We start from the raw sequence: 144,179 nt of genomic DNA on the forward strand, positions 1-144,179 counted from the left end.
GGCTTGTTTGAAATAAGAAGTAACACAACCACTAGCCAGTGAGCTATTTATGATATATAAGATGTATGTGCCAAGGAAGTCAAAGATCTGTAATAGAAACTTAGTGGGTATGATATCTAGGGGACATGATGTGGGTTTCAAGTGTATAATTATCTCTTCTAAGGATGGAAGAGATATGGGTTCAAAGTGGGTGAGATGACTAAATTACTGGTGAACCAGTGATGGGACCGATAAAGGGTCGCCACCCTGCGGTGTAATCTGGAGCCTAATAAAAGATTTTATTGATGAAATACTTTAGAAATTCATCACATTTTTCAGGGGAGGATTCGATCTCATGGCTAGCAGGAGAGTTGGTGACATGTTGAATTACATTGAATAAAACTGTGGATGGCAGTTCTAAGAGATGAGATATGAGAAATAGGATGATCTTGCTTCCTTAACTGCCGTCTGATATATGCACATGTATTCTCTCAAAATTTCAGTTAATTTTCAGTTAAAAGTTAACTTGTAGTTTATTTGCCTTCCATGATCTTTCAGCCTTCCTACAGACATGTCTCAGAGCCTGAGTGTGTTCATTAGAACAGGGCAGGGCTCTAGATTTAGATTTCTTGTCTCTCAGAGGTACTATAGAGTCTAAGATAGCTATACAAGCACTGTTAAAATTACCAACTAGCTCTTCATTGGTGAGAGATCTAAATGGGGTGCATAAATCTGAAGCAGAGACAGACACCCTAGCCTTAAAGCTAACAGTGTTATGATCTGCCATACCAGTGTCCTCTACAGCCAGGTCTATGAGAACAAAGCCAGATGACAGTACCAAGTCTAAAGTGTGACCTAGTGGGTATAACCACTGATGGACTGAAAGAAACCAAATGATTGAATAAGTTCAGGAATTCTCTTGCTATGGTGTTGGAGGTAGGGGTGTGCCAGGATACAAATACGTTATTCGGCAAAGCACAAATAATGGGGTTTTTTGTGAATATTTGCACAGTGTGCTGTCTCTGTGTTATGGGTGTATAAATAGGTAGAGGTCTGCCTGCAATGAAGCAATGAATGATGTTTTAGCTCAGTAGTCAGTGTAGTCATCTATGATCTGGGAGACTCCAGTTCGAGACCCAGTGTGGGGACCTCCATCGTAAGATAATTTATTCATGAACACTTATTGTAACACTTCAATTTTCTAAAATTAAAAGCCTAATAAAAACAAATACAGGATTTTTAAGCCTCTTTCCACTTTTATTCAAATACAAATACAAATAATTTTACCCTCTGCACATCCCTAGTTGGAGGGGCAACATACATGGATATTAAAATCACATAAAAGCAGAATTCTGTCATACAGTGTTATGATAAGAGATAGAAGCTCTGAGAACTCCAGCAAAAAAGTTGGATTTGGTTTAGGTGGTCTATAGACTAAAACAAAAGGTTAGGGGTTTTACTTGTGACCTAAAAGCTGAGATATTCAGCCGAGGAATATGGAAGTTGGAGAGCATTTATGTTTCTTCTTGAAAATGACTGCTAGGTTACCTCCATGTCCCGATAGCCTGAGATGATTAAGATGTGAGTAGCCAGGAGGAGTTGCTTCAATTAGTGATGAAGCATCTCCTTGACATATCCAGGTTTCAGTGATCATAAACATATCTAAGCAGTTGGACAGAATACATTCATGACAGATGAAAGAGAGGGATCTTATGTTTAACAGACATAGTAGGTAAATAATGGATATTAAATAACTATGGTTACACCTCCTCACAGTTGCTTTCATTAATGATGGGGGAGGTCTATGATTTACATGGACTGGAGTGGACAAAGAATCATACTGTCAAGGATAGCTAGAGACTTACATAGGTAAGGGGGTCACTAATTTTGAATAGAATTTGCAGAGTTAAAATTAAAATTAGGCAGATCTTTAATCCAATGTTAGAATGTATTGCCCTCAGATGTAATTATTTTAGCTCGCTCCCAGGCCATAACATGATTTTCTGTCTTATGGTGATTTTTAGAGAGCTAATTTTAAGTTTTCCTGTTCTGATTGATGTTTCTTTGAACGAATATGCACTACAAGAATCTCTTTTTCTTCTTAGATGAGAGGCATGGGATTTCATAAATCACATCTCATTTCTCGTCTCTGTTTTGATTTTTATCCTTAGGGTGTACTAGAAGCTGGCGCTGTTTGATGTAGGGTTTTTACAGGGGGGGTGCATGCGATGTATTTCATTACCCTTTGCATGTGAGCTCTTGTGCCACAGTTACAGGAAAGTGTGACCGTGCTGATGTTTGAAGGGCTGGATGTGTTGTTCTTTATGCTTTGTTCAAAAAATGCTTCAAGGTGACAACAAGAGGTGGCACTCATGCTGCTTTCTGCAAGACAGAAATATAACCTAACCTGTAAAAAAAAAAATTAATACTCTGCACACTCAGAAGTATATGCTATCTTAATGAAGTCTAGATGAGGGGCAGTTGTCAGAGGCTTCTTTTCGCTGTGTAAATGAACATGTCAGTATATTAATTTTGGGCTGATACAACTCTACACCAAGTCTGGTCCTAATTAGGACATGACAATGATCTATTTTTACCAGTCAAGCTCAAAAATTCACATCATGTTGGTTTGTTTTTCTTTCCTCACCAACCAGAATGCTTTAAGATTAGATCCATGAGTGCGCTCAACCAAAAGCACAGCACTAATACACAGGGTTAGTGTGTGGGGGTGGAAGAGACCAGGGAAGGGAATAATTTCGCTCTTAAAAACCCAGCAGAATATCTCAGCCATTGCATTTATATTGCACCAGTTGAATTAAATAGTTACACGATTTCTTCCCACTTCAATAAAATACCCAATAACAAAAAATCCCTGAGGTTCAGATGGCTCTTACAGGAAAAAATGCATGTAAAACCATCAGAGCAGATTCTGTGCATGTGCAGGTCCATGTGTTATCTGCTGTCGTGTTCACATCACACTCTTTTATACTGTATTATTGCTATATTTGGTGGTGTACAAAGCTTCTTATACTGCTACATTTTTTTTCTGAGCCATCACTTAATGTGTATGTACTGGCCAGATGCTTTGATTTTCTTTTTTGTTTTGCTTTGTTTTGACCCTTATTCTATGACGGGCCCCGGTGTCTTACTCTACATGGCACTTCAGAGACATTCTGGAGGTGCTCTGAATTTAAATGTTAATCTGACATTGGCCAGTCTGGTGGAGCTGCAGGCTGTGCTTACGGGTGAAGCCTAAGAGAAGATGCTTTAGTCTGGTGTTCTTTATGTACCATGAGGACTGAAGTTTAAGGAATATCCTGGTATGATGTTCATGTGTTCTCACCAGCATCTTTTCTTAAACCTTACACTTACTTATAAAATGCTTATGTATATATATGTATATGTATATGTATATGTAATTATATGAGTTATTTTATCCATTTAATTCCCTGTTTGTTTGTTTTTTTTCATCTTCCAATGGTTGGTTATGGACTGAGGACCTCAAGTGGACAGTAAATGAACAACACCCCCATCTGAGAGAAGTGTGAAAAAAAACAGTTGAACTGACAGATTTCTCATAATGTACCATGTTAATGGTGTTTACCCAGCATGACATTACTGCCACTGCTATCCTATCTAACCTACAACCTTCCAACTCAAATAAAAGAAAATCCCTCTGAGGACCTGGCAGCGGTTGAATCACTAATAAACTGCCCACACTCACTCCTTGTAGTTTGACCTTTATGCCGTCACACTAAGTGTGTGATGTTTCATCCGACCAGCTGGCAAATCTTCAAATCAACTGTCCATTACAGTGGATAAAAGAGTTTTCATTAGGGAATGTGTGTTTCTGACTTTGTAGATATTTGCATGGAGGATTAATGAATTCATTTTTTGTTCATTTTTTTATTTGAGTAAATATTCCAATTTGATAATAGCACAAAAATAATCCAAACTAGAAAACAAAAATAGAAAAGTGAACCGATGGAGGGTTGCACCCACTAAACCTCTTGTGAAACCTTTTCAAGCAGTCAGAGCGGAATCGCCACTTTGAAGTCTAATTGCCTGCAGCTTTCACTTGTTATTCAATACATTTAATCTCCGACATCACAAACTTTTACATCGTGCATCCGGTTGACAGATTACTTAAATACCCTCTTATCATGACAAACAAAATGTGTGCAATCTGCCGTGCAATGCCAGCAATAAAAAATGTGTTCACTTGTCAACAAGAAGTGAAGACTAATGAAGTATAACTTAGAAATACTGCTATTCACTTGCCTCATACCTTCGAGGAATATTGGAATAAGCGAGTAGCAATGTGTTCTTTGTCTTGGTCTGCCTCTCTTGGTTAACTTTGCACTAATGTGTTGATCTGCATCATGAGCTGTGATGCAGATCAACACACAATCCTCTAGACTACTTTCTCCTATTCTTTTCAAAATAAACACACACACACACACACACACTTCAATGAGGATTTTTTTCAGGGTGTTGAAAGTTGCATGAATAGGTCAGGGGGGTACCTTAACTGAATTTAAAATGATCTAATTCATGCTGCTAAACCCTGAGGCTTCTGGATAAATTCGGTGTTGGTCTGAAATTCATGAATCATCTCAGATTCCTCAAAGCTCAGTCGATTATTCCTTTTTTTCTGAAATGGCCTCCATTTTAATTTAAATGGACTTCTTCCCCGAGGTGCCTTCCCCTGGAGAAACAGAGAAGGAAAACAGCAAAGTTTCAGGAGCTGTACAGCCACAAGTAAGCTCATCTGCATTTTACTCATTCGTTTGCATTACACTGGAAACACTGGAAGCACTGGAAACACTGGAAACACTGGAAACACTGGAAACAGCAACAATGTGTCTAGATTTTTGGTTAATATTTGTGCCTATTTGCTTTGTAATGATCACTAACTGGAGGTCATAGTCTTTATATTTATGAGTCACTGCTTGTAATATTGGTAATGTAAGAATTTCATTTAACAGCGCCTACTCTCTGTTCTCATTATTCTTTTATTACTGTAGCTGAACAGCTGATGAAAAGAGGTTTATTTATGCTCTGAATTACCGATGCATGAATAAAAGCTATATAGCTGCATAATCTCCATGAGATTTATTGGTATTGAGGTTTCAGCTCTTAACAGTGTCTGAGGTGTGTGAAGTCAATGTGAAATCTGGGCAGTGTTCAGGAGAGAAATATCCAATATGCTTTAGTCATTATTAGAGTTAATTAGACAGGAGAGCCAAGAGGATTCTAAAAAAAAGGAGCTGAGAGAGGTGATGAGCTGAGCTAAGAGAAAACTTCAGCATTCACCTTTTTCTTTTGCAGTTTGCATCAGCTGGACTACTATTACCACAAACAACGGAGAATGTAGGTGATTAATTAAATCGGGGGAATAGATGAGTCCTTGTGTTTGTTATAGCCTTCGACTAGGCGGCGCAGGATATGTCAGGATATGAATTTCAAAGTAATCTCTTTTGTCATATTAGAGCCAAGGATGCTTTGTATGGCCCTTGATCATAATTAGAGTATAACTGGAGATGACACTCAAACCTAAATGCCCTCAGAGAAAACAACCAAAAACACCCACTCAGGAAAAAAAGGAAGAAATCTTGAGAATGGCCTGTAGAAAAAGATCAGCCTTGACATACAGTGTATGTCATTGGAATTGACAATGTGTTCGTCAGGTGTTTTTTGTAACTGTATATTTTTTTTTAAAAAAGGTAAACTGTTCAAGATAACACAAAAAAGCAATATGGTTTATTGCCATAACTGACAAAGTAAAGCCTAGCTGAGAGAAAGAACCCAAATCTTGCATCTTTTCTAGTATTTTGTGAGACAGACCAGAGCGATTGTGCATTTGCAGAAAGGTGGCACAGATTTACCCGAAACTGTGTGGGGGACAGTTGCTGAGAACAGCTTGCTTCATGGTAACATGAGGCTGAGGCTGATTAGGAAAAAGAGCTTATCTGAACTCCACTTCCCCCTCCCAGGATGTCCCCCACTGGACTCCGGTACCTTTTTGTAGGCTGCCAGATCAGTAGCTTTGAATTTCCCCCCCAGATGCTGCTTCAGGAGTCTCAATGCAGGGCCAGCTGCATCTTACTGGAACAGCTAATGTGAGGCAGTAAAAAGACAGCAAAAACCTCTACTAAATAATGTTGCATGTTATTGTCAGTCACTGTAAGAGATAACTATGAAAAGGACAGAACTACATAGTGATTTTTGATAGGTTTGCAGGATGAATTCTTAACCTGTAGATACACAATTGACTGGGTTGTTTTTGTGATTAACATATTTCAGCATGTCATATTCCAGGTTTTCCTACGTACTTTACATTTAAAATTATAAATCAGTATTACAATGGGGCTGTAGGTTGCAAAGATCTATCTAAGGATTAAGAAACTTAGCAGTGACAAAGCTATGATACTATGCACCCACAATAGATTACACAGTAGATGACCCAGAATTTAATGTAGGTGAAAACTGAACATAAAAAAGCAACATGAGGCCATTATATTGTGGCCTTACCATCAACAAGGTGAAGAGTAGGAGTCAGGTGTGGTCAGGGTCGAAGCTGAAGAAATGTTAATCTAATTACTAAAAACTAATTAATCTAAGTTTTAAATCACAAACATGAATTACATGAGTCTTAAGTCAGCAACTAATTAATGGAGTTAGTTAATGATAGTATCGGTTTAAATCTTGATTGTCCATCATTCTCTTTAAGAATGCAATTAATAGTGAATTATAAGTTTAAGATTGTAAATTATAGTTTTTAATTTGGATAATAGCCTATGTCAAATTTAAACCTAGAAATCACAGGTACACTTCAAGAGTGCTGTGCTGCACTAATCAGTTAGTAAATTAAAACACGTGTAACTATGTTTAATTGATGTAATTATGATCATATTAATCATAATATAAGTTTTTTAAGGAAAGAATATTTATTTCTTATGTGGTCTTTGGACTCATATTTGGGATAGATCAGGACAGGGACTGTATATGTGTGGGTATAAATAATGTTTTGTCTAGTTTGGGGTTTGGGCTTCCTTTAAGTGAGAAAAATGAGAGTGAATGAGGCCAACAATTTTCTTTATGGAATTTTTATGATGAACTCTCTTCAACCATTTCTCACTTCTGTCACATCTGGCACAGCGCCCCCCTCTGTCAATCCTGACCTCAAATTATCAGTCTGCTGTGAATATAACTTTTTTTAAATTAATATTGGAGGCTAACTGAGGTTAACACATTGGTTAGAAATGTGACAAAGCAGTGTTTAGCCCTTACCGATAACGCGGCTTTCTATTACAGAGCTGCAAAGTTTGACACACAGGCTTCCTGTTTGTCTGAAAGAGGCGGAGTTAACAGTCACACGGCTGCACACTGACAAACGTTGTAAGCTGTTTTTCGTTTTACAGTTTACAATGCGGGGAACTATATTTTCTTCTCTCAGCTGACAGTGTGGATAACATTGAGATAGTTGGAGAGCTACATTGACGCAACATAAATCCACCATTCAGGATTCAAAACCGCTGTAAGTCAAGTTTGTCTCTTTTTTTTCGCTGTTCAGGCCCTGTACAGTGTGTCAAAGTACCGTATGTACCTTCACAGTTTTAACAATAACAAACTCTGGATACTTTACATAATTTAAGGATGCCGGTTAACTTCTTATGCAGACTACAGTTTAACACAAACAGGCAGTTTAACTCAACATAATCATATATTTGCTCTTTTTGTCCCTATCTGACCCTTTGGTCAACTGATACAAAGTGAACTTTTTATGGCATGGGAACACTACAATTAGCTGTGTAAAGTGCTGTCATACTTTTTAAACTTCTTATCTTGCTGTGACATGATGTTGTACCTGTGGTTATTTAACAGAGGTTGCTGGTAAATGAGCTGCAACCATGGTGCAGGAATACCAGTCTCCTGTCCGGGTCTACAAGCATCCATTTGAGTTAATAATGGCGGTGAGTAGTGTGGTTGTATTGAATGATCCATGTAAAGTGTCTGTCACCTCTCAACTCATGTGACATAAAAGACATAAGACATAAGTGGATATGAGTCTCATTAGTCTGCAGGCTCTTACATAACTAAATTGGGGATTTGTGTGTGTCTGATCTATTCTAGCCAGTGGAGCTTTCACCCCTGCACTCCCTAAACATACTCTACTTTTGCTTTAATTGAAAACTGAATGTTAAATCTAAAATATAAAAATAATATAAAAATTCATATAAATGCGGAGTTTTCACTTGAGGGTTCATTTCTGGCATTTTACAGGAGACCAGACACTTTCATAAAACTGCTAATTGTCTCCAGCGTTGCCTGTCTGCCTCTGAGGGTCACCTGTATCATTCCTGAAATACATTTACCTGCAATAAATGTTGTGTAATGACTGAGCAGACAGAATATACTGTACACCCTATCTCCCCATCTCTCATGCAGTGGTAATTGTTCAGCCTTCAGTAATCTACAGCAGGCTGCTGCTTATTAAACGTTGCATCTAAAGCACCTTGCACATGAAAGGGTTTTTTTTTTCTTTTTCATTTTTATTCAATGGCAGACTGACCTTTTTATATTGTTTACCTCCACAACAGGTCTAGATGTTGGATTAATATGCATAAAGTATTGTTAAAGACAGACACATTGAAGCATCTGTTCTATTTTATTCCTGTGAACAATTGACACAATACAGATGACGGAACACTGAGATAAGCAGAAATCACAATGAAGTTGGACAGCAACATTTTTTTCCAGCTATATTACTGTAATTGTTGATAGATTTTGATGTTAGTCCCACCAAATCCAAGGCCTGCTTTTTATACCAGCCAAATTGCAGCAGCGTTCAACAGTCCATAACAGGAAATCCACTGTAATAGCAACAAAGATCCCAAATTCCAAACATTTTTTACCATATGAGGTGCAAACCTTGCTGTCCTTGAGTGGAACATATCTTTGTAATTGCTTTCTTCACCTTCAACCTGCAACTGAATGCTTTAAATTTGTGTAGGAACAGGAAGTCATTGTGAAGCAGTATGACAGGTAAGTATGGCAAGAGTAAAATACTATAGATGTGCATTACCATGACAATCTGTTTTCACCCAGTTTTACAGTATCTTGCTGTTGATTCTCATTCTGTGCAGTTATATATTAAGCCAAAGGCTTATGCAATATCCTCAGAGTGGGGTAAAGACCATGATACTGCAGTGACACTTTGCTCTGCAGGCTATAACTGCACTGTGTGGTGACTCAGTCACCACTCAGTCCAAGTTAACACCTACATAAGCTTCGTTTGATACTTTTCCATGAAAGTCCTCTTGCGTCAGTGCAGGTAATTGAAAATGGTCTAAATAAAATAAGCCTTTTGTGAAAAGATTTAGGTCTCAATTTCATAAAGGAGAGAATCCAGTGAATAGTCTACCACCTCCACTGCTCACATTTGTCTCCGTGCTTTCTCATTAGTCCCCTGACTGATCATGCCACTGACAGTTATTCTTATAGCTCTGAGGGGAATAATTAGGACAGAGATTTCCGTTTGTCTGCAATCAGTGAAACATGTTGTTTGTTTTTGTTCCACAACACCAGTCAATGATGCTTATTTACCAAGGAATCCTCTCTCATTAATAATTTCATCTTATTGATTAGACTGCTCATGTGCTGTGTTGTATTAGTACTGTACAAGCAGAATGTGTGTGTGTGTGTGTGTGTGTGTGTGTGTGTGTGTGTGTGTGTGCATGTGTGTGAATTTGAAGAGGAACAACTGTTGCTGTTTTTGACTTGTTCCATTTCACTGCATGTCAATGCTTGTGGTCTATTTTTTATTGCCAGTACAGTCGGTTTAGCTCTACAAACATTTAAAATCTTTTGAGCCACAGGCAACAGGACATCTGGGTATCAGGGTATCCCAGAGTGTTAGTAATGGTTTTCTACTCCACTGTGAACTAATCAATTGTTATTCTAAACTATTAAACAGGCAGCTCTCCATATTACCTTCTGTTATTTGTCAATAGTTTCTCAGCAAAAACTGCACTGCTGCTAGTTACCCAGACTGAGGACTTAAAGGTCAGTGCTTTGATGCACACAGCATAAGGTCCGATATTTAGCATATCCGGGAGCTGCCTAACAGCGATTCAATCAATATTGACAGGTGAGGCCTGGTGAATTGGCTTGAACAGATGGTCATACAGTAAGCTGTTGGCAGTAAAATGCAAAGCCGTCACGCTTGTAAAAAAGCTGCTGCAGCTGCAGGCTGTTGCTGTGCAGAACCCATAACATTTTAATATAATTTTAATATTTTTTAATATAATTTGTTAAAGCCATTAAAAATTAAATGCATCCTAGCCTGACAAGGAAATCATGTTCCTTTTAGGGCAAATACAAGTACAACTGTCATTCAAGTCAGCAAAGGAAATCAAATGTCTTAAAGAACTCAACATACTGTAATTAACACTAGTGAATCTATAATCATCTATGGGTAATTTTCTTTGAAATGTGATTTATTTATCTCTCTCAGGCCTATGTGAGGAGGTTCCCGAAGAGCCCCTTGATCCCAGTGTTTGTAGACAGCGAGATCATCAGTGAGAGCCAAAGTGAAGATGAATCTACACTGGTAACTGAGAGGCGCTGTACGATCGAAGTTGATGCCCCACGACTTCTTAAACGGGTACCTTTCCTCTGACCTTTTACTGATCAAAGCCAATGAAACAATCATAACAGTGTCTATAATCAGATATAATGCTTCCTTTGGAAGAACCAAAATATGATTTTTTTTTTGTCAAGGTTATTTCAATGAATGGTCATTTTTAAGTTGGTATTTTGTGGCATTGTCCCATTAGAATGCATGTACACAAATGGACAAAACAGCAGAATGCAAAACACCCGCACAAATTATGACATCAGAAGTGTTGTATTTCCTGGTGTAAACCATTTGAATTTTGTGTTTTTCTGCATGTAGATGGCTGGTGTAGACTACCTGTACTTCATCCAGAAGAACACTCTGAATCGCAGAGACAGGACGCTTCACATTGAGGTCCGCAACGAGACCTTTTCCAGCAGAGTCATTGTACACGAGTGCTGCAACTACACGGTGAGCTTCATAGTCAAACAAGATAATCGGGTGCTTGGGAGGAGAGTTTTATTTCTTTGTTGTTATTTGTTTTATTGTTTTTGGATAATGATTTAACAAGTGCTGTTTAGGTGGAACAGAGCCCTACATAAAGGTAATACAGTATATGCTGACACAGCAAGCAGCAAGTTAGAAGTCATAGTCGAATACATGTCCTTAATGCTGCATGTGTAAAAATCCGGCTTTTCTATTCACTGCAGGAATGTAATTTCATTCATTTTCATCATCCTCTTACAGTGTGCCAAATACACTAATCACTTGTGTCAGCAGGTGGAGTCATTGTAATACCCACCCCACTAAATTCTCTTGATTTTCCACAACATATCCCCCACCAGTTATATCATTTCTGCTGTATGTGATAAACCTGTCACTTAAAAATTAACCTAAGGATACCCCCAGACATGCTTTAAGACATTCAAAAATAATCTGCTTTGATTAATAATTTGTGTCCGATATGTTTTTTCAAAAAAAAAAAAAATTACCTTGGTTAAAAACTCTTAAAAGGACCTTCTTCCTGATTCATAAATCCAGAATCTATGAATTTACAAATATTGTTCATTTGAAAAGTTTAACTCCTGGACACCAGATGTCTCCTACTGTAATTCACTTATAACTACACTGCAAGTGTATGTGCACTGGAGGCTTCAAATTTTGTATTGTATTTTATTGCTGATTTTGTGCTTTTTGTGACATAAAAAATAACATGCTGAGTTTGAATTTTCAGCATCTATCACACATTTTTGTCCTCCTACGTAGGTTCATCCAGAAAATGAGAACTGGACATGCTTCGAACAGACAGCTAGTCTGGACATTAAGTCCTTTTTTGGCTTTGAGAGCTCAGCGGAGAAGATAGCGATGAAACAGTATGCTAGTAGCATTAAAAAGGTTTGTATCTTTGAACTTACTGTTAACGATATGAAGCTTTGATGACGCACATGCCTACAATATATGTGTTCTATAATCTGTTGTGTTGTTTTGTTGATAAATTGAATTAATCCATGCTGGCCTCAAATACTGTGATCTAAACAGTCACATTAACCCAAAGTCTCATCTTCTTCCTATGTTTTAGGGTAAAGAAATTGTTGAGTACTACCTCAGAGAGCTGGAGGAGGAGGGAATAACTTACATACCTCCTTGGACACCCCCTGTTGTCTCTCACACTGCTGCTGCCAGGCTCCAGCTGCCACCGGCCTCTAGTACCAGAGTCATCCCTGTCAACAGTGCCAAGGATGGGCTGTCCAATAAAGACACTGTCGGCCCCACAGAGCTAGTGGCTGGTTCCCCTGATGGTCAGTGTTTACTCACTAGTCACAATAAACTACAGAATAGCAGCCAACACACAACACAAAAGTGCAGTGTATGAATGCAAAAGATGTGTGTAATGTGAACTATCCTTTTGTATTAACTGGTTCACAGTACAAACGTTTAGTGAAAGGACTGAGATAGTTATGATAACAGCAAAATTATTCTTGATTCAATAGCATTTTAAAAGCTGAATATGCTGTATGCTTGTACCTGTAAATTAAAAAGACCACAGCAATTTTTACAACAGGATTAATAGCACCTCTATTCCTGTGTTACTAAACCATGCTCTGATGTGTTGCTAAAACCAATAGTGTCAAAAAGAACGGCAGCAAACAGGCCCAAGCAAGCAGAAACATTTTAAGCCAAATTAGCTCACAAAACAGTGCCAACTAGCTGCATTATGTACATGTTGTCTGGTAGGTCACAGCTAATTTCATTATTTTCACTCAGGTGCACACAGTGTCTGATGTCTCCATGTGATGCATGCAATATGTGCTAACTTTGTGTTTTGGCCTGTAGACAAGTTGGATGCTGATTACATCAGACGTTACCTAGGTGATTTAACGCCTCTGCAGGAGAGCTGTCTTATTCGACTGCGCCAGTGGCTCCAGGAAACCCACAAGGGCAAGGTCACTTATACATTGTTATAATTATATACATATATACATTGTTTGAATACGGAGCTGTTTGTGCAGTTATGTAAAATGCACATTTATTTATTTTCTACACACTCACACAACCTATACTATTTAGCTTTTGCTTCCACATTTAAATAATTGTACTAACAAGCATGCATTGGCTAATAGGCCGCCTTGTAATGTTTGGCTGGTTTGCACCAATTAAAAAATGAATTTATTGGTAACTTAAAAACATTTTCGTCGTGACCTCCTGCCTGTTGTGGTACAGATTCCAAAGGATCAGCACGTGCTGCGCTTCCTGAGGGCCAGAGACTTTAACATCGACAAAGCCAGGGAGCTCTTGTGCCAGTCACTTACCTGGAGGAAGCAACATCAGGTGGATTTCCTGTTAGACTCCTGGGACCGTCCCCAGCTACTTCAGGACTATTACACTGGAGGCTGGCACCACCATGACAGAGGTATTGCTTGAATAATACAGCCAACTGTACGTTATCCTGACTCCATCTGCCTGTCATTTTAGTTTCCTGGTTACTATTATTGTTTTAAGGTTTGTCTACAGTGAAAGTACTCTTATCAGTCCCTGTGAAAGATAAAGAGGCAAAAATATTTAGTCTTCTGTATTTATATAGTCCACACAGGTTGAAATGGCCTGTTAATTATTGACTGTGAAGTCGGAGCACCATCTGTTGTAGCTCCCATGTTTGAAAATGAGTCATTGGTTTTAACAGCTCAGCTGATGCACCGGGTTGAACACAGGAAGTGCCCTTTGAATGTTCACATGCTAAATGAATGGTAAACACCAGTTTTAATTAGACATAAAGATGATGCTGATTTAGCTGTTGTTATATAATCTGTGAATTGGTCTATGTCTTTGTGTGAAATGTGTTTAGATGGCCGTCCTCTGTATATCTTGCGTCTGGGTCAAATGGACATTAAGGGTTTGGTACGAGCCTTGGGAGAGGAGGTGCTACTGAGACAGGTGACTTGAATATATCCATGAGATTTATGCATTAACATACACATAAACATATTTAAGATATCTTAAATTGCATTAATGCTTGATGACTGTGATCCAGGTTCTGTCCATCAACGAGGAGGGACTGAGGCGTTGTGAGGAAAACACTAGAGTCTTTGGTCGACCCATTAGGTGCCTTAATATTCTTTCTTTCATCAGTGCCTCCTTGATTAATGGCTGATCAGGTGTACACATGTTTGTGTATATAGTCATATAATGCCTGTGTTATTGTGCCGGTCAGTTGTTGGACTTGCTTGGTGGATCTGGAGGGTCTTACTATGCGTCACCTGTGGAGACCAGGAGTTAAGGCTCTGCTGAGAATCATTGAGGTGATAGAGGCCAACTACCCAGAGACTCTGGGTCGCCTGCTCATCCTGAGGGCACCCAGAGTTTTTCCAGTGATCTGGACCCTGGTGAGAATAAATATCTGCAGTTACATTTGATGTGACTTTCACTAATCATCTGATTATGGTAGAATGCATGATGTTGTAAAGTGCATCATGCTGATATTGCACTTAGTTGGTGAATCAATTGCGAATATGAGCAAATGATAAACAGATGAAACAGAGAGGAAGAGCATAACAAACTAATATTGACAAATGAAGATAATTATAGCCCTGTAATATGAAAAAAACTCAGTGTCCCTTGGGAGACATTTTGTCATTGCTATAGAAATATGCAATAGTTAATATTGTAGTAATAGTATTCATCAAAGAAATAAAGATAAATCAAGCACACAAATATATTACAATAAACCAAAACAATAACAGTAATGAAAGTAGTACACATCACATTTGTGGATTTGAACCAGAGCTGTTTTAGTTGCTATATGAAGATGTGTTAAACTCAAAGTAGGAAATATATTTGTTGGGAACTATTTATACACAAATGGAATAGAAAATATATCATATTTAATATTATTATTCATAATATTCATATGAATAATGGATTGATTTTGACAGCGAACCTGCTGCTGTGTTCATGTTTTCTGATGAGTGCTTGGACTCTTGTTTCCAGGTCAGCCCCTTGATTGATGAAAACACCCGTAAGAAGTTCCTTGTTTATGCTGGAAATGACTACCAGGGTCCAGGAGGCTTGGTGGACTACATAGACAGAGAGATCATCCCTGACTTCTTGGGAGGGGAAACCATGGTGAAGTTTATTCTTTGGCATAATGATCTGCAAATGTGCATTTCATTGCCCACGCAGACACAGTGAAATAATGTGCACCATGCCATTTGCTCCTGATTTAATTTAGAGAATAAAAATGTGTTATTGGCTGTTCCTACTAATTTTGGTACAGTACAAGTACGTGAACAGTTCACACACACATTAACAAAAATATAGACAAATTATATAACTCTAAGTGCTTTATGTTATGATGTAAAACTCCTGTCTACATAAGAGCAGACACATTTATACATATTAACATACATTAATGTGAGTTGTCTCTTTTTGTCATTGTTTGAGTTTTATGTTTTTTTCCCCTCTGCCCTCCTCACACAGTGTGACATCCCTGAGGGAGGTATGGTCCCCAAATCTCTATACAGGACAGCGGAGGAGCTGGAGAGTGAGGAAAACAGGCTGTTGACTGACTCCATCTATAAGAGTGCCAGTATCTTCAAGGGAGCTCCATATGAGGTACAGCCTGGGCTTTTATAGCCGCACCCGGATCAAATTAACAAATGAGGCAACAAAGAATGAGACTACCAGAGCAAGTGGGCATTTTTATGTCTCCACACCGGTGGCCTTGGCCAGAGGCAGTATGTTTTTAGCAGGTTGTCTGCCCATCCGTCCCATTCTCTTGAATGCGATATAACTCGGGAACACCTTGAGGGAATTTTTTCAAATTTGGCACAAACATCCACTTGAACTCAAGGATGAACTGATTAGATTTTGATGGTCAAAGGTCAAGGTCACTGTGACCTCACAAAACTTGTTTTTGGCCATAATTCAATAATTCACACGTTAATTATGACAAAGTTTTACACAAATGTCTAATAGGAAAAAATGGTGAAGTGATGACATTTTATATAAAAAGGTCAAAGGTCAACTTCACTGTAACATCATAATGTTCTGTAAAAGCACTTTTCTGTTCATTATTGAATGCCATAACTGGGAAGAACAGAAGGGGAGATTGTGACCATATTTCACATTTGGTTGGATACTGAATTGGTGACACTAATTTTGGGCGACTAGATTGAAACTGTGGTGATTGCATAGATCTTCTGTGCTGCTGGGTTGAAGATGTGTGTGAAGTGTCCATGTTTTAGAATTTGTTGCTTCTTTGCAGCAACATCCATATCTGAAGCTTTGTCTACTGTCATGGCTACAATTTTGTGTTCTATCAGAAGCAGCTTTACTGGCCAAGCATGTGAGCACACATACAAGGAAAATACACTTAATACCTTTTATTAAATTCCTTCAAAGTCTTCACTACAAATATTATGAGTCTGGACAGACATGGATGTAAACTACAACTTGACTGGTTGGTGGAAGCATACAACCGAGAAGTGGTATTTCTAGTTTATATTATATTCTGTGGATTAGGGTGCCACCAGCTGGAACAAATCTACACTGCACGCTTGCAGCAAAAGAGATAAACCATGTGATTAATGGCCTGCTGTCTACTGTTTTGTGTTCCCAATCTCTTTACATCCTGCTACAGATGCTGATCCAGATCACAGAGGCCTCCTCCGTCATCACCTGGGACTTTGATGTGTCTAAAGGCGATGTGATCTTTAACATCTACCATTCCAAGAGGCCCCCTCAGCCTCCGAAGAAAGACACTCTTGGAGCCCATGGCATCACGTCCTTAGGGACCGTCAACGCCCAGCTGATAGACAAGAGCTGGGTGCTGGGCCAGGACTACAGCTTGGTGGAGAAGGCCCTCACCTGCAGGGAGGGGGAGAGTGTACAGGTGAGAAGCAGGCTGAGATGTAAAGAGTGTATTCTCAAGCTATCTGCACTCTTTTTATTTATTTATTTATTTATTTTTTAAAGCATTTTCAGCTAAACTGTTGGTCCTCAAAGCAGTCAGACCTCAAACTGATCCTGCAGATTTCCTCTGTTCAAACAGGGCTCCCACATAACACGCTGGCCGGGCTTCTACATTCTCCAGTGGCGCTTCCACAGCTCCCCAGCCTGCTCCGCCTCCAGCCTGCCTCGCGTAGATGATGTGCTGGCCTCTCTGCAGGTCTCTTCCCACAAGTGTAAAATCATGTACTACACAGAGGTGCTGGCCTCCCATGACTTCAGGTCAGTTTATTTATTTGACTGAGCCTTTTCTCTGGTCGTGTCATGTTTTCTTTATACTGCACTGAAGCTGTCTTTCACACAGGCTGCACTGCTCTAGTGTGGGTTTGTAACATTTCTGGAATATTTCTGGAAATGATGTTCCCTTGACTTTTATAGCGTTTGACACATATGTACTTTTTATGGAGCATGAAAGGCTTGTACAATAATTTATTGGGCAGAATCATGACTGAGAATTAACATTTATTTTCTGTCTTTCTTTGTTATTTCCAGGGGATCCATGACCAGTCTGGAGTCCAGTCATAGTGGTTTCTCCCAGCTCAGTGCTGCCACTACTTCCTCTAGCCAATCACACGCCAGCTCCACCATATCAAGGTAGCATCTGCTCAGCAGGTGTCCAAAGGCAAGAATGACCTTAAATGTACTGACATCTGCCTCTGACTGTGCCTTATGCCTTCAAAAAGAGGGTTTTTAATTAGAATTTGATCTGACGTTTGAAGGTGAGAGAAGTATTATGGAATTTTTTTTTTTTTCATTTTAGTAGATCAGTCAAGTTTCATTGATTTTTCAATGTGTCTTGGGAATTATGTACCTGATGTAGCATTTATTGTGACTGTGATGACTGACGTTATTTTGTATTAGTATAATAGTAGTGGACAATTTTTTTCAAATGCAAATGTGCATTGCAAATGTGAAATATCTGATTTGTAGTTAGATGACATTCAGGAGGACATCTGCTATGATTCTTATGGATGAATAAATGAAAAAGGAGAAACCTTACAAACAGCAATTTTTACATTAAATTAAATAGTGAGAGTGAAAGTAGAAACCATGTGTACAATGCACAGATACTATCCCTGAAGTTGCTTCCATTGTCCACAAGATGTCACTGTACTCTGTAATAGAAACTGCTCACAACTAATCTGCAGTGGATTTAGTACATCATGTATCACTCATACTGGTCTTCCTCAGAAATCCAAAGGAGAATTGCTTGAATAAAGAATTTATTACCCAAATTAATATGGATGTAATCTCCAGAGTGTGCCTTTGTGCTGAATTTTGAGAAAAAAGTGACTACAGTAGCAGTGCTATAGTGGAGTAGTAATTTTGAATGATTGCGGAGATCGGGTAGTCATCATTTTTACTACAATAGGTGAGATGTAAGGAGTGAAATCTCTTTTGAAATATGCAATATACCCTCTAGATTTCATGTAATGTTGTTTTTGGGCTTGTTAGGCATAGCTGCTGAGTTTTCTGAGGCAGCTAATTTGAATGCAATATAGCGCAGCCCCTTGTGATCTGGCACAGGGCCAGGCAGACAACTGATTTACATAAAACTTTAATTTCCATAAACTTATCAGATGCTTCCAGCGAAAGCTTAATTGAATTTCCCTGTGTTTTTTTTTTCTTGGTTTGAAAACTTGTGTCATGTTGCTGCTTATCCGAACACAATAAGAAGTGAGGTGGATTGAGTTTTTCTGAGGGTCTGATTAAACAGGAGCCTAACTTCCTGCCGGTGTGTCTCTTAGAAAAAGGAAGTGCATTGACTTTGCCAGCAGCTTATTTACTAATGTACTCTGCCTGTTCTAATGACCTCCCAAGACACACATTGTCCACATAAATAGCAGCACCTCTTTCTCCTGATAAGCCTAATTTGCCATTAAAAGCCCTCCTTCAGCAGTTACGTGATTTAAGGCTGAATTATTTTTACTTTCCTTCACAGGCTCAAAAAGCAAAGTCCATTATACTGGTCGAAACAGTTTGCTTAGTCGATTGAAAAGTCATTAATAATACATCACACAATAATGTTTCAACCTGTTCAGTTGATCTGAAACAACCTTGTGAAGGAGAGCTGATAGCAATACCAAACATGGACAAACTGCGTCAGAGAAGACAACTATTGGTTGCACAACTGCAATAGTTAAAGCTATAGCCCAAAATAGATCACAGAACTAGTCCAGTCACTCCCAAACAGCCTCATCAAGAACTCATTGTGTTGAGTTTTGCAAAACTTGATGGCAGCAAGAGAGTTTGTACATTGCTTTGATCCAATAAAGAAATGCATATCCTTATATTAAACCAGAACACACACACAGTAGAAAAACATATCATTGACCTGAATCTGAACCTGTAATCCCATTTCCTTCAACTAGATAGAGAAAACCAAAAGTTTACATCCACAGTGGGTATGTAAAGAGTCATATTTAGTTACCAATGACTTTAAATGGCTGTGCATTATCATAAAATAGGATATCATCTTTGCAATTTGTGTGACATGCTGTTCAGACTATAGATCTCTTTGGATCTCTTTCCTCTTAAGATGTATTTTGTCTCACATACCTTCAGGATTTCATATTGTTTTCAATCATGTGGGTTAATATTTCTAACTGCCCGCAAAGACAATTGTTTTTGGTGTCAGCTTCCTACAATAACAGACAAATAACGTCTTCCAGACTCACTGATTCATATAGAAATCTCTCAGCAGAAGACACTTTCAACCTCTGCATTTGCAACACTTCGCCATCTCATCGCAGTTATTCCTTAATGGTATGAGCACCACAGATATATATATATAACAACAAGATTATCTGGAGTTTGTCTCTAAAGAAAACAGGCCTGTGAGCTGAAGAGTCAATCCCTTCTATATCCCTGTAAGAAAACTGCGCTCTTCCTTCAACCTGCCTCATAAGCTGCTGGCTGACCGAACTTTCCCATCACACTGGTGATAGTCTGGAGGAGAAGTCAAATTAAAATTTTGAATAATGCTGCAACCAGGAACACTAGATCTCTTAATTCTTATGTGAGCACAGCCGGCAGAGAGGAGGACTGCATAGATAATGTGCTACTGAAATAGTCTCAGACTTCTTGTTACAGATATAAACACCACATCCTTCACTGGGAATATGTGCATGATAATGAATCATGTTCTCTCAGCAATACCAGCATCGGTGCTCAAACAAATGATGCTGAGGTTGGCCAAGGGAGTATGTAACATGGGGCTAATTTGGGGTGGATCTTTTTTTAATCAACATCTCTTTAATAGCAAAAGGTAGAGAGATTATGCCATTCTAACTAATGATTAATGCACCACTTCCCCACATCAATATACTCCTTTGAATCTACTTGAAAGAACAGATGAGGGGGAGCTGATGTATTCTCAGGAGCCAAGGTTAAATGATGGTAACACCTAAAATACAATGGGTCAAAACCAAACTTGTGCTAAAAATCACTAGCAAGCTAGTTATCTTCCCACCAATTCTCTCCATCCATCAAATGTTGCAGGCTAAATGGCTTTTTTTCTAATTCTATCTGATCACGGTGAGGAAAATCTTAACAGATATTAAGGTTGTAGAGTCTCACTGTAGTTGGGATCCTCATTAAAACCTGCGCTCATGTTTCATTTACTTCCTTCTGACAATCCTGACCTTCCCACTAATTGAAAAGGAGCGCTCTGGATTAGTGTGCACTAAATTATTTTTAGGAGTCCTGACACACTTGAATAGAAATTTTTTAAGCCATTTGTGTTCATCTGGGATTGTGTGTACAAATGTGCAGCTTGAATTCAGGCCTCGTTTTACCGGGATGTGTGCAACCTGAAAACCAGTAAATGTTTAATGCCTCCTCCATTTGAGTTGTGGACCTGTCTATTTAACTAATCTCATATCGGCTGGGTTGGAATTCGTTTTCTGACTTGATGTACTACTGGGCCTGATTAATATGTCCACAAACAAATAGATACAGTCATGTCTATTTATCTCTGATGCTTCATACTATCTCTCATATCTTCCAACATTGATTTTTCTCTGCAACAAGAGAGACCATCAATCTAGCTTCAATTTAGGCCAATTTCTGAGCACTGCCCTCATTTGCAATGAACTGTCAAGGCTCTGCTTAAATCCAATGTTGTTTCATCGGTTTCCGAACATCAGACCTGGTTTTATTTCACTGGTGTTTTCTTGGCTCACTGATTTCTGTAGTTGACATTTCCATTCCTCGCACTCTAAATGGGCACTGACCTGGGCAGGTCATGGACCTGCCCTCCTTAAATGTTACAGTGGGAACAGACATTTATCCATTTGCCTGTTTAGACAGAGTAACTTTGCCAATTACTAGTGTATTTTTGGAGGGTTTACAGGACTCTAAATCAAAATATATAAATGAAATCTCAAGACACATCTCATGTTTTTACACCCAAGTACTCTATATTGCCCCTAATACATCCTCATTGTCTTATTCCATTAGTCTTATCTTATTTTACTACTTTTATCCTTATCTTATTGTAAATGTCACAATTATTTACTTTTGTCTATTTGCATTTATGCATGAATTGTGCCACGGAAATAAAGTTTATTATTATACTATTGATATTAGGCTATTTATAGTAATCTCACAAAATTGATGGCATGCAAATAGATATTTGCCTAGTGCAGCATCTTCATGTACAGGTATGAAAGCCAGCAGATTCAAAAAGTGACATGTCAGGGTGCAGCATGTATCTGAAAAGAGGTAGCACAAATAATACTGTAACCAGGCTTCTATAAAATAAAATATGGTTTGGAGTGTTCAGTGTTCACCCAAAATGTTGACAGTCAGGAGAGCAGTATTGGAAGTAGCCCTAACTGGTTTAAAATAATGTACAAGATAAATGAGCCTGGGTCTTAGTCATGCGTAATTGGTAAACTGTTGGTTAACAGGTTAATTCCCCATTCAGAAATCTAAACAAGAGGAGTAGGAGAAGAGGAAGAAGAAGAAGACATATAGTTTAAATTTTCTTAGTGCACAGCCCACACCACAGAATATTTTTTTTATTTTTCAACTGGATAGAAGTATTTGAAGAGTCTGGATAAATCTTCAAAACAGCAGTAAGTGCTGTCAAAAGAACCACAGGGGATTATCGTGTTTAAAACAGTGACTCGAATGTAATATTCAGTTGAAAACTTGACTGTAAAAATGATGTTTATGTGACAGTGAGCGGTCCAAACTCAAACTAAGTTTTTATTTTCAGCCACTGAGATTTTAAATTTAAACAATTTCAGGAAGGAGGGGCTCTGGTCAAGTATGACGGGGCTTGAAGTAACCTGTCAACAGTTAATTGATGTGTAAAATAGGCCATTAACCAAGGTAGGAGGTGTCATTTTGAGAGACTAGCTACACCAATTTGACTGCATTGCATTTATGTTCACTGCAACCATTAAATGAAAATAAAAATAGCTAATGCAAGTATGAGAATATTAGGCTAAAGGGTTGATTTCTGTTCAACTGTAGGTAACAAGTGAACTACAGCAGCCATTGCTTGGTTTTCCATCATATTCTGTTCTTGCTTAAGTACTTCTGATGGCTTTTGTATGAGATTTTCTCACAATCCAATTGACCTTTTACACAGCAGACATTTTGGCATGTCACAGTAGGACAACAGGTAATTAATTAATTAATAACATTAATAAGCCATGTAGATTTATCAGTTTCAGGACCCTGTCATTGTGCATCACTGACATGGCTTACTGACGCACTTTAATGGAACAGAGCCATCGTCGTTAATGATATTTATTACACGTGCTTTTCATGCTATGACACATCAAAATGCCTGCTGTGAAAAAGGCCAATCACAGTATACTTGACACTGCTGCACAAGGAGCTGAAATTACTGACAGTGTCACAAAAAGTGACACACTGGGTGGTAACATTGTTCCCAAAGTGACAGGTAACTCCCTCCTGACTGTTGGTCCATGTCCTGCCACATTAGTTCAGGTTAGATGTAATCATGGGTAGTAAGAAGTCTGTAGTGATTACTGTGTTTCTGCCAGCAGAGAGTAAAGAGTGGCAGCGTTTAAGGCATCCATCTTTGCTCTTCTTACCTGCCAAGCCTCACCACCCCTCAACGAACATAGGTTTGCCTTATTGGCAGGCAGAGGGGCTGGCAGGAATCCCCTATACACCAGAATGATGCGGGTGTTGACTGAATAAAGAACAGAGCAAGCGTGAGAGAGAAAAGAGAGAGAGAGAGTGAGATAAAGGCATGAAGGTAGGATTAGGGATAAGGGGAGCAGAGCGATCAAGGCAAATGTAGATTTTGAAGAGCTCCAGGGCTTCTCACGGGACTGGCCGCCATCTTTCCTTCTAGTCCCTTTTCATCCATTCAAAACTCTGTAGAGGAGAGACTATAAGTGTGATCGGGCTGTTTGGTTGGACTCTGACTTGCACTGGTAGCTAGTACCCTAGCCTAGCTCCAACACCTCTCCATGGATACACACCAGTGGCAGCTGGTCCATAGAGGCAGAGGAGGTTGATCCTCCTCTATTTTTTGAGAGGCAAGAGGGAGATCAAAATATAAAAAAGAATATTTGGTTGAAATAAAACATTACCAAATCTCAGTATTATTTATAAAATATTTTTTTCTCTCTTCTTTGGAAAAAATCCATAATTTAAATTCTGTTTAAAACACTTCAACAGCGATATCTGCAGGGCAGGAGGAGAAAGAGCAGTCTGTGTGAAGTGGTGGTGGGGGACAATGGGGGAGAGTGGGGGCGAATGGGGGGCAGAGGAGGACGGGTGCCTGCTGTCCTCTGTAGGGCGGGATCTCTTGCATCAATTTAATGTACTTCATTTTTTTCATGCTTATCTATGATTGGCCAAGACCACAGTCTATGGCCAAGACACGTAAAATGACGCTCCAAGGAAGGACGTCCTCCCTAACCAATCAACAACCAGAATGCAATATTGACATCACGTTGGTCCAATGATAGTTTCCAGATTTCAGCGTAGCAGCTGTGGATAACAAGCAGTAGATAGCTCCTTGCATTAGCCAACGCAACAGTTGGCTTGTTATAGCAGCCTGAAGGACTCTTAATACATCCATGGAAGGACTGTTAAGGACTGTTGTTGAGCTAACGGGAGAAATTATCTGGATTGTGCGGTGCAGCCGCAGCAGGACTGCCGGGGAGGCTGGAGTGAGAAGCAACCGGAGAAACAACCAGGAGAGTTAGCTTGTTTGTCATTGTTGCTAATGATATCAGACTGGTTAACCAGCAGCCACAAAGTTCTGTTAACTGACAAACAAGACGACCAACAGCCACACATGGATGTTATGACTACTATGAATACTTCATCTCCATAAAAGAAAGAAGAAGACGTCAGATAACGTGAGTCAGATAAAGCTTCTCTCTCTCTGTGTCTCTTTGGTCGCTAATTTCATCTCTGATGGTTAATTGTCTCTGTGTGACTGTTGTGTGAATTTATCTCCTTAACAAGAATACAGCAGAGATCATACAATATGCTGTAGGTAGTTTGCTTGTTGAAGATACAGTGAGTTGTCTGGGCTCACTCATTCATTTAGAATTGATCCAGTTTTTAATTGAGTGGTTGTTCAGTCACCTGTTGATGTTGTGTGATTAGGGAAGGGGTGTGCAGGAGGTCTGGCTGCTTGCGTGTGACAATTTCCTCAGTTCGTTTTTAAGCTGAGTCGTATGTTGAGTAATAAGCTTAATTTAACTTAAATAAGCTTAAGTAACTTGAATAACAAGTGTTAACTAGTGGTGTAACGCATCGTAGTTGATCCGTGATTCGGATCGCCCCACACGGTTCGGCACACATGTGAACTGCGGATTAATTGCAAAATTTAATGTCTCATTTAAGACAAAGTAAACAAACTGCTGTAAGTATAAGTCATGGACAGACAGCGTGTCGCTGACAGGGATTTTGAAGAGCGACGATCAAACCAGCATCTAACAGGTCCGAAGTGACATCTGCAGGTACTTTTACTTGTTGTTTAATGTGCTGCAGCTGAGTAGCTAATTAGCTACGTAGCTGCTAACTGACGTTAGCGGTGCACTTTTCCCCGGTTAATGTTTGTTTTGTGGCTCGTTCAACAAGCTGCAGGACAAGACGTGTGTTCATGTTTCTAAGTTATCATCAAGTTTTGATGATGTGGACAGAGGCTGTTTCATTCACTACCTGTTTAAAAGAGGAAGGTATCATGCTTCATATTGCACTTTAATTTAACAATAATTGAGCATTGAATATTTTATATATTTTAAGATTTTATTTTAACATTGGACATCTTAAATGTTGTTTTCATTTAAGACCATGGGCAAAAGTTCCTTGCTGTAAGTGTGTTACAGATTTTTTTTTTTTTTTTTTTTTTTTTTTTTTTTTTTTTGCTGATCCTAGAAATGATCCGATCCGTGACTCAAATCCGTGATACATCCGAACCGTGAGTTTTGTGATCCGTTGCACCCCTAGTGTTAACATGTCAGCTTTGTAGACTATATTCTGTATGTGGTGCACATAAATAGGAGTGTATAAGTCACGTATTTGATACATGCATTAATACTTTCTGATGTGAACCTACACTTTTAGATCTGTGAATGTTTTTAGTGTTCAATCTTTCTAGTATTTATCACTGATCTGAACCTGTATCACATTATACGTGGTACTTTATATATTTCTGTATACTAAGAAAATACATAGGAAACACGTGTAAATCATGTGATATGTTGTCTGTTTTTGATGAAACATAAATTTGTTGTCATAATAGAACAATACTATAGATTTGAATTTCACTTTGTTGGTAAAATGACACATTTGAACCACTCCACTGCTAAAATGAGCACTTCTTTGTTTAGAAACAATATGTATATGCTGAATGTCTTAAAATAAGCAGCCTTTTCACCACTCAAGGGTTTTTGTTTTTGAAAGCAAATTGATTTATTGGCATATAAAATTGCCCCCCACCCCTCTGATTTCATCAGGTGGTGGACAATTATATAGTTTGATGCGTTTTTTTTTTTGTGTAAGATTCCATGTTGGTTTTCCTCCTGTCCTCCCCAATTTTTTGAGTCACCGGCTGCCACTGACACACACACTCAACCACTTTTTATTCTTTCAGCAATTCAGCTTTTGCTTTTATTTTCTTCTGCCTTTATGCTTCTCCTGTTTTCTTCTATTATGTCATGATCACTGCACAATAATATTGCCGGCTTTTGAGAGCTGAAACAAGTACCCTTTTTTATTATGCCTACTCAATTGCCAGAAAATTGTCAAGAGCTGCAGAAGATTTGTTGCTTATCATTGTCTTATATGACACTAAATTGAACATCTGTACAGTTCCGTTTGTTGTGAGACAAAACAGGTAAATGAAAGGCATCACCATGAGTTTGGAGAAATCATGGCATTTGTCACAATTTTCTGATATTTCTAGACTAAACTTTATTGTAGGCACAGAGCATCAGGGTGTTTTGAACATGTTTAACTTGACTTGTACAAAGGCAAAGTAAAAATGCTTCTGACTGTTAACATTCAAGAGTATCCTCCACTTAAAAATGACACAGACAGAATGATACACACTCCTCAGAACAAGTCTGATTTGTGCCTCTTATTGTTGTTTTAGACGATCCCTTACAGAGGCAGTGAAGCAGAGAACAAGAGATGACACACAGCCAAACTGTTGTGTGTGGAAAATGTTTTCTGGCACCGGTATCAACTGCTCTCTCTCTTTCTGTCTCTCTCAGACATTATGAGGTAGTTACTGTAAACCAGGCCATAAGCGATCCCTAGATAAGTGCTGGCACTGCACGACTCGGTCTGTTTATAGCTTCTGAGTCTTCCTGCCTTGTTTGAGCTACGTGTTTCATCGTGCTGTGTAAATTAAAATGAACTATTCTTGCCATAAAGGGACACCTCTACTCTCAGGTGACGGTAAGTTCATCATCATTTTGAGTCTGATTGCAGAGTATTAAAGCTGGTGGAGGAAATGGAAAGGCTGATTGGTCCAAACTGGCACACTCTGTGGCTATAACTCCCTCTGGCCCGAGTTATGAAGAAATCTGAAAGTCATGCCATTAGTCCGACGGCCTATTATTCCAAAACCCCAATAGTTTGAAAAACTTCCCATTGGGCCGAAAGCCCATAGTTCGAAAATACACACTCCTCCTGGATGTGCAAGTGATCATTTTAATCCAAACCATGATCTTTCCCTAACCCTAACCAAGTGGTTTTTGTGCCTTAACCTTACCAGACCTTAACCACAGCATTGTCACACCACAAAACATAATTATTTTTTAACAAGCACATCAAAATAAACCAAGATATTAAGGGCAAAAGACGACAGAGGTAGCCTTTCGGAACACCTAGAGTGACGCCGAGATCGAAAAGTTGCTGATGGTATGCCACAAGTGGTTCAGCGGCATATGCTGGTGTAAAATATCATAATTGGGGCCCTTAATGAAACATAATTGTAAGAATAAAATTGAGAAACAAATTTCCAACCGTTCCTTAATAAAATAATCCAGACTGTGTGAACAGTGTTGACAGCTCTGGGTTTAGTAGCTGTCGCTGTAAATGAGAACAAATTACCAAATGTCTACATAATGCCCCCCTGGCAGGTATAAGAACCTGCCTCTGTAAATTCACACCAATGTTTGAATTTACAGTAAAACTATATCAAGTGTAATCAGTGCACACATACATTGTCATTTCACCCTATCTGAAGATGGATCATAGTGAGAAAATACTCCGAAGTCTTTGCCAATCATATCTATTTCAGTAGAATTTGGATGCCAAGGTGATAGCAATCGGTTACTCATCAAAGTATTTATGGTGAATAATAAATAATACGCCATACATATGCTTGATTAATGTTCTGCGAAGTGGACTTTTATATGATGTATTGTGTGATTACGTTCTACTAATAAATTAAACATGCCAAAAATAATATAAGAGTTATTTGGTTCGTTGGCTCTAAATTTCTGTTATTGATTAGTCAGACTGGCTATGGTGGATAGGCAACTACCCAGAGCCAAGAAATAATCTTCATGCTAAGCTAAGCTAACCGACTGCTGGCTCCAGCTACATATTTACCCTACAGATGTTAGAGTGTCGTTATTCTTCTTGTTTAATGCTCAGTGAATAAGCATATATCCCAAAATGTCAAACTACTACTCCTTTTTAAAGTGGCTATTGGTGGCTAGTTTTTTTAAAATAATGAGAATAATAACGACGTATCAAATGACAGTGTGTAATGTTGCGTGTAGTGATGAACCTACGGAGAATCATTACCCGCCTCTGCAGCTCCCCTAGGCTTTAAAGAGATTTAAAATGAGTTTCAGCTCATTGTTTAGCTGTCCGGCCCGACTCTTTTGGTTCACTCTCAGTACTAAACAGCAAACAGACAGTTAGCAACTAGCTGGTGAACATAGTGAAGGATTTAACAGGTAAAGAGCCAGATATTTCCCTCAGGAGTTGATAGAGACCAGAAACAGAGCTAAAAGAGAGAGAATACTGGACTTACATTCATCAGGTGGAGAAAAACATGAATCCAAGTGAATGATAATGTCGTTCCGTAACTGCTGGATGTGGAAATAAACAACTGTTTGCTAACAAGATCACCATATTAATTTAAAAGACCAGTGTGTAGGATTTAGTGGCATTTAGTGGCTATTGTAGAGACATAGCGGGCTCTATGCACCCTTAAAAGGGGATAATATGACAGTATTGAGTTCTGCCCCCAAGTGGCCAGAAAAACAATGCAGGTTAAAGAACAGGTTCACAATTTTTCAAGTCTTTCTTAAAACAACAGTAAGGCACCCAAATGAACACTGAAATAGATTTTCTTGCCATTATCATTCCTCCTGTTCATACTGACCATTAAACGATCCCTTCATAATACACTTACATTGTAAGTGATGGGGGCCAATCCACAGTCCTCTTTCTGTGCCAAAATGTATTTAGAAGGTTATCTGAAGCTTATATGAAGCTTCAGCCGTCCACGTTAGTCAAATCAAGTCAATATCTTTCACAGTCTTTCTTTTTGTTGTTAAAATCCCTCTTTTTGTTATTATACTTCCACTGTAGCTCAACAGGGAAACACTGTCCGAGGAAACACAAAGAGGGAATTAGATGCTAAAAAGACTTTAGATGTGGCAGATAAAACTGTTGTTTTTAGACAGACTTGAAAAATTATAAACCTATCCTGTAAAATGATGACTCAAACCCTTATTGCTCCAACTTTTTATTGTCTCCTGATATACTACGCAGCTACAAGTTAAAATACTGTATGTCATTTCATAAACTATAGGGACAGGTTTGTTCTAGATGCAGATGAAGAAAATGTTTTGACTGTCCTGCCCATACTTGGGGGAAAATGGCTACGACAGGCAGCAGAGATGAGATATGAACCTTGACAGGTCTGCCTATTGTATGTGCCTGAGGGAAACCCATCACCTGTCAGGGATAAAATAACTTTAGGCTGGTGTTTTAACCATGTTTGTTGCTTTTCAATTCTTTGTTTGGCTATTGAAATGAACAATCTCCCCCCCAGTGGCAGAGAGTCACAGGGAATGTGTGACAGCGATGAAGGCCCCCCTCGCCCCCCACACTCCCACTCCCTGGCTCATCCTCTCTCTGTCCATCCTCCCTCCGTGTGGTGTGAAAGCATTGTGGTTGTAATTGCCTTCAAGACTGGCTTAGGCTCTAGACCAAGCATCTTTCAGCTGTGATCTGTTAAGCCTATTACATACTTGTTGCGTGAAGACACACAATCCTGTGTGGATGAAAGCCTGAGTGTGAGAGCCAATTTGTGCCACTTGCTTTGGCATCACCACATCCCGTCTGTGCTGAAATATAGTGCAAGTCTTTTGTTCTGTGGATCATTAGCACTTCAAAAAAGAGTAGACAATGGAATAAATTCAGAGGTCTTTGATTGTCAAAATCAGCTGGCTGTGTAAACGGTCTTACTGGGCAGGATAAGGCGACCAGATGGATGGAAATTTAGTTGTCTCAGAGGATGAATTTTTCCTTTCAGTGCCAGCTTTCGTTTTGATTTCATATGTACATAAAACTTAGGATTTCTTGGACTTTTTCATATGACATTATTTTTAAACAGTATCTCCATCATCCACACTCAATCCAATGGATAGCGGCAGACCAGTATATGATTCAGGGAGCAGAGCTGGAGGGAAACACAGGCCTGATGACTGATCCATGCGAAAAAACGCGATGACAAATATATGTTTGGACAGTTTCAGACAGTAGCCTGCTGGCAGAAACTTGGCAGAAAACCCACCCTAGACAGCTTCCCTGATGACTGATATGCTTGTCGGTTTAGATGATATTCAGTGACTAATGAATATGTCTCTCAAGGTAAAGAGATCCTGACAACATTAAAAATATCCTGAAAAATCCTAAACCTGATGTTCATTAAAGGAACCCGTTATTACCTCATATATCCGCAAGATTTATGGCCCGTTCATGTTGGGAAGTCGCAGTTGAACATACAGGCCATATCCAGCATCTAGTAAAGAAACTGACAGTGTATCAATTTAACTTTTTCTCCCAATGAAGTCATGTTAGCGAGCACCCACGGGGTTACAAGTGCATTAAAACCCAGTGAGCTGACTTGTAAATTTACATGTTTCAAAGAGCAGCGAGCAGTGACCTTGTAAAAAAAAATACAAGGTTTTTCAGAAATGATATAGGCTACATTTTGTGATACCTGGTGTACCTGCTCTTTCTCTTCACAACAAAACCTAAAAGCTCTGGATATTGTTGAGTGCCATGACATCTCTCTAGCGTCACAATGGTGTCCTTGGATTGGACAAAAAGGAGAGATGCTCCACATTGCTTCTGTACAACCAGCTGAGTTAGTTTGGAGAGTTAGCAAGGATACCTCATGGCCACATCTCCTTTTGGAGGCTCAGAGCCTTAGAAAGTTGTTGTGAAAAAAGCATGCTTTAGGCTGCTCTTGTCCTGTTCCCATGACAACACCGACATGAACAAACAGACAAGAAAATGAACTGGTTGATTAATATATTCTCTGAAAACCTATATTGTTAAGGCCCTGCAGTAAATATGTATATAACGTGCGGAAAATGTTTACAGGAGTCGAGGTACATATACTTTATCAATCTATATCTGCCTTGACTCCACTGTTTTGTGTGAGTGTGCGAGTGTGTGTTTGTGTGTGTGTGTGTGTGTGTGTGGCAATCACCATATGTAGAGGAGGTGCTGTTGTTTGTAAAGTTGGACCCATTTCATGTGATTGAACAAGGAATCCTGCAGAGTTTTGCATCTGTTGTTGTTTGTGCAATCTGAACAGTAAAAGTATCATGTTAGGAAGTTAATATGACATGGAAATAGCTGTTGGCTAAATTCTTCGGATGCATCATATTTGCATGGTGTGTAAAGCCAAGAAGCGTTTTATGAGTTTGGGCTTGCAAATGTGTTAAATATTACTGATGACCGTAAGGCTGTGAGGAGAGGTGAGGCGCTATAAATCAGCCTCCTAAGATTTTAAATATCGTTCTTACAATTTGTACTGACATCCAAGCAGCATCTGAAAAGTTAATTTTATAAACATTGTACAATCTATTTTTCTTGTCATTTTTCGTTTTTTTGAGGAGATTTGGTGCTGGAGTAGTGGATTTTCACACTATTTTGTGTATTCCTTCTTAATGTGATGTAAATCTGGATTACAACTTCCTACAAATTGTCATCCTTGAATTACTGCAAAGACTGAGGAGCATCTGGTGTGCTTGTTAAGTCGTTTCACCTCGTCATCGTTGGAATCCAGATATAGTATAGCAAAAAATGCCTATGTCTAATCAGGTAACTGTTAAAGTAGCTTTACGTGACTGGCTTTGTCAACTAAGACAGGTGTGATCCAAAAACCCAATCAACATTCCTTAATGGAGTTATGCAGCAATGCCATTTTAAAGGTTTTACCACATGCTAACATACAGACTAGATATAAGAATGCTGCACTAATCACAAAACATCACATACTGAAGCTTTAGAAGTAATGGAAACTGGCAGTGTGTCTTACAGGTCAAACATTTCTTAGAATAAGAACAATATAAGTGGAATACCTTAATTTGAACTGCAAAATTATACTATACTGTCTTATTTAAAGCACATGCAAAAGAGAGAAAGACAGGGAGCGAGAGCATGAGAGGATGACTTCAGTCCTGTCTGTTCACTTTGTAGTACTGCTTGACTAGGACACGACCCCTGTAAACTCTGATGACATGCCGTTAAAATGATAATTGTATTTTAGATCGAGCTCTCGGCTCTTTGTAACATTCATGGGTAGCCCATAAATTGTACAATATCTTGTAAAGTGACTGTTATCATACAGTGTCATAAGATGATGGTTCTTTGTTCCACCCCGTGCCTCTATGTGATCAGATAGATCATTGTGTCAGCTGCAGTCAAGAAGTCACCATGTCCCGATCAAACACTTTCTTACATCTGAATTTAGATTACCTGTCTGCTTATGGATCAAAGGTTTGAGGCTGAGATGGGGTTATTCAGCAGGGGAAGCTGTAACTAAAGAATTGGAGGCCTTGAACCTAAGCCAAGACAGGGATTTTCTCTCCCAGACTGATTAGAGACCCAGAGGAAGACCTTATAATGTTAAAATGCAATTTCTCATTAAATGAATACCTGCAGAAGGTCATTCCACATAATAGACTTGTACCGATCATTTAATTGTTTGCAAAGTTGCATCACTTGACGGGGGCAGCCCTGTTGCATCTGCAGTTTGATGGTTGTGATCCTCTCATGATCCTACCATCCTGTGATCATTTAAGCCGGACTACCCCTCTTTCACCTTTCCTACTTCTATGACACATTTGAAAATTATCCATTAGGTTTTTAACTGCTGGGATCTTCTCTCAATTCAGCACTCATTTCCTGTGCAGCAATAAAAATTAACTGCAGTCTTTCGCCTCAGGTGAGAGCTGGATATGTGCAGAATTTCATTCTCACATTCCCGGGGGCTGCACCACTAAAACGTAATTTCAGTTTGAATAGTATTCAGAGGCCTGTGAGGTCTTGCCTTATGCTGGGAAGATTTGACTGTAGTGTTACATGTGAGTCAGGCTGTGTTCCTTCATCATCTTTTGGTTTTGTTCTGTTGGGTTGCACCGCAGTATTTTGTGTACCTGCCATGTTTGATAATCACAAGCCGCATATTGCTGTGACACTGAGCCTGTTCAGATCGCTGCAGTCAGATATAAAAATATCACTTTCATAACTGTTGTTTGTTGTTAACTGGAACACAGGACTTCTGCAGTACACGTGTCTACTCCTCACTGAATCAATTACAGTACACGGTGCCACTGTCATGTTCTGTTGTGAAGGAGACATCAGCGAGAGATTCTCAGGCTGTGTGATTCAAACACGTTTGCACATTACAGAAAAACGGCAATGCAAGCATTTGTTACAAGATATGGCTTCTTCTAGTGATTACGCAAGCAGATTGCCATTTACTACAACAAAGTCGACTCGACAAAATGTTGCTTTTGATTTTTCATGGATAATTTGGCCTCTAGCTCTGCTCATTTCTAATTTGAACTGAAAGGTAATTTTGTACTCTATAATATAAGGCAGTCTCTGCTTTGGTGCCTTCCAGGAAGTTTTTCCCATCATAAGTATCCTGTAAAACAGAATAGCTGCTAGTAAGTAAGGCAAATGACTAATGCTGTGATTGCCTGTAGAAGTGTAACAGTCTTTAAGATCACAATGTTTTTTTCTCTAAACCATTTAATAATACAACTTAACAACTACTGAACTAATTGAAGAACTTATTTGGCTGGACTGCAACAGCGGGGCCAGCCCTGTGAACCTATAGGTTTGTCCATCGCTGACTGACTGAGTGATGAAGTTACACCATTGGTTGGCCAAAGCTTGGGAGAGCCAAGTATCCCAGAATGCATTTCCCACCAAATGGCAACGATGGCAAAAATTGTGAGCCAGGCCAAAAGCTGTTGTAAATTTCGCTGAAGGACTGTTAATATGTCACTTTATTAAGTTTTAATATTTTTTCAGGTGAGAAAGTAACCATTTCCATTCCTAATACGTGGCCAGTTTATCCAAATAACGCCTATTTGGAAATTTGCTCTGATATTTTTGGAGATGTCAGGAGCTGCTGGCTGGGTGCCAGCTGGTCATCTCAGCTCCCAGAAGTCTGAGATGACTGGTCAATGTCTGTCATCATCCTGGGGCAGAGTCAGACTGGCCACTGGGTAAAAGAGGAAGTAATGTCTCTAACAAAGGGAGGTCTTAACGTTTTGGACTTTTCCTCATTCAAACATATTGTCAAAATTAACTGGATTAAAAGATTTCTAAAAGATCCAGAAAACATGTGGAATATTTTTCCAAACTTTCTGTTTAAAAAAAAAAAAAAAAAAAAAAAGTAGATGGTCTTAATTTTTTATTAATGTGCTCTTATGCTGTTGGTAAACTTCCTAACAAACTCTCCGACTTTCATAGGTAAGCTCTTATGTGTTGGTCCCTTTTACATAAGCACAACAACTTTTCTCCTTACAAATGTTTTTTGAGGAATAATATCAATATCACATACAGAGAAAAACCATTATTTTTTAAAAATTGGTTTAACAACAACATTTTGCTTGTAAAACATCTATTTAACTGTGAAGGGCTTCTGTGTTCATATGAACATTTTATAGAGAAATACAGTGTTCCTGTCTCCCAAACTGAGCATAGTACTGTGATTAATGCACTGTCAACTGGTATTATATACTCATCACTTTGCTTATCACATATATCCTAATATAGAATACAAATGCTCTTTTTGTAATTATATGGTTGAAACACTAGACCATTTGTTTATTCAGTGTGTACATGTGACAATGTTTTGGGCTGATTTTCAGTTGGATCTTAAAATATATTTCATTAAGGAATTTTACTTAAAGAACATAATTTGTTATTAATATTCAAAAATCTTAATTTCTCCAGCAATGAACAATATGTCATTAATTTGCTCATTATTTTAGTCAAATTGTACATTCATAAAATGAAAGATTAGATTAGATTTAAACAAACAGATTCATACACAGTCCACCCATATACTAGGTTTTGACCTAGTCTTGTTGTACAAATTCACTGTTTTTTTTCTTCCCTCTCTAATGTCCTCTGCGGCCTGAAGACTGACTTGTGCCTCTGAGCCAGTAGGTTGAACTTTGAGAGACAAAGAACAGAGCAAAGGTTATTTATGGGTTTTCACTCCTGCGGCACAAATTAGCCCGACCAGGGTTCAATTATGCACAGTGGTGGTCGTGGGCACTGTTATAATGAGGGTCAGAAGAGCAAGGCTGGGACAGGAGGCAGAGGGAAGCACAGTTCTTTGAATGGTTGGCACTGCAGTGTTGATTAACATGAGAGCTGCCATAGAGGGGGGAAATGACGCAGTCACTGTAACATTGATTGACCACCTAGACTTCAACCTTCACCTGTTAAATGTGCTGCGAATTGCATTGCCTTAACACTGTCAGTCAGGCCTGTCATATATTATGCTTGATCCTGTTTTTCATTTCCATGTCATTATCTGGTTCCCATGTGTTTAAGGTCTGTCTGGTTTGGTTTATTATTTGTTTGGTTAGTTAATTGCTCAGCGTAGTTTTAGCGCCCCATTTTCATCACTCTACCGATTTCCTATGAACTTGTTCATAAAAATTCAAGCTGTTGTTTGCTCAATTAACTTAGCCTTAAGCCTGTCAAACTGTCCACCAGTGGGCCCATGTAGAGAATCCCTGTGCCTATCTATCAGTGTGCTATTTCACTAATCAATAGTATCGCTAACTTTGTGGGGAAAATAGCTGCAGCCATCCTTTTAATGGGAAAACAGATTCTCATCCAGTTAACTCAGATAATTGCTCCAGATACAATACACAAGTATTGTAGGTATTGTATCCATACATTGCAGGTATCATTAGAGGTGAGTCACGTATGCAGTATAGAGGCAGCAGGGAAAAACATGAGACAAAGATGAAGAGGATGGTTATGAAAAGAAGCTGTGGTGCAGGAATGCAGTGGAGGATGACAGGTTTTGAGGAATGGATAAAGATTTAAAGCCAAGCGAAGGAGAGAAGAGAGTTACTGTTGAATCCCAGATTCTGACTGTGCTACTGATCCTGCTCTCTTGTGGCATCTGCTTTGTCTGCTTGATCTCAGATGTGCTAATGGTATTAAGGCAGGATGCTCTGATTGCCAGTGTAATTAGTGATATTGATGTTTGTGTAGATACATGGACAACAGGGACAGTTGATAGCATAGAGAGGATCAAGTAAGAAAAAAGTGTCTAATTTATAGAACACATTCTTATAACTTCTAGTCTTGTTTTAAGCTTTTTTGTGAGGGTCTGTTGAATATAATGTCATGGAATAAACTGAGCACAAGCAATTAGACAGAATAATTTGTTTTTTCAGGGAACCTGCATAAAGGTTGTCATTGTTCAATGCTAGCTCTAAATTTGGTAGCTAAAAAGCCAAATAGTGTGAGTAAGAGGTAAAATTCTCGACCTGAAGTTTGATTTCCATACTTGAAGTGTTCCTGTGGCTGCAATAGTGTCTTGGAGAACCTATATGACCACACAGGCTGTGGGATTCATTACCAATCTCAGTTTAGTTTCTATATGTATGCTACTTGTAAAGCTGCTACAATTAGTCTATTCATTGATTAGTCAGTCAACAGAAAATTAATCAGCAACTATTATGATAATTGAATAATCCTTCTAGTCATTTTTTATGCAAATATTCCTGGTTTCAGCTTGTCAGATGTGATGATGTAATGCTTTTCTTTGTCATTCATGATAGCAAACTGATCTTTGCGTTTTGGACTATTGGTTGGACAAAAAAAACATTTGAAGATTTGAGATATTATAAGGGTAATTTTCAATGTTTTCTGACATGCTATAGACAAAAATATTAATCAATTAAGCAACAAAATAATCACCAGGTTAATTGATAATGAAAATAATTGTTGCAGCTCTAGCTACCTGTATAGTAATCATTTACATGACCAAAATGACTCATGAATTTTCTGTGACCAGACAACACTAGTAATTGAAAATTCAGTAGACCAGAGGGAAATAAAGATGTATTTTCATACACCTGACATCAGGTTGAGAAAAAGATATCAACATTATGCTCATAACTTGATAAACAGTGAGTGCCTTGTCTAGCAATGATGGATTTATTCTGTGCATACTTCATTTCCTGATGGATTTGTACATGTTTGTGCCTGGATGTGATTTTCCACATATTGTGCTGTAGCGTTTGCAAGAGACTGAAGCGAAGTTGCTGTTTGCTCCTGATCAAAGCCTAAATGAGACGGGGTGTTGTCAGTAATGTTTTTTTTTTTCTTTCTTTTTCCCATTTGTGTATATTTGATGTTTCCCACCAAAATCGAGAGCACGAAGCACTGATGTGTTCAGCTCTTGTACGTAAGAAGAACTGAGCCTCCAAGTGATTTTACAGATGAAAGCTGTCAGCGCCACCCTCTCCATTCAGGGAGCCTTGAGAATAATATTGCATCAGAGCCTTTTGTGACAAAAGAACAATGGTTGAGCCTGAATAGACTTTAGATGAAGTGACAACTGGAAACAAGGAAAGAGGGTGAATTTGAACTCTACCTTGACAATATTCATAAAAATTCAAGTTTATGTAAGATAATGACTCATCTTAGTGTTTATTTACCATAATAGTGGGTGATGTGTAGGTGAGGCATGGATATACATCAAGTAATGAATGCAGTGACTATCCAAAAAACAAATTTAATTAGTCACTTAATGTAGGTGGTTTAAGGAGTGTTCTTCAAGTGTATCCACTTAAAATAAACAATGTCAAAAACTGTTCTTCTTTGGGTAATGTCCCCATTTATTGCAACAGTTGAATATTTACAAAAGCAGTACTTTACCACTATGAAGTCTTGTTTGATGCTGGGTTTGAGACAAAGACAGATTACAGCAAGAGCCATGTGCTCCCCACCACCTACAGCTCATACTGATTTCATGTTCCCTTAAAACACCAGTTGCTGTGCTGCCTATCACCATGTGAACAGAACCTATTCTACTCCCTTGTTGTCAGAGTGAGCTATATACAGACATTTTTAATATTCAAATGGCTCCTACACACCAGCCCCACAATTGTATTGGTGTGCACTTACAATTTATTTATAATTTATCAAAAGGAGCCAAAAAAGTGTGTGTGTAAATCTTCTTTCTTGGCCAGAGGTTGCTAGCGTGTAGCCAATGTTGGAATCTGGTCTTTGCCACCAGTCCTTAACTACATGCTACATGCAGAGCTTTGTGACAGGTCTTTCAAGAAAGTCTGTCTTGGTTTTAAGTTGAACTGATCAGACTGCACCTTTCCTATCCGGAAAGGTTTTGGTCGCTTTTGCCCATCAGTGAGGAACTATGTGGAGCAGAGGGGTCCATGATGACAAAATCATTAACAGAGAAGTTCCTATGTGGGTTTGTCCATCTTCATTTCTCTTGGAGCAGTGAAATGTATTCCTTTACCCAAAGCTTCCAGAACAGATCTGAAAAATACTGGACCTGTTCCCATCTCCATCTAATGTACAAATCATTTTCCTCAAAAAGTCTTGGAGAAAGAAGTGGTTTGGATTTCAACAGTAGAATGTGATTTGGAGTGCGTGCCTCCAGGTCATAACGGTCATCAGAAAGTTTTGTGATGGGACAGCTATTAAGGATTGCTTCAACCTCACAGAGAATGGAACAAAAACTCTCATCATCTAAAGTCTGCTGTCTGAGGATGGCGAAAAATACTTTCCTTATGGGGCAAATCATCCTTTTCCATGTTCCACCATGATGAGAAACAGCAGGGGGTTGAATGTCCATCCTATTCCTTTCTGCGACAAAGCACTTTGTATTTTGTTCTGATCCAGGTTTCTGAGAGCTTCCCTCAGGTGTCTTTCAGCTCCAATGAAATCTGTCCAATTGTCCGACCTGAGGTTGGAGACTTGTCCACATCGACACATAAACCATTGAATAGCATTTATGCATGAATCAGTATTTAGTGAGTAGACTACCTCAAGATGCACTGTTTGGCTAGCCAAGCATGCTAGACCACTCCATATCTATTGACTAGATTGTGACCTCTCTTAACTTCAATTGGTCCAAAATAATCTACTCCCACATTAGTAAATGGTGGCAAGTCTGGCAATATTCTTTCAACTGGCAGGCCAGCCATTTTTGTTCTCCAACCTGTGGCAGATAACACAAACCCTAAAGCCTATCACCTTAAATGGTGGCAGATAACACAGTCAGCAATGATTTTTCTGCAGGCTGAGTTCGCACTGGTAATCCAATAGGTAATCTCCTTTTGAAATCTTTATTGCTGACAGTAGCAAATAATAGCCATTTCTGCCTTGTATAAATCATCTCGAGTCAGTGGTTGAATCTTTACTTTTGATTTGTGGTTCTGTTGCATCTTGTTCTTGTTGCATGAATGCCCCTGAGTTGATTTAGTTTGTCTTCTTAGCTCTTTTAAACTTCAAAAACCAAGCAACTGATTTTTTTAAAAAAATTTTTTTAAGTTTTTCCCAATCTGAAAAATAGCTGAGAAGCTTGTTTATAGCATTCGACACATCCTCAACAACACAAGCATTGACCATGATGTCTTGTTTGACTTCAGGATCATCCAAAGAGATTACAAGCTTCTTTCTACATCAGGTTTTGGCCAATATTTGCATCATTCAGCAGAAACTTTAGTCCTTAGAGCAATCACTCACATTTTAGAGAATCATCAGTTTATAATCCTCTCGAGGCCTCATCTGCAGGTTTCTGTTTTGTTCCTAAGAGTCTCCACTGGGCAATATACATAGCCCCATGTACAATAGCCACTCTGTTTGCAACAAACGTATGGAATCTCTTTGCTTCACTTGCAATGTAATTAAGCACAGTTGTGCTGTCTGTCCAGAAAACTGACTGGTCCAATTCTAGTTGAAGCTCCTTCTTGATCATCTTGTCCACTCAAACAGCAAATACAACAGCTGTAAGTTCAAGTCTGGGTGTTGTTGTTTGCTTCACTGGAGTAACTCTGGACTGTCCAACCATGAAAGCAATGTTTACTTCTTTAGAGCTGTGTTACAATCTCAGATAAGATACACATACCTGTGTTCACCAGCATCTGAAAAATTATGCAGCTGTGCTTGGTTTAATTGTCAGAAGCCCTTTGGCTCAATACATTGTTCCACTTTTAGCAGTAACAGTTTATGCAAATTTGTCAGTCGCTGTGACCATTCCTGTCAAAAAAATTTGTGATATCTTGTTATCCCAACCAACCTTTCTTTTGCACATTTCTTGTAGCATTAGCTTGTGAGACAGTGTGAATGGTGACAAAAATCTAAGAGGGTCACAGATGGAGTTACATATGTGATTTTCAAGTGTAATTTTGAACATGAACATATCTGATTCTACACACCAGTCCAAACCAAGAGCTCTCTCCACAGGTAAATTGGCTTAATCCAAATTGAGCTCTTTGTATGCTTTAGAATGATCTTCAGTGATGCTTGCTAGGAGTGCATGACTTCTGCTCATCCACTTTGAGAGCCAAAAGCCCCCTTATGCACATGCTGCAGTGAGGCCTTTTACCATCATCAAAGCTTCTGATTCTTAGGACAGACTTTAAACAGTTGTCCATGTAGAAGTTCTGCTGGATGGTGTGTAACACCTTGTCTTGTTGCCATCAGCAACTCTCTTTAAAGCATAACTGGCAAAATTTGGTGACATTTTTGCTCCAAAGATATGAACCCTCATTCTGTAGTCCACCAGAGGTTGCGCCACATCTCCTTTTGGCCACCACAGGAAGCAAAGGAAGTCAACATGTTTCTGTGGAAATTTCACTTGATGGAACTTGGCTTGTATGTCAGCCATTAAGGCAACTGGTTCCTGTCTAAACCTCATAAGAACACCAAGTAGGGAATTAGTGAGATCAGGACTCAGGATCAGGGAGGTGCCTTTGAAACTTGCTCCAGAATCAAACACAACTCTGTGTTTTATTTTTAGGGATACACCCCATAGTGTGGAATGTACCAGACTTTGCCATCAGTGCCATTCAGTTGTTGCTGAGGCACCTGTTCAGCATAGCCATTTTTAATGACATCAGTAATAAAGTGTATGTACTCCTGATGATATCCTTTGTTCTTGTGAAACTTTTTTTTTCAAGCTCATGATGTGTTGTTCAGCAATCCGATTGTTTGCTATGATGACATTGTCAACCTTAAAAGGTAAGTCAACACAGTAGTGGTTGTTTTCAGATGAGTTGTTTCTTCCATGATCTGTAGAAACCTCATATCTTCCCTTGACTTTAGTTTCCTCACATAACTTTTCATTAAATCTTGGTTGTACTGTGCAATCAACGGCTGTTCCACTTTATCAATGGAAATGCTATTGATAGTAACAGTAGGCCAGCCACTCCTCCCTGTGTCACTTCCACCTACTCTGTGGACCATTCACACCCCATCCCAATAGGGTTCTGACAGAGTAGGGTCCATTGCCATGGCTGTTGATAATTCCCCAAGGTTTTAAAAGCTTTGAGGCATTTGTGCCAATCAACAAATCCACCTCTGCATCAAGCTTGGGAACTCTAATCCTTTGTAGATAGGGCCACTTTCTGAGATCCTTTTGGGTGATAATGTTGTCTCTAGTAACTGGCATGGTTTTCTGAATATAAACCTCAGGTAGAAGTCCAGAAACCTGTTGTCATCATAACCAGACACTTCCAATTCAATCAGTCTTTACAGTATTTGCTTGTCCCATAGTTCACAGAAAAATGTGTGCTTTAGTGCTGTAGCTGTCTCCTCAGGTGTTCTGTACAAAAGGTGGCTGAACTTTCTGGATCCAAGAAAGTGTGAAAATTGTATTCCCAGTCTTAGCCTTTATTTGCACCGCACAGCTAAGAGAACACATTCTTATCTACCGGCCCCAGTACGAGCACAGGTCTGTTGAGGGACAACAGCATCTCTTGTTGGCTGTTCTTCAGATGCTTTGAGCTTAGCCATAATATAAAGTATTGTTGGATGTTTTGATTTGCATACATTACATGTTACACGACCTTTGCAACTCTTACTGACATGACCAGCCAAAGCTGTACTGCTTTGCCTTAACAGATCAAGTCTTTTATGATGAGTAATGTTCTTAAATTGTACACAATTCTCTATTGAGTGATGACCTTTGCATATGCAACATGATACAGTCTTGCCTTTTGATAAAGCAGAAGCAGGACACATGTGCAATTCTGTAGATTTTATATCCACTGAGGTATTGACAGCTGCCACAGTTGCAATATTTTTGTTTTGGTCAAAGATTTTGAGAAAACTTTTACTTTAGAGGTAGCAGTCTGCATGTCCTATGTGTTTCCAAAAATAGGGCCAGAGAGAATCTTGACTTTTGCTCAAGAAAGTTTTCCAAATCAGGTAACAAAACCCTACATCCATGTCTCTCCTGTAAGTCAAAAACAGCTGCTCTCCATCTTTCTCTGGACTTGTATGTTTAATTAAATGTTTATGTTTAAATGTTTAAAGTTTGATAGTACATTCATCTCTTCCATGTACTGTAGGCTCCCCATCATATTAAAGCACCCTCTCAAGAACAGTAAGAAAGTCAACATCCTCTGACTTTATTGTTTGCCAACTTAAGGTCTTTCCCATATAAGCTGCTCCAATCTTCATTTCATTGCCAGTGTTCCCTCAGTAAATGTTTTGCTCTTGTGTAGCCTTGATTACCTGGCATATGATAGCAGCTTCTGACCAATTGTGTTGGCTTCCCCATGATGTACTGCTCTAGGTAGTACAAGCAATCTTGTGCTACCTACAGTGATTTTTATGACTAAACACTTGCTAGATTAATTACATTCCCATCAGCCTTTACTATATTTTGTTTTTAGTGCAAATTAACAAATGTTAATATGAATATATTTATAATCAATTAAGTTCAAATAAAATTTAAAAGGAGTAGGAAAGGTCTGTAAGAGATTACATTATTTACAACACTTATTTACAGTATTTCTAATGAAGTACTGGAGCAAATGAAATCAGTCTGTGTATTTGTTGGAGAAACCAGTGATTACAGTTGTAACAACACAAAACAAAGGCAGAAGGTATAGAAGTACCACTTACAGAATACAGACAAAACCAAGTAGCTTTGCTTTGTAACCCAAGTGGATACACATTTATGATGCACATGTGTTTTGTGTGTCCTCTTTGCTACAATATGGGGTTTACGTGGGGCAGACAATATTCAGTTCAGAAAGAAGGACACCAGATTGATTTCTTCAATTGACATACTTGTTTCCCAGACTCACTCACTCACTAACAATATTCACATCTTTTGGATGAATTTCCACCACACTCTTGCAGTCAGTGATGCTGGTTACAAACTCTTGACAAGTTTAAGCCTGACAGCCTTTGTCATCAGGTCTATCACTCAAAATGCTAAAAGGCTGGCATCATCAGGAAGATGCATTGTCACCAATGTCAATGAACACTCACTCATATGCCCACACCTAGATTATCCTCAAGAGACAGACTCATCTAATACAATTTCGTGTATCCGCATTCTCAACCAAACCCCGGGCTGACATCAGAGACAATGCTACCTAACTCATCTAAACCCCAGCCATTTGTACAACAGTGATGAACTTTGTATTAGAGGGGGAAATAACAATCTATTTAGTTGTTGGGAAACAAATAAATATATTTGGCTGTGTTTTCATGAGGACTGAGTCATCCATTGAATGAGAGCCACAAAAACCATGTCAGCCCTCTCCCCAAGGACACCCCATTGCTCTTTTTATGTGTGTGTGTTTCTAAAATCGTGTGTGTCTGTGTGCGCACGTTTGTGTGAGTCTGCTTTGTGGGTGGCAATGTGATTCATTACGTACCAACTCCCTCTCATAGGCAGACTAGATTAATTTGTTAAAGCCTAGTACCCATTTGTCATTTGGAGAGAGAGTATAAAGGAACACAACTTCAGATGGTCTGAATTGATGAAGGGCCCAATGAAGTGTTTATTAATACAGCTGTTTTATACACATGCAACCGAGAACTGTGATACCATTTGTCCACGTGTGAAGTGTATGGCCCTCTTTTGTTTTTTAGAGTTGTGAGGTTCATATTACAGAAGAGGGTTTCCATTATTCCTGAGAATTTTTTTTCTGGAAGATAGGATCTAACCTCAGCAATTTGCTCATGCCATTCACATTTGTAAAGGCCTATTATCTGGGATTGCTAGAAATCATTGCATTTTCTGCTTTTGTCTTCATACTCATCACCATACAAACCAGCTTTTTTATGAGCTGCCCTCTGGAGGCAGAGAGTATGTCATAACTTCAATACAGGATGTAAAGTACTGTGAGTTGTGAATATAGGCAGAGATAATTTAAAAAAATACATATCCATTTGCTGATGTATTAATCTTGGTCTTTTGAGGTTGCTCAGGACCATAACAACGTTATTGAGGGAGTCAGCAGAGATTACTGCAGGCAGTAGACTCAGCCTAGCCATTATGGCCTTCTTAACTTGCACACACTATTGCTGATTTTTGTCCATCAGTTGTGTAATCTAAAACAAAAGTCTGTTAAATCACATGAGACTGCTATGAGCTAAAATATGTACTGTATCCATGTGAAAATGCTTCAAGGATTACATTATTTCTGGATTACAGTATGTAGTATGTAGCAGTAGTTTGTGCAGTTTATATCCATTAGGTTTTCTGAGTAAAATTTCACATACTTGTTCACTCACACATATTTTACTCATGCATAGTTTTAGCCAAGCACAAGGTCATCAACTGTGTTTAGACCATCTACACAACATCTACAGTAACTCTAAAATTGTGACTAGTGAGGGGAAAATTTGCAAAAGGAGCTGTTTAATACCAGCAATGGGTTAGCAGGAAAATAAATTTACATTCCATAATGGATGTATTGCACTACTTTGGCTCTTGTTTTAGTAAGTTCTAATCACACTGCCAGGCACTGTCCCTTTACATTGTACGTTTGTCACTGACATGTTTGTTCATAAATATGTGGTACTTTGAAAAATTTAATCAGCCACAGAGCAATTTAGTATCGAATAAGCCGAGAGGAAGCAGTGGTTAGTGGGGTCCAATCTTGTTAGCATTTTGCACTACATACATATCAAAGCTGAACTAAAAGCAACAGCGTGTTCTCATTAACATGGTTTAAATGTGTTGCTGTTTGAGGGGAAAAAGGGATGATGAAGGTTTACATGTGAAGCCTCCTTTGGATCTCTTTCTGAGAACAGACAATGCAACGAAACCTAATGCTGTTATTGTTTGTATGAAAAAGCCATGGTACAGTACACTAATAGCTGACATACTATATAGTAGACATTATTCTTAGTTTTACTTTGTGAACTTGTTGCAGATTATAGGAATGTGGGTTGTTTCTAACTTTGACTTAATATCAAAAACTGTGAAACATTGTCATTAAGGAGTATGTAATGTAGAAATAAGTATAATTTTGCTGCTACAGTTTATAACATAATTCTCTGTGTGGCTTTCCCTCCATCTCCTTAGCCTTTTCTGCAGGAATAAAATGTGGTTTTAGTTTTTTTTTTTTTTTTTTTTTTTTTTTTTTTTTTTTTACAAGCTCTGCATTTATATCCACATACAATGTACTTTAAGATTCTCTTTATGTTTGTGTTTCCTGTTTCCTTTGTCTATTTTGTGCGACAGTCTTCTGATCTTTGTTCAGGCTCCCCTCTGTGGTTTGACTCAGACAGAAAATCTCTAGGAAGATTTGTTTCTATTTTTTATTCATCAGCTTTGCAATAAATGGATTTAGCTTCGCCACACACCATCCCTGATGATTATGCAGTGCCTAAGAACACTTCCAAACAAAGTGAGCAATGCATTCTGCCTCCTAACTGCACTATTCCAGTGGTTTTAATCACTATTACCCAAAAAGTGAGCATTATGTAACATAATGATGAGCTTGGAGAGGCATGGTAGATAAAGTGACCTTGGATTAGAACCTGCCCCCCCTCCACACTGACCTGGGGGTAGAGCCAATGTCCTGGGATTATGGTAAACCACTGCTCTGCCAATATCACACACAGGATTATTTGCTACCACATGTTTCTGGTTTGACGGGCAAACCCTTGCAGGATTCAGGACACATTTGATGTTCAAAGTCAAGGACTGTATGTGATATGTACAATAACACTCTAAATGTAACTGAAAAGTTTGTTCCTTGAGCAGTCTCTAAGTTTATATAGTCCGGTTTTGTCATGATAAAACACCACTACTATGTGTCCCACCCAATCATAGGATTTAACTGCTGCATGCTTTCAGCACCAATTTGTAACATTACAAGCATATCAAAGCACCTTATTGCTCAGTATTAAAAACATCCCATACCCTTGACAGCTGTCAGATCAGATGCTGTAAAATACACTTTTACGTACCCAAGTATACAAAGATAGACAAAACTAATCCTACAGAAAACCTTTAAACAAAACAAAACTCATCTGTGCTGGTATGACTGGCTTGAGTCACAGTGAAAGCTCAATCATGATAAATACTTTTTTTATATCTTTTTTTATTATTATTATTTACTTTTTTTATCATGGAATATTTTGTCAGAAAAAAAGCTGTCTGTCATAGACATAAATCAACCATATTTCTTCCAAAAATGTAAATTCACAAAACCAATACCCACAGATATACATGGCATACAACATATGACCTGGAACAAACACTAAAGTCAAACAGCCAAAAGCCTGTTAGATAATTTTAAAAGCTCTGATAAAGTAAAGTGAATATTTAGTCTTACATTTAGCAACAGATGAGTTTTTTGTCAGAGGATCCCATGTCTCTGACAGTCTGGTGTGGGGGCAGGAATTAGGAAATGGTAGCAGGAGCAACAGAGAAACAACAAGTTTTTAAATTCAGTTTTATTTAATACTATTTTAATACTATTACAATATAATAAGATTTGGAGATAGAAGAGCAATTAATTGCTGTGGAGTAAAATAACCTCTAAACACTGAACTCAAGTACGTTCTGAGACACTCAGGATCATCTGCCACATGTTAAGGTCAGTTACTTTATTGTGGTAAACTAGCTACCATCAGTACACTCGGATGTATTTGACCTGCTGTGATTCTGTTTTTATCACAGCATGCCAGATTTAATTCAGGCAGTCTGGGCCAAAACAGTTGATCTGCTATTTTTTGATGGCTGGATTACCTGCTGTCCTAAAGTCCTACACTGTGTGTCAGAGGACAGATTGGGATAATTCCAGTTAACACTCCCACTGAACTCTGAGGTGAAGGTTACACAGAGGGCTAAAGAGGTATGCACCAGTTAAAAGCAAAAAGGAATCTTTCACTCCTTCAGCTTTTTTCAGAAAAGGTTGGTATCTCCTGCATTTTAACTTCAAATTTGTGACTTTTCCACAACTCCTTATTTTGCCAATATCTTACTCTAACAAGGTGTTATGGCACCTATATAGACAAAGAAAACACACAGACTGTTGGCACAGATAGAAAAGGTATTGGTCAGTATTAGCATATATTAAAATGATCTGAAAATAGGACACAGACTAAATTTATTATAGATTTATGTTATTAATATATAGTTTTGATTAGTTGTGTGGTGGAGTGTAATGAAATTTTAGAATTGCCTTTTCCATGATAAGAAAAACTCTCATAAATCATACTCATAAAAATGTTAATCATGTTTTTTATCAGTTGTACATGTCTGGTGGCCAATGTCAATGATGTGAAATTCACACTGAATTAATGTACTGTCATTGAATGCACACATTATACAGCTGTTGGCAACACCACTGAAAACTTAATAAACTACAGTTTACATAAACAAGAATATTTGTGATTGTTATTTGTTTTCCCACTCTGCATTATGAGCTTGTTAGGTGATCTTACTGTTTATCTCTTGCCAGTTGATAAGGGCTTACCAAGGAGTATCAGGGTGACCTGTAATATACTGGTACAGTATGTACAGTATATTAGTGGTAAAGACTATCACTTGACTGCAGCTACCTATGACTCCTGAGAGAGTTGATCAAATTTGACTCTTTCCAGAGTCCTGCTGTCGATGCAGTTAGTTGGTAGGAGAAATCAGCCCTTGCAGATAAAGCAATACAATGAATATACCTGTGAGATTATGTATGATCTACAAATTATACAGTATTACATGTCAAAAAATGGACACACACATACATCATCTCTAAAGGCCTTTTCCCGGATCATCAGTCTTCTGTGTATGTCCTCCTCTCTATTCTTGTCACAGAGGGAACCTAATTCCACTGAAACCTGTACTCTCCAAAAGCCACATCCTATATTCAGCACAATAAGAACACACAGGGGCCAGACTCTAACAAAAACCAACTTTATTAACATTTTCTTGACAAAGCCACTTGCTCAGGAATGGAGGCCCCAGACAGAGGCTACACGTAGGAAAGGGCAAAACTGTGTAAGTTTTATTGAAGGATACTGCCAATTTTTAATGTGCTTAAAGGTTACACAAAGTAAACGGTGGTGTGCTGCTATTATTCTGTGGTGGGCTCTGCATTTCATGCCAGTCTCCTTTATCCCACAGAGCCTCTCCTTTCCCTCTTCTCCCCTCGCACTTAGTGGTGCTATATAGTAGATTTTATTCTTATTCTCCATTTCCCACACTTACAGTCTAGACAGTGCAGATGATCAATGATTTTCTTTTATATTGTACTGAGCATATTATATGGTGTGCTTCAGCAGTCAGATAATGATCTATTTAAGTTGCACATTTTTTGATTTATGTTGTATTTATTTATTTACTTTCAGTTGCAAAATAGCCAGATACCACAGCAAAGCTCACAGGGAAGAGCTGACACCGGGTCACTGAAGAGGTTTTTACCCTCCTTGGCAACAGCAATTAATTGACAGATTATATCTCACTGTAATACTATACAGTGTACACTATAATGGCTGTTGTCCATTAATGTAATGATGATCCTTCATGTAGTGTGTGGTGTCAATTAGCTTCACATGATCTACTTGGTCTATTTGCACATAAATGGATCTTTTCATCTCAACACCAAGCAGTAATTAAGAGGAAGTATATGTAAATCCTTGGACTTAGGAAAAGACAGTCCTGTTTCACATCTGAATACAGATATGGTAATTGTAGAGTAGTTGTCACTGAGAATATATCCCTCAAGAGGTTGTTAATGTGTTTTTGTCTTAGCTCTTCAAATTCATTCGAGTAAAAGAAGTGCTTGTCTTTTTATGACTTTTCCATATTATTTTTAGGTACAAGAGTACAAGAGCAGTACATGAAGGTCACTTTTTTAAAATCAGTTACAAAAACAATACTAGAGACATAGAGTCAAGATAGATGCCCGATCATGAAGCACCCAGCAGATAAGGTACCAAAAAACCCCCAAAAAACCCAACCACACGCACATGTTTAAACAAAAAATATTACTTAAAAAAACATATTACGACCACCACAATGGTTTCACTGCAGGCTGTGCCACAGTTGCTGTATTGATGTATCTGTCCCGCCCAGCCATGTCAACACAAATCTGATGCATATAAACTGCATTAATTTGTGGAGGGTTATTGATGACCTGAACAAACTCTCTGTGCCAATTGCTTTCCAATGACAATATTATTGATTTTAAAGAATTCAAAATGCAATATAATTTAAACAATGCCAAGTATATACAGGTGAATATAAAGATGAAAAGGTGACTAAAAGGTTACATTCTTAATGGCACTGTTGATTAAAAACAGACAGGCATAAAGTGGTAGATGTATTGTTTCCAAACTTCCCAAACTTTTGACATACACACACACAAATTAAATTGCTGCATAAATGTCAGTGTCAACACTGTCTCACTCTGTTCTTGCCACTATCCGGCATACACAGCTTATCTCTCAGGTTAATGATGGTGCGGCTGGCAGCATTTTCTCCTCCTTAGGGAGTAATGCCCCAGGCCCGCACACAAACAGACATCATGTCTGTTTCGCTCCCCTCCAGTTATTTCTGTGGAAAATACAGAGGGGAACGAACACACTAACACAACATCAAATGCTGTGATGAGGCAGGCAACGGTGATGCGTTCATGGACCACACCGTTGGCTCAGCCCTTTTGATATCGCCCCCCATGGGCCAATCTTCCGTTTATAGAAGATTTGGTGGCAGGGAGGACCGAATTGGAATACCACAGCTTCCTGGCTGATGCCCCTCAGCTGGCCTTCTGCCCTCTGACACAGTTTTATGAGGAATGGTATCACAGCTGTGTGTTAATGGAGTGGATGGACAAAACACTGAGACTGGGTTATTCACTCCAGTTCTGCCATGTCCCCCTTCCATTCTTGGGTATCAAGGAGATAAATCTATCCTCCCAAGAGGAGATACATTCTCTCTCCAAGGAGATCCAGGACCTGTTGCTAAAACAGACAGAGGGGGTTTTACACTGCGTACTTCCTGGTTCCCAAGATGACGGGAGGTTTCAGACCCATTTTGGATGTCTGTATCTTGAACCAATGCATCACCCAAAAGATGTTCTGCATGCTAACCATCAGGAGATTGCTGGAACTGGTTTAATCAGGTGACTTATTCACCACTATTGACCTGACAGATGCATATATTCACGATTTTGCCTTTCAGGGGATAGCCTATGAGTACAACAGGCCACCGTTTGGTTACTCCCTGGCTCCCTGCACATTTAGCAAGTGTGTGGACGCAGTGCTGTAACCACTGTGTGACCAGGGCATGAGGGTCTTCTTTAACTTATTGTCATGGCCAGGTCCAAGGAATGGGCCATTTTCCACGCAGCCAAGTTGGTGTGTCACCTAACCCAGTTAGGTTTCACCATCAACTGGAGGAAGTGTGCTCCCCAGCCACGCCAACAGGCAGAGTATCTGGGAGTCATGCTCCACTCACTCAGTCTGCGGGCTGTTCTTTGGGAACCCAGATGGATGTCCCTGCTACAGGCAGTTCTCAGACTGTGGAGGGGAGCAGTGGTGACAGCCTTGACTGTCATGCAAATGTTGAGGTTCATGGCTGTGGGCCATCCAGTGGTTCCACTGGGGCTCTTTCACATGCACCACCTGCAAAGGTGGTTTGCCAGCCTGTGCTTAGATCCCAAGATGCACAAGCACCGCATGGTGAAGTTCCGTGCAGGAGGACCTGCATTATTGGGCGTCCCAACAGCATCTGTTGACGGGGATGCATCCCGAACAGGGTGGGCAGGCACCCAGCAGGGGAGAGCAATAGGTGGTGTGTGGCCTTCAGGGAAAAACTGACACATCAACCTCCTCAAACTTCAGGCAGTGCCCTTGGTTCTTCAACACTTTCTGACCCTGGTTCAGGGGACACTGCCTACATCAACAGACAGGGTGGAGCCTGATCCAGGCCTCCTGTTTCTGAGAGCCCCCCAAATTCTGGGTCCAGAAAACAGGGGTGCCGACCTCATGTCAAGAGGCAGCCATCTGGCAGATGAGTGGAGGCAGATTTGGAACCAGTTCAGGAAAGCAGAAGTGGACCTGTTTGCTTGTGAAAACAACACCCACTGCCCACTGTGGTTCTCCCTGACGCCCCAAGACAATTCACACCTGGGGGTAAACATGTTTGCACACACACCATGGCCAAGGAGGCTGCTTTACGCCTTTCCTCCTCTTTGTCTCATTCCTTCTCTGCTGGAGACAGTGAGACAAGAGTGGCTATTGGTCATCCTGATAGCCTTGGATCAATGTTCAGCTCCTCCTTTGTTCCCAAGAACATATAGAGTTAATTTAGGTTGAGAACTATTCATCTAGAGGCATTTTGTCCTCCTCCCTATGGGGATGTCAGAGAGATAAAATTGCATCTATTGTGCCCACTAGGTGAGTTGGCATGTTATGTTGAACTCATGACCCTCATTTGGCGCACTGAACAGCTGTTTGTGTACTATGGAGAGGGAGTGGCCGGTAAAACCCTATCCAAGAAGCGCTTAGCTAGTTGGCTTTTTGAAGTGGAGTTGTGCATCTACCAAGCCTACAGGCAGGTGGGTAAGGGCCTCCCCACCATGGTCTGAGCATATCCCATACATGGTGTAGCAGCGTTAATGGCCTTATTCAGTGGGGTGAGTGTCGAGGATATATGCATGGCAGCATCTTGGTCTATGCCTTGTCCGTTCATAAGGTTCTATCTCTTGAACATGACAGGCTCCTTTTCAGGGTCTGTGCTCTCAGGGGCAACTCAGGACTTGTGAAAAGATGGTGTGAGTGTCAGCTATGGTAACCCTGACCCACCTCAGGCAATATGCGCCTGCATTCTCCTGTGCTCCATGATGAGTTGGAGAATGAGGTGTGCAGGGTGTCTGTTATATGGTTTTTGACTCCTGCGGGGTAAGGCCATGATTACATCCAGATTTATGTTCATGTTAACTGGGCTGGGTTCGGCCCCCTACTGCTCCACTGAAGCAGCTTTGATTATCTCTAATTGCACTGTCTAGTGGTTCAAGTGCTACTGTAGATTTGACTGGAGATGCAGGAAAACTCTGTCTAGTGGATCTAAACTGTGGAAAATGAGATGACCGTTGGTTACCATTGGTTTTAACACATGCAGAAGGATTACAGTAAAGCGCCTTAATCCACTGTATACATGTTTGACCAAAACCAATTTTTGATAAAATATTAAATAAATGAAGCCATTGTATCTTATCAAATGCTTTCTTATGTTCCAGCATTATTGGTATGACTGGATGTTGAATTGATGCACCTCTTGACATTATATGAAAAATTCTCCTTGTGTTACTAGAGGTGAGTCGGCCAGCAATTAAACCCACTTGATCTACTATATAATTATTCAATGAAGTGAAACGACCCTCTCAGGATGTATTGCAAGCATCTTGTAAACACCTTATCATAAATCAACAGACTGAGTGGAAGAAAATTCTCATTAATTGTTAAACTTGTTAATTGTTAATTAAGACAATTTCCAATGATTATTTTCTTTTATTTTAAGTTCTGCATGTCTGAATTAAGTAAGAGCCAACAAGAGTGACAATATTTTTCTGTGACTAAATTGTATGTGTTTTTTTTCTTTTTTTAATCAAACAGACTACATCACACATAAATTAATTCTAAATTGGGCTGCCTCATGGTCATGGTTACACACAAACACGATGAGTGTTTCAGTACATGGGATGACAATGTGGGTGTGGGCAAGCAGCCAGGAAACATGCTGAAGGGTTGGAGGAGGAGGTGACTACACACACACACACACACCACACACACACACACACACACACACACACACACACTGCAGGTTGCTCATTAAGTGTGCTATAGGGAGTTGGTATGTGAACCTGCCTCGCATTGCAGTGCTGTGCTGCAGAATGCGGAGGGAAGATGGGACAGTCATTGCCAGATAAATGTTCTACACCAGGTGAAGCAGATGACTGTGCTATTATACTCTCCCTGTCAGAAAAAGACAGAATTAGTGAAGACGCACAACTCTCCAGAGCCAATGGCAAGAGTATGGTCTAAGCAGCTGTTCCACAGTAGAGTTGGTTACCTCTAGGTGGCGCAGTGTCTCAGTGGTTCACTTCACAGCAAGAAGAAAGTGGGTTTGACCTATTGTGTTTGCATGTTCTTCTCATGTTTCTGGCTTCCTCCATGTTTGATGCATGGAGAGTAAGTTTCCTAAAGTGTGTTTCCTTGTCTTCCAAAAAAACAAGCTTTTTGAGTACACATTGGGCTGTGGGAAATTATTAATGGCCATTTTTCACTATTTACTGACATTTTATAAACAAAAGGGTTATTGAGAAAATAACTGGCATGTTAATCGTAAATTTGTTGCAGCTCTAGATCACGGGCTGCTCAGCACAAGCATTTTGTGCCTTTTAAATACATGCCTTTTATGGCATGAATGAATGAAGATTTCACTGTGTCTAAGAATGATGAGTCACTTTTTATGGCCTTTTGTAGCATGTGACAGTACACTACATATTTCAAAGGTACATCTTTCGAAAAAAATACTTTCCGGAGATCCATTTTATGGATGGTGGAAAGTGCATTTCTTGTTAGAAATTAGGATGTTAATAATATGGTAATTGCGGTCTACTTATTCCTAATTCATATTCTTGATTTTCATGGCAGTATATGTTTTCCATGGCACAAGAATGACCAAAATGTGAATGTATACCAAGGTTGGGTTTTTGTTTTTTGTAAATTACATTTTGTGGCCCCAAACATAATTTTGTGCTATGAAATAAAGCATTCTCCCACCTTCTGTCGAGTGCATGTAAACACTTGTGTCCTGTTTTGACAGTCTGTTTTGGTGAAAACCTCTCACAGACTACCCAGCGCTGTTTCTGGTGCCTCTGAGGTCATGGATTATTCATGGGAAATGGGGGGAGATGACGCAGTCCTATTGTGTATCCCAGCGAGTGTGACAGGGCTGGTTGCATCAGGTCAACAGAAAAAGCTGTCACATGTCCGGAGTTCATGAATGATCACTGGTGAAGGATGTTGGTGACTAATAATAATAATACAATGAAACAATTTGTAAGCCTCTTTTTTTGTTGTTTGTTCATAGCTTATTGGTTGTGTTACTGTCGCTGAATAGGAAACACTTTTAGTCCTTCATGTAGTAGAGATTTTTATTTATTTGCCATACCAAGGCACATATAGATTTGACAGCAATTACTGAAGCTGTAAAAACATGAACATGGACCAAGTAGCTATCTTTTGCTCTGCTTTGCCTGACAAACTGTCTGCTCTTCCAGTAACCAAGTTGACACCATCTTACAGCTATAGTTGGTCATGGCAGCAAGCATTGTGAGTTGCATTGCATAAATATAAAGGTGGTTTATTGTGTTGTGGATTTTCCCTGGGTTGAAATGATGAAATAATCCTGTAATGTTTGTACCGGATGTTGGCAGTTTCTGATTATGGCAGACTGAGCTGGCGCATTTTTGAATCACCCAACAATTACCACAAACATTGTTCACAACGAGAGTCATAATAGCAGACAACCCCCCCATCAGGTCTGATTACTGAGCTGTAAAACAGATGAATGCAGTCATTAACAAGTATATGTTTCCACAAAGGAATGTTTGTTTCATATGTTTTTCTAATCATACAGTATGTCCTGTACATGTATTTAAATGCTTACTTGTGTTTACTTTGGCCATTGGCCATGGTCTACATCCTCCCCAGTTCAACAGTACAGGCCTTGGTGCACACTATATGATATTACATTTCGGGACATAAAAAGGGGAATCATAAAAGATTCTTGTATATATGCTTCTTTTTTTTTGGTGCTTTTTAATAGGAAAACTGTGTAGGAGTGCTGCTTGGATTTGAACAAAAAATGCAGAGAGAAAGAGATGCCCTTTGGTAGGCAAGTAGAGCAGCACAGCACTGACATCACTGGAGATACCCTTTCTGGAGTAAATAACCCAGCGCAAGAACAGTTCAGATCTGTCTGCCAGTATAAAAAACCCTTAAACTGTAGTCAAAACAGCAACCTAATAGATCAGTAGTACATCAGTATAACAAAGTATTATAAGTGCTGCTCTTTATCATGCTTAGAGAGGACTGACCATAAAATCTGACCAACAAAAACTTTCATTTATACAATATTCAGTGTATTGTGTACTTTGCGAAGTAGTGGTTGAAGCTAACAGAACCAAGAATCTGCACTAAATATAACTAAAACTAAAATTCTAAATCAATTACACATGAATATTACAACACTTGGAAATTGCTTTTTTTATCAAGAGGATTTCCTGTCCTCATTCTTTACGCCTGTGTTATGAAGCTCCAAAACAGTATCAATCTGATATTTACTACCTGTAGGAGCAGTTCGACAGCCCGTTCAATTAGATCAATCAGCCAGATGTGCCATATCAGCAGTTCCAGTCGACAGCCACAAATATAATATACGTTCTGGACATTTGCCCCAAGTAAAGAATTCAAGGATTTTATATGGCAAATTCAAGAGTTGAGATTATTTTACTTCTACCTACCCTCCTTTCTATATCTGTGAGAGACAGTTAATTATTTGAGGAGGTAGGCTGAGTGCACAAAGCAACTCAGTGACACATGACATGATCAGAGACTGGGATTTACATCTTATTCACGATTAAATTTTTTTAACACTTCATCAAAACTGTGTTTCCTTGAATTTAAGAGAAACCAAATCTTTCTGCTGCTTTCATTTGAGTTGTGTTAATATTTTGTCATCATCAACAAGAAATTTAAGTTTTAGTCTTTTTTCAGCAGTGACCAATGTTCGTGGATGTGTGTGTGTGTGCGTGCACTCACTTGATCAATCCTCCTGATGAGGAAGAGGGTCTTTGTGGCCATTGTGCTCACCGTGGCAAAAATATGTCATGGTTATATACTAGAAAACTAGAAGCTGCCTGCCAACTTTAATATCCCTCCTTTATCAGAGCAGAAGAGACTCGATGGATCAACAGGTGTTTTCAGAGCTTTGTTCTGTCCTGACAAATAAACAAGGCCATTTGGCTTTTGTTGAGGTGCCGCCCACAGACTTCTACCATCTTGTATCTGTAGGGGATGAACCCAGGAATATAGGAGGAAAAGTTTAATTCTTTCAAAAAAAATTATGAGCCATTTTGGCCTAACAGTCTGTAGAAGCCCACACACACAGACCCAGTGGACTCTGACCTAAAGGCATAAGGAAACATTGGACAGGACTAAAAACCCAGCCTTCCTCTACCAGCCACAGGAGGAAAATGGACAGTTTTGGAAAGTAACAATTTTATTTTTCTTTTCAAATACAAACAGGCTACTAAACCTGGATGGACCAGCTTCCCTTATTCAGCTAGCTCACTATCTCTTAAGCCATAAATTTTGGGAGAAGCCACATTTCTTTAAGTCGCTCCCTCTCCTCCTCTCTCTTTTTTTTTTTTAAGGCACAATAAGTGTCTTAACTAGTCATAAAATGCTATTAAATGTGTAAACTCTTGACTTGTCTAACCAATGTTAATCTCTGTTGTGTTCAGAAACCATTTATCTTGAAGTTATAGGAAGGTCAAAATCTGTGACCGTTTCAGTAACAACTTTCTATAGTATTGCATTCAATTTAGGCTATTTGATATTTGATATAACCAGTGTAAGTGTATAATTTAGCTATGGTTCAATTGCTATGATAATGCTTTCTTAATATGTTTAATTACAAATTAGGAAATTAAGGTTTATTGATTTTATTCTGTATTTTATGTGGTTAATTAATATTTCAACTTCTAAGTGTTTCCTCACTAGTTCATGATGTGTTGATGAAATTGACATTGGTGACAGAAATGAGTGAATGTTCAATTTGTAAGTGTGGAATTTTCAGATATTAAATAGGAATAAAATTGTCTCCCTCTTATTTGAAGGTCAGTTTTTCTCTCCACACAAAGGAATTAATTAGTAATAAATTTGGTCTTTCAAAAGAGCACCATGGATCCTTTTTCTGCTTTTTGGCTTGCTGACCACCACTGCTTCTTCTGTGTTCCTCTCAGCCATGCAGCCAGGATGGCCTGGCATTTCGGGCATTGTTTTATTTTTTTGCATTTTCCTTCTGAGGTCTGAAAACCCCAGAAAGATGCACCAAACAGCTGTTCAGTGTGCAGAAAGGGGGCCGTGCATTCAAAATAACATGCCAACGCACGTACTGGGCACAAGAGCTGCAGTTTTGCCTCCCTGGCATCCCCATGATGTGGAGGACAAGATGCCTCTAACTGAATAGTTCTCGAACAAAATGAAGTCCTTATGTTCTTAGGATCAAAGAAGGAGTTCCGTTTGAGAGTAGCACTGCCGTGGTCACTGTGAAGCAGCAAACAGCTGGGGTGAATGACAACGCCTTCAGAGAAGAGCTCTCCATAGGATAGTAAGGATCATCCACTAGTGCATCAAGCACCGATGGCAGTTCCCACTGGGGGGCGGAGACATGCATCACCGGGCGTTGTCTCCTAACCCCCTGTAAGAAATGCTTCACAAGGGGGTGGGCGAAGACAGGTCATGAGCAGGGAAGCGTGAACAGCAGGACACTGTGCTCACACTAAGCAGACATGCTGCCTTACCGATTCCTGGGGAGACGCGCTGTGCTGGCTGGACTTACTTATTGCACTAGAATAACTGTAATTATTGCACTAGTATGAATGTATATGCACTAGAATGTAATTTCGCTATGTTATTACCGACAGGTATGCATCTCTTTATCAATACTACACAGTAAAATAATGTTTCACAAAATCAGTGCAACTCTATTGTGCAGACGTGAATGGTCAGAATGTTTGCGGGAGCAGGCAGGAGTATAACACACATTGCGAGAGCAGGCGGTAATCCAGCAGGAGCGGGCAGGAGCGGGAATAAGAAACCAGTCCCGCCACTGGTGACTTCATTTTCAGAGGCTCCTTCCAGGACGCTTCGATGTACTGTCAGATGTCCAGGAGAGGAGGCAAAACAAAGGCAGGTTGAGTCAGATGAGCCAGGCTGTAAAATCCTTCACGGAGCCGGCTGACCAGTTTTGGCGGAATGGGGTGGGGGGCAAAAGGTGCTTTGATGCTCCGCCACCATGGCCATAACCTATGGGAAATCGTGGCAAACTGAAGTTGGCGGCGGATGTCTGAAGGTCAGTAAAGTTGCAGAGACAGACAAGAGGTTGTCATCGTCCATCAGCGAAGGTCTCAGAGAGTCTCAGCCAAGGTGCCCAGCAGCGGTGGCGGAGGGCCAGATGAAGCGGTGAGTTCATCTTCGCTGAGATCTTGAGCTCCAGTCACAGTGGAGTTAGATGTCACATTGCCAAAAATGTTCCCACTGTTTCTGGCATTGCACAGGAGGGAGTGCCTGGCATTGCACGCATGGCTGTGTCATGCCACTCTCTACATTGTCCTGTCCGAGGCACTTGAAACAACGACAGGCAGGAACGAGCTTGTAGTGGCGACTCCGTCCATGGAGAAGTAAGATTAGTCAGCTGATTTTGCCGTCTGAAGAAAGAGGATAGTGAGTAGCAGTGAGATTCAGTATGCAAGACACACATAATTGGTAGGCACATTCTAATTGGCTGGCTACGTACATGCAAATTTCAGTGGGCGATTGTGTTTGTGTGATTGGAGGAGAGTATTACCCATAAAGTCCAGTAGAGGGCTCTGCCTGTGTGAAATAGAACTTGTTAATTTAATTTACCAATTCATCCATGCATCTATTCATTCATTCCTTCATTTTAGTTGTGTATATGTATATATGCTTAGTGTTTCCCATTCAACAATATCACTTGGTAGTTAAATGAATATCTTGATTTATAGCCAAGTCATTGTATCGGTGTATTCCTTTATATCAGCAGATGGCGGTCCCTGTATTCAGAATTTGTGCCTTTCAGATATAAGATTTTTTTAATTTTTAAATTATTTAAATTATTTGATTATTAATTAATCATTAACTAATCAATGGAGTGCCCCTATTAACTTTATGAGTGCTTAATATTAATTTCCAAGTGTAAAGTTATTCCTACACATCTTTGAAAGCTTATAATGTCACCCTCTGTAATACCCTTGAGAAAGTACAGTCTCACAATGTGACAGGATGCACTGGAGACTTGCAGAGGCAGTGCTGCTGAGAAGTCAGCTCTCTTCATTGCCAAACCACTGGTTGGTTGTTTGGTTGGTCATTCATCTTCCTGCTCGAACTTTTTCCATGTCCTTTTATGCACTCTCATTAGTCACCTCTTTGCTGAAGCCCTCCTCCACAGAATCACTTTTGGTTTCCTAATACCCAGTACCTTTGTTTGATTTCAGCTCTTCCTCCTTTATAGTGCAGGATCGAGGTCTACAGGGGTGACCTTTGTGCTTCCCCGTGCTGATGTTCCTCTTTTCTTTCCCCTGGCTCAGTTTCTTATCCCCACAGGTCTTTTTCAAAGCCAACTCTCAACCTGTCATTGTCTTCGTTCCCAGCAACTCTGATGCAGTCATTATCTTTTTTCTAAGCAGAGGAGATCTTTCTCATCTAGTTCTCTGTTGTCTTTTGCTCTCTGTAACCATCTATCAAAGCAGCTTTTAGCCAACCATTTTCTGAACATCAGAACAGGTGGTGATTTTGTTGTACATTTTTGTAGCCGCCTTATTGCTAGTTGTACCTAGTGGGATTATTTTTTCTCAAAGGCCTTCTCCAATCTGTTAACTCTGGTTTGGACATGAACAATTCTCTGTCCAATATTGTGTGTAAATTCTTGCTTTCATTAACTAGCTGCCTCTTTTCCTCCTCCTGGCTCAGCTAACTTTTTGTCCTGCCACTTCATCACAACCTCCATTATGTTTTTGTTTATTTCTTACACCTGATTTCATTTTCTGCTTATCTGCTTTATTTGTGCCATTTGTAATTGCTTTCAGTCAGTCACCTTGAACATTGAATCTCATAAATTCTCCAGATTATTATTCTTGTCCAAGAATGTTATTGCTGTTATTATGCCTCACAGTAATACAGATGACCACTGAAAAAGCAATCTTCAGCATGTTGAATTCCAGATTTATCCATTGTCATGGATTAGTAGACTGGGCACTGGTTAGGGACAATAGGCAAACAGATGTCTGAAATAATGAGAGTTTTCCTGGTGGGCCAGAAACTTGACCAGAAATATGACACAATCCCTTGAAAAGTGCTTAAAATCTCTAAAAAATATATCACTTTTAAGTATTGTCCTTGCCTTTTTGAGCTAGAACAAAGTCTTTCGAAACTGTTTTGCAGTGAAGAGTTTGGAGTCAAGACGCAACTCTCTGTGCAATCATTCTTTTTTGTAAATGTGCTTTGCCATTATGCTTCTATCAGAATGAAAATATACACAAAAGAGGTTACAGTTTTGCTTTTACTGTACATACCAAAATTATACAATCTTTGTTTTGCTGGATAAAAAAAAATCTTCGTAACATATATTCTTTATTTGGAACAGATGTGTGATGATAACACCTATTCAAAAGGCTGAAAAGTCAGGTGCAAATACTGAAGCTATTAAGTGTTGACAGAAAGCAGTTTACCTTGACAGAAATTCCATCCATTCACTATTGCTGTTACCCTTTCATTTATTTGTTTGCACCTACGTAAACACTTGAACGTCACACAGAAACACAACCACAAATAGTTCAGTACAACCTCTGCAATGTTTGAATTCCTCTGTAGCAGCTCAATATTTTACAATCTAAGAGCGTTGTCCTTGATTCCCGTTATATCGAACTTCACAGCCAGAAAAAAGTAAACTGTATCCTCTAACACGTGTATCAATTTAAAGTTGCACTCCTGCACGGAAATATCCTTCTTGTTCTGCTGAAATGTGATTTGACAACACTTTATTACTACCGTCCAACAATGACAATGACTTCCAGCTTTTTTTTAAAAATAAAGTTGCGTTTGAATTTGCTGCCTCATGGTGCACCTGCTCAGTCAGGTTAGGTTAGGACACCTGCGTGGCCTTCGTCACTGCTTACCTTAGCACTGCTGCCACCTTCTCAGTAATTACTCACACACACAGAGCAGACCTCCATGCACTGCTCTACCTGGGGCATGTGGGATGGAGGGCTCTGCGGTAGCTGTTTGTGATTGACCTGATTATGGAAAACAGCCCCTGGCATTCGTCCCAGAGGGTGCGGGATTGTGGTATCTTCATGAAAAAATATTCCTGTTGTGCCAGCTTCTGTCACAAGATGCCTGTGGATAAAGCTGAGCCATGGCAGACTGCCAGGAGGGGGAGTGTTAGAGAGAGGGGGAGAGAGAGACATTTTGAAGGCGATAAAAGAGGGAGGGAGGTAGATTGATGATGAGGAGGAGATAGAATTATGCAGTATTAATGTCATGTCAGATTTATGGTAAATATTATTGACATTAGCATCCTAGTGGTAATTGCAGTCAGGGTAAGTAGAGGGATTTTTGCGGCTCCAATATTTCCCACTTTGCATGACACTCTTTTGAAGGATGGTGGAAATTTAAAAGTGAGTACTTTTCACACCAATATAATACAATATATTCATATTATGAAAGAGCAGCAGTTTGACAGTGCAATCAGTTGCACTTTGGCCATGATTGATTTTAAACTGATTAACAAAATCATTGTGTGTGGTTTGTGATTTATCATATTAAACATAAGATATTAAACACATTCTTTTGCTTTTCCAGATTAATGTCACTGTGCTGTATTTATGTATTTGTAAGTATAAGTCTAAATGGTCAAAAATGTATATATTGCACAATACATTATTACTTGTAACCAATACACTGAAATACAATACTGTTATCCTAATTTCTTATCATTGGATAGGAAAATGCAAACCGTACCCTTAGATCAGCGAGCAAAGGCAACAAGCTGCAGAGGGTGGCGCTGAGCCAAAGGAAGGAAGGCTGCCAGGAAGTGTTTGGATACACCATTAATCTGCTCTGCCATCCCTTAGACAAGAGAAACTGTGCTCCAAGGAGATGTACTGACCACATAAGTTTACACTTTCAAAGTTTTACTTTGTGATAATAATAATGGGATGTTGTTGTTGGAATACTGTTTGGGTGTTCTGGTTTTTGTTGCCATGAGGTTGAGAACAGGTTTTTTTTTTTTTTTAAGGGAACTGGATGGATTGCTGATTATGAGGGTATCACACTGCTCAGTGGCAAAGCTTATGTCAGGGTACTGGCTGCAGATTCTGTGCTAAGAGAGCATTGTCAGGTTATGAAATAATGTAATCAAATAATGCAATCAGAAGTATAATGCATCATAGTTCTGGAGACAAAGATACATACCACCTAGCTATCTTTTCTTTGTCTGAAAGGTTGGCACTTAACCAGTCCCTTAAATACTACTCGTACAGAATTTAAGACATCTGTTTACTAACCTTACAGGTCAGCAACCAACCGTCAGATAGAAACATAAGTCAAAAGTTCAACTAACCTAGGAACAGTCTTTCTTCACGACCATATATGACAGTACATAAGCATGCACCAAGTAGCATCATAAAATAACATTACTACTATATTAAATTAAGGACAAACCACACTATCCTCTAAAAGCTTATCAGTTTTACACATAAACATCTGCATAACTATAGTTTATCTTATCACTGGCTCAGGTAAGGGTATAACAGAATAAACTTAACTGTTAAACACACAACTGCCTCATCTTACACAGCAAAGAACTAAGTTTAGAATAGACATAGCACAGAGGAATTTAAAACGTGTGAAACACAAACTAACACTAAACTGAACTTAAACACTATCTGAAACATGTATGATATATTCAAGAAATACATCAAATGATAACCTATTATTCAGTTTTCTTTTACATGTCCCTTTTCAGTCAAAGAGTTTCTGCTTTGAACTGTAAACTCCACCACAAAACAGGAATATAAAACACCCTTGCATCGAGTTTTCATTGAGTTTCAATGTGGAAATTCATTTTTCACTTTTGTATGAGATTTATTTTCACCTTTGTATGACATTTATTCCTTAATGATGGCGTAATGGCACCTAAACCAGTTCCATTCACTGACAACGATTGTTAGATGTAACTGAGAGCTCAAAAAAAGCTAGTAAGTGGACCTTTTAGATGAGATTTTGTCACACAGGTAGTGAGTTGGCAAATGGGAAGAGCCAAAATCCAGTTGGAGAATGACATCATGTCAAGCAGCACTATAGTGTGTAGAGTCTGTTGAATTAACTGAGATAATGAGCAACTAGAGTAAGTGTCCACATTGATAAATAATGTTAAACATTAAAGCTTCAAACTGTAATAACACTTTCTTTGTGGTTGTGTTGGCTTGTCATGAGATATAAGAGCTGGTTTAGCACTTGTGGGAATGATAATCATATTGAATTTCCAGCAGACACAACACTGCCTCACTTGTGTCTCAAGTATGTATCCCAAGTATACACTGTAGAGTTCATAATACGTGTTCAAAATACATACAAAAGCAGCTATAGTTTTTACACTTATAGTCCAACATAATCTCTCCTAGATTTTTTTATTTATTTATTTTTTGCATTTCCCTTGAGGAAGGACATTTTTCACATATATGTAGACTGAGGCTCAATGGGTGATACTCTGGAAGGGAATTTCCCATGTCAGGAGGAAATCAATTATTCATTCAGTGGCACGGAGGGTTGAGCACCTCCCTGACAGCCGCTGAAGTAGCTCTGAGATTAAGGACAAGTATGGATGTGTGCCTCATATTTTGTTTCACCATGCAAGCCAAACTCCTCTCGTCTTTTTGCCAAACAACCAACGGCCTAACCTCCATCAGTAGCTTTTTAAAACACATTCAAAACAGACCATCATTCTGTTGTATTGTGACATTTATAGTGGCTCAAATGACTACAGTTAATTAAAAGAGTTCATGAGCTGTACAGTAGCACATGTAAGTTTAGAATTGGTTCAGACTTGGGTAGAAAGGACATCGCATAGCCAACACTTTATAAATCACATTCCTTCCACTCTCCACTCTGAACCATCAAATGCAAAAATCTTGAAAAACACATTTCAGCATTTTTGCAGTGAACACCCAATAAAAAGATACTGATCCCACAGTGTATAAGTATCACAGATTTCCTACTTTGTGCAGATAATCTTTTTATCATTAAAAATGCATTTCTCTAAACAAAGTTAATCAACAGATTGCCTGTGTCACCAATATTATATTATTCAGCAAAAACTGCTCTTATTTAGCATCAGTGGGACAGTTCCATTTCTCTCACACCCACATAGAGTTTCTGTTTGTTTTCTCTTTCTCTCATCATGAATTTTTCATCAGCCACTTGATGACACGTTTTATGTGTTCGCCTTATAAAGCACAGTGAGCAGTCTGTGGGTAGCGGATATTTTCTACTGCCCCGCTGCTACAGTACAGTGGCTTTTGAAGGTCCTCTTTGTAACTTATGGTCTGTTCACCCCTGAATACCGAGAAAAAACCTGTATCTCTTCTGGACATTTTTGTGCCCTAGGTGAGACATCCACTGGCACCCCTGAGGGGACTGATCTTTTTGTTGAAATAATTAATAATCATTTTATAATGCTTTATTACTTTAAATCTAAATTTATTCACTCATCCTTCGCTATGTCTCATATCATCATCACCTGTATATTATTACCTTTGTATGCACACTAGTCCCTGTTGCATCTGGTTTTAATCATGCCCAGGATATAATATGGGACATATCCTGGATATTAACACCTCTGCATGATTGTAACATTATCCAGGTTACTGGTTACCTTGAATTCAGATTTTCCCTAATTATATCCCAAGTTACTATGCATAGTTTAGGCCTGCAAATTAGTAAAACAATATAGAAGTTTTACAATCTATAATTGCTCTGCATTTAGAGAAGACAAATTGTGCTTATTTCCTACAATAGTTTGAAGTGCCCTTTTAGTATTTTCTATAATATCTATAGGATGTGAATCTGTTGTGCAGGTCTAGACAGACTTTAGATAGACACTTGTTGACCTCAGAATTAATGAAGTACAGAAGTTTTCAACCAACAGCAGCAATTAAAGGTGTGGTTCACCTACAGAATGTTCAATGCTGCTTGCTGTCATATCATTATAGGATAAGGCTGGAGATTTTCTATATTTTTCTTACTGTCAACAGCATCACATTTTCAGTGTCTGGAAAGTAGTTCTGTAGTTCCTACATAATTATATCTTTTTGACTTCATACTACATTGTACATTGTACATAACTTTAGTACAAAGTCAAGAGGTTGTGATATTGGTACAACAAGCTAGCAAAACACTATAAATGGAACTGTGTTGCCGTGCAATCACTGTTATTAGTCTTTGGGGTGGTTTCTAAACACTAATGTGCCCAAAACTCTTTGTGAACATGTCACCCAGTGCAACAGTGTGGCTCACCAATGTGTTTTTAATATTTTTTGGACAACAACAGAGGTCTACGATATAGAGGAATAAGATATATTAGGCTTAGGATACACTCACAATAGTTGAAACTAAGGTCAAATCATTGTTAGTTTGACTCTGCACATGAGGTTTGTTGACAACAAGAAAAATATAGAAAACCACTAGCCATATCTTGCAAACTGAAACTGACTGTTATTATATATTTTTGGTTCAGTCACTCACAGCGCCGTGCCGTCAGTGTTTTAACAGCGCACAGTGGGGCACTTTTGACACCTGTCATTCCAGGAGCAAACATCTGGATTTATAGCAGACACCTACTCATCAAAATGCCTGGATTTCAATTTATGGATTTTAATATCCAGCCATGGATCATTGTTTATCATTTGGCTATATTTTGTTAAACCTACTGACTCAATTTGAGGACACATACTATCCGTATCCTGGGTATGAGTCTTACCTTTGTGGACAACATTATGATGTTTGCATGAAAAAAGTAACCTTGTACTCATACATAATGCTTACTCAATGGTGTGAGGAAATTAACCACAAGGTTGCTTACTAAGTGGCAGCCTGCAGTTTTAGTTAATGATATGACAGCGAGTGTCAGCATCCAACAGTGTTCCCCCACAGTCAGCGCAGACTGGGCACTGTCAGACACATTTGACATTAATTCTCATTGTATCTATATTTATCAGTTAATTTTTGCTATGCACCAAGGTCATTAGTTCAAGACTTTTATGTCATCGTTACTTTGAAAAGGATTAGGATCTCTTTTCACTGTGAACAGGAATGCTTGTTGATGTGTGTGAGTGGAAACAAATGCATCTTCCACCTCAACATGAATATGGTTACCTGTGTTTGGAGCAGCAATTACCCACAACTGGTGAATCCAGCTCCAAACCATGAAATTGGTTGCTGTCAAGGTTTGGCGACACGCAGCAGGCTTGTTATCCACTGAATTTTCTCCATGTCATTTCGAAGACAACAACATAGGAAGTTCTCCACGGAAGAAGATAAAAAAATCAGTTTTGTGCTTTGCAGACGGAGAATGAAATAAGAGGAACTAGATTTGGTGGAGAAAAAAACTTCCCTCTTATCTGACCTTTCCTCAAAGCTAATTTAGACCGGAGTGCATGCAGACACAAACCAATTAGGGCTCAGGAAAGCTAGGAAGAGGTCAACAGGCTGGCTATTATCTGGCTGTGCCAAAAATATACCTGACAAGATCTGGGTCAAGATTTAGGTCAAGGAAAAAAGACCTGATTTGGACAAACCTGGTGTGTAGGTCAACAAGGCCAGGTGGATGTGGATAGGGGAGTGGAAGTCGATTTCTAACGAAGCCTCCAGCGGCCACTCAGGAAGAGATCATACTGTTTGTGTGTGCTTCTGTGTGTATGTGGATATGGAGATGTGTCTGCGAGTGACATTTACTTCTCCGCGAAAAGGATTTGCACTGAAATCCAAGCCCAAATGTGTCACACTAGCTGTCTGTAATGGCTGTGCAATAGGTATGAGCTGAAGTTGGTGTGGTGTCTGGGGAAAAACCTATTGATGTGAAGACGTCCCTCTACCTCTGAGGGTGGAGAATAGAAACCAATTTAGTGCGACATATGACCCAACTGTGGTGGGACCAAACGACCTCACTAACAACAAAAGGAGGACCTTCAGACCCTGCATCCTCTAATGCGAGCAGTGTCAGCTATGATTCATTTGCAGAGAAACTGTATATACTTAGATGTATGACCTCAACGTCAGCCTTTTGTTGACAGAAATAGCCATTTGTTTACAATATAGTGTGTGTACTTACAGTCTGTGTACATGGATTAGTGTCTCCGTAACCATTTGCAGAAGTTTCCGTTTGGTTTAAATGCTGGTGTTTAGAGTCTACACCTGCAGAGGGTCCTTTTAACTTCAACACCATGGAGATTTATTTCATCTTCTTTATTGTCTCTGTTGCTCTGGACACCGGATGAAAAGTTCAAATCCCACATGCAGATATATTTCTGTTACACTGACACTGCACAGGGCGTCTGTACTTATGATAAACACAGAGGTTTCGAAAGTGATGGATGCTCATCGAGTTAAAATTCACTGGCATATGGCTATATGATAAATATATTTAGATATATCTCATTCATAGTGAGCACCTGTATCAACTGAAAAAATACTATAGTTGCCATTTTTTGTTTGTCATTATTTAAGTGGTATTAAAGACGATATCTCATAATTCTGTCACCACCTGCTTAAGAAGTATATGGTGAGGGGCTTCTAAGAATAAACCACCTTGCATATTCTGCTATCTAGCTGTATGTTTTCCCCTAAAAGGTCAAATCTAGACTCACATATGGGCCTTGAGTCACTGAAGAGGATCATGTTTGAATTTAGTAGAATTAACTGAAGATGTGATTTGTGCCCCTTCATACCTTTGAGTCGGGTTTTATGAGAATTTAATGAAAGATCAATGGTTAAAGTGACAGGCCACGTCCAGTTTTAAATTCAGTGGCTCAAACCTTAGAGTTTCTGTTGTGTATAGCTCTTCCATAGTAACCAAGTGCTGTTAGGTACACTGACGCTACAAAGAGAGGTACAAATTGGTCAACAAAACAATAATCATGTAGGGAACAATCAGTTTTTTTCACATTTTTTTTACTGTCTGTTGGCCTAATTTTTAAAGGAATTATGACATTATCTTGTTCTTTCTGTTGTCTGTTGTTAGTTGGTGTGAAAATGCTGCTATACTATTAGCAAACAGACATGGTCTCACCAGCAAAAAAAAAAGAATTGTTGTGTTGATTAGACAGCTATGGTTATGGTTACGTGTTAAACCATGTCCACTAATATGAATGCATTTGTTTAGTTTATTGTGGCTATGGCTATCTTAAGACCCTCTGGCTATTCACCTAGTTTGATGCAAATGATTAAAAAAATAAACCAAAAATTTTGCCAAAACTTGGTGGTCCACTTTTCAAACTCACAGCGTATTGCACACTCAGGAGAACGTGTGTACAAATGTTCATGCAAATCCATCTATCCATCCATTTAAGTAAGTTTAGAACTTTAATTGTAGCGCCCCCGTGTGTCCAATTAAGACTATATTTCATAAGATTTGTATATCATACTGAGTGTGCAAAGTTTCAAATCTTCAATTTACTGTCTTGTTAGAATAAATAAATATATGTTTACACTTGTATATGATTCAAGTATCACAATTTATTACAAAAACTAGAACTTTTTTCATCTGTCGGTGCTGCCATGCTTTAAGCATATAACAATACAGTATAAAATCTCAACCCAAAAGTAGGATAGTAAAAGCAAAGATCATAGATGCTGACGCAGCATTTACAGAAGTTAAGACATGCTGTTACTGTACAGAGAACATTCCCATTGAAGTACAAACATCTGCAAAATGTGCCATTGTCATCAATGAATTGCATTTTACAACAAACGCTCTGATCCAACCTTGTTCAAAGTGTTTTTTGTTGGGTTTTTTTTACGTCTTTTCAAATTAATTTACAGGAAAATAAACACTAACTTACAAACACTCTGCAAATCATAATGAATGTGCTGAGATTCTTTTCAACAGCCCAAGGCACTCAGGCTCGAATGTTGGCAATAAATATGTCATTCTTTACACAAAAATCACATCAAGCAGGTGGTGGTAGAGAAAGAATAGTGACAGAAAAACAATGTTGTCTATTTCATAACCTCTTGAAAGCACAGTCCTTTTAAAGAAGTCCACCTTGTCCATTTTCACAGTGAAAATCCCTGGCAGTCAAGAAAGAAAACACAAAGTCAGTCGTTTTGTTGAATTGCGTGACATCTGTCCACTAAAGAACTACATGAACCTCCTACTGTACTTTTGATGCTGGCCTGTCATTTTGGTCTCCGAGAGCGTCCTGTGCCCTCTGGAGTGGCATCCGCTGCAGATCGGCCTGATGTGCATTCAAGCACCACAGGATGCCAAAGTGTCCATTTCCGGTGACCTGTCCCACAAAGGGAATCTGGTAAAAAATCTATCAATGTGTCCACGAATGATGTTTTCAAATATCTATAACAAATCCAGATGCTATTCATTGAAATAACCACCTCTTGATCTCTCAAATTAGTTTACTGATGCTGTGACAACAGTGGCTGTAACAAATGGTTCATTGATCCTCTCATCCCTGCGGTTCAGTTGAGCTGGCGACAAGCTTCAAATGTCCACTTCGAGGCACCTCCGTAAATATCAAGGCTCGTCTCCATCCACGCAAAAACGTTGCCAACTTGCGCTTTGCTGCTGCAAGTCGCTAGATTATAAATCTCTCCCATCGATAGTTTCCGATCCCAGATGTGAAAATTTGCCAGATCTCCGACAAAAGCTTGTGTGGCATCAAATCCTCCTCCGAGTGTGTCCTGTGGTGAAGACAAATGGATTTAATCAAGTCCTTCATGCAAAGAACAAATTTGCCACTCGGATTATCTGGATTTTTTCCTTTTTTTTGACTGAATAAATTGAATGAGGAATATGCATCATCCATCCACTGGGATTCTTGATGAGTCCCAATTAAAGATCTAATCACCTTATTACATCTTATTATGTGGATTACAGCAGGGGGTTGGATTTGAAAATTGAATTTACAAATTACTTTTCCACCTTGTTAACTCATTTTCAGTATCATGATATAAATCTGTGGTATTTAAAAAGTGATTGCTCTACACTTGTCAATTGTCCCTCTCTGCATTACATCCTCCCCAAAACATCCAGTGTCCTTAGGGAATAAAATGATAAAGATGCCCTTCTAATGCAGTTGATTTGTGGATTAAACATGGTGCTGACATGGCATATCTTTAGAAGAGGAACTAAAAAAAAGTTGTGTTGGTGTTTACCTGCTCTTGACCAAGGATCAACAGGCCTTGAGGTTTGATAGGATGATATGGTGCCAGATTCTCTCCACTCCCCCTCTTGACACCATCTTGGAAAGCTTCCCAAACACCATCACGAGTGGTCCAGGTCACACAGATATGATGCCACTTCCCATCATTGATCAGGAAAGGCAGTTTTGCAACCTTTAAGGGGTTTTCAAACATAGAAGATGTTAAAGCACAGACGTGGTGTGAATGTTTGCTACAGTGAACCAATAAGTGTTATATAAGAGCAAAGATGCAGACATACTTTGTCATTTATGAGTATCTCCATTGGGTTGTTTCCCCACTCTATGAGGACCAGCTCGTTGGCTTGACCAGGAACTGCGTATGAGAAAGGTGTGCCCACTCCCGGGGATGCGTTGGACTTGAGCCACATGCACACGGTGAGGGCGTACATCTCAGGCAAACTCTTCTTCACTTTTGCGTACATGTAGTTGGTTCTCAGCGGGAACGTGAGCTGGAATTTATCCAAAGGCCTGTTTTCTCTCTGACCTGTAAGGAAGTAATAAAAAACGTGTTGGCACTATGGATAGAATGCAAGTTTCATGCTGTTGTACACTAGTGCTGTTTTTTTTTTTCATTTTGTTAAACACAGATATATCATTCCTAACGCACACATCTTGAGGATTTACATGGGAATTATACGTTACACAACAAATCCACAATCGTGACGCTCCAGAGTCGATTTTAATCTCGCTTCGATAAGCACATCACATCAGTCAGTGACATTATTAACCTTCATCTCTTGTTCCCCGTCTCCCTCCACACCTCACAAGTTGTTTTGCTGCAGGAGAGCAGAGCTGTCCCAAACCGAGAGCGCGTCATGGTTCAAGTTTGCGCAAATGGCTCACAAAGCAAATGGAGGGACAGTTCGTTCACTGCGTGTTTGCAATGTTTTAATCTGCATGAATTAGAGCAGAATATGCTGGCTGCTGCAGCTTTATGCGGATGAGTAAAACATTAAATTGACTGCTGAGGTCATAACAGCTTATGATGCGAAATTGGATAGCCTTCGCAAAGAGATTTTTATTTTATTTTCAGCTCTCCAATGTAATCGTTTGCTACACTGTGGCGATTTGATATCTCCTCTTCATGCTGATGAATCAGTCATTCCACTCACCAAACCCTCCCAGATCTCCTTTCACTTTTTTTTGTGTGGAAGCCTGCCACCTCAGTCCGCCTACCTTTCTCCAGGTCTGTGATCCTCTGGTGTAGAGACGTGAGGGTGGACTCCACTCTCCCACGCTGCTCTGTCTCATTCCGGAGTCCGGGCTTCCCTTCTTCGATGCTGTTCACTCGGGACAACACCTGCTTCTCCAAGTCGTCGATTTTACTTTGGAGCAGGTCTTTGAGGCTGTTCGCCTGCACAGAGTTGTTACTTCTGCTGAATTGCTGTTAGGAGGGGAAAAAGATAAGCCTTTAGCTCAATGTAGAGAATATATATTTTTTCATAATGTTATTCTTTATCTAAGCGTAGTGCAGTGGGACAAGCAACTTCATTTTTCCCCTAGCAAGTTCTGTTTTCCTCATGCCACAGGGCGCTCACAAAATGAAATGACATGGAAATTTGACAATCAGAGACACGAATTACTTTAGATTATTATTATTATTATTACTATTATTGTTATTATTATTATTATTATTTAGTTAGTTAGATTGATGTTCAACAAGAGTGGTTTTAATTTGGTTGAAGAAGCTTTGCGCCCAAAGTGTAGAAAATTCATCAGAAGCAGCAGCCTACCTCAAGATTTTCTAATCTCTGCTTCAGCGACTGTAAAGTCTGTGATAGTTGCGTCAAAGTGTCAGTGGGGCCCCTCGATACATCCCCCATTGTGTTTTTGGTCCCAGTCTCTTTCCTCCTGCCCCCTGGCCGCGCGTCCCCGGGCTCGGCGCCACTCTGGCTTTCACACCGAGCCAACTTTGAGGTCAGTTCTCTGATGGTCTCTTTTTGGTTCATGATCGTCTCTTTCTGCTGCAAGACCGTCTCCCGCAGCTGCATAACAGTGCTCTTCAAGTCCTCTCCAGGCACACTGTTCTGCAAGGTGGCCGAGCATATGTCCATATCCTTGGGTACAGACGTGCAAATGAACTGGGTCTGCCCGCCAAAGTCTTGAGATGAACTCTGCAAAAAGAGGCATGAAAATAGAAAAAGTCTCCAATAGATTCCGTTCTTTGTGGCCTCCATGTTGGCGCCTGTGCTGGGCTGTGATTTCTTTTTTTTTTTCTATTTGGTTTATGAGCCGCAGTGACTTCTCGCTTGTGTCTCTTGTTGTAATCCGTCTGTGCAAGTGCAGCCGTTTTTATACAGCCAGCCTGGTTCTGCGCAGAGCAGGTTCACTGCATCACGACCGGAGGGGAGGGAATCGCACTGTCCCTGTTTAATCGGCCCCAGAAGCCGCGTCACATTCAAGAGATGAAACCCATTTTGCTTTCAGGCTCCCGCATGTTTAAATCTTTCATCACTTCGACTATTTGTCATTTCTTGCCGTGTATTATTCATCTGGAAAACGCGGATTTGTGGGCAGTGAAGAGGGTTGCTTGCGTGGCGAGGCGCCAAAAGAGCCAGCTGTGTTTGTTTTGTTTTTGCGCACAGGAACACAGAGAAAACTCACACACACACACACATACACACACACACACACACACACACATACACACACACACGCACGCACGCACGCACGCTGTAGGTGGATGCAGATCAGAAGTTGCAGCAATTTGCGGTCGGCAGAGTCGCCGCAGATTCAGCACCAAGGACAGCTCCGACCACATCACATTATCACAGAGAACAACGACTGTAAACGCGGTTCGGTTTGCAATTATTTGTGCATTTTGCCCTCTGTTCAGTTCAACCGTGACTAGTGTGTGGATTCAGTTTAGTTGAGCACAAATACGCATGTCGTTTTTCTTTTATTCTTTCTTTTCTCTTTCTTTTTTTAACGGACATGTTTATGTAATGATGCACTGTAAATCCAGTTCAAAGAACATAGATTATTTTTCAATTCATAAACTAGCTACTTCATATGGCCCTTCTCCATCAACCTAACACACACACACACACACACACACACACAGACACACACATACCTTGTTCCTAAAGAAGCCTTCATGCAGTGGCGATCTGCTCTACATCACTGTTATAATCATCTCAATAATTCAGTTTCTAAAATGATAATCTGTCCCGAAGCAATTTACGGCATCTATTATTCAGGACGGACACTTTCATTTTTTCTCCTTTGGCCGTTCAGCTCTTATTTATTCAGTTAATGTTGAAAATAAAATGAAAACATTGAATAAGTAATGAAAACGTATCAGCTCTCAGGTTGAAATTGATTTGGAAAGATGAACACGAGTAGAGGTGCACAGCATGAGAGACAAAAGTCTGCATGTGACAAGAGGATATTAGGTAGAGGAGGTTAGGTGGGTCATGGCGTAATTACTGTCATCTGCACCAGGTCCCTAAAGCTAAATGCTTTATAGCTGCAGGTGCCATTAACACTGACTGACCAATTCAATTTCCAGGATGAAAGACTTAATTTCACAGCAGCAAAACCTATCAAGAGGATCATTTAAGAGCTGGTGCAATACACTGTATTACTGTACACATTTCATTAGTGGGTGGGAATGATCAAGCAACTAAATGGTACATGTGAGAGCTTGAAATGAAACCATTTCCTTTACAGTATATCATTTTTGCAGTTTGCAGTTGTCTCCTCTATGTTTTGTCACTATATAACAGCCATTTGATTTTAGGAAGTCAGTGAAAGTGATGTAATAATCTTAAAGTGTACCAGGAACAGTAAACAGTGTCATAACATGTGACATAACTGTTTTATCAGAATTTACATATTGTTTGTTTATTGTTCCCTGAACCTTTTCTGTGGATTATGCTGCGTTTTTAAGTGATGCAACAACATCTAAAAGGAATGAAAAGGGAGAGGGGTTTAGTTACTTTACTCTCTGTTCGTAATCCAAAGTTGATGGGCTGTATTTGATGTTATGAAAAACAAATATGAAGCTTACAGGTGCAGGATTAAGTAATTTCTTTCAAGCCTTTTTAGTGTGGCATGAAAGTCATGAGGAAAAGTGGATTTTAAAGTGATGTAACTTTCTGAGATTTCTGTAACAAATTCAAAGATTTTTAGGAAAAGTGATGGATTAAATGCCCCATGAAATGGCAGTTAGAGCGTCTTTAGCTTCTGTACTATGACGTCTTTCCTAGTGAAACGGAACATTTGAGCGGTGTACAGTTATAAGAGGGGTTTAAGTCAAATCCTTTGCATTTGATTGGACCGCTAAAAAAAGGTGGGCAGGGCTTAGAGTTCTGCGCAATACAGAGCTGCAGAGGACTTTTGGTTCCACACACACCTCCCTCACATGTTGTTAGATCAGGAGGAGAACGAGGGAGATATGAATGAATCAGGCCTCAGCCACATTATTTTGGAAATGAAAACAAAGTTTTCCAAACACACATCTCTTCCTGTCTCCTATGTTGCTCTGTTAGCTACCATGACCCACAAAAAGCCAATACATTTCCATCACTGTAGAGTACTGGAGAAATTTTTGAGCTTTGAGAATTTTAGATTATTCTCAAATTTGTGCCTAGTTTATAAAATTTTAAATGGTTTGGCCCTTCCTCCACTATGTGATTTTGTGTACACTCACTGAGTAAGTTCTATTAGATACTCCAGAATATCCTCTATACAAGATTGTACGAGACCATTTCGTCGCACTGCATTTGGGCAGTCAGCTTTCTCTGTGAAAGCCACAACTCAGTGGAATGCCCTACCTGATGATATGAGGAACTGTAGTTCAATCAATACATTCAAGGCCAAATTAAAAAATCTACTAAAGACCAATCAGCTGTGTGACAACTGAGTCTAAACTCCATGTATTGTCTTCTCATTAGCACAGGTAGCTGCTTTTAATTTGACAAGTTTACATTATTAATTTCTAATTGACATTGTGGGTGTATGTGATGTGCTGCTGTGTGTAGCTTTGTATTTTGTATTCTGTGTGTTTTTTTTGCTTTGTACTGTTTGTTGTTGCGCTGTTGTATGTGTTCATTGTGGGGGACTACGGATGCAAATTAGCTTCCAGCTAACTGCGGTGCAGTGCATCTTTAATGTTTAAAACCGCACACTGTCCCAATCATCAATAAATCAAACCAAATCAATCAAATAATGAAGTGCGGTTTTATATGACTACTAGCCTGTGGTTAGCTTCTCGCCCAAAGTCACATTTGATTGGATCAACATTTGTAAACGCACCATTTTACAGGAAGAGAAAAGACAAGGATTTTGATGTAAAAAATACTCTAATACTGATATTTTTTGGACATATATTTGACATATAACAAGAGATAAATAACAATAAACACAGGGACACAGGATTAAAACTAGGAAAATCTATTTTTCATTTCATGGGGCCTTTAAGTAATGCAATAATTGCAGTGAAACACACCAAGAAGTTTGACTTTGTAGGCATATAAATAACGTGCTTAATATACTGTACTCATAACCTAATATTTTTGTTGATATTCAGCAGTAATTCCTTCTCTCATCCCCAGCTCATTTGGACAGCAGTAACACCAGCATAGTCAGCTGTGTTTCCCATGGGTAAAATACAAACAGATTAAAAAAAACTCTGAAACTTTATTAGATGTTATGCAACATGAAGCCATGCACTCTGGTCCTGTCAGAGTCCCCTAACTTGCAAAGCAAGAAATGTGAGTGAACAACCTTTTTTTCTCATCACCATACTGTATCAAATATATGCTGGTAAATATATGCTGGTTATGTAATTACATATAATAGATCACTGCGCCTTCCAGTTCTTTCCAAAGGGCATTAATTATATCTATATTACTTCCCAGAAAAAGTAATTTGCCAAAACTGTAGCACTTGCTCAGATGTTGTAATTATTAATGAGCAGAATAGACAAACAACTGAATTGTAGTTTCAATATTTTTATATTTTTGTTTGGATTGAGTTAATCCCACTGTATGTACTGTATACTTAAGCAGAAAAGCCTAGACATCTTCTACCCTGTGGGAGCAAAGGAGCAATGCAAAATGTCCAAAGTCTGGCTCTCATTATGAATTCATTATTCAGTGCTTCCCACACAAACAAGTCTCAAAGCCATATGCTTGAAGTAGAAAAACCTTCACTTGTCTGCGTTCCTCTGAAACATACCTCACTTCTATCCATCACCTCTACTAGTCCCTGTATTCCTCACTCCTCAACTCTCCTCCTACGGGCATAGAAACCCCTGCTCAAGCATAACACTGTTGTTTTGTAGCCTTTCTATACTCTCAAATTAACATTTTCCTCTGCATGCCACAAGTTCAGCCTGTAAGCATATTGAGTTATGCTGTGATTTAAAAAAAAAAAAAAAATGCTGTAACAGCTGTTGAATTTATAATGTTGTTAGCCATGGTGCGTATGAAATAATAATAGGGTTTGGATGAAATGGTTATTTGTTGTGCAAGTCATTGTGCTAGACATGACAGCACAACAATCTTCGACACTCGAGATACTAATCTCACACAAACAGCTGCCAGTAGCTCTTATCACAGTCCTGCACAGAGTACCACTGAGGTTCTGCAGAGCCGTGCTGCTGGGCCAGTGTCCACCTGTTGTGGTGAACAGTATCTCTTTAATAATGCATTCAAACACAGTGGGAATGCATTCTCCAGCACCAGGGATCAATAGTTGTAATTTCACATGTTGGCATCTTGCCCTGACTTGCTTTTTCTCCCTGATTTCTTTCCCACCTTCTGCTGTAATGTGGTGAAAGCCATCAAGGAAAAAACACATCCACTGCTTTTTAGTTTTTAGTTTATTTTAAAGCGTTATGGACATTTTTCTCTTGACGTTAAACTTTAGTACATCAAGCTTTAGTACTTTTTGGGTACCGAATGAAATGTGAGCTATTGAAAAAAGTATTGTTTTGGTACTGAAACTAAGGTATCATGTTGGCACCACAATCAAAAAAATTAACAACCAGTTCTAGTTGAAGTTGACATTTTTATAAGAAACCCATCGTGATAGAAAATAAATGAAAAGTATCCAGCAGCTGCAACTATTTCCCAGTGCAATATCTTCTGCTCTGTAGACCGATTTCATATGTAGCCGGTGTCAGTTTTTTCACATAGCTTAACATAAAAACTACAGAAAACAAATTATTAATGTTCAAGTTGAAAACAAGGATAGTTGTGCAGTTAAAGATGCAGTTTTAGGATGTTTTCGCTTTGCAGCAGTCACTGTGACGTGTCCAAGTGGCATTAAACACTGAAACTCAGCTGAATAAATTGCACCCATTAGAGAATAAGCCAAACACCTATGGTGTAAAAATATTTGCAGTATGCCTGTGAAGCTAAAGGTCACCAACAACTGGTGTTTTTAATTTCAATGTGACCACTGTGGAACAGTCTCTGATAAATACTGGAAGGTATTTCATCATGTCTATGAACAGAAAGCCTAATTAAGCTGCCTTTTTGTCTAACAAGTCATCCTTGCCATTCCAGAGGAGGAAAACAGCTGCCATCTTGGGGTCACTGTACTGTATGCAGTGGCCAGTTAGAGCGAAGAAAATGTCAATCAGTTACCAGCATAGTGTAAAACAAAATAGCCCAGAGAGCCTAATTAAGACAAATACATTTTTACTTATAATTTCTCATCACTTCTCCTTTTTTTGTGAGTTATTTCCCTGATGGTCTGCAGATGGAGTTTCACATACTGTATGATTGCTTTCCTTATGTTTTATTAAAGGTTGTGATTTAATTATTTTTCCTTCTGCATGAGCTGAGCGACCATCTGAAATTGATACAATGCATCATCTGACACTGGGATCATTTTCTGTGCTGATGTGACAGTGTTCTCCTTCCACCGCTGAAGATGAGGAAATATATAACCATGTGCATATACCATTGCCCAGAGTATGTGATGATTGGATACAGACTCTCTAAATTTACTGTTGTGCATGGGCAGTGGGATTCTTTTACTACTCACCCATTCATCATTTAATTCCTTTGATCTAATCTGCTGTCACATGTATGCAAACTGCCAAACACTCACATATTCATGGAAAGTTTTATGATCTACGGCACTATTTTTGTGTGACTAAGCAAACCTGCGTCTTGCTGTGCACTCATACTTTCCTTGGCTCTCTTGTGCATGTCTGGATTTTATCAGTTTTTATGACTTTAATACTTTTCTCACTCTGTTTACGCTGACTGTGTGTTTGCTTCTTTGTAAATGTAACTTCCCTTCAGTGGTCTTTACTCTGCTACCTCAACCATAGTTAATCTTTTATGAGAATGTCTGAATTGGATTTTTTTTTTTAAGATTAATTTCAGTATCATAAAAAAGAAGAAAAAAATGTTCCTTTCAACCTGTAATAGTAGCAGATATTGTGTGTTGGCTTTCGTCACATCTTATTAATAATTCTTTTCTTCTTTTGAATCCAGAGTGCAGACATATACAGAGGACACAGAGTACACTTTCCTATTCCTTTGAATGAGAAAGTGTGTCCAAACTTTTGACTGATACTGATAACCATAACACTAATCAAATTAAAGGGCGCTTCAACAATTTTATACATGAAGATCAATTTAATCTTTATGGAGACTACCACATTGTCTGTGGGAACAGTTGTTTATTATCCTCTGTGGCTCTGGCGAGCTTTCTAAAGTGTGAAATATAACCTTGATGTTGTCATAGTGATGTCACTAGGGTTATGTCAGCTAGGGCTTGTGGCCTGTGTCATAAACTGAAGGCGTAAGGATTGAAACGTGGGCGCTTTACCAGGCAAGGGGGTTATATTATATGAGTTATATTGTGGGAAATGTATCATCCAGTGTTTTTTGGAGCTTGACCCATACTACTGCCTCGATTTTGACCATTTTTTTCTCTCGCAATTTCTCCAACTTTGAACTGCAATATTAAATTAAACACATGATAGGAACATTGAAAAAACACTGCCTCAAAAAGTGGGTTAAATGGCTTTCTGTATATGTTAATGATTTTGCAGATGAACAGCCTCTGCTAGAGACAACGGTGTTCCTCTTTGCCAAGGCATATGTCGTCATAATTTTGGGGCTTTGAGTATAGTAGATCATTTGTGTACCATTTTTGCCTAAATTCTAAACACATAAGTCACAGCCCTCTGTTGGTTAGTCTCAACCCCACAGATAAAAGTGCTGATTGTTGGACCACATTCAAAACTGACCAATGCTGCTAGTTGGATTTCTAATCTAATGTCACAGCATTTCAGTTATGAGATTACTTCAGCCCCAAATCCTTTTCCATAAGGATGTTTTCATTGTTTTCACTTCCTGCCGTAGATATCATTTTTATAAGCCCCTAGAAAGAGAGAAACAGTCAACATTTTTATCATCCATCAGTAAGTACAAGAACCCGGTTTCTACATCACATTGATTTCTCTTTGTCTTCTCATTGCCATTGCTATTGTATCTGACTGTTGTTTTGGGATGAATGCAGCACAGTAGTCTTTCAGTACCTGAGGGAATGTTACATTATGAATCAGGCATCAAAGATTCCCAGGTTCACATCACAAACGGCCTTGTGAATTGGATTTCAATCTCGGCTCAGATTCCTTCAGCACTGTTGAAGGCTGGCTGCAGATTCTACACTGTGTTGTTTACTGTACATTCGTTTCTTTAAATCAAATTTTTCTTGCTGCTTTCATACAGGAAAACACTCTTCCAATTACAGACTGTGCAATGATTTTTATGTTGAACAATTTCACAAAATAGACCAGCAAAACTCTTTGTTAATATCAAACACACCCTAAATCCAAGTGAATACAGCCTTTCCACCATACTGTATGTACATGATTTATAGTGTTTCCTTTTATATCCTGATAATCCAGTTGGTTTTCTGTCTTGCATACAAAGTGACAGATGTACGTGAAGGTTCAGCATAATGTGCATATTGTAATGTAAATGTGAATTCATGCCACACAATTCAAGCCTCCATTGTCTGATTCACAGGTCACTTTTTTTTAAATTTAATTTCTTTGTTTTGTAAATGCAGAATTATTTGCCAGGCCTTGGTGTTACTATGTGGTATAAGGAAATATGTTTATTCTAAATGTTTGAAGTATGTGTCCATGGCACTGAGCTGCCAGTGAGGCATGAGCAGCGTGTAGGTGGTGCTTGTGCACCGCTCAGCTTTCAGAGAAGCTGTGGAAGCATGAAGTGCTGTCAAGAGTTGCAGTCTAATGAAGGAATGTACTCTTGCTGAACAACACAAAAGGAAAGTGACTGACTTGCTCAAGGCCTCTGTCTGGCACCTTCTCTCTGCAGGAGAGACTGAAGACATCATGCTGGATCACGCCTGGCAAGAGAGAGAGAGAGAAAAAAAGTTAAGGTTGCTGAAGAAAAAGTTATGCCTTAGTAACTTATTAAGATTCAAACCACCCACACTGTGTTAGAAGATAGAAGATCCCTGCCTGTTTTACTGATCAACAGAAATTACAGACTTACAAAGAAGACTTAAAGATGCAGTGAAATGCTGCTGCTGTCTGTTTCTGACAATTTTCTGCCTTTAAGATAACTAGAGTTGTTTCAAGTACATTTTTAAAATCTGCTAATTTGTCCTTTTGCAGTTCTTTGTGACACTGTTGTGTAATCTATCCAGAACAGTCTCAATTAAAGGTACCCTGTGGATTTTTTAAATGTTGTGCTATAGAGCAATGTACAAGCATGCAGGCACATTTTATCAACAGTTGGTAATAGTAATGTGCAAAAAAAAAGCACAGCAATGTGCCTACAAAGGCAGTAAAGAAAACTGCACACAAGCAAATATGTATGTAAACAATGTAGGTTTTAAATTCTTCCAATGAAAATGATTTATGAGGAAGGACACCTTTAAGGGGGAACCTTTAAGCGTCAGATATACACCGTGCACACAATTATTAGGCAAGTGAGTATTTTGTCCATATCATCATTTTTATGCATATTTTCCAACTCCAAGCTGTATAAACTTGAATGCTTATTGGATTTAAGCATATCAGGTGATGTGTATTTGTGTAATGAGGGAGGGTGTGGCCTGAGGAGATCAACACTCTATAACAAGGTGTGCATAATTATTAGGCAGCTTCTTTTCCTCAGGCAAAATGGGCCAAAAAAGAGATTTAACTGACTCTGAAAAGTCAAAAATTGTAAAAAGTCTTTCAGAGGGATGCAGCACTTGTGAAATTGCTAAGATTTTGGGCAAGGTGGCTATATTAGTCACTGATTTTTTTTTTTGTTGAAATGTCAGAAATGTTTGCTTGTAAATTTTGAGTTGTTTGTTTATTATTCTCACTTTAACAGATGAAAATAAACAAGTGAGATGGGACAATTTTTGTTTTTCATTTAGTTGCATAATAATTCTGCACACTAATAGTTGCCCGATAATTGTGCACACATAGATATTCTCCTAAGAAAGCCAAAACCTCACTTTTATTTTCTTAAATATTCAGGTTTGAGGGTTTATTAACATTTTGGATTGACCGAGAGCACTGTAGTTGTTCAATAATAAAATTAATCCTCAAAAATACAACTTGCCTAATAATTGTGCACAGTGTAACAGATAACACTCGTTTTTATCTGTTTTGGTGACAAACACTTTGTTTGTTGTCTGTTTGTCTAAAAGAAAACACAGGACAGGACACCTTTAAAGGTACCCTGTGGAGTTTTTGACTACTAGTAGCACGATGCAGCAATGTTTTTCTGAGGTGTCTCCATTGGGTTTGTATCGTGCAAGCACACGAGAACTTCCATTCACAAGCACATGGGTGGTGCGATTCACATCTGAACAATTCAGGATTTAATGTCTTTGTAAATCAGCTTTAAAAATGTTTATGAAGAATGAAATTCATGCAACATGTTTGTTAGACCTCATGGATACTTACAATGTGCTTACAAGAATATTTTTATATTCTTATCCTAAAACTCTTACTGTTTTTCTCTTTTTTGTGAGGTTTACTCGTACGAGTGTTCCAATTCAGATTAAACAAACTCTCTTTACTGCCTGAACTTGTAATAAATCGCTTATTTTACCCTGATGAGCGCCACCTGTTCATTAGGTGTAAGATCTGATCATCTGCATAATCATCATCCTTTGAATTGCTATCCAAGGCTGCTTGTTCCACTCCGTTTGTGGGCAAGTTTCATTCACAAAAAATGTTCCCAAAGAGTAAAAACAAGAATTTCACACTGTGCAGCTTCAATTGCTGCTGTCAGAGAAATCAGCGCTGAAATAGTCTATGCCTTGCATGAATGTGTGTGTGAATGGGTGAATAAGGCTTGTAGTGTAAAAGCACTTTGAGTGATCGGAAGACTAGAAAGGCGCTATATAAGTGCAGTCCATTTACCATTTACCATTTATCATATTTAAACCAGTTGAACATCGACAGACATAATAATTTAAAGTCAAACAAGTGTTTCTCCCCTTGTGAAGAAAGACTGCTTATGACTCATATCACAGGTCTGGACCACTTGTAAATTTCGTTTGTGCTTAAGAAAATTCCAAGTAGATAAAATTGATGAATGTCACAAATTGTCTTAAATCATTCAGATGTGCCTCTTACAAATGAATCTGTTTGTATAAGTGCTTTACAGGTGTCTCTCGGTGAGAAACACTGAATGAAAACTCCACAGGGCACCGTTAAATACCAGATGAAGACAAATGTTTTCTGCTGATGGCAGAACATTGTCTGAAGGATTTAAATGTTCTATGCTGAACCTTCCATGTATTATCTATGGATAACAGGTTGAGTTGGTACAAAAATAGCCCGCATATTTTTCAGTGTGGTGGAAAAAAGGCTGGCTTGAAGATGCCTGCACGCTATGAAGGAACAGCCACATGCACACAGTCACGTACTGAAACATCCAGGAGAAACCTCTATTTTTAAAATGTTTTATTGTCAGACTGTATAGATCAGTGGTAACAGTATTTCCTTTTTCCTTGCAGCTCATCTATTATTGGTCTGTGATCAAAGTTGGATCTGCTCAGCCAGGCGGACAACTTCATGTAGTTGCTTTAATCATCAAAGATTCAGATTATCCAAAGCCATCAGATCCTCTTTGTGTCCTTGTTCAGGTCAGATCGGGTCAGCTGACACCGGGCTGCATTTGATTATTCCTCATCAATCCATATTCATAAGTATTGTGAGCATTAAAGGCTTCCAGCTGCATGCGGTGTCCAGCAGGCACGCCATGGATGATACTGTCTGGCCTTGAACAGAATTACGGTATAAGCGCAAAGATGTAACTGTGATGTAATATGGGCGAGGAAGCCATGCAAGTAAAGATGTATTGATTTTCCAGTACATCAAGGTCGCTTCCTCTCTCCATGTCTTTCACTCTTTCCGGAGGGGGGAACTGATACAGATGCGCAGAGCAAGTCAGAAAAGATATGGTATAGATATGAACTGTCTTTCTTGACTCTAGAATAGTTAAGCTGAAGATATCACAACTAAAAGTTTCACTCACACTGACACTTCTGATGCTCCATAAAGCAACAGGGAGACACACAATTCAGAAGACATGGCAGAATACAGGCTGCTGTCCCTGTAACAGCTGTGGGAGAGAAAGTGATGTTGTTGTTGAGACAAACTTTAAAACCTGTAAAGGTCAGGAATTAAATGAATCATGCCTTAATGCTCATGGACGAGGTTGATCACCAACCTGTTAATAAATGCTGCATGTCCCAAGACGATGCATAAATCAGTGCTCCGCAGCCTCTCCCACATCTTTGCTCTGTGAACCCTGTAACCCAGCAGGCTTACGCAGATGTGTATGTGTGTGTGTGTTGAAAAGACAGCAGGATCTGTGCCTCCACATGAAGGCTCCCTCTCCAAACCTCTGCCAGAGAAGAGACAGCCTCGCATCTGTGTGGAATAATAAAATTGTGTCAAAAAGTGCAGGCAAATATTTCTGTGCACCGGCGCTCTCTGTTGGAAACAGAGCTCAGACAACTGCAGCAATATCCTTTTTTTTTTTTTTTCTACTTTGCAACCTCTCTCCTTTATGCTCTCACTGTTTTGTGGTCTCTCTGCACAGATTTAAATGCGATATTGTACTATTTTCCTACTTAAAAGTATTTAATTCTCTTTTATTGCTCCATTTAGTCTTGTTAAAGCAACGACCACTCCCCACAGAAAACCACTGTCACCACACACACACACACACACACACACACACACACACACACTTCTGCCAGGCTTCTCTCAGGCGAGAACCGGAGAGCCCCCACTTGCACAGCAACATCAATAATACAACTGAAGCACATCCCCCCCCCCCAACCACCACCACTTGCTTCTAAAAATAGACCTCCTTTTTTGTTTAATATTTAATTTGCCCTTTCTCTCTCTCTCTCTCTGTCTCTCTCTCTCTCTGTCTCTATCCCTCTCTCTCTCTCTCCCTCTCTTTCTTTTTCTCTATTCATTGTCTTTAAATAGGTGATGAGGAAAGATGTCAACAGATGAGTCTATGCTTCCACCTTTCCACTTACTTCCCATCAAATATTCTGTTTTTCCGAAACCCACAAAGTCCATTTCTTCAAAACGCTGTCCATGTACTAGTTTCAAGTCTCCTCAGGCCTTACAAAATGTCTCAGTTTATCTTTGTGCTTTGTGAATGAATGTGGGCCTGGACTAAATATTAAAGCATCTTAGTTAATGATTCACAACATTAAACCGGTTGAACTTCATCAAGTCTGAAGTCTGAACCACTAGTGCCACTCTGTTGTGTATTTTATTATTTTTATTGTATTAAGGTGGTTCTCAGGATGTCAACATTGGTGAGTCAGTCAGTCCACTGATATAGTCCAGATTGAAATATTTCAACAATTATTGGATGGATTGGCACAAGACTTTGACATTCACGGTCCCCAGATAATTAATCCTAATGACTTTGGTAAACCACTGACATTTCCTCTAGCGCCATGAGGTTAATTGACATTTGTGGTTTTGAATAAATTTCTTGGCAATTATTAAATAGATTGTCCTAAAATTTGGTACACACCAAATAATATTCATAATATTTTTGGTGATCCATTAACTTTTCATCTAGTGCCAACATTGGGTTGTGTCCAATTCTTTGGTTTATGATCAAAAACTGCAAAACTAATGACATTCCCATCAGCCATGGCTGTACTTTGTGTTTACTACTAAATACTGTCGCAAATGCCAAACTAAAATGTTAACATGGTAAACATTATACCTATTACATGTTAACAGCATGTTAGCATGCTGATGTTAGCATTTAACTTAAAAGAATGCTGTGCCTGAATACAGGCTCACTTATTTGCTAGTATAACTGTAGACTCTCTTAGTCTCGTTACCATATGAGATCAAAAACTAGAAGAGTCTGTCCTGAAACAATAGTCAGGTGCCTAAATGAATATTGGAACAAGCTTTGCTTGGTGTCATCATTTCTTCTATTCATTTTGGCCATTTAGAGATCCCTTCCTATTGGACCTCTGATGTAAGTGTTTGGGGAAAAAATACACAGACCTCATTCTATTGAAAAAGTTTTTCTGAAGTCAGCATGAGACTTCAGCAGTCTGTGTTAGACAAATTAAGTGGATATCTTCCAACATTGCAGTATTTTTAGTTTGAAATTTCCTGTTTGTATTACCAGAACTCCTTCGCTGATCAGCATGCAGACACTGTGCAGCTAAGAGGGAATTTCATACTAAAGACTGCAACTTTTCAAGATTGCTGAGGCCTCATTTTATTTCATCTGCACATAAAGTTGTCCCTGAGTTCTCTATTATCACACAGTACTTTCCACAACAAGACGACATGCCAGCATTTAATATAATCAATGTGCGCTAGCTTTGATGCATCATCAGCCAGGCAGATTCAAGCAGTGGGGGAAATGCTGCTTACTGAGACGAGAGCATCTATTCAAACCACAATCAATCGTGCGTCACACATTCTCACAGCTTCCCCATTTCTCACAAACAATCCTCTTCCCTCTGAGCAAATACCTTTCACGTGGGAAGTGATTTCAGAGGTGGTTGAGTACACCTTACCCACCGCTCTGCTGTGTGTGTGTATGTGTTTCCCTGGGTGGTTTTTAGTTTTATGTCTGTGGCTGATGTTGCAGGCTGCTAACATCTCCTGACCCTCAGAGGAAGGAGGAGAGGAATGCTCTGCGGGGAGTTGACTTAGTGTTTGTTATATAATGTGTCCTAACGGGGCACATACCTGCTGATAGTGCTGATGCCGGATTCTGCCCTGCATAACCATCATGGCTCGAATTTGTAATTTACTTCATCTCTGCAAGTGAAGCTCCTACAGTATGTTAGACTCTCAAATAGCTTTTGCCCTAATAACAGCACTTGAAAAATAACAAGAACTGCTGGAAAATAAAACACTTCCAGACGGAAATCATAGATATAATTTCAGTGACACATTTGATTTTCTTTTCTCTTTTTTTAAATTTTAATTCTATTTTCTATGACGGATGGCAGTGAAAGCCTTCATCCTCTATGCATTGACTAGTTTATTAACATTACAATTTTGCTCTCTCTTTGCTCATTATTCATGTCTTTTTAGCTTTATGCACCAATATGTTAACTTCAAACAATAGTAAACAATGGATTAATTCTCATTGTTTTAGCCTCATAAATCATTGTCTTAAGAAATTTGCAAACAGGTTTTCACACGGTGTAATGCTGTGTGTCTGGGTATTGGTTTTGGCAGGAAGGATTATGGTAGTATTTGTACAAGGCCTCTATATCAATGCAGGGTTTACCTGAACAACATACTGTATTTAATATGATGATGATGGTGTTTGTTTTATTAGCAAATATTGCTTGGATCATGTCTACAATGACGTGCTTTACTGAATCCTCAATTAGGCTTTGGCAGAAAGTACATAGTGAAATTCAGTGGTTATGTAATTCCATTACTGTAACAAAAATGAATCATATTGCAGTGTAATTCTTCATTACTGGAATTGAAGCACAACCTGTCATGCATTCTGTAATGCAGAACAACCTAAATCTTTATTATTACAGTCAACTTACAACCCGAAATGTACACGTTTGTGTTATTAAATGGTTTATCATAACTAATAGTTTAAGAAATGTAAGCTTTTTTCAAGCAAAACGTTAGAAGGTGTTCACTTCTGAAATATAAATAACAGTGAGGTAACTACAGATTCGTGACACCAGTGGAGACTTTTCAGAAGCACTGGATCCAGAACCTTCTACCTACTTTAAAATCAATCCCAGCATAAAGCCCACTGTTCTCACAAGCCTGAACTTTTCACACAAGCTTTCTTTTCTCACTAACCTCAGCGAGATCTGTCTATGAGCAAGTGAAAAGTTTGAACGCAGTTTTAAAAATCTAAATCTGTAGGAGGATATGTTGTCTGGTAAAGTACTCCGATCAGATTCTGACTGCAGCTCTTGAAGCTTGAAACTTTCTGACAACAGTTGGTTAATGGATAGATGTACTCACTTGTGGAGAAAGGACTGTGTTGCCACGCTCTTCTGTGTACTGTGTCATAAGCATGAGAGTAGGCGCAGTCAGGCTTTTTCTTCAGCTTTCTTATCCTATCACATCAGTGATGTCTTTAAATGTTTTATTTCAGCAGTCAATTGTAAATAACTGATTAATGTACAGTGAATTCGTTTAGATGCTCCTGAGCTCTGAAGCGAAAAATGTTCAAGTAGAACAAGCTGAATTAATATGCAGTTTACACTTTTCAGTGAATAGAGCCTTTGAATTGATTGTCATGTTTCTTTAACTTTTATATTCTCTTATACCTATTATGTAAATAGAGAATTCAAACAAACTGATTGGGATAATACAAAATAATTAACATATAAGCAGTAGCATACACACAATACAAGGACTGTGATATTTTTTTATGAACAGAATGAGGAAACATTTTTAGCCAGCAGCTTTGGTCCAAACTGAAATATCTCAACAAGTATTATATGGATTACCATGAAATTTTATACAAACCTTCATGATCCCCAGAGGTTGAATCCCACGTACACTGGTGATCCCCTGACTTTTCCTCAAGCACTGCCATGAAAATTGACTCCGGTTTTCAATTTAATGTCTTAACAACTATTGGATGAATAGTTGGATGAATTATCAATATGAATTGTAATAAGTCACTTTCCATATAGCTCCGTCATTAGGTCAAAATGTTTATTTGCTCATCACTTTTGCTGAACAAAAACCTTCAAAACTAATTACATGCCCATCAGCTTCAGCTGTACTTTGTCTTCATGTTATTAGCATGCTGAACTAAGTTGAGGATGTTAGTATTAAGCTCAAAGCACTGCTGTGCTTACAGAGTAGTGCAGAGCTGCCATCATGGCTGCTGACAAAGTCTTTGCTTCCTGGAACAAGAATTTTACATTTTTGGTAACCAAAGGTCAGCAATGTTTTAGAATTTTTTTGGTAATCCAAAAAGTCACTTGTCATCATGCAATTCATGTAGATTGGAATGAAACAAGAACCTAATAGGTCATATGAAGTTTATTTTCAGGAGATAAGGTTGATGTGACGTTTCCGAATGACTCCTCCTTGACTTAATTGTTATTGACCTCTGTTGTCTGCTGTGTGTCCTAGTTCTTCCAGAGATGGGTGAGGGACAGAGAGAAGGTGAAGGACATCTATCGTCAGCTGGGACCAGGACATACACAGTATTCTAGTGATCGATGGAGACAACAGTGGTAATGGCCTTAACAGCTAAGCAAGGAGGACGATCAGTGGCTATCGATTCTGGCTGCCGGGGGAACCAGCATATGTCCAAGTTAAAGGTAATGTTTCAGTGATTTCTTGGACCCTTGTGGTCAGTAGGAAATGAGCAAAATATTGCACTAGGTCAGTCAGAGCTCTCTCAATGCTGTACACTCTCAATTATTTACCACTCCTCTCTTTCCCTTACCTTCACTCCCTCCTGCCTTACTTCCTTCACTCAGTCAATTTATGTCTTTGTGCCTCTGCCAGCTTCCACCTCTCAGTTTCTCTTTTCCACCCCCTGTTCAATCAACTTGGGTCAAGCATTGTTCAGCGGCTTGATGTTTCTGCTTGTAGACGTTCATTCACTTTTCCACTGTAAGCATAATTTGCTGCAGCAATGAGACCATGTAAACACAGGAATTAGATTCCATCAGTATGCTGCCTTCTTAGCCTATGTTATTTTAGGATTGCTTTGTACATTTGCTCAACAGGAACTTCAATTACATCAGGAGTTCAGAGAGACGCTTGCTGTCAGTTTGTAGCTACACAAGTGGAGTTTCATCATTGAAAGTTCTTGGATGTTTGTGCTTAGGCGAATGCTAAAAGCTGTATTCTCCCAGAAGACAGGGCATTGCCATATTCTGCAGTAGTACATCTTCACAAACGGCCTGTGGGTACTCTACATGCACATAAAACAGTGCCTCTATATTTACTCTTTAAAAGCCCTGTTCGTTCTGCATTCAGGATGCTTTTGGAATAGTTGAAGACCAGGCATCACAGCATCCCCTGTAAAGTGGATCCTCCTTACTCCTTTATGTTTTTAAAAATGTACTTCGCCATTTTGGAATATCAGCATACCCAAAGGATCTTGTTGTCAAATGTCTTCCTGTTACAAGGCATTTGATAACTAGGACAGTAATGATTTCTGACATACTCTGGCACTCAGTACAGAGAGTTTACATAATTCAGGCTTTAAGTGTGAAATGGGAGAATACAGTAGGCTTCTTTTCTACTTATCCAATATGTTAGCTATTGTAAAAACTGGTTTTATTGCCTTACCCTCAGTAAGGCTAATTTGATATATCTTTCTCTACTCCACTATAGTCTACTGATGTCACCTTAGCTTTATTAAAGGCAGGCTGTCTATCGAACTCCAGTATTTCAACATTGTGCAGGAATATAAAAGGTCTCTGAGGCTCAGCCGCCTGCCTACACTAGAGACACACCTCAGAGCTCAGCAGCTGTCAATTCAAACTCAATGTGCCTCACAGGTGCCAGTTCTACTCTGCTTCTTACAAGCCTTTGTGCATCGATCAAAGCAAACCGCCTGCCAGGGATTCAAAATGCAATACTGCACAATATCTGCAAAGTCAAACTGACCAGTGTCTCACCTCACTGAAGCTTCAATATTGTCAGAGGGGTGAGCTGGCACCGGCCACCCAGCAGTGTGAGCGCATGTGAGCGTGTACAGTGAACAGCACAGTCGAGTGTGACCATGTATGTCGGCACGTGGGAGTAACTGAAGCGTGTGATCGCTGGCGTGAGATGGTCAAGGGGCAGTGTTGCAGCAAAATGAACACAACACCACTTAGTGTACCATCAGTAGCATGCATAGCCTTAATCTCTGTGTTTTGTCATAGCCCAGTGGATCCATGTGTAGTAAACAGCTGTTGTTTCTAAGTGATGGAGCTGTGTCATGGACTTTCCCACTGATTGCTGGTTTGCTGAATTGTGCAACTAATGATATAAAACACACCACACTTTACCAATTGGTGATATGTGTTTATGTATGCAGGATTAATTTGAACACTCCAAAGTTACACTTTTTATTAAAATATTTACCTGAACTCTCTCAAAAATACAAATTATTCCATCCTCAGAAATCATATTATTTGACAGGCAAAGCTCCTAAAACAGCTAAATCCTTCTGAATTAGAAAACACAGAGGGAGCACTCAAACCTTTATAAGACAAACCTGTCTCATAGTGCTGTCACACACAGTATACTTATGTAATCTCAGGAAATAGATAGGGACCATCATCAGGGCTAAGTATAAGAGTAAGTCTGAGATTAATATAGAAAGAGCAGAGATAACTTTTTAAATGATAAATATTAGAAGTACAACTTCTGGAAAGATTATTATTTTAAGAGTAAGAATGAACAATATTATATCAGCATTGCCTATTGTGGGTTGTCCGCCCATAAAGGTTTAATTTTTGATGAATCATGTTTGCCGCAGATATAAAACAAGCTGGCAGGAGTAAGACGAATGCGTGAGGTCCAGAAAAGTTAAACTTTGAAAAAGTATCACCAACACAGTCATTTTTCTCCCCACTACCGTGAGCAGCATTATCAGCTCTTTCCTAGTGACTCACTGCGCGTCCGTGTGAGCAGGCATCTGTGTGTGCTATTTAAGGAGGTGTGGTCACAGTTCACGGCCCGCTGTGTCTGTCTGATCTCTGGTGGGAGACGTAGCTCCGGCTGAGTGGTCGTGACCCTCCCACATTAGAGAGCGGTGCGATGGAAGGAAATGCAGACTGAATTGCGCTGAGCACAATGGCCACTCTTTAATATCAGCAGCTGATGCATCTGTGATAGAAACACCTGCTGGTGATCGCTTTCATCTCACACCCCGAAAGTGATCTGGCGTCATTGTATGTTTCTGTCTTGTTTGATGGTGACATTATTTGAATAGCAGCACAGTGGTAATACACACCAAAATCTCTCCTTTATGGCCTCTCAATCATTTTGGAAGATTAAAGAGGCAAAAATAGATGTTTTTTTTAGAAGAGCAAGAGAGTTTTCAAGTGAAGTGAAGCTTGCAGATCAAAATATTCCATCTTTAACAGCTGCAAAAAGGAAATTGGTAGCTTAAGGGACACCCTGTGTGCACTGTTAGATGAACTTCTCTCAGCTCTGACCTAACCTGACTTTATTTGTTCCCAGTAACTCCTGACCTATCTCCACCTATCGATTTGTGTTCTGTTCCTGCTGCTTTATCTGACCCTGGCTGACTTGAGGCTATCAGGAGGGCTTCACTGAGCTCTCTGCTCTTGTTTCAAATAGACGGGGAAGTAGGGTTTCCTTTTAGATCAACAGTAAATTGCTTATTTGTGGCATACTGTAAAAGACACCTGCAGGATTTTTTCACTTTCCCTGACAAAGTGAAAAAGCCTCCCTTGAGCCTCCCTTCTCTATCATCTCAATTTGTTCTCAGTGTTCTGTTATTATCAGTGATGTCGCAAAATCAGAGTTTCATTGCCAGTTATTGCTCACAGTTATATTTACACCCACTCTCATGTGGGGTGATGGAGATACGGAGAGAGGCTAAGGTGGCATAATGGAGTCTATTAGGTTTTTAATTGTGACCTTTATCTTTCCTCTGTCTGTAAAGGTCGTTCTCAGATTAGACAGAACACCTTCCTCACTTTGCAAAGTGGATTTCAGACTGTCAAATCCTGCATGTTCCCACACACCTTGTGCCGTGGCAGCACTGAGCAAAGTGTCCTTGAAACATATGCTCGATCTCTAATTAGAGGGAGGCTCAAGAAAGGCATAAAGTGGCCCAAAGTATATACCCTTAATTAGAGAAAACAGCACTCATGCTCATGTGAGTGATTGTCAATGCTGCCCTTATTATGCAGGTCAAGACATATCAGTCATATACTGTGATAGCCACTGTCAAAGTCTACCATGCTATAATGTGCCATCCATATACCCCAGTATGAAATTAGGATTAAATATTGTAGAATAAAGTTAATATTTTTCAGGCGGTGCATTCCCCAAAAAAGGTGATGTTATAAGTTCATCTAAGACATTTTCACTCGTCCTCCTCGATTCAAAATGAGGTTAAATAGACAGATAGCTCTGTACAGAGAATAAATCCAGTCTTTATTGTCTCCTTTAGATATAATCTACAGGTTAAGGCCAAAATACATTTCTGATCAGCTGCTACGTCACGAACCATCCAGACCTCTCAGGTCATCTGGGACATCTCTGCTTTCTGTCCCCAGAGTCAAAACTTAACGTGGGGAAGCAGAGTTCACTTTTTATGCACTATGTATCATCTGGAACAAACTCCCAGACAACTTGAGGTCTGCCCCGACTCTCAGTTCTTTTATTATCTCACACTGCAATATAGCTGCACTATAATTTTTATACTCCTGTTTAATCTGTTTTATTCTATTTTACCTTAATTTACATTCTATTTTATTTTATTCTTTTTAAATCCTATTTTTATGTTACTTTTTATATCGCGTTGAATTTCTTTTCTTAAAACCTTATATATTTAATATAAAGCACTTTGCCTTGTTCTTGCAAGGCTCTTTAAAAATAAACTTGCCTTGCCTATAATCCTTACCCTAATTTAGCTGTCTGTTCTTTGGGCTAGAGCAGTGGTCTCAAAACTTTTTATCTTGTGACCCCTTAAAACAAAGCTACGGTAAGTCTACTTGTAATCCTTCATCTCTTGTTGCATGAGTCTACCAGCTCTGACCAGTTCAGTCATGAACAGATTATCTGTTCTTGTTTTATTTGAATAATTTGTCTACTAATTCACAGGAAGAAAGCAAACATTAGAGAATATTCAGGAAAAAAATGTGCTTTTTTTTTCTTCTGTGTATGTCTCATGACCCCTTTTGGGATTCCTGAGGTTTGGAACTGTTGGGCTAGAGCTTAGTCTTAAATGACACAAGTTTTTATACCTTGCATTTTGAGCTTTGTGCTGCACCCCAGTGTTTTCATGTGATTGTCTTCAAGAGCATCTGTGGAAACTTTTCTTGGAGTTGCACTCAAAAGAAAACGTGGAGTCTCTGAATGAAACAGTGAGTAACGCTGGCACAAAGAAAGGCACCCTTAGATGCATGTTGTTGACCCAGATCTTCACATAAATCAATACTAAGGGTTGGACTTCACAGGTCTCCTCTTCCACACTGACAGACTACATAGGCTTGACACAGTTGTTGTTGTTGTCAGTGCTGGAATTACACTTTACTTGCACCAAATAACACAAAGCCTGAAACAGCCTTTGTTATTGGGCAGCCCTTCAACTCAATGTTAATCATTTTTTGAAAGAAAAGCAGTGGTGTACGGTAGGTGAGTTAGCTTTTTCATCAGGGCTGAGCAATATATCGATATCATTATATGAGACTAGATATTGCCTTAGATTTTGGATATCGTAATATCATGATATAGCATAAGTTTTGTCTTTTCCTGGTTTTAAAAGCTGCATTACAGTAAAGTTATTTGATTTTCTGAAGTTATCAGACTGTTCTAGCTGTTCTACTATTTGCCTTTACCCACTTGGTCATTATATCCACATTACTGGTGATGATTTATCAAAAATCTCATCTGTGTAAATATTTTGTGAAAGCACCAAAAGTCATCCCTACTTTACTTGTACATGCATGTGTCTGTACTAAAACCTCTCAATCTATCATCTATCTACAATCTCTGTTGACTCCCCATTGTAGCAGTTTTTCAAGCAGTTTCTATCAGCTGCTTTACACCATCTCAACAATTGTGTTCATAAATTTAACAATTTAAAAAACCTTATTTTTCTGAATCACCAGCAGCTTTAGAAAGCTTCCAATAATGTGCAAGTCTTACCACGCAGAGGCATAAAGGAATGGCCTTGTGGGCAGAACACATCGATACAAACCACAGAGAGAGCTGATCCAACATGATGCCATGGTGCACGGTGAGCAAAATTTGATACAAGTGAATCCATTAAAAATTGACTAAATGTCATCAATAAACCTGTAGAGAACCATTGCAGTCCTTGCAACAAGAACAAAACCAAAAATCTCTCACAGTGAACCTCCAGTTCCTGAGGTGTTAGACTGTTTCTGTTCAGATACGACTGTTCAAAATCCAGTTAAAGCATTGTGTGGCAGAGGCAGCTCCATTTATACTAGCTCGAGCCATGTGTTTTCACATTCACATGCACCATCCTTCTGTTTATTCATGAGTTTATGTTTCCATCCAGAGAAAAAAAAAAAGTTTCCCCAAGAGAAGTGGGAAGAGTTGCAGAAAAAAAAAGAAACTCTAATGCAAGTTTACAGCATTCATGCTCTGAGAACTAATAGATTCTCCCCGTCTCTCTTATTCTCTCTGTTATCCCCGGGCTGTGTCCATTCAAATTGGGAGGACAGTGTTGTATTATTAGTAAAGGGCTCTCCTCATCAGCACAGCTGTGTGTGGGTTGTGCACTGTTGATCTTCGGAGATGCGGTTGAGTGAACGCCTCTCCATCACCTTTTATCTGCGCATCACATACAGCCCGAGGCAGAACAAACAGCCGCAAAACTTCTACCCAGTGATATCATTATTGGAAAACTTCAGAAAAGCGCCAGTGAATCAGTGTGGCATTTGACTTGCCATATATTGGTAGTGCAGTTTTTGTTAGCACATCAGATGACAAATTCTACAGCACGATTTAATCCACCCACAAGTAAATCCATCCATACGATATTCAGAGTGTGATGGTGTCTACCCACAGTCACGATGCAAGACTGACACTGATGAACAGGTCATGTTTTGTTTTTGTTTTTAATTATTTCTTTTTTTTTTTAATTTTTATTGCATGCATTAACATACCACTCTCCTCTCTCTCTGTCTCTCGCTCTCTCTCTCTGGTTGCCCGATCTCTGGAATGAAATGATTTAGCAATAATTGTCATTTCTGAAAATGTATCTGTATTTCTTCTCATCAAATGATATTCTCTCACTGACTTGATTATTCAAAACTTATTTTAAATCAGCATGAAAACTCAAGAATAGTATTTTCTCTTTTTAGCATCACTGTTATTTTTGTTTGCAAGTCTTATTCAAAGCTCTGTGCTGGCCCTGCATTGCAGTGGTGGAAGGGAATAACAAGCATTTGTTCTCTGTAACAATGGTCTTATTCAGAAAATCAAATAAGAATGGCAAAAAGAAACGCTGGACACACACACACACATACGTGCGTAACTGCTGCTTGCTTGACAGTATTCTAGCAACTTCTCTCATTCGGTGTTGGGTTTAGTACACAAACAGAGAGTTGTGGTACAAAAGGGACAAGGTTATTTCATTATGTGACTACATTTTCTTGCTTTCACTTTATCCTCTATCCAGAGCCATAACAAAACAAATCCAGCCACGTGTCTTTAGACTTTTCGCTATGAAGATAAACATTCAAAGCTTGGCATTATTGCCTTTTCTATACATCTATTTGTGCCACTCTGTGCTATCTTCCTTGATTTATCTGTCTTTCTCAGTGTACCTGGCTGTGTACTCTTCACAGCACCAGGTGTCTGTATGTTGGGTGTAAGTGAAACAGGCGTAAGGTAGAGAGGACAGAAGGCCCATGACCTTTGCCACAGCCTAGAAACCAGATGCTGGCGTCACGTGGCAGCGGCCAGCTGGAGGGATCAATGGCCTACATAGCAGCTGGTCAGATGGGGAGGCTTAACAGGTCTAGCAATTAACCTGCAAATGTAGGAGAGACCAGAGATCGCTCTATTCAGCGTATCTACCGGGATGATGTTTGCCATGACATTTGTGGGTGTTTAGAAATTGAAATTCTGACAGTAAAATGATACAATTTGATTACTGTTCATGGGCTAATGTAGATAATGAAAGCTCCCGTCTGACTTCACATTAGCTGATGGAAGATGTCATTATAGCTGCGCAGAGAATAGTATCAATTTGGGCTAATGACTGTATTTCTGAGGCTCAGGCACAGGCAGAGCCAAAAAAAAAAAAAAAATCACACCAAGTCAGCTGCAAACTAGGTTTTAACTAGCTGTGTCATTTGTGTGTGTGTGTGTGTGTGTGTGTGTGTGTGTGGGACGGGGGGGTGACAGTAAGGTAATCTTGATCTTGTCCGTGTACACCGGCATGACACAATCTTATATAAGACACAAACTGGAACGACTAAACCTGTCAGGGTGCAGTGTGGCAGGTCTGTAGTTTAGTTATGATGTGTATATGTGTTGGTATATAAAATATTCTCATTCTGCAGCCTATTCTGGGTTTCAAAAGATCAATCGATGCTGTCTGCCATAGCGAGCAGGCAGCCCACTGCAGGTCTTCATGTTGAGGATGTGGGTGTCACGGTGAAATGCTCACTCTCACCCACTATTATGTGTATCAACTTGACTCATTCTTATCATACCACTCTCCTCCTCCTGTATGTATTTCAGCCAAATTGCTGAGAAAAGCTTCTCGGATTGCATCTAACTCAAAAGATGAGTTTGTTCTGCTAAAACATAATTTGAATCATCATCATCTGCACACATGTCCACACTCCTTATCTGTTCTTAGAGAGGCAGGCGTGTGTTCAGCATATCAATGATCAGATTTAACAGTTCTCTTGCTGGAATACACTCTCCCGAGTCATGTGATGGCACCCAGCGCTACTGTTGTTGGGGTTTTTTTTTTGTTGTTGTTGTGTTCTGCAGTGCATTCTTTCAAACTGATTTTGCAGGAGAGCTGGCCTGCGGGTTGATAATTCAGCGTGAGTTTGACAGCTGCATGGCCTGACAGAGACTTGATACACACAAACCTTGTGTATTTCTTTTTTTTTTTTTTTCTGCGGCCCCACAGCTGTCAGCCTTTCCCCCTGAATTATCAATCAGTTTGCAGCTGATAAAAAATTAATTTCGTTATTTAAGATCGGCTTTTTTTTTTTCCCTCTGTCCTTATAGTGGAGGCAGTGTGTAAATCATTACAGGAGATTGAGGTTGGAGAGAAAAAGAAAGGTTGAGGAAAAAGTGAGAGAAAAAAAAGGGGGAAAGAAAGGAGGTGACATTCACCAGTGGGGGAAAAAAAAAAATTGAATAGAGGAATTGATGGGAGAGAGGCTGGCTGTCTCAGATGGAGAGAGGGAGAGAAGGTCAAGGGGATGAGGCTCCGCTGCTCCACAAATTACTGCTCAGCTAGTCGTTGGCGTTTCCCGATAATTTGCAGCCCAAGGGGAGAAGGAGATCGTTAGTGATTGTAGTGGATAGATATGAGAGGGGAAATATATTGCTATGGACTTTTCTCTGGGTTTCAATAGTAGATCCATAAAGAGAGTGCTTATGGGAGCAAGGGCTAGGGTCAGAGCCGTCGGCTGACCGTGAGGAGGAGGAGTGCGAGACTTTCTTGATAGTCGGCCATCACACGCTCACACACTCTCAACGTATCATCGTGAATGGTATGGAAATGAGAGAAATAGTTCTGCTATGACAGTCTTGGACATAAGTTTGGGGTTGGTTTGTGGCTACATGGTGATATATTTCAGTAGTTTTGCATATCTTTACATATATTTTACATTTCCTCACAGTTGGAATTAACTCCTTGATTAAATGATTTCACATATAAATGATGTGCGCAGTAGCTAAACTCAATAAGTATAACTATATTCCATGTAATTTGAGAAAGCATCAGTGTGAGTGCCTTAATATTATGCAGGAATAAAGGAGTATGCAAAACTGCAGCGCACAGTCACATCTACCATCTCATTTCATGCATGCAAAACTTTTAAAGGCAAAACAATTGATTTCATAATAATGAATAATAAAAAGTATTTGTGAATATCTCACATTGTCTGTTACTTCTGGTAATGCAGTTAGATTTGAGCATCTGGGCATCGCACACGTCCAGAACGATAAGGACAGCAGCTCCTCAACAGCACTTTGATCACAGTGTCTGGAATACTGCATAAGGAGGTGCCAGGTTGGGGAAAAAAAATCATAAAGAATAAAGAAAATGTGTATGACACAGTAAAATTTGTGGCATTGTTGGTATGTACAGCACTCAGCAACAGAGACTTGCAAACACTGCATAGAGGCACCAGAGAAACACACGTTGTAAGCCACAGTGCTGCAACCACACCACAGCAGTTCGTTTGTGCCATGAATCATGCATGCTGTTGGCCACTTGTGAACATCGTGCCTTCTTCTGTAATAAATCTTCACAGACAAATTGTATATGCACCTCTTCTCTCCTAACAGAGGGGTGAAGTGTGGGTGTCACTTGCGGAGGGCTGAGACCTGAGCTGGAGAGGAGAGGAGGGAGAGGGGGATAGTCAAAGGAGAGCAGCCCCCATGAGAGCTGGTTAGCTGATTGTGTTGTTTCCCAGCCTGGGGGTCGAGACCAAGGTAAAGGTTGCAAGATGGTAAACAGGATAAGGAAGAAGACAAAACAGATTTTGCAGCACAAAAATAAGATTATGCAAATCTTTGTTTTTTTCTCGTGAGTTACTGGATAATTTTACCCCAAAGAAGAAAAGAAATGAATCAAACAAAAATGATTCTTTGGATCACTGTTCACAATTTGTAGCAACCAGTAATGAGAGCCTGTTAATAGATAAAGTATAGCTTTGTTTTAAGGGGTAATGAGATGAAAAGGTTGAGAACCACTGCCTTTATGCAATATTTATACATGGCAGTTTATGTAAATTTGTATCACCTCTCAACTAACACATGCAGTCACCTGTAAGGATCTTAATGACTCATTTTTGATCATTTCAAACAAGTACAAAAAGGGATTTTTGGCAGGAACGTTTTATTGTATGGCCTTATTGCTGCAGTAGATATCAAGAAATCTAGATCTTCAAAAGTTCAAGGACTTCAGTTAATCAAGTTTATACAATAATTCAATTAATGGAAACGTAACAAGAGCTGTATGTAACAGAAATATCTACTATTCCCATGTTTTGTTGTTGTTAATGGATTATATGATATGAATATTTATACATTTACTAATCAGTTATCTTAGTTACCATCTTTTTGTCTATATATCAAAGACTTGCTTCACCCAAAAAATATTATATTAAAATCTAGCTGTAGTTGTATCAAACTGTATGGATAGTTTAGTTTTGTTTGTCGAGGTTTTGAGATATTTATCTCTGAGATTTCCGCCTCCACTCCAATACAATAAAGGTTAATGGGATCTTGTTTCAGGTGCTCACAGCTTTGAAAAATTACATTAAGAAATTCAACAGCTAGTGAGAATTTTTTTTCTTTTTTTTTTGTAATTTTGGTGAGTCAGTCCTATAGGCAAAACACAGCAAGCAATGTCATTATTTCTAGCTCTTAACTCTTTAACTATGTCATATTGTGTATGTGTTTGTTCTCCATAATACCTTCACTTTTGCCCTTCGTCTTTGCTTGTTGGGAAGCTTGTAACAATCTGTGAGATCTGAGAGGGTACAGTGTAGGTCAGGTGTTTTTTGCAAGGCTCAGCGACAAGGGCCAGAGAGTGATGGAGTGTCCATCTGCTCAAATCTATCGAACGTGTTGACAAGCGATTCATTTCTCTGCCTTCTAGACAGTTGTGCATAATAGACAGATGCCTCCAGTCCTCTACAAAGAGATGAATGTCAGCTGATATCTGGGTCGACTGTAGTTTCTACTGTAGCATGCGGTGGTATAAGTGGGTCAAAGTAATGTGTGTGTGTTTACATCTATATGACATATTGTGTGTCTCTGAATGAATGACTGTTTACAAGACTGATATGTATTCATGTCACTTACTCCTGCATTATCCATCACACCAGCTTACCTGGGGTTGGTGTTAAAGTATTTGTTTGGGAGCACATGTGTGTTTGTGTGTGTGTGTGTGTGTGTGTGTGTGTGTGTGTGTGTGTGTATAGGTGCTAAATGTGATGTGTGTGTGTGTGTGTATAGGTGCTAAATGTGATATTGTTTGGTTGGTGCACCTCACTTCATTACCCTCCCTTCCTCCTTCCTCCCAGCTACAGACAGACTCAGCAGTTGGGAACACACAAACTCTCAGTACTCCCTGTACTGTATACACACCGACCCAGCCACAAAAACACACACATACATGCACACTCAGCACACACACAGAAATACACCCTGAAACAAGACATCAGTTGAGCTGACTGCAGCACATTGCCACACATTGCCGGTCCCTCGTGGGTGCTCTCATGCGCTGTCACCCCGGGCCTGACTCAGCCAGCCGCCGGCCCAGCGCTCTCACCTGGATGCAACTCATAGGACCGTACCATCATTCATATCTCCTGTAGAAATGTAATTATTTTGCATCATCGTGTTACTCTCCCCTGGAAAATTCATTTTGCTGTCTCACAGATATCTGCCAACCCAGAGAGATTGCAGATTTTTAATAGCTGGAACTCTACTGCAGACACTCGTCGGAGCAGAATTAATGTGTTGCTCTGTGGTGTGTGTGTGTGTGTGTATGCATGTGTGTGCTTGTCTGTGTGTGATGTTTGTTTGTTTATTTGTTATGGTGGTGATGGTGTTACGGCTTGTTTTGGCGGAGGCTTGTACTGCTCTCCTCGCTGGCAGGCTGACAGGCTCCTGGAGCAGATGGTGCCGACTGAGAACATGAGCACTGCCATGCCCTTGGATGGGACAGGAAATCTCTCTCTCCCTCACTTCACTTGATTCTGTTTTTTTCTTTCTCTTATCCTCCTTTGCATCTCTCCATTCCTTTTCTTTTTTCTACCTGTCTCTGTTTTTTCTTTTGTTTTTGAATGAAAATAGGATACAAGGGAAATGCAGGCCTTGAAAGTGACTTTGCATGACTCCCTCTTGCAGCATTCATTTTCTTGCAGGACACAACTGTTTAAAAAAATCACTTTTTTTGCATAAGTATAACCCCTGTAGTGCAATAAATATGCTAATAACTGATGATTTTAATATACTCTCCTATGTATGTCCTCCACTTTGTTTGAAATGTGTTTTGCTTTAGTTTCCCGCTGTTAAGCAGCTAACCTCTGACCGCTGACCACTGGGAGAAGCTGTAAGCATGGCTTAGCCTTCATTAAGCCTGTCTTCTCTGCCCAAGCCGCTTATTACTGATAGTAGTTAACCGAGGGCTGGACATGTGACCTAACAACAGCCAACTTTCTCTCCAGATGTCACAGTGGCATGTCACCCCTGTCTTTCTTTTGTTTTTATTGAAGGAATGATACAATACAGGTTGCGTAATGCATTACATGTCCCTCCATTCTTGTTTTTTTTTAAAAACAAGATTCCCCTCATCCACCCTCCCCAAACACAACTTGGCAGCTGATGTGTTCACAATGCAACATTTCACAAATATAAGTGCGCATTTTCACAGCCATGCCTCTACACTCTTCCAAGACATAGGCCAACACATATCCAAATGTTAGATTATTCAGAATACACTCATTTACAATGCATCAACCATCCAATGAGGTAATCAGTGTTCATGTAAATATATATATATATATATATATATATATATATATATATATATATATATATATATATATATATATATATATATATATATATATATATATATATATATATATATATATTTACATGTTTTTTGTTTTTTTTTAAAGGAGAGAACAAAAAAGAGATAGAGAAAAAAGAAAAAAACAAAGCCCCAACTACAATCAAATGCCCTCATCCAGTGGATAGTTCCCTAAGATTTTCAAATATAACAAGAAAGGTTCCCATTTTGAGTAAAACTTTTTCACAAACCCCCTCAGTGTAAATTTAATCTTTTCTAGTTTTAGAAAAAATATGTCCTCCAGCCAGGCAGCAGCAGATGGAGGTAGATTTCCAGACCAGCAAAATTCTCCTACGGGCCAAAAGTGATGTGAATGCAATGATATCAGACTGTTTTGCATTTAAATCCAAAGTTTCATCTGCTGTACCAAATATAGCTATAAGCAGGCAAGGCCTTAATGTCACCCCAAGAACCTCACTGATGGTTTTAAAAACCATTGCCCAGTAGTTTTCAAGCTGCAGGCAAGACCAAAATGCATGCGCTAGATTGGCTGGAGAGAAGGAGCTCCTGTCACAGCCAACCGCTGTCCAAGGATATATGTCACCAAGCCTGGCTTTGCTTAAATGAACCCTGCAAAACTTTAAATTGTATGAGCCCCACTCTAGCACATGATGATGAGGAATGGACCCTCTTCAGTGCTTTCATTCTGTATTCTTCATTCAGATCCCAACCAAGTTCATTTTGTTTAGGTTTTGATCTACTAAAGATATCAGTTGAAAGTATAATACAGAGATCAGTTCTTTATCATCAAAGCTAAGAGTGAGTTTTTCCAACACTGTGGCAGGTGGGAGATCAGGAAAAGAGGGACATTTTTCCATGGCAAAGTGGTCAATCTGCAGGTATTTAAAGAAACTACTATGTGAGAGGCCATATTTTTCAAAACTATCAAATATGTTGTTGGTGTATAAATCCTTAATGCACATGAGACCATTCAAACCCCATTGTCTAAAGGTTCTGCTACATCAATACAAGAGCATGTAAGTTGAACAAAACATCATTCATTGAACTCCTCAGTTAAATATCGGTGCATTTGCTCAGGACAGAGGATTAGGAGACAGTGGAGGCAGAGGGTCCACCAGCCAAGGGCCACATATCTGTCCTGTGGCCATAAACTATGCCCATCATGCAGGGCTGTAACAGACATCTGCAATCGCAGATGAGCTGGAGACTAATGCCTGCTGTCCTTATGCTGTGAAAGTCATGGCTGTGCTCCATTTCTTTGCTAGTGGGTCATTCCAGCATCCCCTGAGTTCAGTTGGAGGCATATGCCAATCTGCCGTAAGTTCAGCCATTCATGCGGTTATATCAGGCCTAGTCCGACATGCCAATGAATTTATTAAATTCCCCATGACACTTGCCAGCCAAGAATGGGTTAAATAGGAGTTCTGGATGAACTCTGGGTTCCCTGGGGTCTTGGGTGCAGTCAATTGCATGCACGAGCAACTACATGCCCCATCAGAGAACGCTCTGATATAGGTGAACTGTAAGGGAACCCATTCCATCAGCATCCAGGTGATTTGCAATGTAAAGTTACACATGTATTCGCAAATTATCCTGGATCAAGCCATGACTCATTTATACTGGACAACTCTGTCATTACTGCAGTCTTCCAGAGGGATCCCCCCTTGAAGGGGTGGCTGTTAGGGGACTATGGCTATCCATTAAAGACATGGCTGATTACACCGTTAATCATGCCTACAATACTGTGTGAGTTGTCAATCAATCGAAAACACGAAGCTTCAGGTGTTTGGATAAGTCAGGTGGAACATTACAATACAGCCTTCATCTGAGCATTCTTTGTGGCATGTTGTGTGCTGCATAACATTGCCATACATCATGGATGTCCCTTGGAAGTTGATGAGGACACAGTACAGGACTTTAGAAGGCGTCATGCTGAACTATATATGCCAATGAACCCAAATACACCAGCAGCAGCACAGGCAAGTAGGGATCAGCTGGCAGAAGAGCTGCGTCATCTGTAGCCTGGTAAGCAAACTGATAAAAAAGTCCAAATATTGCATTTATTTGGACATTTTTAATTACATTGCATTTTACAAATGTTTTTCAAATGCCACCCTGGGGATTCACTGTTATCAGAGTCTAGAGAGGATCCAAGTGCAAATGAGAGGCAGAACACCAGTTAAGGAGATTTATTCACTTGGCAAAACAAAAAAACACTACAGCCATCAATGATATCTAAGTACTGGTGACTGTCAAACTATGGCGCAGAAAATAACAAACGGAACTAATACGGGCTAACTTCTTTGACAGGCAGTGACTCACACATGAAAGCAGACTTCAAGATTCAGCAACCAGAACACACTAACAGAGGATGTATATGCTCTAGGAAACAGGTGAAAACAATGATTAAACTAAATAAAGTATTAGCTGAAATCTCCCGCTGGCAGGAGCCTTCCACTACTGTGAGTGGGGGAGAAAAAAAGAGCTCAGACAGCTCCTAGCTGCTGCCAACAGCATGATCAGCACCTTGGAGAGCACTGACAACTGTGTATGTTGATTTTTTACATGCTTAAAACTAATTTTAACTATATTTAACAAATATTCTTTAACATTTTTGAGATTACAGTGATCAAGTTTCCATACTTCCACCTCTCTTCTCCCTCCACAACTACCCCCTGCTCTTGCCTACTGGGTCTGGCATCAGGATCTTCAGTAAGCGGAGCTGCATGACATTTACGGTTCATTTACTGAATGGCTTTGTTGTAGGTGTTAATGTAAAATAAACGATTTTAGCACGAAGCCTGCATGGTTTGTACACATTGATTTATTGTTATCATTGCATTATCATGGCATTATCATTGAATTACCTTGGACACCCACCTTTAGCCCCCCAAAACCCTCAATGCTTTCAGCACTGAGGGTAGAGGCAGCGATGTCCTCTGCTGATGTCAGATCCTCAGTGGTCATAGGTGGTCCTCCTCCCATTTCCAGTAGCTGTTTTCAGTGATCAGCAAGCTTTTGTTTTCCCTGTCTTCTGACATCATTGCACTTTTGGTGATGCCAGAAGATGAGGACACGCTCACTGCTACATCCTCCCATGCCTGCTTCACCTCAGGGAACTTTGGTGGAATCCTGCCGTTGCTGTAGATGTTCTGCTTGCGTGCTTTCACTTTGTGCCTGAGGGCCCTTTGTCTCAAGCAGACACCAGTGTGTATCAGGCAGGTGGAGCCAAAATAGTACCTTTTTGATATTGGATGCCCAGGAATAATTAATAAGGCTAGGAAGGCCCAGTCCACTTACTTCACAACCTCTTTGGAGAATATACTTATTAACCCTTGGGATCTTGTTTTCCCAAATAAAGGAAGTTATAGATTGGTTGACTGAATTAAAAAAAAAAACTTAGATATGAAGATTGGCAAGCACTGAAAGAGGAAGGAAAACTGGTAAGTGTAGTCATCTTCAATGATTGTATTCTCCCAGCTATAGTAAGGGGTAAATTACGCCATCTCTCAAAATCAGCCTTCATTTGGCTAAATTCAGGCATATAGTTAGCTTCAAACAGAAATGTGAAAGAGCGGCTCATGTATATTCCTAGATATTTGAAACCATCTTGAGTTTAATATAAAGGCATAGATTCCTGTTGGATCTGTAGGGCTAAGTTATTGATAGGAAAGCATTCACTTTTTTGGAGGTTTAGTTTTTAGGCGGCGAAGGCTCTAAATTGGCCTAATAATGACACAATTGCAGGGCCACTAGCTGTTGGGTCATTAACATAAAGCAAGAGGTCCTCAGCATATAGAGACACACAGTGTTCCATGCCCCCTCTCCTAATGCCTTGGAATAACATGTTTAACTTACATGCAATAGAAAGAGGCTCAACTGCGATTGCAAAGAGAAGCAGGGACAATGGGTAGTCTTGGCAAGCGCCACGTGTTGATGGGAAGTAATCAGATTTAGAGTAATTTGTCTATGTGCATGCTAAAGGTGAATATTAATCAAGGCTTTAAATGTTCTGCCAAATCCAAGTTTTCCTAAGACACTAAACAAGTGCACCCATTTGACTCAATCAAACGCCCTCTCTGTACCTAAAGAGATAACAACCTCCGGACAGGGAGAGTCACTGGGTGAAAAAAGCACACCAGCCAGCCGATGAATATAAGAGAAAGAATGACAATTTTTAATAAAACCTGTTTGATTATCTGAGATTATCTTAGGGAGGGGAGCTCTAAACAGTACAGCGGTACTTTAGACAAAATTTTGACATCCACATTCAAAAGTGAGATGGGACAGTATGATCCACATTGAGTTTGGTCCTTGTCTTTTTTAAGAAGAAGCGAAATAGATGCCTGTGAAAGGGGTAAGGTAAGGATTCATTTTCAAAAGATTCTTGAGACATTTCTAGAAGAACTAGTGTGAGCTTATCCATAAATTTCTTATAAAATTCTACCGGATAGCCATCAAGGCCTGGGGTTGTACCACTCTGCATTGCCATAATAGCATTATTAATGTCTTCCTGCCCAAGAGCCAGATCTAAATCTTCGACCTCCTCTGGTTGGAGAGTTGGTATTTCCAAATTGTCAAAAAATCAGATCCATCCATATTCGTTATATCTGAGGGGAATTCTGAGGGGTAAAGAGAGGGATCAAAGGCTGTAAAAGTACTATTAATTTCTTTTAGATTGCTTGTTATATTTTGGTGTGTGTCTTATATCTATGGAATAAGTCATGATGTGGCTTGGCGCTTCAACTGGTGGGCCATAAGCTGGCTCACCTTGTCACCATATTCATAATAGAGGCTGCATGTCCTAAGTATTAATTGTTCTGATTGGTTTGTAGATATGACCTCTCAGGCAAGCTTTTAAAGTCTGCCAAATTAAACAGTATGATAACGACTTGGTTTTATTAGTCTCTAAGAACACGTCTATGTTAGTTAATACAAAACTGCAGAATTTGGAAAGCAGAAGGGGGTTAAGTCTCTACAGAGGTCGTTCTCTACTGCTTAAAGGAAAGGTCTAGTATCACTGTTGAGTGGTCTGATATAACTATAGCTGTATATTCAGTTTGTCTAGCCATTGGAATAAATGAGCTATCTATAAAGAAATAATCTAGTCCGAAAGAGAGTGATGGACATGAGAAATAAAAGAGAATTGCATAGCCGAAGGGTTCAAAAATCTCCAAGAGTCCACATAACCATTATGTTGCATAAATAGTGAGAAGGCCTTTGCTAGACCTATCAAGCAGTGGATCAATAGCACAGCTGGTGTGTGTTCAGATGCCAAAACCTTATTTGCAAAGTGGACATCATCCCAGTAAGTGGCATAAACATTTACTAAGATGACAGGTTTCTGAAAAAGAGATCCAGAAACTATATACAACAACTGCATTCTTTTGGCAATTAGTATTGCTGCACCCCTGGACCTACTATTAAATTTGGAGTGAAAAATAATTAACCCATACTTTACAGAGTCTGTTATGTTCTTCCGTTTTTTCTTGTAGAATCACATATCTGTTTAAATTGTTTTATACGAGAGAAAACTTTAGCTCTTTTTAAAAGGACCATTAAGCCCCTTTACATTCCAAGATATAATCCTCAGGGTGGATTCCATCAACGTCATTTATGTTAGCCATATTAAAAGACATACAGGGCTTGTAATCCGAAACAGTGTGAGGGCACCGGCTGCATGTGAGAAAACACAATGAAAAATAATTCTAGGCCATTCGTAACACTCAAAGTAATAAGATGCCATGGTAATTCCCCAAAAACATTCCCCCTCTCCCCTTATGGAAATAAGAAAAAACACTTAAAACCCGAAACCTAGATCTTCTTATCCAACTGAGGATGATCGCAGGCATTACAAAACAAAAAACTTCTAAAGCGTTCACCAAACAACTAAAACAAACAACTCCCTTCTTTGAAATTTGTTTGTTCGTTTGTTCTAACTTTAGGGTATGTAGGCTAAAGATAACACAGGTCAAGGAAAGCATTAAAAAAGAAACTATACCACAGGGATGCAGATTCTAGACATTTACATTTTGCTGATTAAAAGTTCTTGTTAATCAGATTCAGCAGCATGACAATTCAGTCCAACAAATTAACTTTTTTTTTCTTCTCTCTTTTTTTTAAGTCATTGCTCTTCTCCTTCTTCCTCTTGTGATGACCCCTGTCATCTTGGAGATTTGCTGCTTATTTACCTGTTTGTTCTGGTCTATAGATGGCTTGTTGCACCAACTGGGAGCACCTGGCACTGGTGATCGCAGGGGATAAAGCCTGGCTGCAGCTAACAGGCTATGTCACTCTACTTTGACTGCTTGTGGCTGCTGCTGTGGACAGCTCTCTGCTCTCCCCTCCAGTTACCTGTTTTGGTTTGGTTTAGTCATGTTACCTTAGTTTTGTTATGTTTTACTTTTTTGCACCATACAACACTCACACACACATCTTACACCAATGCACACCATACATGGGTCATAAACAGTCATAAACTTGACCTGGTCCAGACCCTCCAAATTTTCGGGAATGCCAACCACTTTCACATTGGATCTCCACGAATGGTTATAGAGATCGTCTAAGTTCCCTTTTACATATGTGTTTTCACTCTGTAATGTGCGCAGTGCACACTAGTTGGTCTCTGTAGTCATTTAGGCCATCTTCAACCCTGTGAATGCATTCATTGTATGACTTGTAGTAGGACTTAACTTGCTCCAAAGTAGTGTTCACTGGTGACAAAGCGTCTTCAAGTTCTCTTTTTAGGGCAGAATGCACAGCTTGTGTCATATCGACAAGAAGTACTAAGCGAAGCCTTTGGAGGTTGTCTGGTAGCATTAGCCCAGCACCAGGCAGTGGTGCTTAAGCCATGTTCAAGGCCTCGCCATCTGGTTCCCCAGTTTTATTTCAGAGGTGCATTTTACTTGCCATTTCGGTGTCCATGTCCAAATGTCTCATTTGTACATAGTGTTGAATAATGAGTTACCTCAAGCGTACAGCAAAGATGAACAAGTAGACTATGAGTAGAAATCAGGAGCTGCACTCACAGGCAGCTGCTCGCTCTATGGTCAACCCAAAAGTTCCTGCCCCTCTCTTTCTGATGCAATTGTGATGCATTAACTGAACTGCCTTTTATTGGTTGTCTGTCAGCGGTGCCATTGTCTCAGTTTGTGTCTGTCATGATGTCTGGTCTGGTTATATGTCCATCTACTCACCTGTCTGCTGCTCACGCCGTAAATCAGTTTTTCATCTTTGGTGATCTCACCAAACTGCCACTGTGTTGTTTTTTTTCTCCTGCTCCCATGTATCTGTCAGTCTGGTCCACTCTCTGCATCCTGTCAGCCACATGTCTCCATCTACATAATTTGTTTTGTCTCTCTGCTTGTCATTTCTAACAGGAGGTGATTGACTCGGCTCTCCACAGAGACAGCATCCATGCGCCACTTTTCGATGACAGGATGACACATTTCCGTCCATTTCGCAGCATGATATTTTTATCACACTGCTCCGTTTCACAGTGCGATCCATTTTTCATTGCACCAAGGTGATTGCAGCCATCAGTCATGAGTATCCACTGAGTTTTCATTATCTTATAGCGCTCAGTGCGTTTACATCTTTTGAGACCACAGATGCATTTAACAACACAAGAATTAAGAGCTGAATGGGAACACCCAGCACTTCCTGGGGTCAATCTCCGCTGGGCTCAGACTGTGGCTGTCTGGCCTAGTGTGCATGTCTATGTGTGTGTGTGTGTGTGTGAGGTCTTAGACACAAATAGTGTTAGTGGATGAGCTACAGAGGTCATCAAATGGAGAGATTATTACTCCAGACAGTCTGTCCAAAGAAATCCAGGGAGAGGAGTGATGTTATTTGTAGTGTCAGTTCAAAGTCCAACCTAGAGCCAGATGCATACAACTCTGTGTGGAATCACGAAAGACAGAAATATGGATATACACTCTTTTGCGTAGTTCTGTTTTATAAACTTCAATCATTGTAAAACTTGCCACATGTGCAAAAACCTCATTTCCATTCCCACAGTTAGCCATAAGTGGTCGATAAGAAAATGTAGACACACAGCCTTAATCACTCTGTTCCACCCATCTTTAGACCTATCAATGAAAACAACGGCAGAGAAGTACAGTTTCACCGACTGTGACCCATCGGTGAGGTTCTCCAACAAGCTGTCATTATGTGCAACCCAGTCCTCTTGATTTCCCTCTCCTGCTTATATGTCACACTCAGCTCGCTCTAGAAAATGTGTAAGTCTGGTCCAGAGGCGTAGGTGGCAATTGTATTTTGGGTTGGCCAGTACAAAAGTGGGTGGGCCATCTTTTCCCAGAAAAAAAGGATTTAAAAAAGGAGGCTATAAAAACGTAGAAAAAAGAACAAACAGAAAAACTGAAAAAACAGCAACAACATTGCAGCAACATTCTGCACTACAATGGCAATCACAACAAAACACTGCCTATACAACATGCTCAACCAACAGAGCTCAGTCTATAAAAGGCTGTACACAACAATATAGACAAAAACCTGTCTATTTTATCATATTCAGGCTAAAATATATTTACACTGGCAGAGCCAGCAGTGCACCTGCTCTACAGTGCACGGCACTGTTAATTAATCATTTTATTGCACAAAGTGGCAACTAAACATAAACCCAAACAGCAGGGAAGGTGTTAACATACTGCATGACATAATATACATCAGACAGAAATCACACATATAACATATCCCTCATGCATTCATTACAGCCATTGTTGCTTCAGTACCATGGTCAGCTCACATATAATAGCAAATGTGCAAGCAGCTGTTTACACAAATCAGCAGTAAAAGGAAATCAAAGAATGTGAACATCCAGTCAAGCATTGCTTGAATTAAAGAACAACACACTCCTTAATTTCTATTAAATCAAACACATACAATGAAATCTGGTTGAAATCTAGCTTCTGTGCAAAAAAATGAGCAACTTTTGAAAATAAACAATGTAGCCTAATAATAGTAGGCCTATACACAACACACCATTACTTAACATGAAATGCTTCACAGGCAAATATGAAGCAGTGAAAAATGAGCAAAACAACAGGCCTAGCTTTGTTGTTTTTATGGCCTACTAAACAAGGCGCAAATGCCAGGTTTAGCATTGAATACAAAGATGATCTCATCATAGCTCAAAGAGTCACAGGTTGTTTGAAACGGGTAGTACTCATGTATGCTCTGAGGTCTGTTTTAATCCGACTTAAAGTGTAGAGCCAACAAAATCACAATCTGAATTGTCTCTAAACCAAGCAAAGCTCCCTTTTAGTCCCTCAATTAGGTCGATGCATTCAGAGACTGACAATGTTGGTCTTCAAACACCCTGTGTGGCAAAATCACTCATCTAAAATAATTTCCCAAATGTGATAAGTAAAAATATGAACTTTTTGTTTGTATTTGTTGGAGCAGGAACTGCACCTAAACTTTCATTTGACCACTGCTTTCAGCACACTCAGCAAGTACAACTTCTAATATTATGTTGAGTAACATCAGTATTTTGGTCACTGCTCCAGATTCGGAGCTCCAGCTCATGTCTATGGATCACTCAAGTTCCAAGCATGGGCGTCCTGGATGGAGCTCTTTTTGCACTTCCACAAACCTTGCTGCTGCCTGTCATGAGACTGTGTATGTTGACTATGTATATTGTTCAGTGTATCAAAGAATGTGCTAGCCCAGACACCTTTGATGCTGCACAAATGACCAAATTCAGTCTGTGAAAATTACAGTGGACAAACATGGCTTGAGGAAAAGTTTGTTTTAAAATTACACGCACACCTCCCTTGTTACCTAATATAATGGCGGCCCTGAAGCCAACGCACAGAGATGGGTCAAGTTGCAGTTGCAGTTCAATCACCTGTAATATCTTCTCTGAAAAACCACTTGTATTTGTCACATGTCACTTGTGTCCATGATCCCAATTGCCCATTCTTTTATTTTCCCTGCGTGAACATATCCCACACAAACAGCAAGTGAGTTCACGCTTTGAGTCATCCTTATATTTGTCAGCCTTAAAGGCATAATAGGCACCTGGTATTTCACAGAATTCTGTTTTGATTTTGCGCAAGAGCAAGGAGGCTGCTGACTCCAGCAGCTCATTTTGAACATCTGGGCTCATCAAAGTTCCGTTTCTGGGCAGCTGCTCAAAACGATTTTGGATATGTGGATCATATTTGCACATGAACTTGAACAGTTCTTCAAAGTTTCCTATATTGAGAGCATCTGCATCTTTCCTGTGTCGACGTAGGGGGATGTCCTGCTTGGCACAAAACAGTATAATATCCAAAACGACTTTTAAGATGATCCCAATTCCTCTCGATAAATGATTAGTCCATGGCATCACAGTTCATTTGATTTAACACATTTCCCTGACCTGCAGTTTGGTTGGCTTTGTAACTTTGAAACTTGTCCAGTGAAACAGAGTGGGGCTTGCTCATCTGGTGTTTTTCATATTCCTGATGTAAGTGCTTCCAGTCCACAAACCTTGCTCTCACAAATGGGCCATCAGCTCCACTGGGGAAATGTCTGCACATTTTACAGAAAAATGTGTCCTTATTTACACTGTATTCCCACCAAGAAAACTGTCCATACCACTTTGATGAAAAGCACCTTGATTTTCCATTCTTGACAGTCCAGGGAAATACCTTCAAATTTTGCTGTGAAGGTGGTTCATCAATTGCAGATAAATCGGCGGATAAACCCGCATCAGGTTCACTGGGATAGAGCACTGGCACCGCGGAGCAAGAGGCCAGACTAACATTCTTGTGGGCTAATGAGTCTGAAGAACTGGGTTGGGTGGACTCAGTAATTGGAGGCAGTGGCGTGTCTTCTTCCTCAACTCTTGCATTTTTTAAATCACAAAAAAAAATTTGTAACAAAATGTATTTTGATAAATCTTAGCTGGGTGGGCCAGTGAGAAATGTGGGTGGGCCAGTGCCGCCCAGGCCCATTACTGGCTGCGTCCCTGGTCTGGTCTAAGCATGCATGAAGTGTTCACCATACATTCTGCTTTTATTAAGTTTATGTGTGGGGAAGTATGCATGTTTTCTTTGCCTGTACACATCGTTTACACAGTACATTTGGCCCCTGTAAGTACAGTAATGATGTTTTGGGAGCCTGGATTTCCTTTCCATTGATTATTTCATCAGAACATATTCAGAGCAGGTTGTCTTACTTCAACAAATGGTTCAGCATATGGTTTTATGTGCCTTCACATCATTCCTAAATACTTAAACGCCTTCTTGAAGGCTTCTTCTAGTTGCTTGTCATCTCTGCAGTCAGCTGCTGTTTTTCACTACCTGTTAAAAACACTTAGAGGTGTCTGTCACTGTCAGAATATCTAAGGCAGGAAGTACTCGTAAGAGGATATTTTGGCTGATTTCTTAACCATCCCTCCAGTACAGAGACATAAAGCACATATGCACATTATTATTTTCCAATTACGCAATCAGACTGTCAGTAAAACGCAGAGCAGTGTCTTTTATCCCTCATTTTTAAAGGTGTTGCTCCCTCTCCACAGATAAAGAAGGAGTAGTTGATGCAGTATATACGCTGGTTTCATCCTGCCTGTACAGTCGAGAGAGAGTGTAGCCTTTGATTCAGTCTGAGCTCAGGATCTTCATCAATTACAGCTCCTTGATTAGTGCGGAGTGCACACATGCTCTGCTCTTTGAAAGCATAATGATGCAGTCTCCCCTTCCCCACCCATACTTTACACACTAATGGACTGAGCCACAAGCAATTTCACAGCATCTTTATGTACGATAATTGGGGGAAATTGTAATGTACTGTACTGTACTGCACCATACCGTACTGTAATGTATTGTACTGTACTGCACCATACCGTACTGTAATGTACTGTACTGTACATGTGGCAGACATGAGGGGAGAAAATGAGGGCAATGATGTGTGTAATGCAATCAGCCACTTTGCATAAGTTCCAGTTGATACAGGCCTTTTAGAATACTGAAAATAAAATATGTCACATTATAGTTAAAATACAGTCTGTTTGGCAAAATAGATTTCAGTTATGTGTTTTATTTAATGGTGTGTGTGTGTGTGTGTGCGTGTGTGTGTTTGGCGCTGCTTTAGAGAATGATCAAAAGAGCAGTGGGACATGAGTCGACAGCAGGGCTTTTTCTTTTATCTCTAATTTTATAACTGTATGTGCCTCATGGGAAACATTGTCACCTGTGTGTGTGTGTGTGTGTGTGTGAGCGTGTTTATGTGTTTGTATTGATGTGTGTGTGTCACGCAGAGAGCGGGCGTGTGTGTTTGCTGCATATTACTGCAATTTCTTGCAGTCTCATGGCTGTGTTTAGTTTATTAGCCAATAGTGGATGAAAGCTAGGTGTGTTTAACTAGGCTGATCCTCTGTTGCTCTCAGTCAGGAGTCACATATATTGTATGACTGTCCTCCCTTTTGACAAAATACTGACAACACCCCGAGGTAGATAATAATGTTTTAGGGCAATACACACTTTGAAGATAATGTCCATCCCCCCACTGACTGCACATGCAGGCTACTATTCTGCTGTTTGTGCATCCAGCTGTCACATATTTTGTATGTATGTCTTTGTATATTGCTGCTGCATCTGCAACTTTTTTTGTATCATAAATGAGGGGAAAACCTGTGTGTATAAGTGATTATTATTTTTTTGAAAGGTTTACATCATAAGGACAAAGACAGCAGGGTCAGACACAAAGTTCAGACTGCTGTTTGTACCTCTCAGCTCCCCTTTTTCTTTATCTTTTGCTTGAATCTTTCTTTTTTCTCTCTATTCCTTGTTGCAGTAAAAGTCAGCCTCCCTAATCAGCCTTAATAATATAGTATATTAACAAAAGTCATTTTTCTGTATGTTTTTATTCGTATTTAACTCTGCCTGCTACACAAAGCAATGCCTCTCCATTGAGGCTACTTGGTTCCTTTGAGCTAGAAAGCATTAATAGTAGCAGTGGAAGTCATGGAGAATCGTTAAATAGAATTACAGACAAGTTATCGGTTTATACAGCTGAGATGATGGTGGTGATTATTGGTCTGTAGTGGGTAGAAGAGGTAAGACCTGACAGGGTAGTCCTGTGTATTGACTCTGCTGCACTTCTTCTGACCTTACAAAGCTTGAAATCAATCAGGGATGATTTATTGTTTTAAATTTTGCGATGTTTATTTAGAATTCAGAGAATGGGAATAGTGGCAGAATTTTGTTGGGTACCTGTACATACTGGATCAAAGGATAATGAGCACTAAATATGAGACATAATGGACATTCTGTTTCGAAAAGGAGAGGGTAAAGCACTAATTAAAAAGCAATGATTGGAACTTTGGCAGAGAAAGTGGGATGAGGACAGTGAGGGCAGAACATACTATAGGATACGGAGGGGGGGATTCGTCCTGTCTTATATTCAGGCCAGTGACAGTAATTATTTTTTCTGTCAAAATAAATTTGCAGCACTACAGCAGGATGGACAAAAGAAGATTTTTTTTTTACAAAGAGTCAAGAGCTAAATAGTGTAAAAACAGTAGCTACATGTTTGTGAGCTTTTTAAAATACATTTTAAATAATTAACAGTGCTGCCTAGCTAACAAGCTAACGTTACCCCTGAGTTTAAAGCCTTTTGCTAACATTTCTCGTTCAATATTGCTATTAAATGCAATAGTGTTAATAAGTGTCATTCGATTACAGTTCCAGATAGTTACTCATAGGGGGTTTGATCATAGACAAAGAAGCTAAAGCAGATAATTACTGATAACAACTTGGTTTGTTGTGAACATTAATGTGAATCATGAAACTCTGACACTTCAAAAAAATTGACTGCTTGATGCCCCTGCCTATAAGCACAGCAGATATATTTCTTTTTGTGTTTGCGTATGCTTACACCGGTTCATCAATACACACATGTACTCAAGCCCTCTCACTCACGCCTACACACACTGCAGAGAACTGACAATGTGATCCCAGGTTCAATGGTAAAAGTGCTGCCGATGGCTCCTCAGAGAGCGTCAAGCTCAATTCCTCTAATTCCATTCAAGATGCTGCTGCATGTTTGAGCGCACGGGTGTGAGAGAGTGAGTGTATTAGAGCAGACAAATATGAGGGAAGAAGAGGCACAATCAAGCGGGGGTGAGAAGGTCTAATAGTGGTGATGAATTTCTTATCCTCTCCAACATTAAAGGTTAGCTGCACAGAAAGGCTCTGGTCACCTGCTGTGTGCCCATTAAGAGATAAAATACAGTTATATTATTCAACTCTTAAGCTGACTTTAACAGGGCAGAATCCACTATAAATGATGTTATCCTTGAATTAGTATATTTCATTATAAGTTGTAAATGCCAGAGCCAAAGTTATGGGCTACCAATCATCTCCTCAAAAGGAAAAGTCATTTTTTTGCAGCTCACTTCTCAACTTTCAGCTGAATGTAGAGTTAGCAATTAATCGACGGGGCCACCGTAATTTCCTGTCTCTCTCGTTTGTATGCGACTAAAACTGGGATCTTCCTCTGGTGTTTTAATCCCCCAGCCGTCAAAGTACATTATGCATGACTGCTTGCATTCTTAGTGTGTGTGTCAATGTAAATGAGCGCATCTCCTTGCAGCCAGGATTAACAGGCTGTGTATTGCTGAAGTCTGTCCAGAGTATCCACAGTGGGAGAAGAGGAAATGAGGCGATCAGCGGCAAGGCTATAATCAGCAGTGACGGCCCGCCTCAGGATCACCTAGCAGGTGATTTGGAAGGACACTCCATCCAGCAGCAATGTTGTTGTTGTTTCTTCTTAAACTGGTTTTGGAGCTTTTATCATAACCTTTGATGATAACACCTCCCTAAAAAAGCAGCGGAGAAATGTTGCTTTTGGCAAATATGAAACAGTTTGTAAGGATTTCTGGATATTGCATTAATCTTAAAACAATGTGCTACTGCATTATATAAATCACAATTACAGTAATCTCTTCCATTATTACTTATCCTTTTATCCTTCCTCATCTGCCCTATCTAGGAAGTGCTCTCTCTCTCTCTCCAGAGAGGTTGTGTGTTTGCAGCTCATTCCTGAGCGTGGAGACCCTCAGCCTGTTATCAGACATCTGTCCTTTGCTTAACCTCACACACCCACTTTCCTTCTATGTTCAGGGGAAAGACAATTCATAACATAATCCCCTGACTGCACTTTCATCATGTCTTAGTGGCAGTTGCTATGAAAGAGAGGGTCATACTCATTGAAGCAAATTACCATATGGGTGAAAAAAGGAGTTTTGAGAGGCTGGGATCATGGTGACAGGTGAGAGTGATTCATTGGTCTTCAGTGGTGGAAGAAGTATTCAGATCCCTTATATAAATGTACCAATACACCGATGTAAAAAATTAAAACTCCATTACAAGGAAAAGTCCTGCATGAAAAATCCTATTTAAGTAAAAGTATAGAAGTATTGGAAGTAAAACTTAAAGTATTGAAGTAAAAGTATTGATTTCTGACTGGTATATAATTATATATGACATCATTAGATTGTTAATATTGAAACATCAGTGTTAGAGCAGCATGTTACTGTTGTAGCTGCTGGAGGTGGAGCTAGTTTCAACTACTTTATATATAGTTAGCTAGTTTAGTCCAGTGGTTCCCAATGATTAATTGTGAGATGATTAATGGGATTAATGGGAAGAAAAAACAAAGTTCTGATTCACAAATCTGTTTTCAGTTTTTGGACTTTTTCTCTAATCTTTGATTTTCAGTGAAATATTGGATCATTTATTGAAATAAAACCATGTGAGAAGTTCGGAGGGAAAAATCACTATTTGGTGGAGCTGTTAACAACTCATAGACATCTGAAATGTGACCCCGACTACACACTGCTTTTTGTAAGACGTCAAAAGCCAAAAAAGTTAGAAACCACTGGTTTCATCTTTAACAATATGTTGTATTTTAAAAACTTGTTATATTATCCAGTTTGTCAAATCTTTATCTAAAAAGTTACTAAAGCTGTAAAATAAATGTAGCGGAGTAAAAAGTACAATACTTCACTCTGAAATGTGGTGGAGTGGAAGTATAAAGTAGCATAAAATGGAAATACTCAAGTGAAGTACAAGTACCTCAAATTGTACTTGAGTACAGTTCTTCAGTAAATCTACTTTGTTACTTTCCACCACTGCTGGTCTTATAATGCAAACATGATTTTGAAGAAAACTCCATTTGCAATATAAAGGAGAGAATAATTAGAGTGAGTGAAGGGGATTTATCAGACCGTGTTGGGGGCAGTGGATGTCATCAAGGTCAACAGGACAACAGGATTGGATACAGGCACAATATGCTTTATAATATATAAAACAAATAACCTGCTGACATTTTATACATTTTGTGCCCAAAAACACTTCTATAACTAAAACTCAGTGGTTACATTTAAGCCAAGAGTCCAGGAAGGTTATGGTTTGATTGAGGTTATTGCATATATTTTCAGATTTCATGTTTAAGTTTAATGTAAGATTTTTCCGTTGCCTCACTTCTATCTGAATTAATCCAAGACAGATGCACTGGTTAAACTCAAAATCACTGTCTTTCACATAAGAAATTACAAAACACCCACATTCTTCTTTGTGACATTTGAGAGAAAATACTTTTTTGCAGGTGGCACTAAGCAGCAAAGCACTTAATTCCAGTGCTAATTAGTACAGAAACTGTGTAAAATTCCACCAAAAACAGGCATAATTTCTGTCTATGATAAAATATATGGCATATATTAACAGGGCTGACCAAGACACTGACTGTGATGATGTTGATTTTGGCTTTGTATAGAAATTTCCAGTATCAGTACCCTGTTGTTTTCCATTGGAATACTGAGCAGGTGCATGTCCCTGTCGGAAAATGAGCCAGGAAAAAATGTTTGGCCACCCTTAACCTGGCCATCTTTCTGTGAATTCATTGTAAATCAAACACAGGAGAAAACTGTTTCCATACTGTCCAGTGTGTGTATGGAGTGGGAAAAAAATGTACCGTTGACTCTCTAAATCCCAGATGCTCACAGTTCCTATATATTTACTTGACAGACAACTATCTGTCACTATAATGGCCGCTACCATCAACAGAAACATAATGAACCACCATCACACATACACACACAAATAATGGACCCACATCTGTCACTCTATACAGTATGAAAGCAATTACCAAGTGACTTGTTTTGTACAGTCCATATGTTTTGTTGGTGTATGTTTGTGTGCATGCTTGCAAGGTGGGGATTTAATTTGAAGTCTTTTAATTGTATACTTCTTCATACTTTTACATCTTGTATTAATTACTACACATCTGTATGTCAAAACAGTCAATACACTATAAGAACTAAACCAACTGAATAACTTCAATGCATACTATGCAGGATTTTCCTAAAAAACAATGTACAGACTCATACAAAAATAATCCCTCTCAATCATCACTTATAACCCACTAGAAGTATTTGGTGGTGTATTTATCAGAGACCCTGCCCTCTGCCTGTGTTTTCTTATTATTTTGCTGTGTTCGGGACATTTCTGGGCGTCAACCTTTGGGCAGTGGGTGTGTAGCCCCTAGCCAATAACAGAGCACAGGGTTTGGGGCTCTACAAAAACATAGCAACCAGGTTACATCGCTGTCTCCATCTCTCTCCTCTGCTCTCTATCTCTATCATGGATATATAAAGAGCTGCAGGTCTGTGCGTGTGTTGAACTGAGAGTGACACTGAGCTACAAACATACGGAGCAGAGAGGCCACAGCATACAGGATGAAGCGCGCACTTCAACTACATTCACACAAAATCTGGCAATGCAGCAGCTTCCCACAAGGCTGTGTGGAGGTGTGTGTGTTTATTTGTGCTTTAGAATGTAACCACCATGAAACAATCAGAAAATAACATTTTATTTATCTGATTTACTGCTTTGTTCTTGCTTGTGCTGCTACCTCTCTTCATTCACTCTCTAGGTCGCTCGACCACCATCTCCCTCTCATTTTCAGGCCCATTTCAGAAGTTAAAATCATCATTTCACTGACAATTTTAAGCCTACATGAAAGTTTTTTTTGTTTTGTTTCTGTGTATAAATCATTAGGCCTAAAGAGCTCATCATTGCCCCAATTCACTAAAACAATGCGGGGGCTAAAACAATGTGTCACCTCTCTTTTCTCTAGAATAAAGCATCAGAATCAGGCCACATCAAGTTTGTTATGCAAATACTCAGCAGTGGAGTCAACTTGCCTGCAATTATAGAATGGATACAGTCATCCTTAAAGCAGCAGCCTTGAAGCCCTGAGTATCTTATTTATCATAGCAAGACAAAGTCAGTCTGGCAGTAATTAAAGGTATCTCAGTTTTTAACTGAACCAGGTTTGCTGCGCTCAGTTCTGGTCAGCTCATGTCTGAGCCATCGTCCACTCAGCAGAGATGTTGCCAAATTTTACAAAACACAGAGCAACCAACTGTTCATTATATAAAGAGTGAGTTGGTGGCAGTCAAAATCTTCCCTGTCAAACTTTGCTCCCAAAGTTTAAGTTTTTAAAAAAATTACTAATAGCAAATTTGATTTCCTAAAAACACAATAATTGTTTTATCATTCAACCAAAACTCAACTCTCTTCCAACATTGTTAACATTGTATCCTCCCCTCCATGTTGACTGTGGACCTAATTGGCCTCTGCTTTCCAACTTAAATACTGTCTTACCTCTGGTTTGATTTTTTTGTTTCAGTGTGATACTGATTCTGGTGATTCTGGTCTTTTACCGTCAAATGTAGACATCCAAAGCCAGGCTGGCATATTCAGAGCATTAACAGGTTGTTTCCTATTCTAGATAAAACTTTGATGTAATAATGTTGCTTATTAATAATGGCATTAATTGGCTAATTTTAGACACCAACGTACACCAAAATAAACAAGTAACCTTCATATTATGTCATCTTGATGTTTACAGTATAACATTCAGCTGCATTTATAAGCTATGATAGTACATGGGTGGTGTCAGTATCCTTTAGTGGTCACACAGACAGAGATGGCAGTAATGTGCCTGTAATAGTTTACTTGCCATGTTTATCCCATATATCTGCATTTTGTTTATATTCCATTGTTTTGTGGCCTTAAACTTTTGCAACTTTTTTGCAACTTCACACCCTTGCATATCTGACTGTACTAATAGAGGGATCAGTCATTGTTTCTAATGATCACATACTGTATATGAAATCTTTTGATGCTGCATTTGTCATCAAAGGCTGAAGTTGATCTGACAGGGCTTTGTTTGTTTTTTTGTTGTTTGGAAGAAATCCACAGTGACTCAGGAAAGGTGTGATTCAAATTGGGTGATTAAATAGTTCGCACTTTTATTTTTGTTTTGCAATCTGTTCATCCTGTACAGCCATCTGTACATCCTGTAGCCAACACTCAAACAATCTATTCAGAAACTAAATGAAAACATGCCCACAATGGGAAATACTGCTATATCATGTCACTGCATCGGTCTGTGTGATGTCTTTTTTTCACTGTGTACAAACTTATTTGACTAAAGCTCATATATGAAAGGCAGGGATTCAAGGCTTTTGATAAAGCACCGTCACTGACTGAGCTAGATTAAAGTGCTTTATAATGACATTTTCAGAAAGAAAACATCTCATTTCTTTCTCTCTCCCTTTCACACACAGACATATGCAGTATGTAGGTGTAATCTGTTCATAATAAAGCAAGCCTTTGTCAGCATTACTCCCTTGTTTGCAGTTTTGTGGCAGCCAGCTAGAGGTTTACGTAATCTTTGGTGCCTCAGCTACCGAACCATGCTGTGACCACGACACCTGCCACAGCAACCTGACTGACCGACTCCTGCTGGGACAGCACACGGCCTGAACCTGGACTGTGTATGAAAAGAAAGAGGAGAAAGACAGCGAGAGATGATGATGATGGGTGATAAAGAGATCATCTACTACAATAGGAAACTGCTGTCAAATACGAACAAAAGGGAGAACAAGAGAAAGCAGAATAATGAAGGAGACATGAGCACCTCAGAGTCCTTAAAGCAAAGAAACAAAAGATAGAAAGGAAAAATAGAATACATGGATCCATCTATTTTATTTATATTTGTTTGTTCCCTCTGGGTCACTGGGGGTCTGGAGCTGATCCTAGAATGATTCGGTTTAAAGGCAACAAAACCCACTGGACAGATCACTGTCAAATTCAGGATTGTAGTTTCCCAGTTACTTGACCTACATATCTTCAGACTGTGAGACGGAACTCCATGAAAGCAAAGAAAAGATGCAAACTCCCCACAGAAACTTAAACCCAAGAACTTTTTGCTGTGAGCCAACAAATCTAACAACTGAGTCAGCATGTTGCCCATCATATTCATCAGCTTTTATTATTTCTTTCAAAACTATGAATGTGAAAATGCTCCTGCCAGCAATCACAGGCAAACTCCATTGATGTGCACTGAGCAGAAAGCAAGCACAGTTACAGTATTATAATCACGGTTGTCATGGAGATAGCTGCTCCGTCCTCCTCTCTTAGCATTTTTGCTCCAGTTCATCTGATTAATTACTGTATTGTGCATACTAACCTCTCCTTTTAATCCAGACCTGCCTTTCTGCACCTGCCCTCAAGACGCCCACTAGTTCCTTTGGGTAGAGAACGCCCACAAGACGTTTCCCAGTTTCTCCTCCAGTCTTTATTAAATAGTAGAGGGGTTATCAGCCTTTTTTGTTCCCTGAGTAGGAGCAAGCCAGTGTCCCATCTGTCCAGGCCTACATTCAGACATGGTAAGGTATATGGATGATCTATTCTGTACCTCTACTTGCTGCCAGACATATGCTAAAAGTTGCCACACCCCAACACCCTGTTACTTCCCAGAACAACAGTTTTGGCTGTCCACTCATGATCTGCCTGTCAGGGTCAAGTCTTGCAAGGTGGCACCTCATTTTGTGGGAATTTGGCCACCTTCCATTATGGTTCACTATGGTGTGCCAACACCTTTCTTCACATCAATCACATCCAGGTCCAACTAGTACGGTTACTTGGGTCCAAGAGGTTTGCCGTTGTAGCAAGGTTTTCCTAACTCGATAGGAAGACCATATTACAATGGCAAGGACAACTTCAAGGGCAAGGACGACTTCTCAGATGGTTTGTTACCATCTGAGAAGTCATCCTTAGAAAGTCTTTGGAAGAGGGAAGACACTTTCAAAAAAATACTTGACAGGTGATTGGATGAACCATCCGTGTATCACTGTCTATCACAGGCTAGTTTGGTTAGTTCTTGCCAAAGCCAGTCGGGAGAAGAGTGAAAACATCTTTTTCATCAAGAAAAGCCTACAGTGCTATTCTTTGCTCTTCTTTCAATGAAGAAATACTCTCCAGTCCTGATATAACTGATGCTATAGCAGCATCTACGCTAACCTCTTTAGGAAGCCACAGGAGAGCAGGTCCCTGCAGACTGGATCCTAAACCTGTAGATGTGTGTGGATCACAGTTCACTGCAACAACTTAAGTTGGGTCCATAACCTGTTTGGAGGTGTTAAAGCAGTGTTTGGCAGATTAGCCTGGTTTATTAAGGCTGGTGAGAATACTGTCATTTGAACTCTGGTGCAGACCAAACAACTGTACTGACTCAGCCTTAAAAGATCCTCTTGCATCTGAACTCTGGGGCAGTTATTTTCTGACATAAACTCAAAGCAGACCAGCTACAGGATTAGCAAAGCAAAACTAAACATGCTATGATCTGCATATCTTTTGCTGCTGGATGTATCTCTTACATCTGATTCTATCTGGCTGTTGTTGATAGCAGAAAAGGTGCAGCTTTGACTAATGCTAATAACCAGGTTTTTCCATATGAGCTCATCATGACCAACAGAGAAAATAAGTAAGGCTTTGAAGTGCAGTTAAGAGTCAGTCACCAGAATTTTGTTCCATAGGTCCAGGTAACTCTAATAATGCATGATTGATAACAACAATTATCCAGTGAATGACATACTTGTCATTCGATGTGACTTATATTTAGCTCATGGTTTGTTTATAATATGTCAGTCTGAACTCTAAATGGACTAGAATCCAAAAGCATTTTTTTCCTATTTTTGGTCTTCTTTGGCTACCAAATTACACAACCTTTGAACACAATCTTAGTTGAGTAGATATAGAATATGTCCATCCATTGTTAGGCCATATTGTACACTCACTGGCCACTTCATTAGGTACACCTGTGCAATCTAATAGAACAGCTCTGCCATAATTCTACATTTACAAAGCTTATGCATTTTCTGTTTTTGTTGACATTGTCATAAAGGTGATAATTCTATTTTATGTTTATTATTGAGGTTGTAGTGGGTGGTGGAGGTGCACTGGAGTGCATTATATTGAAAAGTGTCCCTAGTATTTTGCCCCCTTCGTGTATGTTAATGGAGTGGTGTTAATGTTAATGTCAACAAAAACAGAAAATGTATAAGCTTCGTAAATGTAGAATTTATGGCTGAGCTGTTGTATTGTTTTGTATTAGATTGCACAGGTGTACATACTGAAGTGCCTGGTGAGTGTGTATTGTCTAAGCTGTGTGCCACACAATAAAGCGCACAACATTCTGAATTCATTGAGCTGCTTTGGTTTATTACTGCAACTAATGCAACAACATTCACTAACCACATGGATCCCATTAGAGCATCATATTTACTGTGCTGCTGCTTCCTGCTCTCATCTGCTCTGTACGGTCCACCCAACAAACACTACTGTAACTAATCACTTCCAAAATGATCTTGCTCCAGGAGCAGGGACCCCCTTAAGTAATCCATGTCTTCCCATACTGGGTGCAGGTTTTGCTGGGGGACTCCCAAGGATTGTTGGAGGCTGGTGCAGTCAGGCATGGTGTGGAATTGGAATGAAGGGATTGTGATGAGCTGTTAGCATTTGCCCTAAACAAAGACACACACACACATTTAAAAGAAGCCTAGGCAAACCAAATTAGGCTGCCGAATTGTGTTTTCTCTCTTCCCTTGCCTTCCACTCTAGAGCCTTTGATGGTCTGAGTCTCTAAGGGCTCTGTCATCATCGGGGAGAGATGAGGTGATTGGGGAGCTTAGGCCCTCTCAGTGAGACAAGAGGGGAAGAGCCCATTCAGAATAAGACAGAGAGGAAGACATGACCTGTGGCAGATTAAAGTTGAAGGTCATCATGAGTACAACAACCAAAGCTCATTTCCTGTAACATAACAAACTGTTTTAAAATGACTAGTGTTGGGACAGGCAGGAGTGCTTTTGGTTATTAACAATAATTCGTAATTATCATAGATAATTACGAATTATGAAATCAAGATATTGTTAATATTAATCAATAATTTGGGCACCAACTGTTGGATCTGTGAGGAGCACAGTTGATTATTTGCAATAATTATCAATTATCAAAGATAATTATAACAATTAATAGAATTATTAATATGAATTAACAAATATGGGGCACCACCCGGAAACCGGGACCAATAACCAAACAAGGCAGTCTCATAGGAGTTCACCTAGAATATCAATATCTGAGGGATATTAATATTCACAGGTGAACAAAGAAGGGTTGAATTCGAGCTCTGACTCCTTCAATCAGCCACTTTTCACAATATGTTAAACACAATAATGACAAAAGAACTTCTGTGTGTGTGTGTGTGTGTGCGCGTGCGTGCGACAAGATGGCGACGGGGCCTAATGTGACGACGTCATCAGTCTGCGACGCGGACGTGACTATGGGAGGAAGTCACGTCACACGAGAACCGAATGGCGGAAGTACGGCGGTGTCTGGGTTACACAATAGCAAGATGGCATCACCTAGTGGTCGGCGTCTTGCACTCACCAAATTTCGTGTTACACATGTGTCTGATGGTGGATAAGGAAAGACAAAGCAACGCTTTGTCTGATGTTATCTGACCATCAGATGTGTAAAAAGATGTCGGTGCGTGTATTTGTGTGCGTGCGTGCACGTGTGTGTGTTAGTCGCAAGAGAGGGAGAAGAGGGAGGGAAAGCGATCATGAGGGGAAGAGAAGCAGTTCCTTTGACCATAGACAGCATGCATATGGACCGCAGTCTGTGACGCACGTTGTCTGGTTTCTGATCGACAAAGCAACTTACTTCCTCACTCACAGTGGCACAAACACAGCGGTAGTCCCGAGCGGGACAAACACAAAACAGTCTAGCATGGTGAACACAACTAAACAGGCAGCAAACTTAAAATACTCCTCAGAGTAAAGCAGAGAAAATGGACTCAGCAGTCCGTCAACTCACACAACAAACAATAGCAATAACGCTAAAAAGCTAAATGCTAAACAACAGCAACTGATGCTGAAACTAACACACAACTAACACTGCCTCTGGCCAGACTTAAGCCTCTTACTTGGTCGCTTCAGAAAGCGAGCAGGGTGTGTGTGAAGTCTGTCTTTCTGTCCGGTTCTGTCCGGCTCTTTCCTCAGCTTGAGTGCAGATGGTGGCCGTTCTCACACAGTCAGCAAAGGTTTAACGGCAGCTGGCTGATTCTCGGCGGCATGGCAAAGAAAACAGCAGAGTTGACACGGTGAAGAAGAGCGGGGCAGAGAAGTTCCACGTCTTCCTGAAGAAACTCAGTTTCTTACTCCTGCAGGGGAATTTGAGGGTGCTGGTTGCAGCAGTGGTCTCTCTTGGATCCAGGAATGGTGTTCGGGTGAACACGGGCAAAGTCTCGTCTCGTCCGGCGAGGGGAGTCTTCAGTGAGGGAAAAACATGTGCGTGGGGTACCTACATTAGCGAAGCTCAGTTCACAATGAAGGCGTGTTCTTCAGGGCACGTTCAGTTTTTAAAGGGCGGTGATGTCATGGCTGTGTCATCAGGACGCTCCGCTGTGCAGGAGTGTCTCCACCAATGAGAGACTGTATGTTGGCTGTTCCCTGCTGAGGTGTGAAAATTGCAAAGCATCACTGGAAATGGAGTTTGCAGTGGACTCCCAATGTCTGTAAGCAGTGTTTTTGGTGCTGTTCCTTTGTCTCAGGGGGACAAAAGAAAGAGCACCTCGTGGTCAGGCCTCAGCGGGTACATGTAGGCCTTCTCTGTGTGACCTTGTGGTTTGAGAACTTTAGACTTGAGATGTTCGACTGTTAAATTACACAATAAATATATTGGCAATAGGATCTAAACTATGGTTGATTTCCTGCTTTTACCCTCTTAGCAATAGTGCCTAAGGATGGAGATGTTGGTTAGTCTATCCATTGGTCAATCCATCCATCTGTCTTTGGTCCAGAGCATGAAAGCTCATAAACTACTGACCAGAAATTCAACCTGTGAACTTTACCCCAATACTATCCACCTAAACTTCACCTTTGGCCAACACTATCTAGAAAACTAATGGCCACATTTCCAGTTTATTGTGGATGTTCATTGTCTCCAGAGGTTAAATTCTTAATTTCTAGAGACCTTATCTCCACCACCAACATCAGGCCAAAATTTTCAATTTACTTTAGGTGACTGGCAACACTGTAGTTTATATTACCTTCAGTATAAAACAAATTATGTCAGTAGTGTCAATTGTAAAACATTTGACTTTCATTTATTTGAATGTGGCGTTTCAACTCTGGTGATGCATTTTATTTTTTACCATATGTATATGAAAATCATTTCTACAGAATTTTGCTATAATTACTAATACTTACTTACTAATAATTTAAAAGGTAAATTTCATTTGTAGTTCTATTACAGGAGGAACATTTGCAGTATTTGATTAAAGATAGTGCTAGGATTTCATAATTATTTTTTGAATATGCAGATATGTAATCACTATATAATAATTACAAATGTAATAGTGACATGGGATTTGGCTCTTTCTAATTTCTAGTTTCAAATTATAAATAAAAGTGAACTACAGTGCCTAGACACTGTTATATTTTTTTATTCACCTGAGCTGACAATATTAACCACCATTAGCATACAGACATATCATTGATTATTATATTTTCAGCCTGTTTGGGTGTGTTAGCATGCTCACTTACATGTGTATCTTTGCTATAAGCTTGTTAAACATAGAGAATCTGTTAGCAGCTGTAGGGGGTCTACAAATGCACGCATAATGACTGTAACACACATGCATAAATACATGCACACACACACAGGCACACACACACACACACACACACACACACACACACAGTGAGTGCTGGCTAAGATTCAGCAGAGATAAGCCATTGGATTAAAACAGCACCAAAATGTCTCTGATGTAGGGGACAGACAGTTATGTAACACAGAAAAATGCTGACCAAGAAGAGCAGCTTGGTGTGTGTTCTGGAGTCAGTGTCTTGCTCTACGTACCTGTTTAGTTTTTTTGTTTTTTATATATTTCTGCAGTTTTGAATTTCTACCACACAAATTGATTTACCTATCAAGGTGATTATATAAAAAAACATGCCCTTAGAAGAAAAGTTATTCAGCTGTCTCAGAAGAGAGCACAAGCCGAACTAAATTTAAGGTTGAGGCCTCAATGTACAGCAGGGTGTGCATACAAATTTAATCAACTAGTTCCGCTCTCCTCTTTGCTGCCTGAATGCGTTGATTCCTTACAGCAGTGCCATCTTCAAGCTCTACTGGATATGCAGAGGGAACTCCCCCTACAGATTGAACAGTAAAACAACAGCACTCCCAATCCTCCCATTACTATTCAGCACATGCTGCAGCTGCTTAAAGACACTACATGTGGCCACTGGTTTGTGGCTATCATGGCCATAGGTTTTCCATTGTGCAGGTTACATAATGTATTTGCAGAATGTGACCTGTTGAATGAGGATGAGTCGACCTTAACCTGGCAGTGTCTGACCCTGGCATCATTCAAAGAGTTAAGTGGCTCTCCAAGAGGGTGTGATACAGATTCCTCTTTAGCTGGATTGCATGCTATTACAAAACTCTCTACAAGAGTGACATTAGAGTAAAGAAGGAAGAAAGTGAAGCGAGAGCTCGTGAGGCAGGGTAGAAAATATGGGAAAAACTAAATGAGTCATGATGATGTGGGATAAGATTTGGTTGCAATTTAGACTTCAGATCATGTTTTAGTGCTCTTGCCAAACTGTGAAAACTTTGCGCATGAATTTTTAATATGTAGATGTGGTAATATAAATTTGACATAAATATATTATTTATGCTCTATACCACCAGACGTTATGTATTTTTGAGACACTTTTCCTTTCCATGTTTCTGTCGTCTTGACTGTCTCTTGTTAGTAAGCAGTCACAAAGCCTTTTTTTTTTTCCTTTTTCAATACAGGGCTACGTGATCCAGCGTCTCCTCCTCCTCCAGCTCTCCACTCAAGTCAAAGGGAATTCCTGAGCGGCACTCAACCTCGGCTCTGCCATCACATCACCCACGCAGCACTCTTTGCCTCTCAGCTGTTCGGCGCTTTTTATATAGTTTTCATATATGCAATCATTCAGGACAAGAGTAAAGCCCTTCATGATGTTTGGAAACTATTGTGTGGTAAGAGTTTTTGTTAAATCACAATATGACAGGCAGATGTTCCAACAAAGAGTGGTGGAAGTACAGCATCTAAAACTTGAACCGCTCAAACAACAAACAGAATTAATCTTTCTTAAGGGTATAGATACCTGGACAATTGATACCAGTCTTGTATTTGTACAGTTAAAAAAAAAAAGCCAGCAGTCGGTAAGTTTGGCATTAAGACTGGAAACACAGGGAAACAGCTAGCCTGGCTTTGTCTAAGGGTAATAAAATCTAACTACCAGCACCTATAAAGCTCACTGATTAACACAATGAGCCTCATGCAAGAAAGTTTCTGTATTCTTATCCTAAAACTCTCTTACTTTTTTCTGTGAGGTTTGCTCTTACAAATTCTCTAAGTCGGAAACTCTCTTAATCCCTACATTCTGTTCAGGTCAAATTTGACCCATTTTTACATTTGAGAGCAGTAAAAACACCCTAAACACCATTCTTTTAGACTGAAATGATATAAACTTTTCCTAACATGATGCAGAATACACAAAAATTATTTTTTTATTTTTGTGCAGCTGATTCACATTTTTGTACATACTGTAGAGGGTGATTCAGGTTGAATTTGATTGTGAGGGTTTTTTCTCTGTAAACAAATAGTGTAAAACCTAAAGAATACACTGTCTCTGCTCTCTGAAAGGATTAATCATCCTTTTATTATTTATTATTATTTCTGGTTCAGAAGTTTGGTAGAGAGACTAATTATGAGGGGATACTGTGAAGGGTCAGAATGTGAACAGTATGTAATGGATATGTCACTTGTTCATAAGTAGGTGTAGTAGGATTTCGGTATCATATTTAAACACCAAACTCATTCTGATTCTAAGACTTTATAATTCTTATAAGTCAAACTAATGTTTCTGCTCAGGACTCATGCAACAGATCTGTACCACTCGTAAATTTTGGAAAAGTACAAGAAAATTGATGAATGCTGCAAATTTTCTTAAATCACTTGTATGTGCCTCTTAAGAAAGAATCTTTTCATACGAGTGGTTCTTGCATGAGGCCCATTATATCCATACAAAAACAGAAAAAGTGCAAAAACAACAAGCTTTCGGAGAGTTATATGCCAGACTATTTGTCAGCCAAGTGAGCTTCAGATTAGTTTTTAGTTTTGAGTAATTACATTTGTGAAAAATACCACTAGGCATGTTCATCACATACACTCCTGAATCCAAACTATTTCCAACACGCAGAGGCATTGTCATGGTTACCAGCCGTTAAACACACAACAGCAGAGCTAACGTAAACACAATCCTGTGCACACTCATGCCTGGCGATGCTTTGCTTGGCCACGTTGTTGTGTGCTCAGTTTGTTAGCCACTTGGAATAATCAACCAAGCTCTCTCAGGACTCTCAGGTTGACCATCTGGAACAATGGGGAGCCTTTGGCCCTTTGTCAATCAGAGAAGCTCAGGCATGAACAGGGTGTTGACTGGACCATGTAGGAGTCAGTTATTAGACTGGACCATATGGATGTCCCAGGCCAACTGGAAAACCTTGGCTCCATTGCAGACTCATGGCATCTGCTGAACAAGGCATTCTCATGATTGGCCAGGCTTTGACAACTTTAAATAACTTTATTAGTACCACACTATTTAATACTCTACATCACCAGTGACTTATTGTCCATACCTTTACATTTTACATCGATTTATGTATCTTTTTCATCTTGTTTATACTTCAGAGCTATGTCACTCTTCATCACCTGTTCCTGGTTTTTGTAGTTGCACCATGTCATGTTTGACCTCTTTCTGCTCCCCTTCTCTCCACGTTCCATGTGCTCGCTCTGCACGTTCCCACCTGTGCCCGTAATCCACCACATGCACTTTCAGTCTGCTCCCTTTGTCCTGATTTCAGACAATCCCTTCATAGTCACAGCTAACAAGTTGAATTTTAATCATCCATTATCACTACTTAACCAAGCCACCATGGCAGATTTCCCCGTCAAAGGTCACTTTTTGTCCCTGCCTTCCTTGTATTAATGTCAGTATGGCAGCTACTGTGCGTTGACGGAGAGAAATTTGAAATTCATGAATGATATTTTAGTAAATAGATCATATTTTGTTATAGTTAGTTGGTCTAACATGGTTCTTCACCCGTCTTGTGGTACTATGTTGAACTTACTTAATGATAATTCTCATGTTTTATTTTAGTCAGACCACTGACGATGTCATCCCAATGCAAAATATCTCCAGGACAACGAGGATTGGATTAATATTCTTTACCGTACAAATTTTATCTTGAAGGTCCTCTATCTTTTTCTCTTCCTCTAGGGATTCCTTCTTCTCAAGCAAATTATCAGTCAAGTGATGACACTCATAAAACCCTGACAGCTAGCGTGTGCTCTACTGAGATTGTATTGATCCACCGGCCATTCACTTGAAGGCATGCAAGAGAGAGTAAACGTTTTAATATACCCTGTGCTCAGTATGTTTTACGATAATGGCAGAGCTCATACAGGGTGTGTGGAGCCTCATCAGTGCCGTGTCGCAGGACGCTTGTAGTTTATTTCTTCACTTCTCACAGGAGTCTAAAAAATTCAATCTCACCTAAAATATGTGTTGGCAATTTTATTTATATATCACATTTCATTACAAGTAAGCTCAATGTGCTTTACATTCAAAAATAAAATATAAAAATGTAGGCATGAACATGAGAACATAGTTAACATAAGCAATGTAAATATAAGAATAAAATGATGTACATTAAACATATCACACAGCAATTGAAACCCCCAAAACATCAGCACAACACCAAAAAAACTAACACAACACAATCAAATGGAAAACCCCTGCCCTATCACATAGCCACACATGTAACCAACTGTACAAGAAACAAGTGCTATCATACACACACCAGATCTGGATCTAATTCTGGGTACAGTTAGAAGACCCCTGCCTGTTCACCTGAGAGGTCTGATAGGATTATAATCAGTGAGCAAGTCAGAAATGCACTGAGAAGCCAAACCATTAAGTGCTTTATAGACGATTAGCAGGATTTTGAAGGTGATTCTGTATTGTACCGGGAGCCAATGAAGTGATTTCAGTACTGGAGTCATATGTTCAAATTTTCATGTACGTGTAAGGTCTCTGGCTGCTGCATTTTGAATGAGCTGGAGCCATCCTACTGACTGTTTGTGTAATCCTGCAAATAGAGCATTACAATAGTCTAACCTGCTTGAGATGAATGTATGAACCAGTTTCTCAGAGTCAGTCTGAGATATGAAAGCTCTGAGTTGTGATATATTTTTAAAGTGATAAAACTCTGTTCTGGTGGTATTGGTAATGTGATTTTCAAAATTGAGGTCAATATCTAAAAAAATGCCAAGGTTTCTGACTTGCTCAATGTATTTCAGAGAAAGTGATGCCAAGTGTGAATACATTTCCTGTCTCTGAATTTTAGAACCAATCATGAGTATCTCAGTCTCAGTCAACTTTAAAAGGTTTCTGGGCATCCAATAATCAATATCATCAATACAGTTTACTAGTTTGTTAACAGGACTGACATCACCAGAGGTAAGTGAAATGTACAACTGTGTGTTATTGGCATATTAATGGTAAAATATATTATGTTTCTTTATGATGGTACCAAGTGGGAGCTTATATAAATTAAAGAGCAGTGGCCCAAGGAATGACCCTTGTGGAACCCCAGAGAAATTTTTTGTTTCTGTGGATTTAAAGCTTCCAACTAAAACATAAAAGCTCCTGTTCTTTAAGTAGGATGAAAACCAGTTAAGAACAGGACCCACTAAACCAACTGAATCATGAAGCCATTGAATTCAAATGTCATGATCAACAGTGTCAAAGGCAGCAGTGAGATCAAGCAATACTAAAACGGAAATTCTCTGTGAGTCACTGTTGATCTTAAGGTAATTTATTACTCTGGGAGAGCTGTTTCAGTGGTATGATTTGCTCTGAAACCCAACTGGTATGTAGTGTATTTATATTGTGAATTGAAATATATTCATGCAGTTGTTTGTATACAACTTTTTCAAGTATTTTCCTTAGAAAAGGGAGATTGAAGGTCGCTCTGTAATCATCAATTACAGATGGATCTAGGTTGTCTTTCCTCAACAGAGGTGAGATTACAGCACAATTGAGAGAAGCAGGGAAAATGCCAATCTGCAAGGAGCTATTAATAACATTTACCATGTCATTCATAAAGCAATGATAGAAATTTTTGAACAGCTTGGTAGGAATGGAATCAAGAGAACAGGTGCAAGACTTTAGGCACTGAATTACTTTCTCCACATTGCTGGAGTTAACAGGTGAGAATGTAGACATTGAGCTCATGGCAGTAAATTGGTGTGAGGGGCCAGATGCAAAACTGTGACTCAACAAATTAATACTTACAACAATGATTTCTTTGCAGATTATCTCCTACACAAATGCATAAACTTCTTATTTACATGTTGAGTCTAACAACAAGAGCTTTGAACAAGGTTGCTTTCTCTGGTGTCAACAATGTTACCTACATTTACCTCATGTTTTGGAACTTTGACCATGTTTAACATAGACATCCGACATCAACAGTACAGAAATACAAAAACAACAAAAAGCATGTTATGTTCTGGATTTTTGTTAATTCTTTGTTTTGGGGTTTTTTTTGGCATCAGTGTGATGAAATACCTTGAACTGTTTCTTAGTTAATTTTCCAGAAAAGTACAATATCACAATATAGAATTATAAAGGTGCCTTTAAGTACATCCTGTATGCTCTAACCAAAAGGAAGTTTCTTTAATTCAGGGTTTTTGTGTTTAAATTGAAAAGTAATGTAATGAGCAGTGTAACTATTACAATTTCTCCTAACATATTATAGAATGTATTAGTCTAAAGAAAGAAAATTAGTCATATGTAATTTATTGCTTTTTTCCAAGGGTTTTTCCTTCATTTGGGTTTTGAAAAACCTATCCTATGTACTAAACGTGCTGTATAAAAAGGTAAAAACTTCAGAAAATAAATGTTGTCATATTGTATTGTTATCTGATTCTACAGCAGTCAGCAGTCTTGTTACCCTGAGCAGATTCAAGTCATCGGACAATACACCTGACCTGATACCTATCACCCTCTGCACTGGTGTCCCATCCATAGACAGTGACTGTCTGTTATTTATCAGTTCATTTAATGCAGCTTTAATTCATTATGATGAATGTCTTATGATGTCTTAAAATGTGATTAAATGTAATTAATAGCTGGTGGTCACAGCACACACAGAGCAGCAGAAAGATACTGTACAGTGGATTGTGATGCAATATAAGGAAAACCCATACAATATATCGTTATATGCTTATATGATCAATTTTAGAATATTTCAGTAGTGCACACAGCCTAAAATGAAAACAAAAAGGGGAAATTTAGAGTTATGTTTTGTTTTGTTGGTATCATTGAAATATGATGAAGGTTATTTTAGTGACTCAAAATTTAGTAATGATTGTCTTTTCTTGTCACAAACTCAAATTTCTCTGCAATTTTTTTTTCATTTCCTTGATCATGGGTGTAGATTTGTGTATGGAAGGTAGGGACATGTCTATCAATATCAACATGTTGCTGGATTGTCCCTACCAATATTTTTACTGATCTCAAACAGTCTAGCCACTTTAACTCACATAATGTTAACGGTAAGATATCTGCAGAGTTGCCAGGTTTGTGTGTTTTCTGCAGAAAAATGCAGCATTATGATAAAGAGTGAAAGAGCAGGATATGCGGGACACTCAATCTGAAGAACTGGCAACCCTCAACTTCAAGCTGTACGCATTGTTGACTAGCAGCAGCTGGCAGCAGTGACAGTAGTGGTGGAGTTAATGAGGTGGAGAATCTGAAGCAGTTAGTATTTATAGTTTAAACATTCCAAACATCACAGAATTGAAAACAACTTCACTGGACAAAACTAAGATCATCTGATATTATATTTAATTTCAGGCGTTAGGTGTTGTTAAGATTGCGATGGTGGCTCAGTCATGCTTTTTAATTAAACAACTTACAACAAACAGCAAACAACAATTACTGTTGGCGAAAATCCTTCCCAAAAGCTGGTCCTTTTAAAAGAAGAACCAAAGTGCCAGTAACAGTTGAGCTCAGTTAATAAGAATGCCTTATCATCAGTCCGAACACTGATGGGTTAAATTAGAGAAATATTTGCTATTTAATGCCATCTCTCCCCTTTTCCAGGAATAGATCAAGAGCAGTTATTATTGCATATGTGTCATTAAGTTACTAACATTATTTACAAGCTAAATTAGCCATAGTTTGTCCAACTGATTTGATTGTGACTGTCAGGCATCATTTCATTATGAAAATCCTGTCAACAGCAGCCTGAGCAGCACAAAGACACACAGACAGGTGAGCTGCAGCCTCTCAGGTGTGCTCTGATGTAATAGTGAAAGATCGAGCGATAAGTTCAGGAGCTGAATGAAAAATAATACAAATGGAAATTTTTGAGATGATTTTAAGATAGGTTTGAGCATCACTGTGGCTCTGTCATGAAAGTCTTGAATTGTGTCACCCAAATCCACAAACTGAAATAAGGACAGAATCTCAAGTGAGGTATGAAAACCTTACAGCAGCACATGACAAAAAATGTCCCTACCAAAGTTAAAACCAAACTTACACCCTTGTACCATCAAGGAGACATACGTGAATAATGTTTTTTTCATAAGCTGAATAGTGTTTTTATATATGACTGTGTGTGTGTGTGTGTGTGTGTGTATGTGTGTGTGTGTGTGTGTGTGTGTGTGTGTGCATGCATGAGGCAGGAATTGTATTTGCAAGAACTGAAATACTGAAAAAGAAACACACATTTGCTGTCCTTGAAAAACTGAGGTTAAGCTAAGAGGTGTTTTCAAAGACCAGTTAGATTCTTTGTTATTCTGTGAGGACATTCACAAGGCTGGCCTGCCTATTCACAAATGGAAAGCCCACATGTATTAAAACATCAAAGCTTGCTCTGTGCTATGTTGAACTGTGCAAAGATCCATGAGTTGCTGTATTTTCTTGCTGTCGATACGTGCCTTGAATACATTAAGTGGGAGAGAGGGCGAGAGAGGGGGATGAATAAATAAGTGTACTGGGTTGGAGAGAAAAAAACGGCTGGAGTGGTTTTCATTCCATGCTCCTTTTAAATCTTTGGCCAGTAAGAATCTGATGAATTAATAATAACATAAGGTTTGGTTTGCTTTCTGCTCCCTCACACCACCTCTTTTCTTTTGGATGCTTTTTCCTCGTTGTTTGTATTTTCTGGATGCTTTTTTCCCCTATGTGTGTATTTTTTGGATGCTTTTTCCCCCTTGTGTGTATTTTTGAAAATCGCCTTCATTGCTACAGACTGCTTCAATAATTCACATGAAAGTTTTAAAGCGCAGAAGATTATCTTGCGAACATTCAGTCTGAGAGAGGCCAGAAAAATAATTAAAGTTTTCCCTGTTTTCTTTCTTAATAACCCTCTCAACACACCAGTGTCAGTCACTGTAAAAACAAAAATACAGTCACAGTGTGAGCATACACTGCCTGTAAAGCAAAATTAATTATTTTTACAGTGAAAATGAAATCAAAGCATTCAGGAACAAGGCTGTTATATAGCAAGAGAAGAAGAGGAAGAAAAGAGACCATGACAGGGACATCGTGGCTCCTATCAGATTTAGTGAGAGCTATTTAAAACATTTATGTATGCTTTGTTTTGGTTGATTAGGGTTTAATTTCCACTGTCGATGTGAGAGAAAATAACAACTTAGTATTTCCCTCTGTGAACCGTCATCTGAATTAACCTAATTTAACCAACCCACCATTCTGTTATCCTTTGCATTAGAAAATACATATTTGGCTTAAGTCTTCCTCATGAAACCTGTTGGGATATTTCTGTGAAAGCTCTCCAAAATGCTGTGAGCAGAGTCTGTATTACCAGAAAGATTTTTTTTAATCTTCTTGTCTCCCAGCTGCAGTGATTCAAAATTCTGCACACATCATGGTGCTAAACACGTTGAGCTCGCTATTATACAAGATGAATACATCGGTGTGGGCAAGGACGTGACTTTGTTACAGCACTCTTAAAGATCAGGGGTAATCTCTGAGAGGTGAGAATCCACCTACAATCCCCACACAACCAAGAACATTTTTTTGTTCTTGTTTGTTGAGTGTAAAGCGTGACTTTGCTGAGCAACAGTTACTATTGGCCTCGCTGTTAGTTTCTGTCATCCTGCTACACAAAATCCACTATGCCCACTTGTGCAGTATTAAGCATTGGACCTTCAACGGTATCAAGAGGCCCCAAAAGTTCCCCAGATGGATATAAATTACTTTATTTCTTCACTCGTAAAAGTAGAAGCTGTATTGTGTCAAGTGAAGTTTAATGCAATTTAGACATGTTCAAAATATACAGTAAAATGTGTTTATTAGTAACAATATAGTTGTTTAAATTCCAGCTGAAATTAAATTGTAAATCACACACACAAAAGGGAGAAACATATATTTAAAATTCTTAATTTCATGACTGTGCCCCCTAGTTTAACATTATTTTGACTAAGTACCATCATCCACTTACATTGCTGTCGACCTTATAGAGTTGCGAAATTGGAGCGGCTGCTGCTTCCAGTAGCATATTTCCCCATTCTCTATTCCCATTTCAAAATTTTCTTTAAACAATCTCCTAAATGTTACTGAACATAGAAACTCAGGACTTTCCTGGATACCATCACAAGCCTATAGGATTATATTACGATCACAACTATCAAATATTTCACCTTGTTTCTCTCAAAGTCATGTCTTGTCTGTGATTTAGGCATGGCGGACGCCCAAGAATACTACAATAGCCTACCCATGAGCCTCAACTACCGTTGCTATGGAGAAGGAGCCATGGCCACTAATCGGGTTGTGATATTTTCCTTCAGACCTTTTTCTTCATTCTAATAATACAAAACTATTAACAATACTTTTAAAAAGCATGTTGGCACTATTTTTTGACTACAAAGAGGGATGATTATATGTGATTTCGGTTGGACTTTAAGAATCTGAAGATTGACATCTCTATTGAGATTTTAAGCTGTGACAACGCACCATTCAAAATGGCTCAGAAAACGTGGTGTTAACTTCAAGGCTGACTGAGTAATTAATTATCTGTAGCTGTAGTACTGTGGTCAGCACGTTTCCTCCTGCACTAGTGGCATTTCAACAAATTAATCTACCACTTTGAATAACTTTAAGAGTGCAAAAGTGAACAAGAGCCCCTCTGGGATTATAGCAAACACACAGATGTGGCACAGATGGATTTGTACCAGGCAAAAACGGTCCATTAAGTTTATTAAGCATGTCATTTGTACACTGAATCAGTAGAAACACATTAAACCTGCCATGAGAGTTGTTTGTTGTGGTATTCTTTGTGTACCTCACTACAAGCTACTAAAAAACACTGCACAATAGTGATCTTATATCAGATATAGCAGTTTCAGCCACTATAAACTAAAGTAAACCATATATATGACATGATTTAACAGCCAGAGACGATATCGTGAGCAAGATTTCTAACTTTCAAAAGTGCGTGTGCTCACTTACACATATCAACTGTGCTGTACGTCCTGTACGTGAATCTTTTACGTGTACTGTCTGTGAAGATAAGGAGACCTAAAATGCATAAGTGTTAGTGCAACAAGCTGGATCACAGAAGGCGCTCTTCAGCCAAACAGCCCCCTGCTGTGACCAGTCAGAGCATTAACAGCCATAAGGAAGGAGGTGCATATCAATGTGTTTCTCAGCTCACGGCATGTTTTGTTAAAAGAGGCGGGAAGATTGAGCCTCCTCTTATTTCTTTTGCCGCCCCTCAAATGAGCGTGAGTGATACTCCCTCATCGTTTCCACATATGAAAATAAATGGGCCTGGGTTACAGTATATCTTCATGTATGAAATTGCTTCTACTGTAGGTTTGTGTGTGTTGGGATAATAGCCCTCCTATATTCCCACTGTATAGTAACTCTGCCTCCTGTCAGAGTGACAAAAAGCACCTCTGTTCACACTGCTGCTGATGTTGCAGATGAGAGCCTCAGGTTTTATATCCTAGAGAGGAGAGAAGAGGAGAGGAGAGGGATGGAGAAATGGAAATAGGCATAAACATAGAAATAAAAATAAACTGCAACCTCTGGGGTTCTAACACCCACCATCTCCTGTGCTGCGCATCTGCTTGCACCTCAAGTGAACTTTGTTATTTATCCTGTTATTTACTATTGTTACCATGTTTTATCTCTTCACCTCCAGCCCAGTTCTGCTCCTCTAGTCCCTCTTAATGCTGCTGGTAGCTGCTAAGGTCATGGATGTTGTTTCCTCTCTTAAGTCAACCACTGTCTCTGCCTTCATTCCTACATCCTTGTCATCCTCCCTGCCTGAGGGATACTCTGAATATTGCGTGTATGTCAAGTACACTGGGAGAGGATTGTATTCAACACAGAACAGTATATAATTATGTTCATAAGGAACTAAAAAAAGGTTCAACTTTCTCTAATTCAGCCTTCACACGCACACACACACACACACACACATTCAAACACACATGGTATCCATAATTTGTGATGCCAACATGAAACACCTGTTCTATTTCACACACGCTTTGTGCTCTAATAAGCATTGCCCACACTCCACTCTCCTCTGCAGAGCAGCACAATGAAATTTGCATGTACTTGCTCAGCCAATCAGGAGAGGCCCAGTCTTTCCCATGGTGCCCACATACCTACAAGCTTATAGAGTTAGTTAGAGGACCCATCTATGCTGTGAGGTTAGTCACAATGCACACCTTTTATTCTTTGTTGTAATGTGTATCAGTGCATTAAAGACCCTTGCTCTGTGCAGGCTGCAAGCGTGTTGCTCAGTCCTGTAAACAGCAGGGGGGCTGCCATGAAAGCCTTGTGTTTTCATGCTTCGGCCCTCTGCATGTGAGAAAAGTCTGAGGTTGACATGCAAGACGCTGTGCATTACAGAGAGCACAGGTTTCTGTAAATGTGATGTACTGTAGTGCAGTTACATTGCCACAGACCAATCAATGTTTTATAACTGATTCTGTAATGTTCTCTGAAAATGGAGGCAGTCTGTAAGATATGAATTATTATCAATATTGTGATCTCAAGGAGTTTGTGTTGGTTTAATCAGAGGTTCAAGTGCGGCAAGTGCTGGGATTCTAAAAAGTCTTAAAAGTGGGAAAAATAAGCAAAAGAAAAGTAAAAAGTGTATACATAGTGTGATGCTTTCACATGCTTTCAAATTTTGTAAGGGTTTCATGCTCCTCTGGGTGTTGAGATCATTTTCAACCCCAGGCACATAAAACCCTCTCAAAACCATCAAGTTGTCATTTCCTCCCTAGAGGGACTGTAGAGGGCTCCTAAGTTCACCTTTGCCTTAGGCCACCTCTCTCCTGAGCACACAAAAGCCTGTGGAGTGTATCCTATGTTTTAATGTTTTAATCTTACCAGAGGCCAAGAGTATATTTATTCAACACTTTTGCAGTACTGTTAAGTTTTGTTTTGTTCTTTTATTAGGATTTTTTTTATTTTTGAGACTTTCCACTTTACTCCACTATATTTTAAAGAGAAATATTAGACTTTTTTTATACATTTATCTGATAGCTGTAGTCACCAATTATTCTTCAGATTTGGATTTTACATTCAGAATAAGATTGGCTCATCAAATATTGCTTCTTGTATCTCCAAAACAGGCTTCTTTCATCTGCATGACATAATAAAAAGACATTATCTAAACAGTTTGGGAGAATTTCCTCAGTTTGTAGAGGAGCATGTAACCTTTCAACTGATCTAAGGTTTTTCACCTGACAGGAAATATTAAACTGTAAACTCTTCTTCACAGTGAGTACCATTAATGAGTACATTTAAATACAAATACTGTCATGTGAAATCTTCCATTTTGGTTTGATACTTTGAAGTCAGTGTAAAGCAATAATAAATATGTGTTTTAAGATTTTCACACCACAGAAAACAAAATGTGTTAGTAACTACGCAGCCAAATTTGAATGATTAAAAAATTATATATTATAGAAAATTAAAGTTTCAAAATCATGGGAAAAAAAGCAGTAAGCTCTGAAAGGCCGTGTCCGCTGAAGGAGCTGAAACCGCACCCCAACTGAACAGCCTCTGAGCCTCTGAACTTAGCAACACTCATGCTGAACTACCTTAAAAAATATACAATTTAAAATAGGCCTTGTTTGTAGGTGTAAGAAAAGCAACATGGATGATATTTCAAAAATAAAGTAATGCTAGGAGCCACTATTTAATTCAACACATATTTTGTAGCTAAATGTGGACTTATTTCAATAAAAATATAACTTAAATGACTAGCAATCCATCACCAGTCATCATTATGTTAAATTGTTTGTTTTTTTTCCCCAATCAAGTTCGGCGTTAACGTTACTCACTTGTGTGGGAAGACACACAGGCATGTCTCCCACAGCAGTTCTGGATATATCCTCTGGATGGACCAGAGCTTTAACACCGACTGTACCGTCAAAGGATGCTTCAGATGGGTTTGAAACAACTCCCTGAGCACTATTGTTGACCAAAAATGGCCCCATTCACCAGTAACAGCTAATGGCACCAGTGGCTATCAACCCAGCTCCAAAGGCCGGGGGAGAGCATAAGCAAACGGGGCAAGAGAGGAGGGCTAAGCTATGGCTAACTCCTCATCGGCTATTTCTACCCAGCATTTTCCTCGCCAGTGTATGGACTCTGGTGAACAAAATGGAAGAACTGCGACTGATCACCGTTTATAAAGAATTATGGACTGTAAGATGATGATTTTTATGGAAACATGGCTTCACAGTGGTGTCCCCGATAGAGCCATTGAGCTACTGGGGTGCTACATCCTCAGCTAATGACTCATTATCTAATGACTAATTAACAAAGCTTGGTACACAGACAATACCGTTATCGAGAGGCACTGCTCTGCTAACTTAGAATATCTCATAGTTAGGTGTAGACCTTTCTATCTGCCCAGAGAGTTTACACCAACTGTTGCATACCTGCCAACACTCCCATTTTTCCGGGGTTTTTCCCATATTTTCTCCTGCTGTGCTCTCGTATTGGTTTGTCTCAGCCAGCAGCTAAGTTTACGAGAATTTGTCAAATTTTAAGATGCATGGTAAACTCAGATAAACAGTCAGGCTACATACAGACAGCTTTCATGTTATTAGCTTAACCAGCACGCTGTGGTTGTGTAAAACATAAGACGGTGGATGGGACACTGTGGGAAAAGCAGCTGAAAATATTATTTTTCTACATGATTATGTTTGTTGAACAGGTGGTTTGATACAGTAATTATTAGCTTTTTAGTCACAACCCCACCCACCCACCGAAAAAAACCCTCCCGTATTTTGAAACCTAAATGTTGGCAGGTATGCTGTTGTGATCCTGACCACAGAAATGGTGAAAAACAGTTTATGGTCTAACTCCACAATTTAGTACTACATAGTTCAGTCTTTTCAGCGGTTATTTTCTAACATGTATAATGTTTTTAAAAACAAATCTCACACAGACTTAAACTAAAGTAAAGGATTTTCAGTACTTCTTTTAAGTATTTTTTTCTTGTACTAAATTGTCACACCAGTGGAGTAATTCATCTCCTAAGATTTAACTAATATCAAAGATATTGCTGAACTGATTACATATTTCTTTCCCTTTTTCTTTCTTGTTTTATCTGTTCTGTTAAATCATGTAAATCAAAGATATTAAATGACTCTAAAGCAGAGATCCCTCTGTTATAAATCATGTGAACACTCTTCATCAAAGAGTAATTAGTTTTCCTCAAGGAAGACTTCAACATGACAGAACAGTGAAAAGCAGAGGCAGCTACTGCATGTTGT

At 39.3% G+C, this 144,179-nt stretch overlaps 2 protein-coding genes and 2 long non-coding RNA genes across 5 annotated transcripts; 2 read left to right on the top strand and 2 right to left on the bottom strand.

The window, feature by feature from the left end:
- Positions 1-3,940: 3,940 nt before the first annotated feature.
- Positions 3,941-7,334, bottom strand: LOC122967540. Its single transcript, XR_006398631.1, has 3 exons — positions 7,273-7,334; positions 6,001-6,096; positions 3,941-4,687 (listed from the first exon to the last, which is right to left on the bottom strand). It is a non-coding gene; the product is annotated as an uncharacterized LOC122967540 (long non-coding RNA).
- A 30-nt stretch (positions 7,335-7,364) lies between these two features.
- Positions 7,365-18,343, top strand: LOC122967539 (SEC14-like protein 1). The gene is made up of 16 exons (XM_044332235.1): positions 7,365-7,519; positions 7,867-7,955; positions 10,499-10,648; positions 10,940-11,071; positions 11,867-11,995; positions 12,180-12,399; positions 12,935-13,044; positions 13,322-13,511; positions 13,944-14,032; positions 14,130-14,200; positions 14,310-14,481; positions 15,086-15,220; positions 15,575-15,709; positions 16,737-16,988; positions 17,148-17,326; positions 17,597-18,343. Exons 2-16 carry the CDS (start codon positions 7,893-7,895, stop codon positions 17,700-17,702), a joined length of 2,133 nt encoding a protein of 710 aa, XP_044188170.1. The 5' UTR covers positions 7,365-7,519; positions 7,867-7,892; the 3' UTR covers positions 17,703-18,343.
- Positions 18,344-24,154: 5,811 nt separating this feature from the next.
- LOC122967064 lies at positions 24,155-114,896 on the top strand. The gene is made up of 3 exons (XR_006398534.1): positions 24,155-24,462; positions 89,513-89,703; positions 110,243-114,896. It is a non-coding gene; the product is annotated as an uncharacterized LOC122967064 (long non-coding RNA).
- Positions 69,186-73,250, bottom strand: nptx1l (neuronal pentraxin 1 like). 2 transcript variants are annotated; one of them, XR_006398533.1, is made up of 6 exons: positions 72,642-73,250; positions 72,085-72,292; positions 71,148-71,392; positions 70,862-71,041; positions 70,082-70,387; positions 69,186-69,978 (listed from the first exon to the last, which is right to left on the bottom strand). XR_006398533.1 is itself a non-coding variant. In XM_044331473.1 (5 exons), the coding sequence occupies exons 1-5, from the start codon at positions 73,083-73,085 to the stop codon at positions 70,166-70,168; spliced, it is 1,299 nt and encodes a 432-aa protein (XP_044187408.1). In that variant the 5' UTR covers positions 73,086-73,250; the 3' UTR covers positions 69,186-70,165. The 2 variants fall into 2 exon arrangements, 1 of the variants encoding a protein (XP_044187408.1); XM_044331473.1 differs by having other exon boundaries at positions 69,186-70,387.
- Positions 114,897-144,179: the final 29,283 nt, after the last annotated feature.

The sequence above is a fragment of the Thunnus albacares genome, chromosome 17, assembly GCF_914725855.1.
Source record: "Thunnus albacares chromosome 17, fThuAlb1.1, whole genome shotgun sequence".
NCBI lineage: Eukaryota > Metazoa > Chordata > Actinopteri > Scombriformes > Scombridae > Thunnus > Thunnus albacares.

Excerpts from the sequence above, each read along its gene's own strand:
- LOC122967539 (XM_044332235.1), top strand. The coding sequence starts at position 7,893 with ATGGTGCAGGAATACCAGTCTCCTGTCCGGGTCTACAAGCATCCATTT. Across the intron at positions 11,072-11,866 it reads ACGAGTGCTGCAACTACACG|GTTCATCCAGAAAATGAGAA; the intron begins GTGAGCTTCATA and ends CCTCCTACGTAG. Across the intron at positions 14,201-14,309 it reads GTCTTTGGTCGACCCATTAG|TTGTTGGACTTGCTTGGTGG; the intron begins GTGCCTTAATAT and ends TGTGCCGGTCAG.
- nptx1l (XM_044331473.1), bottom strand. The coding sequence starts at position 73,085 with ATGGAGGCCACAAAGAACGGAATCTATTGGAGACTTTTTCTATTTTCA. Across the intron at positions 71,393-72,084 it reads GATCACAGACCTGGAGAAAG|GTCAGAGAGAAAACAGGCCT; the intron begins GTAGGCGGACTG and ends ACTTCCTTACAG. Across the intron at positions 70,388-70,861 it reads TGATCCTTGGTCAAGAGCAG|GACACACTCGGAGGAGGATT; the intron begins GTAAACACCAAC and ends TCTTCACCACAG.